This window comes from Mus caroli, unplaced genomic scaffold (genome assembly GCF_978045245.1).
Source record: "Mus caroli unplaced genomic scaffold, Mus_caroli_1 scaffold_3, whole genome shotgun sequence".
Classification (NCBI taxonomy): domain Eukaryota; kingdom Metazoa; phylum Chordata; class Mammalia; order Rodentia; family Muridae; genus Mus; species Mus caroli.
This window is the reverse complement of record NW_028227258.1, coordinates 65,301,661-65,406,465: the sequence shown is the minus strand read 5'-3', so window position 1 is coordinate 65,406,465 and position 104,805 is coordinate 65,301,661. Positions and strand designations below refer to the sequence as shown.

Here is a 104,805-nt window from a genome sequence, read left to right as displayed (position 1 = left end):
ATGGCGGGGTTGCTCCCTGGGAGCCTTTAGCTCACACTAGGATGGGAAATGCCCACCATTCTGTGGCCACTGTTTCTGACAGCTGCAGCTGCGTTCCCTGCCACCCCGCCATCGGGGACCTACACGCGACAAAATGGCTGGCACATCTTGTGGAGTGGGGGAAGACGCGCATGCGTCAGGTCCAGTTAGCCGTTCTCTAGGCACTGCTTGACTAACCTACGCTACACGCCCGACTGCGATGACACCATTCATAGCCAGCCGACCGACTGCATTCTAGAAAGAGGGAATAAGAAAATTAAACGAAATTTTCTCTGAAAAGTTTTCGAAGCGAGGAAAGAGTAATTGACAAGGTGTGGCTTCTTTGCTAGGTAGTAACATCACAATTTCGTAATGCGTTATAGGTTTTGGGGGTTTTTTTGTTTTTTGTTTTTTCGAGACAGGGTTTTTCTGTGTAGCCCTGGCCGTCCTGGAACTCACTCTGTAGACCAGGCTGGCCTCGAACTCAGAAATCCACCTCTGCCTCCAGCAACCACATGGTGGCTCACAACCATCCTTAATCAGATCTGACGCCCTCTTCTGGTGTGTCTGAAGACAGCTACAGTGTACTTAGATATAATAAATAAATCTTTTAAAAAAATTAACATCTCATCTGCCTGTGTGAATCTTTTGAGAAGATTGGACGTTTGTGTATTCCTATTGAACACAGGAACTTCATTTTAATTATGCCAACTCAACGGGAAGGTTTTTGAGGCAAGGAGCCTGTTTCATCATTTAGAATTAATATCTCTGTGCCAAGAACTGTTTTGGGATTAGGGAAATGATGGTAAAGCAGACAAAAATTACTCCGCCTTGATTTGGTATCAGGACCAAACCACAAACATGTGTCAGGGAGTAAGGAGTCATAAGGAGGTATGGAGTAAGATTAAAGGAGAAAGACTGGGTATATGAATAATGGTGATCCAGTTTTTAAAAAGAGATTGAGAAAAAAGCAACCAAGCACATATGATGGAGGGAAGAAGAGCTGGCAAAAGAACACCAAGTGCTGAGTCCCTAAACCAGGACTGTCGAAACATTTTAGAGGAAGAAGAAGGAAGCCAGTGTGACTGGCAGAGGACGAGAAAGCCACTAAGACAAGAGACAGAAGAGGTGAGAAGCAAAGAGGGCTCATGTAGGGCATTGAAAGCCACTGTACTGACTTTGGGTTTGTTTTTGTTTCTTTTGAGCTAAAGTTTCTCTGTGTAGCCCTGGCTGTCCTGAAACTCGCTCTGTAGAGTCTGGCCTCCAACTCAGGAGATCCTATCTCCTTGTCTTCCAGGTGCTGAGGTGTTTTGGTTTTTTTGTTTGTTTGTTTGTTTGTTTTTGTTTTTTTGTTTTCCGAGACAGGGTTTCTCTGTGCAGTCCTGGCACTCTGTAGACCACGCTGGCCTTGAATTCAGAAATCCGCCTGCCTCTGCCTCCCAAGCGCTGAAACTAAAGGTGTGCACCACTACTGCCCCCCGCCAAAGTGCTGAGATTTAAAAGCCTGCCTGACTTTGGGTTCTCTTTCTTTCTTCCAAGCTTTGATTTTTATTACTTATAAAAGCTGCATATTTATTTTGCTTTCTGCTCCTCAATAAGGAAAGCCAGCTTGATCCTGTTCCAGACACAATTAGCTCACACACGGAACCACCATAGACAGAGGTCCTAAAATTCAGTTCCCAACAACCACATGAAGGCTCACAGCCATCTGTATAGCTACAGTGTACTCATATACATATTTATTAATAAATCCTTTTTTAAATTTTATAACAGTTTGAAAGACCTTAGTGATCCCACAATCAACTTCTCATTCTCCACAATGAACATTCTGATGAGCTGAATGGAAGTTTGGTATTCCAAATAGAACAGAGCTGAGGAAAGAAGGAACAACTAACAGCAGATTGTTTTCAGGTTATTTTCCTTCCAAAGGTTAAAAGCAGGACTTCCTTACCATGCCAGCTGAAACTGACCTGCTTGGAGATTTCACTCTTACCTCTTTACTGGTTTCTTGGGAGATCAAAATAAACAAGTTTCACTTGATCATGTAGGCCTTTAATGTGACTCCATTTTGATTTGGTTGAGCAATAAGCCTTCTGTAAATTCTAACCATCTTTAAATGAAACAGTAAGCAAACTCTTTTAATCAGGGGGACATTTTTGGGGCAGGTATGTCTGTCTATGTCTGTGTCCATTTACTCTTGCATGCAAGGGAGGACTTCACAGATCTTGCTGTTTTATTCCTTGTTTTGCCTGTGGCCAGCAAGCTCCAGCCATCCTCCTATCTCTACCCTATACAAGCTGGGCTTCTGGATTTAGACTCTAGCTGCAACACCTGGCTTGCCTTTTTTGTCTTTTTTTTTTTCCCAAAGAAATAGTCTAATTGTGCTGGGCAGTGGTGGCTCATGCTTTTAATCCCAGCACTTGGGAGACAGAGGCAGGCAGATTTCTGAGTTCGAGGCCAGCCTGGTCTACAGAGTGAGTTCCAGGACAGCCAGGACTACAGAGAAACCCTGTCTTGAAAAACAAACAAACAAAACAGTCTCACTGTGTAGTCTTGCCTGGCTTGGAAGTGTATAAACCTGGCTGGCTTTAAAGAGATACACTCACCTCACCTTTCATGAATGATGGGATTTACTGAATGCTTTGCCACTGCCATTTGTGGTCTTAAGCATTCCATTTTGCTGTTGGTGTAATGGTTTCAGAGCAAGACTGTAGAGCTCAAGAGAAGTGTAAACAAAGCACGTCCCATTTTTTTTTTTTTTTAAGTGTGAGGTGACGTTACCATTAGCCTACATGAATACAGGACAGCAAGGGAATACACCTGATGTTATGTCTTATCTTTGGTCCTGTGAAGAGTCAAGACTTCCTCCCAGGCATTTGCCTTTCCTGTGAGAGACTGTGGACATGCCAGGGCGTCCCCTTCATGTCCTGACTTTCAAGTGCATTCACTTATCACAGCTTATGCAATTCTTTCTAGAAGGCCACCTCCTGGGAAGAACATTCTGCACTCTGCCATCCACGGTTCACAGTATATTCACAGCTTTCTCACACATGCTCCCACACAAGATATCTAAATATCAGACTGCTTGGCCAGGCATGGTGCTATATGCCTTTAATCTCAGTACTCAGCATTCTTAACCACTGAGCCATCTCTCCAGGCCCCAGGAACATTTTGTTTGTTTGTTTGTTTGTTTTTTGAGACAGGGTTTCACTGTACAGGAATCCTTTCAAAACCTCTCCAATTTGCCCTAATAATTAGATGAGTTGGTGCATGTAGAGTGCTTAGAAAAGTGTTTACCATAGGGGAAGGCTTGATGACATGCATATAAGCCAATTTCAAAAGAAGTTTTTAAGGTGTGTGTGTGTGAGAGAGAGAGAGAGAGTCACCACTGGAGGCAAGAGGAGGTTTTGGATGCTATTTAACTGAACTCTAGTCTCAGGAAGTGCAGACAGTACTCTTTTTTTTTTTTTTTTTTTTTTGGTTTGTTTTTTGAGACAGGGTTTCTCTGTATAGCCCTGGTTGTCCTGGAACTTGGAACTCACTCTGTAGACCAGACTGGTCTCGAACTCAGAAATTCGCCTGCCTCTGCCTCCCAAGTACTGGGATTAAAGGGATGCACCACCACGTCCGGCTACAGCCAGTACTCTTAATGGTTAAGCCATCTCCCCTCCCCCCCTTTTAAAATTCTTTATGTTCTTGGGATAAAAGCCACAACCTTACCTAATCTATACCCCAAGCCCATTTAAATGTTCTGTTTTTATTTTGAAACAGGGTCTCACTTGTAGCCTTGGCTCTACTGGAACTGTTTGTAGACCACCTCTGTCTCTCAAGGCTGGAATTAAAACTCTGTGTCATCAAACCTTGCCCAGGCATGGTTTTTTGAGACAGGGTTTTTCTGTGAGTCCTGGCTTTCTTGGACTTTATTTGTAGATCAAGCTGGCCTAGAATTCAGAGACTGTCTGCCTCTGCCTCCAAAGTGCTGTGGTCAAAGGAATGCCCACTTAAAATCTTAAACTCATTTCCCTTTGACTCCTCTCCCATTCTTTTCTAAACATGTGGTTTATTAGCTATATTAAGATTTAAGTTGAATATCCTAGCTTTTATTGGTGTTGTTTGAAACAACCTCTCATGCAGCCTATGCTGGCCTCAAACTTCTTAGGCCGGGACAACCTTGCATGTCTTCTGAGCGCCTCGCAGACTCGCTAGCACCGGCTTTACAGGCACACACCACACCTGGATTCCCAGGTTTGAATAATCCACTCTTTCCCTCTACTTATCAAGCCTCAGACTCTCTAAATTCTTTAGCATTAATCCCCTTGCCTTCTGAGACTACCATTATCTTTACAAGATAAGGTGCTTTAGCCAACTAAGCTACAGAACCACCGACTACCCATCAAGCAGGGTTTGTATTGTCTCATAGTTTGAGGTTAAACCCCAGCATTGCTGGAAGGCATGGAGATGCTGGTTGCATTGCTACTTCTGCAGTCAAGGGCCAGAGGGATGCCTACTGGTGTTCATATTGTTTCCACCTGGCTTCTTTTATTCACTCTGGAAGCTCAAAGCCATGTGGTGGTGCACATGCCCTGCATGTCTTCCCTTAACAAACCCAGAGATGCCATCACAAACACTCCCAGAGGGGTGTCTTTTGGATGATTTCAAGCCCAGTCAAGTTGACGATGAAAATCATTTATCACAGCCTCTCAATTCAATGACTTTGGTTTATACACCTGTACCAGATGCATCCCTAAACTCTATTCAGAAATAAAAGCCAGCCAGGTATATTGGCATGCACACATAATTCCAAGGCTTGAGATACTAAATATTCCAGGCCAGCCTGGGCCACAGTACAAGACTCCCATCTCAAAAAATTAGCAAACAAAAAAAGTGAGCCACAGCTTGCCTGAACCTGAGCATGTATACACACACACATACACACACACACACACACACACACACACACGCACACGCACACAGATAAAACTAAAACAGTGTTACTTCTTGTAACTTACCAAGTTAAATACAAGCTTTCTCCAATTACCATAACCTAACCTTTCAGTAATACATGAACTTTTTTCTTCCTTGGACTCTTAAGCTTTTTCTTTTTTTCAGTTAGCATATCTCAAAAATTTCTAGTAAGAATTATTCTATACAAGATATTTTATTCCCTTATTATATTTGCTTTTTTTTTTTTTTAGTGCAGTTCTAGGTTTTTCAGATCCAAATCCAGGGCATTGAGCTTACTTTAATGTTTTACTACTCAACTAGATACAATTTTTCTATTTTCGCTCAAGTGAAATTATGTTTTTTATTATCAGAAAGATCAATAATCATTTTTTTTTAAGATTTTATTTATTTATTATATGTAAGTACACTGTAGCTGTCTTCAGACACTCCAGAAGAGGGCACCAGATCACCTTACGGATGGTTGTGAGCCACCATGTGGTTGCTGGGATTTGAACTCTGGACATTCGGAAGAGGAGTCGGGTGCACTTACCCACTGAGCCATCTCACCAGCCCCCAAGATCAATAATGATAACCTACAGAGTGAGCTCAAAGCCAGCATGAGCAACTTAAGACACTTTCTCAAAACACGAAGAGGGCTGGGGATGCACCTATTAAGGTAGTTGCTAGCGTGCATGAGGCTTGAGGGTCACTCCTCAATCCCTGACTTTCCCCAAAAGGACATATCAGTATCACCCAAAGGTTGGATTTTAGGATTTTAAAAAAAATTATAAGCCAAGCAGTGCTGGCAAACACCTTTAGTCCCAACACTTGGAAGGCAGAGGTAGGTGGATCTCTGAGGTCAAGGCCAGCCTGGTCTACAGAGTGAGTTCCAGGACAGCCAGGACTACAGAGAAACCCTGTCTCAAAAAAAGAAAAAAAAAAAAAAAAAAAGGAAGTGCTTGTGTGTGGGTGAGGGGTGGGTTCATGCCTCAGTACACTTGTGGAGGTCAGAGGATGCCTTGCATTGTCCTGTGTGGATTAAACACATTAGTTATTAGCTCCAAGTTACCAATAATGTGTTGGTTTTGCATTGACAAGTCAAATCCCCTTGGGGTCATTTAACCAGGAGTCCAGATTTGGATTCTTTGCTTCATGTTCCCTGCATGTTCCATCCTCTGTCTGTTGAATGACTGACTTTGCACCTGCCTGAAGGCTGTCTTTCAAATGTGTTTCTGTATCTTTCCCTAACCAAAGGGCTCTGCTGTTTCTATTGAACAGCATGGAAGGCATCACACAAGAATGAATATAGAACACTTAACAGAAACCTTGAACAGTTTTACAAGATATTGTGCCATTGACTCCAAAGACCCCAAATGACCCAGAGAACATTATACATATTATTATCATCCAATATTCAAACGTTGCATTCCAACATTTATGGTGGATATTCATTTTAGAAGATTGCTTTCAATCTTCAGCAAATGATACACACACTGTATGGGTCATGGGCATTGAAGAGTGTCTAATTTAAGTTTACAGCTACATATTGGCTTAGGATGTAAAAGTTGATTACATGAAAAATCCAAGGCAAATAAGGTTGATGGTTTTGATTTTCTCATAAAAGTAGGTTTCAGTCATAAGTGACATCAGGGTGAATTATTAACTCCAGCTGTGAGGTCCAGCAAACGTTCATCTCTTACAATGTAAGAGATATTTTTATAACATTACAAAAACCTACTCTCCTTCTATCATGTGTGTCCTGTAATAGAATGGCAGCAGGCCATTTTTTCTCTTTTAAAAACAAGAGAAACCCTGTCTCGACGAAAATAAACAAACAAACAAGCTGGGCGTGGTAGTGCACGCCTTTAATCCCAGCACTTGGGAGGCAGAGGCAGGTGGATTTCTGAGTTCGAGGCCAGCCCGGTCTACAAAGTGAGTCCCAGGATAGCCAGGGCTATACAGAGAAACCCTGTCTCAAAAAAAAAAAAAAAAAACCAAACCAAAAATAAAATAAAATAATTCAAGGGCTCTTTGAATCCCAGGTTAGACTCAAACTCATGATCTTCTTGCCTCAGCTAACTGATAAGATTATAGATGTGTGCTATCTTGCATGGCTAGGGTTCACTCTGGAACATTCTGTTCGGACAAAAAATGTGTTATGAAATGAACCCTCTTAGCTCTTCACAATTACTAATCTTTACAATTTTAAATTGTACTTAATTTTATATATTTATTAATTTTATTATACATATATCTATTATAATATTTATGCACTTATTATTTCCCATACATAAGTGTTTCCCCATGTATATGTGCACTGTAAGCATACAGTGCTCATGGAGGTCAGAAGAGAGCATTAGGTTCCCAGGAACTGGAGTTAAATATGGTTGTGATCCATCAGATGTGTGCTAGGGAAGGAACCCATGTTCTCTACATGAGCAGCAAGTGCTCCTAGTCACTGCATCAACTCTTCACTCCCTCGTCTTTACTAGTTTAGAGACATTCATTGTACAGAGCAGTAGGTTTCATTCAAATACATCCCACATTGGGCCTGATGGTGTATGGCTGTATTCCCAGCACTCAGGAGGCAGATATAGGAAGATATTGAATTCTAAGCCAGAAAACAACAAACACAAGCAAGACTGTACTGGTTTCTCTGAGGCCTTGTGTTTTTCCATATTTACTGTATAGGACCTTACAGGACCCTCTCCTGCAGTGTTGCTGCTGCTCTACTGGGCTTTGGTTGGAGCCATTTTGTTTTTAAGATTTATTTATAGCCGGGTGTGGTGGCGCACACCTTTAATCCCAGCACTTGGGAGGCAGAGGCAGGTGGATTTCTGAGTTCGAGGCCAGCCTGGTCTACAAAGTGAGTTCCAGGACAGTCAGGGCTATACAGAGAAACCCTGTCTCAGAAAAAACAAAACAAAAACAAAAAAATATATATATATATTTATTATTATATCTAAGTACACTGTAGCTGTCTTCAGATGAACCAGAAGAGGGCGTCAGATCTCATTAAAGATGGTTTTAACATCTAGCACTACATAAACACTGGAAGTATAGACAGGAGGATCAGTTCAGGAGGATCCTTGACCTAGGTAGTTCAAGTTTGACCTATAATGCATGAGAATCCTACTTCATCAACAGAGAGAGAGCCCTATCTCAAAAGGGGTAGGAGGGAACAGCCAGAAGTGACATACACCTTTTATTCTGAGACTTGGAAAGCAGAATTAGGTAAATCTCCAAGTTCAGTACCAGCCTGATCTACACAGAGGTCTTGGCCAGACAAGACTACAAAATGATATCCTGTTTCAAAATAAATGAAAGACCTGGATGTGGTAGCATGCTTTTAATTCAGGAGGGAGAAGTGTGGGGGTAGGGGGCTTATGAATTCAAAGCTAACCAGAGCTATACAGTGAGATCTTAAAATATATATATATGGGGCTGGAGAGACGGCTCAGTAGTTAAGAGCACTGGTTGCTCTTCCAGAGATCCTGAGTTCCATTCCCAGCAACCACATAGTGGCTCATAACCATCTATAACGAGATCTGGTGCCCTCTTCTGGCATGTAGGTGTACATATAAATAGAACACTCATACATAAATTTTCTTTTTTAATACATAAATTCAGCCGGGCAGTGGTGGAGCACGCCTTTAATCCCAGCACTTGGGAGGCAGAGGCAGGCAGTTTTCTGAGTTTGAGGCCAGCCAGAGCCATACAGAGAAACCTTGTCTCGGAAAAAAAATGCATAAATTCTCATTTCAGAATCTGACTATATGATGGTCCCTTTGGTGGAGTACAGAACTGCCTGTGCCTATCCCACTACTTCATGTTGCCTACTGAGGATGTAACAAAAATGGCTCCAACTGGGGTTGGAGAGATGGCTCAGTGGTTATGAGCACCGACTGCTCTACCAAAAGTCCTGAGTTCAATTCCCAGCAGCCACATGGTGGCTTACAACCATCTGTAATGAGATCCGATGACCTCTTCTGGTGTGTCTGAAGACAGCTACAGTGTGTACTCATACGCATAAAAAAAAATCTTAAAAAAAAACAACAAAACAGGGCTGGCTGGAGAGATGGCTCAGCGGTTAAGAGCACTGATTGCACTTCTGAAGGTCCTGAGTTCAAATCCCAGCCACATGGTGGCTCATAACCATCCATAACAAGATCTGACTCCCTCTTCTGGAGTGTCTGAAGACAGCTACTGTGTACTTACATATAATAAATAAATCTTAAAAAAAAAAAAAAACCCAAAAAACAAACGAACAAAAAAAAAAAAAAAAAAAAAAACAAGACTGGAGCTGGAGAGATGGCTCAGCAGTTAAGAGCACTGGCTGCTCTTCCAGAGGACCCGAGTTCAATTCCCAGCAACCACGTGGTGGCTCACAACCCTCTGTAATAGGATCTGATGCCCTCTTCTGGTGTGTCTGAAGACAGCTACAGTGTACTCATAGGCATAAAATAAAAAACAAAACAAAAAAACCCCAAAACCCAAGACTGTACATTCTAGACAAGTATTTTGCAGAAGTCCACACATCTTTTGGAAAAGGATTTGATGGGTTTAGGAATATAGCTCTATCTACCATAGGGGGTGGGGTATGTATTAATAAGACAGACAAATGGGCTAAATCTCTTATTGACAAGGCCTTATCATGAACCCTGAGTTACCCTCAAATTCTGCTGCTCTTGCTACCTGTGACCCAAGTGCTGGATACACAGATGTGTGTGTACAACCATGCATGGCAAAAGTGGGCTAAGGGGTGTCTGTGTGTGTATATTTGAGGGAGTGTTCTGGTTCAAATGAGAAGTGCTTTCATTTATATATTTGAACATTTGACCTTTACGTAGTGGCACTGTTTGGGGGTGAGGGTAGCAACTATGGAACCTTTAGGGCTTGGAGCTTTGCAGATGGAAGACTGTCACTGGGGACCAGCCTTGAGGGTTTTAGCTTTACCCCACTCCCTACAGACTTCATTGCTTCCTGTGTGCAGGTGAAATGTTGTCAGCCACCTTCCTGTTCTGTCCATCTGTTGCCAGACCTTCCTCAACACAGGACTCCTTTGAAACCATACACCAAAATAAACTTTAGTCATGATGTTTTATCACAGCAACAAAAAAGTAACGAATGCCAGGGGTATGTATCTGAGATAGTCCAGGCTGTCCTGCAGTCAGGCAGTCCTAGCTCAGCACTGAAGTTATAGGGATCTGCTTGATGCAGCTTCCTTAGTACTGGGATTACAGACCTACACAAACTACCATGCCTGACTCCCTACCACCTGCCCAAGACAAAGCGTTACGTTAGGGACCGGGAATGAACTCAGCAGGTACAGTGCTTGCCTAGTATGCCCAGAATCCTGAGTTCAATTCCCCAACAACACATATTATGGCTGCCATCCTAGTAGGTGGGAGGTGAAGTAAGATAAAAGCTCAAGGTGACCCTGAACATAGCAAGTTTGAGGCTGATGTAGGCTCCGTGACAGCCTATCTTAAATCTTCCTAAAAGGTTATTCAGCATATCGCTGAGAGGAGTCACGTGGCATCATTAACAGTGGAAACTGAACTACATTACTGATTCCTGTCTTAGTTTACAAACTGATGCCCTTGGATAGTATGTAGTCTATTTCAATCAAAATAGCCATACCCATTTGAAGAACTAATTTCCTAGGGCTTGGCCTAAAGAAACCAATAACATATGACCTTATTATTCTAGCTATAAAGGTTAAGAATGCATTTGGCCACTCATCCCACAACCACTTACCACTACTTTCTGACTTACCATCTCCAGAAAACTGTACTTACCATTTGCTTAGAAGTCAGACATTTACACACTTCAACTGCTAGGATCCTAGGAATATGGAAAAATCACCCACAAAACCAAATTCTAATATCTATGACCATATGAAAAATATCATACTAATTTTAAAAATAACTCTTTAATCATATGCACATACAGGATGGAGGGTAGCACCAGGCTGATTGGGTGAACTTGGTAGTCTTTTTGTCCTGGTATCGGCCTGGCACAGTTCTGAGATCACACACACGGTGGGATAAGGTTGGGAAGTAGAGTGAGAAGACAGAAGAAACAAAGGCAAAGAAGATACAAGGGCTAGCAGTAGTCTCAGTCGGTGGACTCCAACACAGATTCACTCAGTGCAAGGTCCCAGTAGTGTTCAGCCCCATGCTTTTTGAAATGCTCACGAGCCATGTTCTCTGTAGGGCACTGTTTAAACTTCATTTCTCCAAAGCTCCGGTCTTTGGCTGTACCCTAGGTAAGAAGTGAAAATTGTATTTATTTACTTATTTGAAAAGAGTAACTTGCTGTTGAGCCTACACTCCCTTTGAATTAGAAATCCTACTACATGGGGGACTTTTGGGATAGCATTGGAAATGTAATTGAGGAAAATATGTAATAAAAATATTAAAAATCAAAAAAAAAAAAAAAAGAAATCCTACTACAACATCCTAATGTACCACCATGCCCCAGAGAGACCAGAATTGTAATAAGCTCTCTACCCTATCCAGTGCTAGGAACTCAACTTAGAGCCTTATTCATGTTGGGCAAGCACTCTAACATGTCTACTTACTTAAACAAGACATAACAGTCTTTTAAAAGACCTAATAACATTTGTGTAGCAACATCCCTAGCTGAAATGTGATTCTATGATAAAGTAATTATAACCCCATGTCTTAGATATTTGTATGATTATACATAAAGGTTTCTAGCTTTTGGTTTTTTGGGGGTGGGGAGGGGATGTTTTTGTTTTCTGTTACTGTTTTAAAGAGAACCGTAGACGTAAACAACCTTTTTTCTCCCAAGTACTGGGGATCGAACCTATGGTGTCAGGCATGTAAGGAAAACACTCTACACTAAGTTACGGTATCAGCCTTAAGAACTCTTTTTTTTAAGATAAAAAAAAAATATTTGGGCTGGTGAGATGGCTTAGTGGGTAAGAGCACCCGACTGCTCTGCCGAAGGTCCAGAGTTCAAATCCCAGCAACCACATGGTGGCTCACAACCATCTGTAATGAGATCTGACGCTCTCTTCTGGAGTGTCTGAAGACAGCTACAGTATACTTACATATAATAAATAAATAAATCTTTAAAAAAATATTTATGAGCTACAGAGATGGCTCAGGAATTAAGCATAACTACTGGGCTGGCGAGATGGCTCAGTGGGTAAGAGCACTGACTGCTCTCCCGAAGGTCCTGAGTTCGAATCCCAGCAACCACATGGTGGCTCACAACCACCCATAATGAGATCTGATGCCCTCTTCTGGTGCGTCTGAAGACAGTTACAATGTACTAATTTATAATAATAAATAAATCTTTAGGCCGGAGCGGGATTGACCAGAGCAAACAGAGATCCTAAAATTCCCAACAACCACATGAAGGCTCACAACCATCTGTACAGCTACAATGTACTCATATACATAAAATAAATAAATAAATCTTAAAAAAAAAAAAAGCATAACTACTGCTCTTAGATAGGACCCTGGTTTGGTCCTAAGCACCCACATAGTGACTCACAACTATCTGTACTGGTTCTGAGAGATCTGACACCCTCTTCTGGCTTCCATGAGCATTAAGGCATGTAGGTGATGTAGACATACATATATATGCATGCAAAGCACTCATACACAAAAATTAATCTTTTAAAAGTTAAATAAATAATGTGTTCATGTGAGTGCAGGCACCTGTCAAAGCCAAGAAAGAGGTCATGTCCCCTGGACCTGGAAATACAGGAGGAAAGCCCCGCCAACTGAGTAAGGGAGTTGAATTTGGGCCTGCTCTAATTTATTCTCAATACAACCAACACGCCAGGTAGATCAAATAACAGCCATATTTTATAGATAAGGCAATGAAACTTGACACTGTCTGGCTCAGGTCCTGTTCTGCTGTAAAGCCGAGGATGGAACTCTTGGACTGACTCTAAAGCATTAGATAAGCACTCATCACTGGCTCTCTCAACCTTGGACTCTTCCGACTAGTGCGTGCATGAGTGTGTGCGAGCTTGAGTGTGTGCCTGTGTTACTGTGCGTCTGAGGCCTGGGCACTACCTTCCTGCTGAGAACGTGTACTCCATACGCTTCCCCGCTGGTACACACTAAAGACCAACTTCTAAAAACCACGCTAAACATCTGGCCAACTGAACTGCAGCGTTTTACAGAGACACTAACCTCCCATACTAGTACACATTTGTTAGTTTTCTTCACAGCTTCTTCATCAGATTCCTCATCATCTGGAAAAGACAAAAAAAGTTCAATATTTGGTTTGTTTTTTGAGTCAGATTCTCACTACATAGACCAGGCTGGCCTCCAACTTAGCAAGGTCTGCCTCCCAAGTGCTGGATTAAACCAACCCACTCGTTTGTTTATTTATTTATTTATTTACTTACTTACTTATTTACTGAGACCATCCTCCTGACTCAGCCTCCTGAGAGCTGGGATTACAAGCTTCAGCAACCATGCCCCACTAAATATATCTTTTCTTTCTTTACCTGCGCCCCACACCTTGTCTGTCCCTCAGTGTCCAGGATCTTGAACATGGTAGACAAATGCTAAACTACTAAACTTTAATGCTAGCTCCAAAGTTATCTTTCCTGTTGAGTGTGAAGTCAGCTAGGTCTATATAGTTTCAGACCAGCCAGGGCTACCCTTGTCTCAAAACAAAACCCGAAGTATTCTTTCCTGTTTAAAGTAGAAAGCTGTTGTTGATGTGAAAATCTGTTTTTTATACATTCAATGGTCTTTTGAATTGGGTTGGGGAAGACAGAGACTGTATGTAGTCTATATCTGCTTTAAATTGACATGTGTTGGTTTCAAACCCATGATCTTTCTACTTCCACTTTCTGAGTGCTGGGGTCATGGGTGGATACTACTAGTCTGGAGTGATTAGAAAGAAATACCAACTTTTTTTGAGACTCATGTGGCCTAGGCTGCTTTAAAATTGCTCCATAGCTCAAAATGACCTCAAACTCTTAGGATATTGCAGGTGTGAACTACCATGACGTAGCTAACAAGAAATTTAAGTAAAGAATAATACAGGTTAGATATTGTACACACGAATGCAGTTTGCTGACTTTAAATACACACTTGCAACCAGAACTTGAAACTAAGTCAGAGAGGAAAGCCTGCTGGGAGTATGCAGCAGTGCTGTTTAAGTCAACCTAGCTTGGTTGTGGGCAGGGGGCACACATCTTTAATCTCAGCCCTTAAAAAGTATAGGCAGGTGGATCTTATGAATTCAAGGCCAGCCAGTGCCATACAGTGAGACCCTGTCTCACACAAAACAAAACAGTCTGTCTAAAATTCTTGAACACTAGACTATTCCAGGATAGACAGAACTATCACCCCACCTCCCCAGCTCTCCCATGTAATCCCTTCTAACCCCAATTCACCATCTCCCTTCGTGTTAGATGTCTGCTCATCCCACTTTATCCGATGTAGCATGAGACGCTTAAATTTCTTCTGGGCTTTGGGGCCTGAAAAGAGAATTTTGCGAGTTGGAAAGATGACAGAGTAGGAAGAACCTCTGAGCTGAGCCCATCTACTACTCAGATAGCAACGGGAAGGGGAACGAAGCCCAGGACCAGGACAGACTTCTGCAGACACACAGAATCGGAAACACAACAGCAGTCTTACAGAAATCTTCCTCCCTTCTCCCCACCGCCAATCGCTTTAGGGCTAGGGTTGTCTAGAGAGTTTCCCTCAACTCTCTGCACTCACCCCCTTCCACTACCACCACGTTGACATCTTTGTGCAGCACCACCACCCCTGTCAGGTACAGCTGCCCAGCATTGGCCTCAATCTTGAACTTCTTGGCTGGGTTGCTCAAATTTCGAACTCTGGAGGAGGGAAACTTTAGTCATGTCTTCAGTTTTACCATTAGAAGCTGCCTGAATGGAATGGCAAATACAGAGGATCTAAAATCAAGACCTCTGGAATGCAGTTATATTTTTATTCTCTTGTAAATACAGGGTCTCATCATGTAGTCTGGCTGGCCTGGAACTCACTGCATAGACCAAGCTGGCCTTGAACTCAAGAGATTTGACTGCCTCTGCCTCCCTTTGCTGGTCTTATACTTCTTCACAGTAAGTAGTTAGAATCTATGAATGAAGGAGAGGTACTATCATCCAAAAACACCTTGCAAGCCCAGTGTTCCAGATCCTGCCACCTCTAGATGCCTATGGTGTAGATGCCATGTATTCAAAATTTTTTCTGAACAGAAACATCAAAAGCTGTAAATAGTAGTTACCTATAGATAGTATTTTAATAGATCAGAGAATAGGAAGGGGCTCTTTCAGGAAGTGCTCCTCTATATTATTAGAATTTGTCTTGTTTTCCAGTTTGGGATAGCCAAAAACTTGCTATGTGGTCCAGATTAGCCATAAACTCAGAACTGTTCTGTTCCTCCTGCGTGCTGGAATTACAGGCATGCATAATCCCATCTGGTCCAAAAATTTTAATCTGAATAAACAGTAGTTTTATTATAATGTGCCATTTCTGATAAAGAACTATTTAGTAGAAATAAGTGTATCTAAAAAGTGGAATGCATATATAAACTTAACCTAGAATAAAATGAAGACATTAATAAAAAAGTAAAAATGTATTTCCTAGGTACAAATATATTCTGAAGTGTGGATGAAAGGCCAATTACTACAGATCCTCAGGATAAAGACAAGGTAATAAAACAATTAGTGCTTTCTAGAGAAATGAAGTATTTACCACAAAAGAAGAATAATGCGGTAGGTATACTTGAAGGCCACAGTGATTTTGTCCTAAGGACTGGGAAGATAATGAGAATGTAGGTGCAAGGAGGGCATAATGGGCCGCACCTTTAATCCCAGAACCAGGGAGGCAGAGGCAGTGGATCTCTGGGTTTGAGGCCAGCCTGGTCTACTTAGTGAGTTCCAGGATAGCTGAGACTAGGTAGAGAAACACTGTCTCAAAAAAGAAACAGAGACAGCTGTCAATGTGGACACCTACCTATACACAGATATGTGCACCCCCTGTGAAATGTCTTCTTTAAGCTTTTTAATTTTCTTGACCTTTCTCTGTTCTGCTGTAAGTTTTCGGGCCGCATTGGCCTCTTCATGCGCTCTGTCGTGACAGGAAGGACATCCACAAGTGAGAAAGGCATTGCCGATCAGAGGCAGGGCTAAGGGAAAGAGAGAGCAACAGAGGACTCTCTCCTCCCTCCAATAACAACCCCAGGAGGGTCTGGAAAGGTAGTGTCCTGGGCTCTGCCCTATCCCACCCCACCGCACCCCACTTACTTCTGTCTCTTTGCCATCTGAGCTCTGACATGGGCTTCTACCTTTGTAGGGTCTTGAACTGCTTCTGTTCCTAATACTCGCATTAAATTTGAGATTCTCACTACAATGGAAAGAAAGCAGCAATCAATCTCCTAATCTCTTAAATTACTTCTCTAGCTAGCTAGGATAACCTACTATTTATATATACTATCTAGGTATATCGCCCCCCTCTATATATGTATATACATATACACACACATACACACACACACATATATGTGTGTGTGTGTTTATGTGTATAAATGTGTATGTGTGTGTATATATATATATATACACACACATTTATATACTCAAGGAAACAATAGTTGCATATTTGTGGAGTTTATTTATTTTCAATGCCAATGAATGAGAAATGAGAAATAAGAAATTAAGTTTTATGTTTTTTATGATATAAGTATACTGAATTTTTTGGATAGTTTGAACTACTATAAAATCTGAGTTAACCAGGTGAGATTTTCAATATAGGAATTATTGTAAAATGTCAATTTTGAGCAAAGACTTGAAATAAGCAGTGCTTGAGAGCAGGAAAAAAAAAACAACAACCATCAACAACAAAAAATAATTAAAAACAAGCTCTAAATGATTTCTAGAATAAATGTGTTGCTCTGCCAGAAGAAAACATCACAGGTTAAAAAAAATCCTGTAAATGATTCAGAAAAATCATCAAAGACATTAAAGTGCCTTTATAAGACAGACAGAGACAGACAGACTGACTGACTCACTCACTCACTCACTCACTCTGTGGTAGCAGGCCAGCAGGCACATACCTTTGGGTTCTGGAGGAGGCGTCAGGCCTAGCCTGACTTTCTCTTGTAGCTCTTTCTGTGCTTCCCTTCTTGTTTGCCTCCGAAGTTTCTTCTGCTCCTTCTTCGTAAGATATACCCCAAGGGTAACTGGTGTATCATTGTCAACTGTCAAAAAGAAAAATGAGTTACCAAAGCATAAGTTATAGAGGGGCTTAGGTGATCCATCACTTAGAAAAACCATCAACTAGAATCTGAGGGAGGAGGTCGAGAGACTGTCGTGCATTGTGGCCCAGACTGGCCTATTGCTTCCACCTCAAACTGCTGAAATTACCGGCATCCACTAACTGTGCTTGACCTATTTGTTATTTTTAAGTGGTAAGACTGATAATATAATAATTTTTTTACGAAGTGAAAGTATTATGGCTCATAAATGTTTTTTAAGAAGTTGATCACTTTCAACAAATGCAATTTGCAAACAGTAGCACTGGCTAAGAATCTGAGGAAGTAAAAGAATCCAGAATTCCACTTGGGTCCTACTTTCTATAATTTGCTGCTTCTATGGAATACAATTTGAAATTCTCTAACTTATATAACAATAAATTTTGTGTTAGCAATGCAGCTGTGCTAATTACTGTACAACCTCTGCCTCAATTTCAGTACTAGGAAATGGGGGAAACCCTCTGGAAGAAGCTGGCTGGAGATGGTTCAGTGGTTAAGAATACTTACTGAGCCAGGCATGGTGGCGCACGCCTTTAATCCCAGCAGGTAGAGGCAGGCGGATTTCTGAGTTCGAGGACAGCCTGGTCTACAAAGTGAGTTCCAGGACAGCCAGGGCTACACAGAGAAACCCTGTCTTGAAAAACCAAAAAAAAAAAAAAAAAAAAAAAAGCCTCTAAACTCTAGTTCCAGGAGATCTGGCTTTCAAAATACCTATATATGTATGTTTCTGGCATATACCCACATACACGCACATTGTCCAACTCCCCATAAACACCTACCTAAAAATAAATTTATTGGGGCTGGAGAGATGGCTCAGTGGTTAAGAGTACCGACTGCCTTTCCAGCAACCACATGGTGGCTCACAACCATCCATAATAAGATCTGACTTCCTCTTCTGGAGTGTCTTACAGTGTACTTACATATAATAAATAAATAAATCTTTTAAAAATAAATAAATAAATAAATAAATAAATAAATAAATAACTTTATTATTTAAAAAAGTGCACACTGCTCTTGCAGAGGATCCAACTTTATAGTACCCACACTGGGTGGCTGACAAGCAAGCCCCTGTAGCTCCAGCTTCTGATTGCTGAGGGCATCTGTAGACAGACAGACAGACAGACACACACACAACCCCCATACACATACAGATTCTTAGTAATAAATCTTTGCTGGCACCTCACTCTAATTCTACCAATGGGCTTGATAGTAAAATAAAACTTTAAAAAAAAAAAAAATCGGGGGCTGGTGAGATGGCTCAGTGGGTAAGAGCACCCGACTGCTCTTCCAAAGGTCCAGAGTTCAAATCCCAGCAACCACATGGTGGCTCACAACCATCCGTAACGAGATCTGGCGCCCTCTTCTGGAGTGTCTGAAGACAGCTACAGTGTACTTACATATAATAAATAAATCTTTAAAAAAAAAAAAAAAAATCCCCTATACTTTTAAAGCATGTTTGTTAAAAAAAAAAATTCTCATATTCCTCTGACAAATACTTATGGCAGCTACATAAAATCTGATTAAGCCTAGTTCCTATTTTTAATTTGTATTATAGGCTGAATGTCCATAATCTAAAAACCTAAGATCAGCCGGGCGTGGTGGCGCACGCCTTTAGTCCCAGCACTCGGGAGGCAGAGGCAGGCGGATTTCTGAGTTCGAGGCCAGCCTAGTCTACAGAGTGAGTGCCAGGACAGCCAGGGCTACACAGAGAAACCCTGTCTCAAAAACAACAACAACAAAAAAAAAAACCTAAGATCTCCAAAATCCAAAATGATTCTTTGAATAGGATCTCATGTATCTCAGGCTGGTCTGGAATTCAGTATGTATTTGAATTCAGTATTTGAGGATGACCTCGCACTTCTAATATTCCAGTCTCGCTCTACCCCCCCCCCCCACTCTCCCTCTCCCCCTCTCAAGATTTATTTATTATATGTAAGTACACTGTAGCTGACTTCAGACGCACCAGAAGAGGGCATCAGATCTCATTATGGGTGGTTGTGAGCCACCATGTGGTTGTTGGGATTTGAAATCAGGACCTTCGGGAGAATAGTCCGCTCTTTTCGAGAGCTGACATTAAAAGTGTATGGCACCACACTTGGATTATGTAGGACTGGGATCCAACCTAGGAGTTAATGCATGCTAGACAAGCATTCTACCAACTGTGTTATATTCCCAGTTTCAGAAACCCTGGAAGCCTTTCAAATTTAACTTGTTTTGTATGTGTGGTGTGCAGACACGCATGCATATCCACATGTATGTACCTGTGTGTATGTAGACCAGAGGCTAATCAGCGTCTTCCTTGACCGTTGTCCACTTTGTACACTGAGGCAGGATGCTTGCTCTAGGGATTGTCTGTCTTTCACATCTGTGTGCTTTACCCAATGAGCCACCCCTATCTCTTGAAATTAAAACTTTTTGATGATTACATTTTCAAATTCCCACATGAGAAAAGCTCAAGTGCTATGAAAATGTCTAAAAGACTGAAAAAGCAGCATCTGAAAACCTTTTGTCCCAAGCATTTACGACAAAGGATGCAGCTGACCTTTATTTCAAGGTCTCAATATACTCTTCTGAACTTACTGGAACTCTGGCCAAGTGAATTTGTCACTGTGGTATTATCTCAGTTCATCCTGAGGGAAAGTATTAAAATCCTTTAAGCTCTATTTATCTTTCTTCTGTTTGTTTGTTTGAAACAGGTTTTATGCACCCCAGGTTGGCTTCAAACTTAGAAGTGATTTATCTATATCAACTTCCTGATGCTAGGATTATAAGAGCATGCATCATTATGCCCTGCCAGTAAGCATGTACCCTTTAAAGAAGGCATTCAGCTGTTCTATCGAGAAATTCTTCAAGTTCTAAGTGACTTACTGAAGACACTCACCTACGGAAAACAGACCCACAACTACAACCTCTACTGTCTTTAAAGTACATATGGTAATCAAGTAAGCAACAAATGGTCTCCTTTTGAGATAGATAAGAGTCTTCATTTGTATCCCATGCTTACATCGAATCACAAGTCCCCACAATGCTGGGGTTACAGACACAACCAGTTAAACCACCTATCTCTTTTAACCAAACTAACAGACTTAACTATAAAAAAAAAAAAAATCAATAAAATAAAAAAGGGGGAAAGAAGACGGAATAAAGTCAAAGATCACAAATGGAGCCAGCAACATGTGACTCACATACACATGGGGTGACCATTGCTAGAATCTCCCATTTATCAGTGTCTCAAGCTAGAGACCTTTACATTTCTAACAGACTACTCACTCCACAAACCCTTACCCCACCCAGGCACAGGAACAAATAGGCTTATATTCCATAACAAATAACCTAAATAATATAGTGGCGCCTCTGTTGGGCACCCAAAGAGTTAGCTAGATTTTGTTGCTTTAATGCTAAGAATGCTAAAGGAAGCCAGGACATGAAAACAACCAAAACAGATGGGAGGAGGGGAACAAGGTGGGCACGTCTCTAATCCCAGCACTCAGGAGGCAGAGGCAGGAGGATCTCTAAAAATTCCTGACAATCATGGCCTACACAGTGAGACCCATTCTCAAAATAAACAAATAATATACCAAAATAAATAAAAATTAAAAGCAAAAACAAAATGGTAAGTGCCGGACAGTTTTTGGTGGTGGTGGAATTAGCATTAGAAAAAGTTCAGCTTGTAATACCCACAAATTAATATCAATGTCTCTCAGCAGCCACTAGACAGCTCTGCCATTTTACTTAATTAAAATTTAAAATACAAGGGGGCTGCAAAGGTGGCCAGAGAACATTGGCTGCTCTTCAGAGGACCAAGGTTCAATTCCCAGCACCCACATGGCAGCTTATAACTGTTTACAACTGCAGTTCTAGTGAATCCAACACATAGATAATACATGTAGGCAAAACACCAATGCAAATAAAAAATAAATCAGTTTAAAAAAAAATCACATGTGGCTATAGGTTGGAAAGCACAGACAGAAAGCTCATGCATTCTGTGGCTAATGCTGCGTGATCTGGAACCTTAGTTGGATAATCTGTACATTACCTGGAGGATTAAGCTGGGCTGGATGTTCAACAAGATTTGTGATTCCAAAATAGTCTTCTCTCTTGGGATTTTCCTCTGTACTAAAATTGGAGGAAGAAGAGAAAACAAGATATGTGGGTAGAGATGATATCAAAAATAGCCTAGACAACAAACAAACAAACAAACAGAATAGTCTAGAAACACAATGAAAAAATATCCATTCTCCATTCTCTATCTGTTCTACTATATTACGTACTACCTATATCATTTACTTAGGTTACATATAACTTTCCAAACAAGAAGTCTCATGAAACTTGCACATGTTAGGGCTGGTGAGATGACATGGTAGTTAAGAGCACTGGCTGTTCTTCCAGAGGACTCAGGTTCAATTTCCAGCAACCACATGGCAGATCACAGCTGTCTCTAACTCCAGTTCTAGGAGATCCACCATCCTCATTCAGACATACATACAAACCACCAATGTTGCACATCTTCTTTATACTAGCCATTCTCAATCTTAATCTCAGCCTCGATAATCCTGACAGGCAGCCTATTTTCTTTTTTTGATAAATTTTCATTTTATGTGCACTGGTGCTTTGCCTGCATGTATGTCTGTGTACAGGCGCCAGATCCCGCCTCACACAGATCCCCGGAACTGGAGTTAAAAACAACTGAGAGCTGCCATATGTGTGTGCTGGGAATTGAATTTAGGACCTCTGGAAGAGCAGTCAGTGCTCTTAACCACTGAGCCATCTCTCCAGCTCTAAATATATTTTCTGATTAGCAACAATGAGTCACCAAGAAACAAGCTGACAAATAAATGGTTTGAAATGTAACCAAATAATGGTTATGACACAGGCTGCTAAAGCCATTATCAGAATAAAGAAACAGATGCATAGTTCTCCAATAAAGCTTTTTTTTTTTTTTTTTTTAAAGATTTATTTATTTATTATATGTAAGTACACTGTAGCTGTCTTCAGACACTCCAGAATAGGGCGCCAGATCTCGTTACGGATGGTTGTGAGCCACCATGTGGTTGCTGGGATTTGAACTCTGAACCTTCGGAAGAGCAGTCGGGTGCTCTTACCCACTGAGCCATCGCACCAGCCCTCCAATAAAGCTTTTGTCATGTGTATATTGAGCATATGTGTGTGTACATTTGAACGGAGGCCAAAAGAGCTGACACTGAGTGACTTGCTCAATCGTTCTCCACCTTATAGACTGGCTTGCCAGTAAGCTGGAGGGATCTTCCTATCCCTGCCCTCCCTAGTACTGGGATTACAGGCCCACACCATTATATAATTCCTGGTATGCTCACACCTGTTCCGTCTCCCCACTCCTACACACACACACACACACACACACACACACACACACACACACACACACACACACACACACTGTGTTCTGCATGCATTTATGTATGTGTACTATATATGTGCCTGGTACTTGCACAGATCAGAGGAGGGAGTTGGATTCCCCTGGAACTGGAGTTACAGGTGTTGGTTGTAAGCCATCATTTGGATACTGGGTTAATTTAATTAAATGTTCTTAATTTCTGAGTTCCCATACCGGGCTTTTTAACTAGTGAATTCATATCCTAGACTAAACAGAAAGTAATAGTTTACCAACTGAGCACACTTAGTTACACTATGCTAATAGAAGTTTATTATTACTATTGGATCAATAGGTAGGATAGAATTCTGTCGTAAAGCACTTACTTAAACTGCATAAGGTCCCGTGTCCTACTATAGTGCATTACTGATACTTCAAAGAGATGCCAGGAGTGACAGCACACACCTCTAATCCTAGTACCCAGGACACAGAGACAGGTGGATGTCTTTGAGTTTAAGGAAACTCTACATAGTAAGTTCCAAGTCTGCCACGGCTACATAGTGAGACTCTATATCAAAATCTCTCCCTGGAAAACAAAAAACAAAACCTACGAAAAGAAAATGAATGAGAGCTGAAAGATGGCTCAGTGGTTAAGAGCACTGACTGCTCTTCCAGAGGGCCTGAGTTCAATTCCCAGCAACCACATGGGGGCTCACAGCCATCTGTAATGAGATCCAGTGGTGCCCTCTTCTGGTGTGTCTAAAGACAGCTACAGTGTACTTATATATAAAATATATAAATCTTAAAAAAACAAACAAACGGGCTGGTGAGATGGCTCAGTGGGTAAGAGCACCCGACTGCTCTTCCGAAGGTCCAGAGTTCAAATCCCAGCAACCATATGGTAGCTCACAACCATCCACAACGAGATCTGGCGCCCTCTTCTGGAGTGTCTGAAGACAGCTACAGTGTACTTACATATAATAAATAAATCTTTAAAAAAAAAAAAAAAAAAACAACCAGAGAATTCCACCACAAACCTAAAAAAGAGAAAAAGAAAAAAAAAAAAAAAGAGAAAAAGAAAAAGAATGAAAAGAAATCAATTACTAAATAAAGCAAGAGGACTAGAGAGATAGCTCAATGGCTAAAAACACTTCTACTAGGCTGGGAGGTAGTGTTGAACACCTTTAGTCCCAGCACTCGGAAGGCAGAAGCCAGCCTGATCTACAAAGTGATAGGGATCTATCCCTGAAAACTAATATCCAGAAAAAACATGTCCAAAAAAAAAAAGAACAAAACGAAACACCCAACAACAACAAAGCCATCAAAAAATAAAAACAACAATAACAACAAAAAAGCAAAACCAACTAACTAACCAACTGACCAAAATAACCCACTTCTGCTTTTCCAGAGGCCCTGGGTTCAGTTCCTAGCACTCACACAATGACTTGTCAAAAGGTGTAAGTCCAGGTCCAGGGGATCTGACCCTCTTTTCTGACCTCCTCAAGCACTAAGGAAACATGTGGTGCACATATATACACATTCAGGCTATTCAGGCAAAACATTCATACATGGGCTAGAGAGACGGCTCAGCGGTTAAGAGCACTGACTGCTCTTCCAGAGATCCTGAGTTCAAGTCCCAGCAACCACATGGTGGCTCACAACCATCTGTAATGGGATCCAATGCCCTCTTGTGGTGTGTCTGAAGACAGCTACAGTGTACTCACATACATAAAATAAATAAATCTTAAAAAACAAAACAAACAAAAACCCCATTCACACACATACAATAGAGAAAAAAAAAAAAAGCTGGCTGTAATGGCACACATCTGAAATTCCAGTACTCTTACAACTAAATGGGAACTGGAAAAAGTGAATGGGCTGGCAAAATCATGTGTAACACACTGGAGCCAACAAGAGTGATGCCCCCTCCCCACATACCCATCTCAACAATGCAGAAGGAAAAACTGACAAAACTGTCCACTGAACTCTATACAGGGGCACATCTGTACACCTGCATGTGTATGAGCACACAGACAGACAGACAGACACACAACTAAACAAATTTAAAGGGGAAAAAAAGCAACAATAAACATTTTTCTTTTCTTTTTTTGCAGTTCTGGAGATCAAACCTAAGTGCCTTCTATCCACTAGGCACATGTTCAACCACTGAGCTAGGTCCCTAGGCCTATAAATGGATCTTTATAAACATGTAAAATATATAGAATACATAGTAAGGAAAAACATAAAACTTGAAAATATGGCAAGATAAAATAAGTCCTGGGTTCATCGCCAGCACTGCAAAAATAAAGAAGTAAATATATGTTTTTCAGACTCACTTTGCATTATTTGCCTCTGATTTTGGTAAACTAACCCCAAAAGCTAAATATAACTCAAGACAGCTTGAAAAATCTGTTGTGTAGTTATCTATTTCCTTTGCATTTAAAGTGGTATTTGACATGTCTGTAGCACCTTTCTCTTGGCATTTAACACACTCACAGGTCAAAGCCGTTGGGTATGATGTACGAGTCCCACCACTCAATCTCCGGGATATCGCCTTCCTTTAGCTCCTTTTTGGGAGCAATGAGGGCAAGTCTAGTTGAAGTATGAATGCCTGTTTTTCTAGCAGCCTGTGAAATCTCTGCTTGCAGCTTCTCCAGTTGCGCCTAAGAGCAAGATCAAACAAGATAGGAAGGTAAGTTGGAGCAAAGGAAAGTTGTCGAGTTACAAATTTAATAACAAATTTAACCCTTATTAAATTCTAATACCTAATGTAATGAATTCACAACTTCTAAAGGATTTGAAAGATAAACTGCCTTATTTTTTACACAGTTTATTTACTCCCCTGACTCTTGTCTCTCCTTTCACTCATACTGTAGATATACATTAGTGGGATTCTACGAAAACCTCATTCTGAGAAGACAAAAGGGACTATTTAATTAACTACATTCAATCCAACTCTCCCAAGCACGTAGATTTTCTGTAGTAAATTTTAACATCAGGTTATCATTCATCAAAAGAAGTCAAGAAACTGGCTTTGAACTGTTTTTCTCAACTGCTAGTCAGTGGGGAGTGCTCTATAGAAGCAGAAAGCAGTCAGGAAGAGAAACCTAGTAAACAATATTCTAAGAATATAGCACTTAAACCAATTACACTGTTTTAAATTATGTTTCTATTTCCCAAAAATATGGACCTAAAAGTGTCTTTGTGTCAGCTTCTGAGCTTCTAAATTACCTTTGTCCGTAATCGTTGAGCAATCTTCTCAAATTTGCCCTTGTCATGGAATTTAAAAGTGCGTCTTTGGCGCTGGGAAGGGGCAATTGAGACTCGGGGATCAAAAAAGGTATTAGACTCCATGTCTTCTGATGGCTTTTCTTTTAGCTGCTGCTTGAACTGTTCCCGCTTCACAGCCCGAATGTTTGCCTTCAGGGTGGGCATGCGATGTGTGAGCTCCACCTCCTTGCCCGTGGCATCCACAGTGCGGCCTTGCTCGTCCAGGATCAGTGGGGTAGGCTTAGTCTGGTCTTTCAACTCTACTTTCCTGAAAAACAAAACATCCCACAGAGGAATAAATCCTTCATAGAATCTTGAAGCAAGGAAAACCCAACAGAAAACAAAAGGAGTCAAACTTATCAAAGACAACTGTAAATTAACCTTAGGGAAGGCAATCTCGTCAGTGCTTTATAAAATCTCCATTAAAAAAAAAATCAAAGTAGGGGGACAGTTAGGAGTGCTGGCTACTCTAGCAGAGGACCTGGGTTTGAGTTTCAGCTCCCACTTGGGGCTTGCAGCTGTCTGTAACTTGAGTTCTAGGGAATCCTATGCCTCTTTCCGACCTCTGACGACACTATTTACCCATGACCTACACAGATATACCTGCAGGAAAATATTCATACACAGGCAGACCAGCCTCAAACTCAGAGATTCCCTGCCTCTGCCTCTGCTTCGTAAGTACTGAAATTATATGTGCCACCACTACCACTTGGCCATTATCTAATCTTCTTTTATTCCCAAATTCTTCTCTTTTTTTCAAAATTTATTTTCAAGTCCTCCAGAACCGGACTTACAGATGGCTGTTAGCCAACCTGTGGGTGCCGGGAACCAAACCTTGGTCCTCTGGAACAGCAGCAAGTGTTCTTAACTACTTAGCCACCTTTCCACCCCTACCCTCACCCCTGCTTCTTCTGTTGTTATTTCACGTGCACTGGTGTTTTGCCTACATGTATGCCTATGTAAGTGCGTTGAATCCTGCAGAACTAGAGTTACAAACAATTGTGAGCTACCATGTGGATACTAGGAACTGAACCTGAATCCTTTGGAAGAGCAGCCAGTAGTTTAACCATTGAACCATCTTCCAGGTCATTTCCCTCCACCCCCACCCCTTTTGTGGTGGTTCAAGAGCCTGAGAGCCCAAGGCCTCCTGCATACTAGCCAGATGTTCTAGCACTGGGATGCATGGGAAACAACTCTATCATCTGTTCCTAAGTTCTTGAATTAGTCTTGGGATGCCAGAACAATCACAAATGAGACAGGGTCTTGCTATGTAGTTCTGGCTGGCCAAGAACTTGTTAGGTAGACTAGTCTAGATTCATATTTGCCTCACTACTCTTGCTTCTCCCTCCCGAGGAACAGAGTTGCAGACATGTACCACTATGTGCCACCCAAGTCTAACATATGGTCTCGACCAATACTGTTTAATGGCTAAAGCTCTTAAGTAATAAGCCAAGAAATCTGATTCTATTCTTCCATTATTAAGTGAAAAATATTATTTTAGTTCTACCAGTTATAACCAGACAACAAACTACAACAAAGCCAAAAAATGTAACTGAATTAAAATCATATATTAAAAATATGAAACTTTAAGAAATTATTTAATGTTCTTTGAGTTTAAAAAAGTCAGTAACGGGCTAGAGAGATGGCTCAGTAGTTAAGAGCACTGACTGCTCTTCCAGAGGTTCTGAGTTCAATTCCCAGCAACCACATGGTTGCTCACAACCATTTGTAATGGGATCCACTGCCCTCTTCTGGTGTTTCTGAAGACAGGACAGTGTACTCGTACATAAAATAAATAAATACGTCTTTTTAAAAAAAAAAAGTTAGTAATATTCAAGTAAATTACCTTTAATTAACTACCCCAGAACTTTTAGAAGTGATATGGGACTGTGTGAAAGATACTCACGGTGGAGCTATGCCCATGGCATGGAGATTAGCTAGGCCCACCATGTTGGCATTGCCAATAAGCCCTGGCTTCAACGCCAGCTGGGCCTGGATTCGGGCTTGCAGCTCGGCAGCTTTCCTCGCTTTCTCAATGGCATCGTTCATAAAGGTAGCGGCCTGGGAGGGCTGAATAGTGTTGCCGATGGGAAGTCGCTCTGGTTGGGAAGAAGAAGGTGTCTTTGGCTATAATACAAGAGATTAAAAGAAATCAGAGAGTGTGAGATAGGCATACAGATACATATACAGCATGGCAGATTATGGTGGACAACTGGAGCCCTTTCTGGACTCTCATGTGGATGAGTGACAACAACCTTGTGCTAACTCTTCTTTTCTGAGCAATCAGGCACCATACCTGAGGTGCAGGGGGGCTGATGAAGCTCAGCTGTTTTTTCCGTTCCTCAATTTGTCGTGTTGCTGCCTCCATCATCTGTTTGATCTGTTCTCCAGAGGGAAAAGGTGGAAAAGATTATTTTCTCCCATAAATGTTCCTAAATTAAAAAGCATTCAGTTCTAGAGACCTAAATGTCTCCACAATAAATATATTATCTATACCATAGACAAGAAAATTTGCTAAAGATAAGCCTATACCCTTAAGCACTAGAATTTTTCAATCTTTTCCCCCCAAGTTAAAACTGTACCACACTTTCTGCCTGTATTTCTTTGGATAAGGCATTAATACCTTAACCTCTCATCAATCTAAAAGAGGGGAAGTAGTACATGCACACCTCCTACCATTCATTCCTATTTCAAGTGGGCAGGGAGACTGTAGAGATGGTTCACAGCCAAAGCACCAATCACTCTTGTTTAGGTCCTGAGTTCAGGTCCCAGCATCCATATGGTGGCTCACAACCATCTCTAACCAGTTCTAGAGTATCTGATACTTCTAACTCCCACAGGTTCCTGCATGCACATAAAAATTCATACTATGTTTAAAAATCATGGTTATCAGCCAGGCATGGTAGCATACACCTTTAATCTCAGCACTTGGGAAGCACTAGCAGGCAGGTCTGAGTCTGAGGCCAGCTAGGGTAACAGCAAGAGCTTGTCTTTAAAAGTGTTAATAATCATGCTATCAGCCCCTGAATTCCTACAGTAGATATGCATGGGCAATGGTGCAAGGCCTCTTTAGATGCTTGTTATGTCCTAATGAAGAACAGAAAGAAGCTCTAAAGATATAGTCAAGCTAAGTGCTATCATTTCATTTCATTTTTCCAACGATAATGAGGCAGGCAACTGGGCAAACAATGAAGTAACACACTAGGTACTCAATAAATACAGTGTCAATAATCCTTAGCTGGGCTACTTCTGATCAAACCAAGGACTGCTAAAATATAAAGGAAAAAGTAAAACTTACTCAAAAGGTTAACACAAACTCAAACCATGATCACTGTGAGCCTGGAGCCACAACTCACAAAATCCCTTTGCTTCTTTTAACTAACCTGGAGCTTCGTTAGCATGCCAGGGCTTTCTGATGGAGGTCCAGGGATCACCTCTGGCTCCTCTTCTACCTCCTCAAAACGGGGTATCCGCCGCTTCTTTACCCCGGATGATTCCTTTGAGATCTCAGAGTCATCACCAAACACCTCCTAAAGGAACCCAAGATGAAAGAAGAATTGTACCCCTCCCTAGGGGAAAGGAAGAACCATCCCAACCCCTACCAGCATCCTGTCGTTTTCCCAGGGGAATATGACAATCTTTCAAAGAACTACTTGCAAGAAGCAGGGTCTTTAGATACTCCTCCAAGTGGACCATTTCACCCAACTTCATCATTCTCCTACCCCACTCAAGCAAATTTCATTCCCATGTTCTGATAAATTTTCCCATCTCAAGATCTTTTCCAGTGCTACTGCCTACATTTGTAATGCTCTTCCTCCTTCCCACAAATCCTGTCTAAAACTCACCTCCTCCAGGAAGTTCTCCTCATCATCTCATCCCACTCTGATCCAACTGTTCTTTCACATCCTCTCAGCACTTAGAGCTCAGCTCATATTAGACCACATTATACTGCTGACACTGTTTGCCAAGTGTTAGGTAGACTTTCTCCCAATTAAAATCTAAGTTCTTCCGGAAAAGAGGCTTGTTCTTTTTTAGTATTCCCCAATAACATTTTCTTCTTATCATACAATGGGAACTCAAATATGTTGACTAATTTGCAAAATGAATTTAATAGGACCAAGAGTGGCCAACTGGAAGGGACAATGGGAAAAAGCAAATGTACACACCGGTGGTAGGCTTTGGGTGACATCCCCTCTTCACTAGGAGGGCTCGTGTTTTGCAAGGACATATCCTCAGCCAGGGGCGAGCGCTTCCTGGAACTCCTACAGTTCAAGAAAAAGGACTCTCCCATAATATATTGTGTGGAGTGGGGACTTGAATGGACCAAAAATGGGACCCATATCCCATGCTATCTAGATATCTCCCTCAAGAAACCATTTCTACTATCCCACCCCATGTAAGTTAGTTCATTCACAGCCTGAGCTTGGCCTTTACAGCAGCATGTACTATTGTAACACAATCCTCACTGTGTTGACCTGTACCGTACGTGTCTAATCCTCTCCGCTTAAGTTTAACACAAGTCTGAAATTCTGTAACCAGTTGCAAATGTATACAAAACTGCTACTCACATTTTGTAACCTGTGACTGATTTATTGCAACTCCTAAATATCCAACTACTTAAGTCAAGAACTAAGTCTGCTTTCTCTGATCACCCTATAATGTTCAAAAAACAAAAGGGAGAGGAATTTCTATTTTCCTTGGTCATATAGCATGGCTACAGACCCCAAGCAGACACTGCTTCTTTTTTTGTGTGTATCTCAGGAAAAGCAACTGATATGCAAGGTATCAAAAGCACTTTAGAGCTAGGTATGATGATGGTACATGCTTAGAATCTCAGCACTCAGGAGGCCGGGCCAGGAGAACCTCTGAGCTTGAGGACAACCTGGGCTTGGTAGCAAGATCTGGTCTCAAAAATCCAAAGCAAGGGCTGGAGAGACGATTCAGAGGTTACGAGTGAGCACTGTCTTCCAGGAACAAGAGTTTGTTCCCAGCAACTATGTAGTGGCTCACAACTCCTTGAAACTCAAACCCCAGGGGATCTGACACCCTCTTCTGACCTTTGTGGGCACCTGTGTGCATACATATAATACACATAAATAAAAATTTTAAAATGAGTCTTTAAGAACGATTCATAAGCAAAAGAAAACGTACTGAAGACAGACAACCTGATCATGTTGGTACACACATATAATCCTAGCATTTGGGCACATCAGTTCTAGGAAAGCCTGAGCTAGCTATATAGTAAGACCTTATCTCAGAACAAACCAACCAAAAATCCAAGAGAGCCAAAGGGAAGCGAGATAGAGAAACTGGCTATGTTAGGGAACTGAGGTAAGAGAGACCAGCCACTGACACTGCTCATGTTAAAAGGCCACGACTACACAGCAACCACAGAATATGCATTTAGTAGGAAAGGGAGTATTTCTAACTTTTTTACTTGGCCCACTCATGAAGACAGTGACCCTCAGTAGGTACAGAGCAATGTGGGCTATATGGAAGTTGTTTTTAGGAATCTTATCTCCATGTACATTACATAGAAATGTCTATTAATGAGGAAGAATGAGGTCTACAGTCAGGCAGCAGTGGAGATAATCTGAAGCATGTCTAGGCTTCAAGCAATCCAAGATTCTTGGATTGCTCAATCAATACGTAGTAGTAAGGAGGGAACATTGAAAATAAAACCACGGGTGAAAAAAGGACCAAATTATCAATCACTTCTTTGAACGACTTCCAATGAACTTCACTCATAGACCATGGTGATAAAAACCCTACTCCTCTACTTTAATTCTAAGAATCCCTCTACGTATTCTATTTTGTTGTTGTTTTTATCTCTATTTATTTGTTGCAGTAATGGACTGAGCCCAGGGCCTCATGCATGCCGGGCAATCACTCTCTTAATGAGCTATATCCCCATACCCAATACTAGGTGTTCTAATAGTAGATGCCAAGTGTGAGCCAGGTAAGCTCAGCACGTTTCTTATCGTTCCAAACACTGCTGAGCTTCTTAGATAACAAACCATAACCTACCTTTAACTCTCGCTTTCTGCTTCTGTCACTGCTAGACTTGGAATGCCTTGAGCTTCGTCCTTCCTCCACAGCCTCAAACAGCTTATCCACAAATCGGAGAGTGGAATCATCAAGAAAAGGTTTCAGGTGATCTGGCAGGAAAAAAAGAGGCCATAGATTAAAAAGGTCAAAGCATACAGTCCAGTACCAGATGTAATAAACAGACAAAAAAAAAAAAAGAGGGGAAAAGGTTTTACTTTTTTTGTTGTTTTATTTTGTTTGAGCCAGGGTTTTTCTGTGTGTAGCCCTGGCTATCGTGGAACTCACTCTGTAGACCAGGCTGGCCTCAAACTCAGAGATCCACCTGTCTCTGCCTCCTGAATGCTGGAATTAAAGGTGTGTGCCACCACTGCCCAGCAGGAAAGTTTTAAGAACTTCTTTGTAGGGGACTAGAGATGGTTAAGAGCACATACTGCTCTTGCAATGGACCCAAGTTTGGTACCCTGTCTTCATAGTAACTAAAACAATTTTCTTTGCAGAATTCCCAGTTTCTGATATACTTAATGACCCTGCTGTATGAGGTAAAGGTTCTTTTCTTTTTCTTTTTTTGGAGCAGAAAGTAGTACAGCCATTTTTGATGCTTAAATTGAACATCACAGTTTAAAATGAGGGTTGGGTATGTAGCGCTGTCGAAAAATACTTTGCTAGGCAGGTAGAAGGACCTGGGTGCAACCCCCAGCACCCTAAAACCAGTTTAAGATAAAATATCACCTTAATTTATACAACAACAAATTATGGAAGACCTCCCATAACAAAACCTACCTCCCCGTACCTTTCACTTATCTTATACTTTCATATTTGAGATGTCAATCAGAATCAGTCTTTGATTATAGTATATTTCCTAAGCAAATTTGACTTAGGTGATTTGGTATGGTGACCAAAGATTGTAATTCACAATGTACCACAAATAATAAGAGAAGGGGCTGGTGAGATGGCTCAGTGGGTAAGAGCACCCGACTGCTCTTCTGAAGGTCCAGAGTTCAAATCCCAGCAACCACATGGTGGCTCACAACCATCTGTAATGAGATCTGACTCCCTCTTCTGGTGTGTCTGAAGACAGCTACAGTGTACTTACATATAATAAATAAATAAATCTTTAAAAAAAAAAAAATAATAAGAGAAAAATTGGTTCTTTAAACCTATTTTAACAGAAGAGAAAATGGGAGAGAGGTGTGGCTCAGTTGGTAGAGTGCTTGCCTACGTCCTGGTCAACACTGCACACATCAGCTGTGGTGCTGTGATCACGGAATTCAGGATGTAGGGCAGTGGCTCTCAACCTTCCTAATGACTCCACCCTTTAACACAGTTCCTCGTGTTGTGGCCACCCCAACCATAAAATTATTTTGATGCTATTTCATAACTGTAATTTTACTACCAATATGAATCGTAATATAAATACCTGATATACATGATATCTGATATTCAACTCCTGTGGAGTCACTACCCACAGCTGGAGAGCTGCTGATGTAGAGGAAATAGACTCATAAGTCTTAGGCCATCCTCAGCTAGTGAGCTGGAAGCCAGACTGGGCTCCATGAGACCCTGTCTTTTAATAAAAAAGGGGGAGGAGGGAGTGGTGCACACTGTTAACCCCTGCACTCAGGAGGCAGAGGCAGGTGGATCTCTAAGGAGTTCCAAGTCAGACACAGCTACACAGGACACCTTGTCTCAAAACAAGCAAAGAACAAAAGGAGAAGGGGGCTAGCACCACCTTTCCTTTAATGCTCCTAACAGGGACAACCTGGGGAAGTTCAAATCAGTGTCTGGAATCACTATATGTCAGAAGAGTGAGAGAGGTACACACCAGCCGCCTTCTTTTTGTCCATGCCCTTCCCCACACAGTTCAAGGCTGCAGTGACCACCGTGGGCTCTGAGAAGCCCAGTACTCTCTTCACCGTCTTCTCTATCCATGGCTTCAGCTCATCCAGCTCCCGCTTAGACAGCGCCATTTCGGAGAAAATGGAGAATGAGAGCTCCAATCGGACAAAAAAACTACACCTAAAAGAAACCAAGCAAGAGTCAGAAAAGGAAAACAAAACAATCAAGATAATAGCATAATAAGAGTGCTTTTCCCCATTCCTATTTTCAACCCCAGGCACATCTCTCCATTTCATATGAAGAAATACATTCCCTAAAACCCAGCTTCAGAACATAAGGAAGGAAGGGGTCCACTAGCTTTTTTTTTTTTTTTTTTTTTTTGAGGTACGGTCTTACAATGTAGCTCATACAGAACTCAACATTTGGCAACTCTCCTGTCTCCACTTGCCCAGTGAGAAATTCTAGGAGCATACCGCCATGCCCCACTCACTTGGTATTTTAATTCTAACTCAGCATCAGTCATCATTGCTATCTGAAGAATGAACACACTAGGAATAACATAATCTGAGGAATGGGTTCTAACTCTGACCCTGTCACACAACAGATAGGCAAACAGAACATCTGAAGAGTCAATCTAGAAGTCAACCTGCTCTGGAAGCCATTCTCTAACCTAACTTTGACCTAAAACTTGTCTAATGGATTCAAAGAAGAAGGTTTATTCAAGTCAGTCCTCCTGTGTTAAATCTCATAATCCTTAGGAATGCTGTCACCTTTCTCTGTAGTTTTATTCATGCTGGTAAGCATTCTATACACCAATATGATTTTTTTTTTTTTTTTTTTTTTGGTTTTTCGAGACAGGGTTTCTCTGTATAGCCCTGGCTGTCCTCGAACTCAGAAATCCGCCTGCCTCTGCCTCCCGAGTGCTGGGATTAAAAGCGTGCGCCACCACGCCCGGCATGATTTTTTTATTACTTAACGCAAGTTGGAGAAAAATTTCAACACTATTCATGCTTACATTTGGGTATTCTTAAATCTCAAACATCTTCACCAGCATAAAGATAACTTAATTTCTGATTTTCTTCCTAATGGCTGCATGTCAATCTATTGACTGCACCGTCCTCAACTTCCCATAAGAACCTCCTCTTAGCACTGCCATGAATATTAGCATGATCTGGGAATTACTCTTTCAAGATGTTTAAAGACATCTAAAAAATGCAACCTCAGAATGATCATACAAGCCTGTGATCCCAGCACAAGAGGAATCAGGAGTTCAAGTCCAGCCTTGGCTACAGAGTTCAACATCACCGGTGGCTACATGAGACCTTGTCATAAAACAAAAAAGATGCAGTCTAATTAGCTCCTATATTCTTGACAGATTTCTCTCTCATAAGATCTGTCAATACACAGTATTTAATACATCTGAATGAATCTGGAAGGCTGTTTCTCAGTGACAAGTTGAATGAATGAATAATCCTGGGATAGCTTTTTTGGACCATCACGAGATAGCCTATCAAAAAGAAAGCAAACACCAGCACTAAAAGTGGAGAAGAAAGCCCACTTAAGATAGAATATAGTAAGCACCACAATTCATAAGCCCTTAGGCAAGCAAGTTAGTTCCCCAGAGCCTCAGTATACTTATCTTAGAAAATGGGACATCTGATATAACACTCCATTCAATAAAGTTACTATTTCTTGTCAAACAGAATACTTACTGCATGTAAGGACACACACAGCAGTGAACAAAACAGCCAAGAATCCTCATGTCAATGGGACTTACAACCCACTACAATTGAATAATAGGCTAGAAAGTTTAAGCAATTTCCAAAATCCAGAGTAATAGGTGAAGCATATTAGCAGATTGGATGTGAGTTCAAGAAATATACTAACAAATGGATGTCTTCAAATTCGACCCGAATGTGCAAACGAAACAGTCAATGGATAAGAAAGTTTCAGTCAGTAGAGTTGTCACTAACCAGATGTTCAACTCTAATAGCGAGGGGGCGTCAGCGTCGGTGGGGGGCTGGGGGGGTGGAGGGGAAGGGGAGGGAGGCAGAACGCTGTCTTCTGAATGAGCAGGTAGCAGAATCTCATCTTCCGAAGGGATTCCTTACTCGTCTACGCTACAAGCCCCTGGAACCCCATGCTCCGGTCTTTGCTTTCTTCCCACCTGGCCCCGGCCCCACCGAGTCCGCGCTAACTCCTCACCTCAGGGCAGGTCTGCCCACCCTGCTCCTTCCCGCCCCCGCCCTTTGCCTTCAGCCAGCCCATTCTGACTCCTACCCCCGACAGAACCAGGGAGTCCTCCCAGCCTGCTTCCCGCCGAGCACTCCCGCCCTGTCCAGCCGCTCGCACCGAAGGCTACAGCCTCTCGGGCGCGGGGCCACTACTCACCTCACAAACTTCAGCCCCTGAGACGGAGCCCGAACGTTACACCGGAACCGGAAACCTTCCGGTTGCCCTACGGCCCGCCGTCGCTACCGCCACACACCGCCACGCTGCGGTCCCTACGGCACGTGACCACGGAAGGCGGGGCCTCTGCTGCGCAGCCGCGGTATCAAGGTGCTGGCCGCGGGGCGCACGCGCCGCGGGATCCTAAAGCCTAGTCCTCGGGCTGGCCCGGAGCGATGCCGACGTTAGTTCGGGCATTATTCCCCGGAGCAGAAATCGGTTGGCATCACAGTCCCTCGGGTCAAAAGAGTTAGTGCGCCAAGATTATCACTAGAACTAAAAGCAAGGACGTCCACATTCTTACTCAAAGTGTCCTTTCTAGTTTAAAAAAACAACAACAAAAAAAAAAACCAAACTGTGATCTCTAGCATTAGCTGTCCTCCCTTAATTTTGCCTCCCTAATTTAAAAGCGATACCAGAGACCAGGCAACAAAAAAGAACAGATTCAGAGCTATCCCCTGGCTTCCCATTCGCCAATGAAACACCAAAACCTGCCTCACTTCCTAACCTCTAACATATTACAGATAACAGTATTGCTAGCTCAGCCTCAGAAACCAGACCACTTCCTCACTTGTCGCGCTTGTCGCTTTCTGCCTTGCATGGCTCTTTACCAAGAAAACTACAAGATTTGCACTCCACTCTACTTCAGGTTTGTGCTCAAATTAGCCTCAAAGAAGCCTTTCTGGCCGCCCTATTTAATTTTGATACTTGACGCTCTAGAGTCCCACTTCTTTTTTTTTTTTTGTCCTTATTGTACTTGTAGTATCATCTACCATATTCATATAAGTTAACTTAGGCTTTGTACTAGTCGGGGTTCTCTAGAGTCATAGAACTTATAGGTAGTCTCTGTATAGTAAGGGGATTTGTTGATGATTTACAGTCTGTAGTCCAACTCCCAACAATGGGCAGCAGCAGCTGTGAATGGAAGTCCAAGGATCTAGCAGTTGCTCAGTCCCACAAGACAAGCAGGCGGAGAAGAGAGAGTGAATCTTCCTTCTTCCAATGTCCTTATGTAGGTCTCCAGCCAAAGGTGTGGCCCAGATGAAAGGTGTGTGCCACCAAGCCTTCAACTCGGAGATCCCCCAGTCTTAATTTTCTGGAATTTATAGCCAATATGCTTCAAGATCCAGGTTAGAAATTGTATATCTCAGCCTCCAGATTAGGATCACAGGTGAGCCTTCCAATTCTGAATTGTAGTTCATTCCAAATATAGTCAAGTAGACAACCAGGAATAGCCACCACACACTTAGTGCTTATACTTACAGTAACACTCATACAATTAAGTACTTAATAAATACTTGTCTACCGTGGCAAGTTCCCCACCACACATCCCCTAAATAAAATGTAAAACTTTTTTTTTTTTTTTTTTTAAGGAATGGCAGTTCCTCTGGGAAAGGTGGGGGTCGTGGATAGAGGTTAGATAAGGGACATCAAATGCAATTAGGTAAGAGAAAGTACCTCTGGGGCTGGAGAGATGGCTCAGAGGTTAAGAGCACTGACTGCTCTTCCAGAGGTCCTGAGTTCAATTCCCAGCAGCCATATGGTGGCTCTGTAATGGGATCTGATGCCCTCTTTTGGCGTGTCTGAAGACAGCTACAGTGTACTCATATAAATAAAATAAGTTAATCTTAAGAGAGAGAGAGAGAGAGAGAGTACTTCTGATAGTCTATAGCATGTGCCACCATGCCCAACTTTAACTCATTTTTATGCTCATGAATATCCAGATTCCTGATACTATTATTTGTTTTGTTTGAGGCAGAGTCTCATGTAGCCCAGGCTGGCCTCAAACTCACTATGCAGATAGATGATCTTGAACTCCTGATATTCTCACTTCCATCTCTTAAATTCTGAGATTACAGGCCTGAACCACCAAACCAAGCTCTCAGACTGTCCTTTCCCTGTTTGAATAGTTTTGGCAGTTTTGGCAAAACTCAGATGAGGGCCTGCTCTGTAGGTAGAGGTGTCTTACAACGGCACCATTTTGCTTCCAGGATCCCCTAAGGCAGCAGGAAAAAAATTGACTCCTTGGAGTTGTTTTCGGGATTCCACAGGCACATAAACACAAATTTTAAAGAAAAAGAAATCTAAGACGGCAGACCAGACCTTGGGATTCAGCTCAGTAGTATAGTGCTTGTCTAGCATGCTTCAGATCCTGGGTGTGATGTCAGCACTACAATAACATCAACCATCTGACATATATGAGTTTATTTTGTACTCTTCTATTCATCCACATCTGCCCCTATCAAAACATCTATATTTCCTTTTTTCCTCCTGTTACCCCTTTGAAGAAGAGACTTCTATTTCCCCCTCCCTTCTCCTGTTGGAGATGGTGTTTTCTTCAGATTGTCTCTGAATTCCTGGACTTAGGTAATCTTCATTCTTTAGCATGAGCAGTTAGGTGTGAGTGTGTGTGTGTGTGTGTGCTCTCTCGAGTGTGCGTGCATGCCACCGTGAGTACTCAGGACTAAGCTTGGGTGCCACTGTGCCTCACTCTTTTTGTCATTTCCTAATGATGGAAACAATTCAGAAAAAAAAATATGGAGGAATCACAGGCAGTGGAAGACTAACACTATTTTAAATTCACTTGATTAAATACTGAAAATAAAACTGGCTCCTTGGGCTGGAGAGATGGCTTAGTGGGTAAGAGCACTGACTGCTCTTCTGAAGGTCCTGAGTTCAAATCCCACAACCACATGGTGGCTCACAACCATCCATAATGAGATCTGATGCCCTCTTCTGGGGTGTCTGAAGACGGCTAGAGTGTACTTACCTATAATAAATAAATCTTTAAGCTTTTACTGCCAGCACTGGCCAGCAGAGGATCTCTGTGAGACCCTGTTTCAACTGCAAAACTGGAATACATTAATCAGAACACACGGGGCAGGGAATCCATTTTATCCTTGAGAAATTTCCAGCACGATTATCAAGGACCTTTTTTGTCAGGAGATTCTTGTGAAAACTGAGATTGGAAAATCACCAAGAACATGTATTTGTCTAAAAATGGTACCGAAGACAGCAGTCTAAAATTCTGAGTTCTCAAGCTATAGCCTAGCACAGACCTCTCCCACTTTATTCACACGCAGATCTAGGTGAACAAGCTGTCAGCTGTTGAGCCAAAAATGTGATCCCAAATAACAAGCAGCTTTCTTGGGTTGTGCTGGATAAAAAAAAAAAAAAAAAAAAAAAAAGTGGAAATAGTCTGTAGAAAACCCCGCCCACCATGACCAGTGTTCTCAAATGCAGTTACTCTATCAAAATAGCGGACCTCAGTAGGCCGTGAGCATTTCGTGCTGTTCCGTGAGTTCCAGGATGCTGGTACTAGATGCTGCAGACAGGAAACTGGGCGAGCTGAGCAGCGCAGTCAGGCTCCCCCAGCTTGTCACTCAAAAGGCAGGCTTTATTGGGTTCTGTCACGCTACCCTAGCAGGGAAAGTGGGTTTTAGATTGTACTTTTCAAATGATTAAACCTAGCTTTTAGGGCATGGTGCCTCATGTCTTTAGTAAAGACTGGAATCCACTATTCAGGAGGCTGAGGTAGGAATGTTATGTGAGTCCCAGAGTCTAGGCCAGTCTAAGTAGTACAGCAAAAATCTCTCTCTTAAAGCCAATTAACTTTTCAATTACAAAAAACAAACAAAACCCTCATGCTATTGGGAAATTCTAATTTCCATCTTACTAGAAAACAACTGTACTTTCTAATGAGTCTACCACCAAGATATCTTCTAATTCTAGTGTCTGCTGGGGCTGGTGAGATGGCTCAGTGGGTAAAGATGCTTGCCACCAAGTCTGGCAGCCTGAGTTTGATCCTTAGGACCCACAAGGTGGAAGGAGAGAACCAATTCCCGAAATCTGTCCTCTGACTTCCTCAGGTGGCTGTGGCATGTGTATAGACACACAGATTACATAAATAAATGTAATTTGTAAAAGTTAGTTTTGGACTGGTAGTGGTGGTGCATGTCTTTAATTCCAGCATTTAGAGACAGAGGTAGGCAAATCTCCGAATTCAAGACTAGCCTGGTCTACAGAATGAGTTTCAGGACAGCCAGGGCCTCAGAAAGAAACCCTGTCTAGAAACAACAACAAAACAAACAAAACTATTAGAAGAAAACAGGGTTTGTCTTCATGACACTGGATTTGGCAATGAATTCTAAGATGTGATACCAAAAACAAGGGCAACAAAGCAAACTGGACATGGGAAACTTCTGCCATTTGGCTGGGTGTGGTGGCAGATGACAGTAATCCTAGACCTTGTGAGGCTGAGACAGGAGGATGGCCAATTTCAAGCCAGCCAAAGTCCTGTCACAGCAAACATCAAAGGAACCTACCACCATAGGATAAAAAGACAACCCACAGTGGGAGGCAACATCTACAGGTCAGGTACCTAAGGAAAGACCTGTCAACTCAGCAGCAGTGAGGACCCCCGCCTAAGGACTTGAATTCTTCCTCAAAGGAGGAACAGTAAACTCACAAGAGGGCTCAAGGCATTAGCCACTAGAAAAGGGACAAGCCTGTAATCTCAAGTGGAGAGGACAAGGAAGGTAGAGTGCAAGTTTGAGGCTAGCCTGAGCTAAGTCCCTAAATCAAGAATGAATAAAAACAAAAAGTGAAGGCTAGAAATCAATGTGTTACACCACAAGGGGGTGGTATTTATCCACTGGCCCTAAATTCTGTCCCTTGAAACTGTTATGCTCAGAGGATAGCATCCTGGGATGGGTGGCTAGCCCTCCTGCCTCTTCTCTGCCAGTCTTCTGCAGATGCTGGTGCCAACGCCCCAGATACTGGAGGTGTGTCTGTACGGAGACCAAGAAAGGAGGAAGCAGATGTCAGCAATGAAGGACCAGCAGGCTTCTTCACTGGGGTCAGAATGCTGCCATGGGAAGGAGCTGACACTGGGCATTGCCAACAAACTGAGTACATACAGGACAGAAGCTCAGCTCCAGCAGGAATTACAATTATGCACAGGCCTATTAACAACTTGCTGGCCTGGACCTAAAGCAGGGGCCCTAACATGAATGGCACAGCTCCTGTGCTGACATTGACACTGTGTCTCACTCTGAGCCCTTCCCCTCTACACACACCTCTTTCCTCTTTCTTATGATTCACTTACTGCTTTATCATCCATCCAGGGCACTTGTGTTCTGTCTCCCCTCCACCCCACTCCCGGCCCCTTCATCAAGATTCAAGGACAGAAACAGGAGTTAGCATTGTAAGGTCTGTTCCTGGGATTCTTTTGAGTCTAGTTTAGTAGTATTTTAGGAGACTTCATTAAGAACACATACATACTTTACTCAAAGGGCACAGAAGGGCAGTTCAGTAAAGAACAACATCTGCATTTCCGGTGAGAGTTGTTTTTGGGACTCATAACAATTGGATAGGAAATGCAGGATATTTTTTTACAGTTGGAAACTTTCCTTGCCTCACCTGGACTCAGAAAAGGGGCTTTAAAATTCTAAAACCACAGGCTGGAAAGGCTCAGTGGTCTGCTCTTCCAGAGGTCCTGAGTTCAATTCCTAGCAACCACATGGTGGCTCACAACCATCTATGAGATCTGGTGCCCTCTTCTGGCCTACAGACATACATGCAGGCAGAACGCTGTATACTAATAAATCTTTAAAAACAATTGGTTGCACTGGGCGTGGTGGCGCACGCCTTTAATCCCAACACTGGGGAGGCAGAGGCAGGTGGATTTCTGAGTTCGAGGCCAGCCTGGTCTACAGAGTGAGTTCCAGGACAGCCAGGGCTATACAGAGAAACCCTGTCTCGAAAAAACAAATTGGTTGGGCAGTGGCGCACGCCTTTAATCCCAGCACTTGGGAGGCAAAGGCAGGCAGATTTCTGAGTTCGAGGCCAGCCTATTCTACAGAGTGAGTTCCAGTACAGCCAGGGCTATACAGAGAAACCCTGTCTCAAAAAACCAAAAAAAAGAAAAAGAAATTCTAAAACCACAGCAATTTAGCTGGGTGTGGTGGTACACACTTTAATCCCAGCACTCAGGAAACAGGCAGGTGGCTCTCTCCATTTGAGGCCAGGCTGGTTACAGAGATTCAAAAACAAGAAAAAGCCACCAAAAAAAAAAATAATAATAATAACAAAACAGTAATTTAACCAAGTGTACAGCTCAGTAGTATTAAGTCCATTCACATATTCAATGTTTGCCTAGCATGTATGTCTGTGTACCACGGATGTATATGGTGCCTATGGGGATCAGAAAAGGAATTCCCTTGGGGTTTGAGTCACAGACAGTTGTGAGCCACAAGGCTATGTGTACTATATTCATGAAGTACCCAAAGAGGCCAGAAGATGGTGACAGACAATTGGAACTGGAGTTTCAGAGTCCTGTGTCACCAATTAGGTGTTGGAACTCAACCAAGTCCTCTACAAAAGAGAAGCCAGCACCCTTAACTGCTGCGCCATCTCTCCAGCCCTAATATTTTCTTTCCTTCTCTTTCTTTCTTTCTTTCTTTGGCACCATGGTTTCTAGAATTTTCCCAAATCTTTATAAACAAAAACTCTACCATTACATGTATCTTCTGATTGGCCCCTCTCCTAGGCTAGCAACAAATATTACTGCTCCTATTCCATTTTTTTCATTCTTTCTTTTCTTTTTTTAAAAAGATTTATTTATTATTATATGTAAGTACAGTGTAGCTGACTTCAGACACACCAGAAGAGGGCATCAGATCTCATTACGGGTAGTTGTGAGCTACCATGTGGTTGCTGGGATTTGAACTTAGGACCTTTGGAAGAGCAGTCAATGCTCTTACCCACTGAGCCATCTTGCCAGCCCTCATTCTTTATTTTCATTTCAATCAAAGACAGGGTCCGCTGTGGACCAATAAGACAGCTTCTGTATGTCCAAGCCTTCTTGTTCACCTGTGATGGAGTTTTTATTATAGAGAAAAATAACAGAACTTGGCTGGATAAAGAAAGGAGTTGGACATAGAACTAGTGTGGGTGCCTAGCCCCAAGCCTCAGCAGCCCAGCCACGGGTCTGCACGGTTCTTTCGCATCAAGAAGTTAATCTTTCGAGCCATTTCCATGTTGTAGATCCTCCGGCATGTTTCATAGCTTTCCCGCTGGCGGCGGCGGCAAGGCTTCTCATAGTAGCGTCGTCGCTTTATGACTTCGGTAAGCCCATCAGTGGTGAGGATTCTGTATAAAGGCAGGTAATGAAGTCAGATGCTATGCATCATCACTGTTCCTTACCAGTTTCACCGCCCATTGGAAGTCAAGAGGCAAAAATAACTTGTGTTTGAAAATGACGGTAGTAACAACATAACACTGACTGCTTTCTAGAGGCTGCAGTAAGATCCCGTGAGGTAAATTTAAAAAGCAGCCATAGTGCTTACCCTGGAGCTATGCTCTCACTTTGACTCCCTCCACACACCACGCCCATGGTGTAAGGCAGCTTCTAAGGGTCAGTGGCTCCCGGAGCAGTGCTTTCCAGTCACGGGAGGGGAGGCACACGTGAAGCCTGGCGTGTGGTGGCGCACGCTTTTGATCCCAGAACTCAGGAAGCAGAGGCAGATGGATCTCTGTGAGTTGGAGGCCAAGCAGAGTCACATAGAGAGACCTTGTCCCACAAAACCAAAACCAAATGAAAACAGCCACAACTGAGGCAAACCATTTGTAATTAAAATAAAACAAAACAAAACTCAATGGAGTGACTCCTAGCTTATTCTTAGTGAAAAATGTAGCTCCCTCCTCTTTGCATTTGAGAACTGGTATGGTGGTGTACACGGCTGTCAGCCCAGGACCTGGAGGCTGATGTAAGAGGATAGTTTCAGATGACCCCTTAGAAAAAAAAACAACTGATACAACTGAAGTCTGAGCAATTGTGGGGCTCCCTAAACACAGGCCCTCGTCATAGCCAAGACACAAAGGAGAGCATTGCAACAGCCTCGCTCACCATTCCCATGTCCCACATGCTCTAATCACACAACTGTGTGTCCATGAGTATGTAGGTGCTGGCGGAGGTTAGGGATCTGCCCTAGGTGTTGTTCCTCAGGCTCACCCTCCTTACTTCTGTAAGGATCTCATTGGCCTGGAGAGCACCCAACGGCTGGGCCAGCCTAGACAATGATAGGGGAAGAGCTGGGTGGGGTTTTTCATCTAGGGGAAGGAGAAAACGCACACCAAGAAGACAGGGTATCATCTCAGTAGCTAAGCATTTCCTTTCTCTTTAGTGCTGGAGATGAAACCAAGAGCACAGCTTTAATCCGATCACTTGGGAGGCAAAGGCAGGCGGATCTCTGAGTTTGAGACCAGATCGATTTACACTGATAGTTCCAGGCTAGCCAAGACTATACAGTGAGACCCTGTCTCAAACAACCAAACAAAATAAATAAATAAATAAATAAATAAATAAATATTAAAAACAGGCTGTGGGCTGGAGAGATGCCTCAGTGGTTAAGAGCACTGACTGTTCTTCCAGAAGTCCTGAGTTCAATTCCTAGTAACCACGTGGTGGCTCACAACCATCTGTAATGGGGTCTGATGCCCCCTTCTGGTGTGTCTGAAGACAGCTACAGTGTACTCATATACATTAAATAAATAAATCTTTTTAAAGAAATTAAAAGCACAGATTAGGCTGGAAAGATGGTTGAGTTGACACTGGACCTGAGTTCTAGTCCAAGAATCCACGTAAAAAGGCCCCCACTTGTAATCCCAGCACTGGAGGCAGAGCTAGACCAGCCAGCCTAGAACGCGCGCACACACACATGCACGCACGCATGCACGCACGCACGCACCCACGTGCTCCCTCCCCGGCAGCAGAAGCACTCATTCAACTTCATCTCTAATAGGCAAGGGTGTAGGTCAAGCTTTGTAGCAGAATTGAGTATGGCGCTGGTGGTGTAACTCAGCTGTTACCTGGTTCCATCCCCAGAACCCCTAAACCCAGTGTGAGATCCTGTCTCAAAAAACCCCTAAAGCCAACCAAATAAACAGACCCAAAAGAACTCCAGAAGTAACAGCTAAAGGGCTGGGGGTGTAGCTGAGGGGTAGAGTGCTTGCCTGAGTTATCCGTGAGGCCCCTGGGTCTAGTTCCCAGTGCGGGGGTGGGGTAACTGAATCTGGAGCTCAATGGCAGCACTCCGGGAAGGTGTTACTAGTGTCACCTTGGTCACAAAGGTAGTTCAAGGACTAGCAGATGAGAGCTTAGTGTAAACAGATCAGCTTAGAGTTCTGGTGCCTGGCAACCCTACATGAAGGAGAAACCAGCTGCCAGTTTTAGTAAAATTCAACTGATTATATAAAAGGAGCCAAGCCGCTTCCAAGGGGAACCTGGGGGTGGCAGATTCACATGTCAGTGTAGCCAGGCTGCGTCAGCCGCTGTGTGTGCAGGAGGACTCAATGAACCCAGAAGCTGGCCCATCAGGAGTAAAAGGGGTCAACCGGGAATGCTTCCAGTGTTCTTGTCTTTCCTAGTTTGGGGGCCAGCCAATCACACAGGGCCTCTAGCAACCCCCACTCTCCACATCCTCACTTCAGGCTCCAGTGAAGGCCCCTGGTTACATAACAGGCATTTCTGGCAGTCTCCTGGGGCAGGCACATAGGCCTTCCCCTTTGTAAGGCTCAACCATGGCTCCCCGTCCCTTGCAACCGCTAATGCAATCAGATCACAGAATGAGAGGCTTACTTCAAACACAACCACCCGAAAGCCAAGGAAGAGAAGACTGGGCTGAGACAGGTATGTAGAAAAGGTGACCCAAGGGGAACACAGTAGAGGACAGCAGAGGAAAGGATACATAAGAGAAGCCAGGTCAGGAAAGGCTGCATCTGGTCGGGAGGTCGAAGCACTGAGCAGACTCTGCTCACACGCGCGCGCGCACACACGCACGCACACACACACACACACACACACACACACACACACACATGCTTACAACGCCTTGCCTAGGAAAGCACCCTAAGAGCAAGGGATTGATCGCTTCCTGCCTCACACACACACACACACACACACACACACACACACACACACACACACTTAGAATGCCTTGCCTAGGAAAGCACCCTAAGAGCAAGAGATTGATAGCTTCCTGCCTCCAACCAGGCTAGAGGACAACTTATAAGACATTTCCACAACACTCCAAGACTTAAAAAAAAAAAAAGTATAAATGCAGCTTTCTTCTTCTTTGCAAATTATATTTTTATACTAAAAATGTAGCTTTTTGGTTTTGAGACAGGGTCTTAATTATCTCAGGCCGGCCTCTGACTTAATATGTAATCAAGGATAACCTTGAATTCCTGATTCTCCTGCCTCAGCTTTCTTGTGCCGGCTGGAATTACAAACATGTGCCACCCCAAGGATTCTACTATTTTTAAAATGCAGCTTTCTGGAGTGACTGTAAATGCCAATACATTCCCTGCGCCATTTTCCAAGGCTTGGTTTCAAGTTCATAAGGAGCCCCAATGAGCTCAAAGCTCGGGTTCAGAGTCCAGGGGCCTGGGTGTCTTCACTTCTTTTTTTTTTTTTTTTGGTTTTTCGAGACAGGGTTTCTCTGTGTAGCCCTGGCTGTCCTGGAACTCACTTTGTAGACCAGGCTGGCCTCAAACTCAGAAATCCGCCTGCCTCTGCCTCCCAAGTGCTGGGATTAAAGGCGTGCGCCACCACGCCCGGCTTCACTTGTTCTTTTTTTTTTTTTTTTTTTTTAGTTTTTCGAGACAGGGTTTCTCTTTATAGCTCTGGCTGTCCTGGAGCTCACTTTGTAGACCAGGCTGGCCTCGAACTCAGAAATCCGCCTGCCTCTGCCTCCCGAGTGCTGGGATTAAAGGCGTGCGCCACCACGCCCGGCTTCACTTGTTCTTAAAAACACCTCTTCTGCTCAATTGAAGCCTTCCTTTTCCAAGGACTCTTTCTCCTGCAGTCTTACATAGCCCAGGCTGGCCTCAAGCTTGCTGTGTAATCAAGGATAACTTGATCTTCCTGTCTGCATCTCTGAGTGCCAGCCAGAGTTACAGGCAAAAGCACTATTTATCACTTTCTTTCTTTTTTTCTTTTTTTTTTTCTTTTTTGGTTTTTCGAGACAGGGTTTCTCTGTATAGCCCTGGCTGTTCTGGAACTCACTTTGTAGACCAGGCTGGCCTCGAAGTCCACCTGCCTCTGCCTCCCGAAGTGCTGGGATTAAAGGCATGCGCCACCACGCCTGGCTATTTGTCATTTTCTATGGTGCTACTGGACCAATGCCTTCCTACCAAGTATGCTACATTCTCAGATCAAATCTTCTCTTCTTAGGTAATATAAACTGGGTCCTCCCCTCAAAAATAAAACCTTATAATTTCCTTGGTGTTTTAACAACTGAAGTAAGAAAAAAGTATTCAGCTGGGCAGTGGTGGTGCACGCCTTTAATCCCAACACTCAGGTGGCAGAGGCAGGCGGATCTCTGAGTTAGAGGCCAGCCAGTTCTACAGAGTGAGTTCCAGGACAGCCAGGGCTATACACAGAAACTCAAAAAAAAAAAAAAAAAGTACTCAATGTCATTTTTTGAGACAAGGTCTGTATAGTTCAAGCTTGAAATTCTCCTGCCTCAGCCTCTACAGGACTGGGGCTGCGGCTGTAAGTCACCACCCCCAAGTGCTTTGTACTTACTTATTTTTTTTAAAGAAACTAAAATTCTTTATGCTGAGGATTCAGCTTGTAATTGATTGGTATCGTGCTTCCGTGGCATGTACAGAGGCCTGGGTTCCCCAGAGCTGCAGAGGATGGGGCGTTGTATGTGTGTGCGAGTGCCTGTGACCCTGACTCAGGAGACGGGGGCAAAGCATCAGGAGCTTAAGGTTATTCTTAGCTTTATGATAAATTTGAGGCCAGACTGGGCTACATAAGACTCTGTCACAAAAAAAAAAAAAAATTAAAAAGAAATAAAAGTTCCTTGGACAAGATCTGAATTAATACCAGGTCAGATAGTAGAAAATATCCACGTAGTATCTACTTTTTAGATTTTTTTATTATCTTATGTATATATTTATCTGCCTACATGCCTGTCTAGGTATATGGCACGTGGTATGTGCCTGGTCCTGTGGAGGCCAGGAGACGGTGTCAGATGCTCTGGAAGTGGAGCGGATGCTGAGAATTGAACCTTGGCCCCCTAGAGAGCAGCCAGTGCACTTGGCCGGCTCTCCCACTCTGTGGAGGTCAGAAGATAATGTCCAAGAGTTAATGTTCTCCTTCTACCACATGGGTCTGGGACCCAAACTCAAGTGGCTTGAGAGCGAGCCCCTTTAACAGCCCTTGGTCCCTATGTAGCCCAGGATGGCCTCAAATTTGCAATACAGTCAAGGACAACTTAGAGCTTCAGGTCCTCCAACCGCCACTTCCTAACTGCTGGAACTGTGAGGGTGTGTCGCCACACGCAGTTTATAGAGTACTAGAGAAGAACCCCAAAGTCTCACACAAGCTAGGTAAGCAGTGAACCAACTGGGCTACAAACCCAGCCCAACCGGATAGTGCAGCGCCAGGGGATCCAGACCCTCCTCAGGGATACCTGAAGACACACGGCACACACAGACATTCACATAAAGAAAGATAAAATATTTTGTTTGTTGCGGTTTTTGAGACATAGCCCCAATTGACCTAGATCTCACTATCTAGACCAAGCTGACCATGAGTTCATAGAGATAAAGTGCTAGGATTAAAGAAAAATAAAATGTATCTTTAAAAACCAAACCAAGTAGTGTTGGTAGTATAGTGGTGAGCACAGCTGCTTGACCTGGGTTCAGTTCCCAGCCAAAGCAACATGCCCACATATTGCCAAGGTCCTGGACTGAGGAGGCCCTGAGAGGAGCCATGAGATTATGATAGGGAGCAAAGGAAATGATAGGCATGAGATGGCTCAGAGGTTAAAAGCACTGACTGCTCTTCCAGAGGTCCTGAGTTCAAATCCCAGCAACCACATGGTGGTTCACAGCATCTGAAAGGGCATCTGACACCCTCTTCTGGTGTGCGAGTATAAATGCAGGAGAGCGCTCATATACTAAATAAGCAAGAAAGTAAGTAAAGAAATAAATCTAGTAATAATTAGATAAGAATGTGACCTGGCTTCAAAGAATAGATGACCACCTCGTTCAGAGGGGATGAGAAATATTTTATTTCTTATGCTTTGCTTTATAGTCTTGAAAGTAGCAAAGAGGTATACATCCCATTATGTATGGAAAAATGGGCAAAGGAAGTAGGTGCTGTTGAAAATGAGCATTAAGTGAACCAGAGGAGGACTTAGTTGGCGGAGTACCACCACCGTCACATAAGAGAATTTTCTCCACTACCTGCAGCAAAGCTAAAATAAAGCTTATTACGTCTTTCGGCCTGATGGCCAAGGAAATAAGAGAAAAAATGACAAGCTAAAAAGAGGAGTCCAGTGGCACACATGCCAGCACTCAGGAAGCAAAGTGGGCAAAGCTCTATAAGCTCTAGGCCAACCTGGTCTGCACAGCAGCTCCAGACCAGCCAGAGCTGCACAGTGCGACCCCTCTCAAAAACAAACAAACAAACACACCACAGCCAAACCAAACAAAGCAAGAGCTGGAAAGACGCCTCACTGGCTACAAGGGCACCTCTCTCTCTTCCAGCACCCACGTCAGTGGCTCACAACTTCCGGAACTCCAGCTCCAAGCAGGCCAATGCTTCTAGCCTCTGGCAACCTGCACTCAAGTGCACATGCCCACATACATACACATCATTAAAGATGAAATAAAAAGGTTAAATGAGGCATGCCAGACTACGGAAGCCTAAAAGAACTAGGACAGTACAGTATCATCCGGACAGACTAGTCTCCACCCACACACAATCTAGTGTGCAGACAGTTCTCCACAGAGCCTCTCCTCTCCAGCTGTGTCACTGTTTTTAAGTGTAGGTGTAGGTTTGTTTCTTCCGTCCCATGTGTGAGTACCTGCAGAGGGCAGGCAGGAGAGTGTATTGGATCCCTAACATCAGTTGTTGGTACTGGGAACCAAACTTGGGTCCTCTGCAAGAACTGCAAGCATTCCTGACCACTGAGCCATCTCTCCAGCCCCTCGCTCTGTTTCTGCTTATGCTATGACTCTTTGGAACCTGAAATGCCCTTCTCATCCATGACTTATTTCTTCAAGAGCCCAGTTAGAATCCATCTTTTCTAGCCAGGCACGTAAACAATATCAAACACACAATCAACCTCAGCATCTGGGAGATGGAGGCAGGAGGGTCAGGCGTCAAGGTAATCCTTGGCTACACTGCCCATTCTAGGCCAGCCTGAGCTACATGAGACGAACACAAATCACAGAGGAATTAATCCTCTCTAGTAGCCGTATTCCACAGATACGGGCCCAGCTGAAACGCACCATGCCCCTGCTTCTTGTTTCTCATTCCCCTCCCAGATTTTTTTCTTTTTTTTTTTGACATGGGGAGGGGTCATCTGAGACTGAGTCTAGTCACCATCAACTAAATTATTCTCAAATTCTTCCTGTCTCCACCTCCCAGGTGCTGGGATTACAGTGTGCCCAGCAGTTTTCCGGGCTCGTTGGATAGAACTCAGATTTATCATCAAGGGATGATGGCTGCTTGTTGGATAAGCTCCATTGAGCTGAATGTGGAGAACTTCATTTTTAGGATAATAAACTGAAGGGATAAGAAGTGTCCAGAGGGGGGAGAGATGATTCAGAAGTTAAGAGCACTGGCTGCTCTTCCAGAGGCCTTGAGTTCAATTCCCAGCAACCACATGGTGACTCACAACCATCTGTACTGAGATCTAGTGTCCTCTTCTGGTGTGCAGGCATACATGCAGGAAGAACATTGTATACACAATAAATAAATTTAAAAGAAGAAGAGGAGGAAGAGGAGGAGGAAGAGGAAAAGGAAGGGAGAGGAGGAGGAGGAGGGAAAAGAGGAAGAGGTGGAGGTGGTGGTGTCCAGAGCTTACACACTGAGCTGGCACCAGTGGTAGGCTTTATGAGGTGGTAGGCTGGGTGCAGGATCACCTCACATTTCCTAAGGCTGGTCCAGGCAAGACTTGACTCATTTTACCTGTTCAGGGTCCGGTAGGCACCTTCCACGTTCCCCTCCTGAACCATCACAGTCCTGGCAATGAACTTCAGATGTTTAGCCATGTCCTCGTATTTAAATCTTCATTCTTCCGGGACTACAGACTGGACAACGAGCATGGAAACCAGAGACTCAATGTAAGAGAACAAAGCCCAACAGAGTCACGCCTTACCATAGGTAGTTTTATTCAATCTAGCAACAGAACCAGCTCAAGATCCACAGAACCAGGCTGGAGGAATTCTCCGTATCTTAGTAAATACAAGTAGGTCTGGAGAGATGACTCAGTAGTTAAAAGGATACAAGTTCGATTCCCAGTACCCACAGGGTGGCTCAGAACACATACAGTCCCAAGGAATCCAACACCCTCTTCTAGCCTCTGTGATGCACAGACATACATGCAAGTAAAACACTCACACATAAAATATAAATAACTTTTTTTAATGAAAAAGTACAAGCAAATTGTTAGCAACATTTCTTTCACTATGCAGTGATATGGCTTAGCAGGTAAAGGCGCTGGCCACCAAGCCTGACGACCCGAGTTAGAGCCCTGGATCCTTACGGTGGACAGAGAGGACAGACTCCTTGCAAGCTGTCCTGACTTTCTTCCCCCAACCCCCGATCACACCAAGAAATAAATAAAAGATAATTGCCGGGTAGTGGTGGCCCACGCCTTTTATCCCAGCACTTGGGAGGCAGAGGCAGGCGGATCTCTTGAGTTGGAGGCCAGCCTGGTCTACAGAGCAAGTTCAAAGGCAGCCAGGGCTACATAGAAACACTCTCGAAAAAGCAAAGCAAAGCAAAGCAAAGCAAACCAAAAAATTGGTTTCCGCCGCTGAGAGTTAGAAAGAACTCTTCGTCCATCTTTAGGCACTACGCGAAATCTTGCCCTCCCGCTATACTCGCTTTGCAGCTCAGTGACCCCCGCCACGCACCCCGAGCTCCCTACCTGGGGCCTCTGAATTCAGACTCCGGATCTCTGCGGACCGGAAGCGGAAGCTACGGAGTCCAGCGACGGGAGGAAGCTACGCTGCAGGGCTCAGCCGACTGCAGCTCCGCTTACCGTCTGACCTTGCGAAGGTTCGGTGCTGAGCGCAGGCGCTAGACTCTCCGCATGACAGTCAAAGGAACAGCGTCCTCACCTTCCTATGGAGGAGTCGCGGTCGTCGGGTCTGCGAGAAGGTCAGCCCGAACCGTAGCTCTAATCCTGTTAAACTTTTACTAGATTTGAGCGATTTCGTTTTCTGTATGGGAAATGGGAAGCGTCCTGAGAATATTTTCTATTTAAAAATGACAGATCTGCTCACCGGGTGAAAAAACGGCTCCACACCCCCTAATCTGCCTAAAAGTTAAGAAAAGATATTACATACTGTGAGTTTTCCATTGCATCAGCTACCTAAGCCATTTCACTAAATAAAGTAGAACCAAAAAGAAACAAGTGGGAAACGCCTGCAGAATTTTAAATCAAAATATTGTTTTAATGCCAACTTTGCCATTTGTTGCCTCATAAGATCTAGAATTTTTTTTCTTCCATACGTCTTGACAACCCTATGTGTATGTTATCCCCACATTTCCATATATGGTTATTTACATGGGTTTAGAAGTATCCATATACAGAAAAACCTACCCACAACATACACAGATGCACCCTCATCTGTTACTTCTTTAAGGGATTTGTTTTTATTTTGTGTGTGTGTACGTGTGCCTGCGTGTATGTATGTGCACCGTGTGCATGCATGCATGCATGCAGGAGCTCAAGAAGGATTGGAGAGGTGTTGGGGCCCTGGAACTGGAGTTAATAGGAGGCTCAGAGCCGCCATGTGGGTACTAGGAACTGAACCTGGGTTCTCTGCAAGAGCAATTAATTTTCTTAACCACCAGACCATCTGGCCAGGTCATTATCAGTTAATAGGTATTCACACAAAACTTAAGCCTGCCTCGTAGTAAGCCAAATCCAAACTCCCAAACTGAAGCTAGACACCTTTGTGCTTGTCAACAAACCTAATTGAATGACTGTCCTCTGCGAAGCACTGCTGACACTATTCCAGTGTCTCTTGCACAACTGACAGTATGTAGACACAATTTTAGGCCCAGTCGCATATAATAAGTGCAAAATTAATTCTATGGACAGTACGTAATCCGTTAGAAAGGAGTTCTAGCTTCAGATTCTAAGCATCAGCAGACGTATGACTTTGAACAAGTTACTCAGACTAGGAGTCTGCACTTTTTGTTTAAATAAAAATATTGGAATACTACCATGTTTATTTGTTGATATTATATGGCTCTCTTGGGCTATAGTGGTAAACTTGGGTAGAAGAAATGGAGATCTGTGACCTACAAATACTTATAATCTAGATCTTGCTAAACATGAACTTTCAGTCTGGCTTCTTATTTGTAAAATGGTGCTAACATCTACTCTGTTGGTCTCACAAAATTGGTCATAAGAATCAAATGGGCTTACAGTCAGCTATTGGATGGGTCACAGGGCCCCCAATGGAGGAGCTAGAGAAAGTACCCAAGGAGCTAAAGGGGCCTGCAACCCTATAGGTGGAACAACAATATGAACTAACCAGTACTGCCAGAGCTTGTGTCTCTAGCTGCATATGTATCAGAAGATGGCCTAGTCAGCCATCAGTGGAAAGAGAGGCCCATTGGTATTTCAAACTTTATATGCCCCAGTACAGGGGAACTTCAGGGCCAAGAAGTGGGAGTGGGTGGGTAGGGGGGGTATGGGGGACTTTTGGGATAACATTTGAAATGTAAGTGAAGAAAATACCTAATAAAAATTATATATTAAAAAAAAGAATCGAATGGGATATAATGTAAAGATAATTCATTAATTTTTGTTTTCATTTTAAGGTTTATTTTATTATTATATGTGTATGAGTATTTTGCTTACATGTATGTGTGTGCCTACATGTATGTGTATGTGTGTTATGTCTGTGCCTGGAGGTCAGAACAGAACACTGAATCCCTTGGGCCTGGAATTACAGATGGTTGAGAGCTGCCATGTACATGCTGGGAATTGAACTTGGGTCTTCTGCTAGAGTAACAAGTGCTCTTAGCTGCTGAGCCAACTCTTTTCCTCTTGTTATCATTTTCTTTTTTACTGGACTGAAAAAAAAAGTTTTTATAAATGTATATGGGGGGGGTGTTGTCTGCATGCATGTCTGATGTCCAGAAAAGCCTGAAGAGAGCATCAGATCCACTGGATCTGGATTTACAGATGTTGTAAGCCATCCTGTGGGTGCTGGGAATCTAACCTGGGTCCTCAGTAAGAGCTGTCAGCACGATCAACCTCTGAGCCTTCTGCCCAACTGCAATGCCCCCAAGTTTTAAGCCTAGATATCTAGAAAAATGTTGACATCATATATTTCATCAACAGAAGAGGAGTCATTGTGTGTGTGTGTGTTTGTATGCATGTGTGTGCACTCGTGCAGGTGTATGCATGTGTACATGTGTACAAGAGCTCCCATAAAAGTTCATGTGTATGTGTCATAGCACATGTATGGAGGTCAGAGGACAACTTGCCAGAATTATTTCCCTCCTTGCACTGGGTGGGTCCCATGATCTGAGTCTGAACTCAGATCATCAGGCTTAGTGGTGGCAGAGGCCTTTACCCACTGAGCTATCCCACGAGGTCTTTTACTTTAAAGACGTGTGTGTGTGTGTGTGTGTGTGTGTGTGTCTGCGCACGCGTGTGTTCATTCTTTTTTTTTTTAAAGATTTATTATTATATCTAAGTACACTGTAGCTGTCTTCAGACACACCAAAGAGGGCATCAGATCTCATTACAGATGGTTGTGAGCCACCATGTGGTTGCTGGGACTTGAACTCAGGATCTTCAGAAGAGCAGTGAGTGCTCTTAACCACTGAGCCATCTCTCCAGCCCGTGTGCATTCGTTCTTGTGTGCCCATGTGTGGATGTATGTGCAGACATATGTACACGTGCATGTTCCTGGGCATGCCCAGAAGAGGGCATCAGATCTCTCAGAGCTGTATAGGGATTTGTGGGATGCCCTGGCCTAGCTTACTAAATGGTTTCTGGGATTCTGACTCCAATCCTTATGATGAGATAGCGACTGCTCTTGACTGCCTAGCAGTCTCTCCAATGTTCCTCACATGTCTTTTTTTTTTTTTTTTTTGGTTTTTTTTTGGTTTTTCGAGACAGGGTTTCTCTGTATAGCTCTGGCTGTCCTGGAACTCACTTTGTAGACCAGGCTGGCCTCAAACTCAGAAATCCGCCTGCCTCTGCCTCCCAAGTGCTGGGATTAAAGGCGTGTGCCACCACCGCCCGGCCACATGTCTTTTAAAACAGGGTCTAGGTTGGTTTAGAAGAAGATGTGTAGCTGATAATGGCCCTCCATCAACTTACGATCCTCCTGCCTCACCTCCCAGGCGCTGAGATGACATCCACGTGTACCCATGGCTTTGTGCGTAAACCACCAGCACTGTGTGGCGCTACCTCCACAGCCATAAAATGCTAACATTTTAATAAATTTTTAGCTAATTGAAAGTATTTGGATTTATTGTATATGTATGACTGTTTTGCCTGCATGTATGTGCACCATAGGAGGCCAGATCTCCTGCAACTGGAATTACACAGGTTTGTGAGTCACCATGTGGGTACTGAAATCGGAATTTTGGCCCTTTGCAAGAACAATGGGTTCTCTTAATGGCTGAGCATCTCTATAGCCCTCTGTAATCAAAAAACAACAAAGACTTTTGTGTGTCTCTGTCTCTGTCTCTGTCTCTCTCTCTCTCTGTATGCGTAAGCTTACATAGTTATGTGCATCTGTAGAGGTAGGAGGACAACTTACAGGAGTTGGTTCTCTCCTCCCACGGTGTGGAATCTGCATGTCCAGTTCAGTAAGGCTTGCCTACAAGAGCCTTTATATGCTGAGCCATATTGCTGGCTCCTTTAGTCATTTTTTTGTATAAGTGATATACAAATATACAAATGAACTCCCCAGCAGAAATGCATACATTCAGTTTACTTTCTTAGGACAGATGATGCAAAGTTAAGATGATTTATGATGTTCAGTTAAATCCCAAAGCTTCCCCAAAGACCTGTAGGCCATTTTGTTTACTGATGGTCTCACCTGGTGTCACTTGTTAGCCTAGCTTGACTCTATGAGCAGCAGAGGGGCATAAAAGCCCAGCAGAGATCTTCTACTGAAACTTACATGTAAACTTGACAGTTTGATTCAGAGACTTTGTATCCCAGGGTGATGGATAAGATGATTGAATAGAGAGAGAGAGAAACCAAGACTGGAGCCTCAGAGCACACCCACACTCTGGTAGGTGGAAATGGAGCCATTAAGAAACCTAGAAAGTGGGCTGGTGAGATGGCTCAGTGGGTAAGAGCACCCGACTGCTCTTCCAAAGGTCCAGAGTTCAAATCCCAGCAACCACATGGTGGCTCACAACCATCTGTAATGAGATCTGACTCCCTCTTCTGGTGTGTCTGAAGACAGCTACAGTGTACTTACATATAATAAATAAATAAATCTTTAAAAAAAAAAAAAAAAAAAGAAACCTAGAAAGTGCTGCCAGTTGGGTAAGAGGAGAATTGGGACTGTATGTAGTCACAAGATCTCAGGTAGGAAAGTTTCAGAAGATAGCATTAAGTGTCAAGTGATACAATACACACAGGATTTGTGAAGGCTCCTGGGTTTCACTATTGATTAGGGGGAAGGTATGTTATAAAATACTTTAGTGCTGATTTTGTGGGCTCATTAGTTCCTTTGGAAGGTGCAACAGAATGAAAGTAATGTGAGCTGGGCTGTAGACAGTTGACTGCAGTGGTAGTGAGGTACTAGAAAAACCACTCTGAGGGATTACGGTGAATATAGAGGCTGTAGACTTTGTGGTAGAGCCCTTGCCTAGCATGCCTGAGAACGAGAGTTCAGTCCCTAGTGCTGAGTGGTAGCGAGATGGAGCAGAACCATAGTGCAAAGAGAAGAAAGGGGATATTTTGACTCAAGCAGTATTTTCAGCAAGCCAATAACTGGTGACTCAGGGGAACTAATTATTATAGGTAGCAAATATAAGTTACAAGTTCCACAAATAAAAGGCGATCCAGAAGCCTGAAGAGATGCTTGCTCTCTTGCAGAGGACCTGATTTTGGCCCCCTGCACCTCTATGGTGGCCCTCAAACGTCTATAACTAAATTCCAGGGGTACAATGTCTTCTTCTGGCCTCCATGCATATGGTGCACATACATTCAGGCAAATAATCATACACATAAAATAAAAATAAGTCTTAAAAAATAAAATGATAAAATGAGCCAGGCATGGTGACTCATGCCTCCTTTTTTAAAAATGTTTTTTATTTTTTATTTATTTATTATATGTAAGGCACCGCAGAAGAGGGCATCAGATCTCATCACGGATGGTTGTGAGCCACCATGCCATTGCTGGGATTTGAACTCAGGACCTTTGGAAGGGCGGTCAGTGCTCCCAACCACTGAGCCATCTCTCCAGCCCCCAGCTCATGCCTCCTTTAACCCCAGCACTCAGGAGGCAGACACAGGCCCAGTCTGTGTGACAAGTTCTAGGGCTACACAGTGAAACCCTGTCTCAAAAAATAAGATATAAAAAGCCATCAAAATCATAAACAGGCCGGGCGTGGTGGTGTATGTCTTTAATACCAGCACTAATCCCAGCACTCAGGAGGCAGAGGCAGGTAGATCTCTGAGTTTGAGGCCAGCCTGGTCTACTGAATGAGTTCCAGGACAGCCAGGGCTACACAGAGAAACCCTGTCTTGTAAAAAAAAAAAAAAAAAATCATAAATGGAGCTGAGTGGTGTTTCACGCTGTAATTTGTGGGGAACTAGCATCACCTTGATTTTTGATTTCTAGGCCACCCTGACCTACACAAATAAAGGTTTGCCTCAGAAAGGAGGTCATATTTTCTGAAATAAAGGGAGGTGACTTATTTACCAGAACGCTGGGCTTGAGGAATGGCAGGAAGCTGACTACTGAGCAGCATGCTGAGTAGCTGAGAACCAGTGACTAAGAAGACAAAATTATCTGATGCTCGGGAAGGCGAGGATGAGAGAGGAAATGGTTTTGGTAGAAACTAGGACAAATAGAAAGAAAGGAATACACAGACAAGGGTGGAGATCCATTCATGGGCTTCAGTTAGTAACATCTGAGTAGCTTTCTTCGGCCTAGCATACACTTAGCACTTACAGTTGTTTGAATAGCGATACGGCCCAGACTCTGAGTCCTCCTACCCTGACCTCGACAATTCTAGGGCACTATGCTCTCTTCAAAACTGGCACCCCAGTGGCTGGGCTTTCCCTCTTCTGAAGGCAGCAGCAGGTTACATACACATTTACCCCCAAGCATCAACAGCTCCCATCAAAGCAGAAGTGTCCCAGAGTTGAAGAACCTGCTTGTCTGGCCAGCTGGGAGATTCCACAGGGAGAGAGCGACACAAAGGGAAAGCTACTAGTTTCTGAGTGTGAACAGACAAGAAAGCACACTTCAGCTCTGACCCTGTAAGAGTCCCCTGTGCTCCCCCACAGGTTTTGCACCTCCCAACCCAGCTCTACCTTGCGTGGTCACATCTGTCCTATCTTCTTGTCAGTTGCTCAGTGGGTGATATTTATGGTACTCTGGGCTCAAAGTTTTCAATTTCCAATAGTCAGAAAAGTGTTTAAGTGGGCTAGAGAGATGGCTCAGTGATTAAAAGCACCGACTGTTCTTCTGAAGGTCCTGAGTTCAAATCTCAGCAACCACATGGTGGCTCACAACCATCCATAATGAGATCTGACGCCCTCTTCTGGTGCGTCTGAAGACAGCTACAGTGTACTTACATATAATAATAAATAAATCTTAAAAAAAGAAAAGAAAAGCGTTTAAGTAAAAAATGTCTTTAATCAGAAAGGATTTCTATTTCCTCACCACAAATACATTAAAGTAAAAAAAAATACACATAAAACATACTTTATACAAATTGGGAATCAGGGGAAAGTAGCAGAGCCTGGGTTAGGGCTGAGGATTCGGAGCAACTGGGGGATGGCTAATCCTCTGTGGCGCTGGGTGTCCTTTAGTCATCTCTCTGTCTGTGGTAGGCAGGACAGGCGGACAGAGGATGCAACTCCAGTCTGATGGCAGTGTTATTGGCAAACTGTGGCAACGAGGCTCCTCGCCAGGCAGTTTCTTCAGATCACCAGGAACGACAGGAGACAGTGGAGTTGGTGGGACCGGAGTGCCCGGGGCAGAATGGGTGAAGGGCTGTGCTCCTTTCTGGAGGACAAGGATGACACCAATGCTGGCTCCAGGGCCTCTGGGGCTGTGGCCAGAGGTGGAGCCTTGGGGACTGAGGGGAGGGTTACAAATTGGAGTGCTATGGGTCCAGGTGAGGTTCATAGCTGGCCATCCTGTGAGATGCCAAGACTGCTTTGGTTTCAAAACTAAACGTCCCAGCTGTGTTTGGCCCATCTTCTCTAGGAGAGGTGCAGGAGAAGCAGCCCCCGGGTCACCGTGGTGGCTGGGAAAGTGCTAGAGAATGGGAAATGCAAAACCAGGGGTTAACCAAGTTTACACATGAGCTTCACTTAAGCACAGACCTTTGCTTTCCTTGAGGACTCATTGTACAGTGCAAACAAACGTTTGTGCAACAGGTGTGTTCTGCCAGGTGATGATGAAGTAAAAATTTCAGCAATCAAGTAATGCTCCCATCTACCTAGCACAAAGTTGGAGGCTACTCTGTGTAACAGACAGTATGAGGCCACTAGAAACAGACAAGAAAAAAAGAGTCCCATGGCTCTCAGTATTTATACAGTGATTCCTGTTCGACTTCTTTAAATCAAACCCAGGACCTACTAAGTGGCAGAAAAGCAGTCTCATAGACCACACCACCAGGCAGAGAAATTGAAATGACATTTAATTTCTGTGATGAAAGGTCTCATTTCCCGTGTTTAGTTCTTTATGAGGCATGATCCTGTTAATTTTTCAGTCAGTCATTCTCATATCACTAGAAGCTATAGTGGATTTAGCTGGGCATGATGGTGCACACCTTTCATCTGAACACTCGGGAAGCTGAGGCACATGCATCTCTGTGTTTAAGGCTAGCCAGGTCTGCAGAGCAAGTTGCAGGTCAGCCACTACACAGAGAAACCCTATTTTCAAACAAACAGGAAAGGAAAGGAAAGGAAAGGAAAGGAAAGGAAAGGAAAGGAAAGGAAAGGAAAAGAAGAAAGAGAGGGAGAAAGAAAGAGAAACCCACTACGTAAGGTTTAAAGTTATGTTGATAGAAGTCAAAAGATGGAGAGGGGGAGGGTTTTGGGGGGAGGTCAAGAAGAGAAAAATGGAGGCATCTTCTTGTGAGTCATTTGGCCAGATTAAAAGCCTTCTGTAAGCCAGGTATGGTGGCCCATGCCTTTGATCCCAGCACTTGGGAGGCAGAGGCAGGTGGATTTCTGAGTTAGAGGTCAGCCTGGTCTACAAAGTGAGTTCCAGGACAGCCAGGACTATACAGAGAAACCCTGTCTCGAAAAAACTGGGGGGGGGGGGGGGGAGCCTTTAGGAAGTAGATGAGCTTTGACAGGAGGGCAGGGGTAAATTTCGTGAGATCTCAACAGAATAGAGCCAACATCGAGGCGAAATCTAAAACTCACAGTAATTTGCCAAGTCAGACAGACAGCCCTTCCCTGGGAGAGAAAAGGGAAGGCAACTGGAAGGGAGAGATTCTCCAGACAGTCGGGGCTTGGGTCTTCTCCCAGTCTCTCCCTTGGTCTTTGGGGGCATACCTTGCTTCTCTGGTGCCTGCTGCCTCCGGAGGATGGTCTCTGGGCAGCTATGTGAGGAAACCAAGTCTTCAACATCCCTTCCACCTGCAGCAAGGTGCCTAGGTAACGTTCTCTGTGAAGAAACGGATATTCTTAAAGTCAACTATGAAAAAAGAAACAGGGAGAACTGTACAGGCCTCCCTCAATAAGATACTAAGGAGGGGAGGAAGGAAAGAGGGAGACTTACCCCATCTGAGGCTTCTGTAAAACACCCACTATGCGCTGGATCCGGTCCATGGCCACACTCTGTTGGAAGCTACTTAATCCTAGGGTGAAAGAGGGAGGGTGATTAGAGGGTGTGGGATGTACGCAGCTCAGCTGTAGGTTCCCTCCCAGCATTGAGGGAAACAGCAGAGGTGGGGACTGAGATAAATGTAAAGGAAAGACAGAGACAGATGGGGTTCAAATGAATTCACATGAAGAAATTAAGTTACAGATGCAAACAGAATAGCCCATGTCCCAAAGAGAAATGTAAGAGTTCACTCAGACAAGGGGGCTACCCCCAGAAATGTAATTAGTTAATCAGATTATTACCTCTGTCAAAGCGACCCATCTTGAGTCCGTTCAGTAGGTCTGTGAGGGGCCGTATGAACCCTTGGAGTTCTTTACACTGTAGAAAAACAGCACAAGACTTTGAGACCAGCAGTGGTTTTTCTGCTGTGATGTATCTGGCAGCCAAGACCATTATCTTAGGGTCCTTGTCAACCAATTAGGTGTTTGCCACTGCACTCTTTTTTCTGCTTTCTGTTACCTTTTGAGCGAAGAGCAGATCTCCCTCTGTAGTACATCCTTGGGTGATCTCCAGTTCACCGTCTCTTGATCTTTTGACTTCAGATCCTTGGTGTTCCAGATGAGATGCTGTAGAAACCCTGGGTCGATGTCTGCGGCGGATAGGGCCTGGACTGGGCCTGGAACCTCCTCTCTGACCCACAGTGTCTGGCCTAAGCTCATGGGTGCCCTTGCCCTCCCTCTCGTTATCAGAAGGGAAGCTAAAGTCACTGTTCACAGGGGACGTGGAAAATGATGGGGAGAGAGAGGAGGAGGAGTAAGAAGAAACACTAGATGGAGAATCCATAGGTCCAGGAGCAGGAGAGGGGCTGAAGAGCAGCTCCCGTAGTACCAAAGATCAGAACCTGCAATTGAAAAGCAAAGCGAGGGAGTCTGAAATCAGAGTCAAAGAATTAGGAAAGGGACTGGGAGACTGGGGCATTCTAAACAGAGTAACATGGTTTTCGCTTTGTTTTATTGTTTTTCCATTCTCAATAGAAACAAGAAAAAAAAAAAAAAACTTGCTCTTCCAGCCGCATTCAAAATCTAGACCGCCAGCCCACGCAGAGCTCTTGACCCCACACAGCCTTTCTTCCCTTGGGTTCACGGTGAATAACCGACTTTACACCTTCCCCTCAGCCTGCAGTTCTGGGCTGTTCCCGGCCAGACCTCATAGGGAGCCTATCGACCTAAAAACGGCACCCGCTAGAGGCTGCTCTGCGCACCAGAACCCACCTCAGGTCCCTAGAGTACCGGCCCCATAGACACCCGGCTCCACCGCTTTCGCATCCTTCACCGTCAGGTGCACTGCGCTGGTCAGTCTATGGTCGCGCCTGCCAGGTGATGCAATACCTCCCAACACCCCGATCTGCGGTCTTCCATGCCCACCCCATCCGGGTTGTCTTTCGGAGAGCACTTGGGCTCTCGTCCGCTTACCTGGGTCTGTCGGCTCAGCCCTGGTCGGTATGCAGCTCCTTCACTGTCTGTGCGGGTCTAGCCGACCCACCTCCGCCTCACTCTGTGGGTCCCGCCCCTTCCCCCTCCCAGACACGTGCGGTTCTGCACGTGCCTCCCCCTGCGTACACAGACCTTGTGCTCTCATTGGATAGTTTACCGGCAACACGTGACTCTTGATGCAGACGCTCACAGCCCATTTGCTGCGGCACGCGGGGGCTCGGCCAATAGAGAGGCAGCCAAGTGGTGATTGGCTGGAAGGGAAGCAGTCCATGCTCCGCCCGTACATGCGGCTCCTCGGGTGATAAAAAAGGAGGATGGAAAAAAGTGAAAATTAAGGAAGGGGCGGAAAAAGGGTGGAGCTCGTAGCCTTAAATAGGACAGCACTGCGCGGGAGACGCACGGCTGGAGTGTACAGAGCGGGGCCGAGCCACGGAGGTGGCGCCTCGGGACGTGGGCCCCTCTGAGCGCCTCCGCGCACGGGCGCAGCACGTGGGAGCCCTCAGCAACTCGTGTCCGCAACGTGTGTGACAACGGACGTGTGACGCCGGGCTTCCGTTCCCTTGTCGGCGGCTCGCCCTCGTGACTCCCCACTCTTTCATCCTCCCCTCCTCGCCACCAAGTTGGGTGCCTCCTGCCCTGCTGGGCGAGGAGGGTGGGGACTGCGGCTGGAACACCGCGTCCTCTCCGGGGCTCCCGCCGCGCGGCTTCTCCAGCCGGTTCTTACATAACTTGCCACGCACGTTCCCAGCTCGGATGCCAGCCCGCCAAGACTCTAGAGGTCATAGCCGAACTTGTCCCTGACTTTTCTGCTCCGGGCCCTTAGGACCCTTCACTCTGATTCTCAGTGCAGGGAACAGAGCAGAGTAGATCTTTGATCCTCAAGCTTATGGCTCTATCTGGCTTCCGTTTATTTGTTCCTTGAGAAAACTGGGGAAACGTTGAGGAAGGAAAAAAGCAAGTCAAGAGTTTAGAGAGTCACCAACAGACAGACCTTAGCATCCCTTGCACCAAGTCACTGTAAAAGGAACCAATGGCGAGGAGGACCCTGTAGACTGAAGCAGAGGAGTCGCAAGGGGGCACTCTAGTTCTGATTAGGGTCGAGAGAACAGACACTTTTTTCCCCCTCTCATAGTCTTACTAAAAGAAAAAGTTGGACAGGGATCTAAGTCATGGTTTGGAGAACGTGTGGTTATTTTAAATATGTTCTAATGCTTTTTTACTTATATTTAGCAATGTGGTTATTTTAGAAAAAGGAAAAGGATTTCTAAATTAAACCTCAGCACTGTTTTCCCAAACACAATTTCAAGACACTATCAAATAAAATATAAGTAATCTAGATGTGGTGGCTCATGCCTTCTGTAATCCTGAGGGATGGATGCAAGGAGATCAGTTCAAGACCAACCTGAGCCACATGGGACCCTCAGCCTCAGAAAAAGAAAAGAAACAAAAAATAGAGTTAGAATTACAGTCTCAGGGGCTGGAGGGATGGCTCAGAGGTTAAGAGCACTGACTGCTCTTCCAGAGGTTCTGAGTTCAATTCCCAGCAACCACATGGTGGCTCACAACCATCTGTAATGAGATCTGATGCCCTCTTCTAGTGTATCTGAAGACAGCTACTGTGTACTCACATACATAAAATAAATAAATAAATAATCTTTAAAAAAAAAAAGAATTACAGTCTCAGAATAAATGAACCTGTTATCTGTGATATTCTCTGTTCTACTCCAAACTATGTATTTATAGGGTATAATTCCTTCGAATTAGCTGATATCTAATTCCTCCCCCCACCCTCCCGCCCCGCCCCAAGACAGGGTTTCTCTGTGTAGCTCTGGCTGCCCTGGAATTCACTTTGTAGACCAGGCTGGCCCTCAAACTCAAAGATTTGCCTGCTTCTGCTTCCCTGCCTTGTAATTCTCTTTCTTTTTTTTTTCTTTTTTTTTTTTTTTGGTTTTTCGAGACAGGGTTTCTCTGTGTAGCCCTGGCTGTCCTGGAACTCACTTTGTAGACCAGGCTGGCCTCCAACTCAGAAATCCGCCTGCCTCTGCCTCCCAAGTGCTGGGATTAAAGGCATGTGCCACCACGCCCGGCTGTAATTCTCTTTCTAATCTGCCCTTCATGCCGCTAAATCTTGGTGTACGTGTCAGTGTTGACGGTAGAACAGACTCTCATTAAGAAGTAAACAAAATTAATTTTTTAATTTTTTTCTTAAAGAATTATTTATTGTATGTATATGTGTACACTGTAGCTGTCTTCAGACACTCCAGAAGAGGGCATGAGATCCCATTACAGATGGTTGTGAGCCTCCATGTGGTTGCTGGGAATTGAACTCAGGACCTCTTTTTTTTTTTCTTTTTTTTAAAGATTTATTTATTATATATAAGCACACTGTAGCTGTCTTCAGACACTCCAGAAGAGGGCGCCAGATCTCGTTGTGGATGGTTGTGAGCCACCATGTGGTTGCTGGGACTTGAACTCAGGACCTCTTGAAGAGCAGTCAGTGCTCTTAACCGCTGAGCCATCTCTCCAGTCCCAATTTTTTTTTTTTAATTTTTCATCCAAATTCTTGCCAAAGAATTCTAGTCCGAAGAGTGATAGCAGCCTTCTCTCACCTGGGAAAGGGGGTTGGATAGAAACAGGGTCAGGGGGGTTGGCCCAGTGTTTAAGAGAACACACTTTCGTAGAGGACCTAAGTTCCAGTCCCAGCACTCATGTCAGCTGACTCACAAACCCCTGTAAACTCTCCCCCCAGAAACTCTGGTGCTTGTAGCCTGAGCACCCATACTCATGTGCACGCACCCCTCCCTGCACACACACATAATTAAACACAGTAAATCAAAAAAACGAAGAGCAGGAAAGCAAGGAAGTCTCTTTGCTCCCGTCTCTATGCAAACGCCACCGATTTCAGGTTCTAAGGTGGATTCTCCATTCTTCATGCCTCCTTCCGCCTCCTGCTGAACTTTGCTTCTTGGCTCTACAGGGTTGTAGGACACACCCATTTTGACCTCTGGCACCTGCTATAACTTCGAACCTGGGCAGAATAAAACCAGTTCTGATTTTCCAGGCTTGTTGGGAGTTTGAAAAAGGCTTCTCCATTTAGCCTGCTTCTCTCCTAGGAGGAGGTCTTGAAAGTTTTGCCAGATCCGAATAAAAGAATGATATCACAAAAGTTTTTGCTTCAACATCTTTCAAAATTTTCAAGATTAGATTTTCAAGATTAGATATTTCTAAAGGTGATCCGGCTTCCCTCTTTAACCATATGAGAATTGATGTCCAGGTTGGAAATACAAGCGAAAGGTAACTGGTAAGAATTACTTTATAGCACCCCACCAAGGCCAGTGGCTGCCCTCTTACCTTCTACATAAAATGTACCCCTCCTTGAAGGAGGGTCCATAACAGAAGGCAGGACACAGGACTCTGCAGCGTGGGCATGGCATCATTCTGATCTGGACTCTGCTAAAACACCCCCCACATACACACACATAGGTCATTGTCACCTTTCCAGCAGTCCCATCCCCTCTCCAGGAAGACAATCTCTTTACACTAACCCCTTTTTTCCTTTACCTCTGGTCTCAAAGGAGAGTCTGCCCGCCTCCCTATCACAGTAAGAATTCTTCCTACTTGGGAGGCCACAACTCTCAATAACATTGCATTTTTTTACCCTTTGTAGGCGTGACTTTGTATTAGATGCTTTTCGGGGACAGAATAAATGAGACTTAGTTCCTGGGCTTAAGCAGGGCTTGCCATCTATAGAGAACCTACCACACATTTCCCAATGTGTGTGGGGTATTTACTGCTTGCCAGTCTTACTGGATCCTCCCACTTGTGTTCAACTGCATGTGTGCTGCTCTTTGGTTCTTTTGCCCTTTTTTTTTTCGGGGGGGGGGTGTTGGGGTTTGTTTGTTTGTTTTTTGGTTTTTCGAGACAGGGTTTCTCTGTGTACCCGTAGCCCTAGCTGTCCTGGAACTCACTCTGTAGACCAGGCTGGCCTCGAACTCAGAGATCCGCCTGCCGCTGCCTCAAAGCCATGTGCGCCACTTCATGGGCCTTCCTTACTCTTGAGATGGTTTTTTTTCCCTTACAGTCCAGGCTGGCCTCTAATCAGAGGTCAACTGCCTCTGTCTTGCAGTCGTAGACACCTCACCCAGCTTACACTCCATACTCATTTATTCCACAAATCTAACTTTCTTTTAATGACTCAAACTACATTCTTGGGGGCATCCATGCCTCTTCCTCTTTGGGCTCTCAGTAGCTTTTGATTGATCATATCAAGCTTTCTCTCTTCTAGTCCCTATAACTCAAACTTGGCTGTCTGCCTGCCTCTTCCATTTCCTTGGTTGACTTATCTGCCTCCGCTGACTTAGTCATTGGCCTTTCCACTTTCACAATGTAACTTTGCCTTTAGGTCTCCACTCCTGATGTAGTTCATCCGCCTTCACACATACACAGGACTGCCCAACTTAGCACTGTCCTCCTAAACCACCCTGGCTGCTGACATTCCCCAGACATGTTTATTAGATTGTATGCTTCATGTGTGTGTGTGTGTCTGTGTGTGTGTGTCTGTGTGTGTGTGTGTGTGTGTGTGTGTGTGCGCACAGGCATACAAATGCATGCTCGTGAGTGAGTACATGTGTAGAGGTCAGAGAATAACTTGGGGGAATGGGTTCATTCTTCCCATCACATGGGTCCTAGGGATTGAAACCCAATTGTCTTGCTGGCAGACATCCTTGCCATCTGAGCCATCACACTGGTTCTCCCCAAACATGATCAGAGTCTGTAGGTTATTTTAGTTCTCTCTTATCACTGAAGATAGACAAGGCATGTTGTTCTAACGTTATTTTTCTCCTCTCGGTTTGCACCAGCACCCCCTTTAGCAGGTGTTCCTGAGACAGTGTAAACCGTTCCATTCTGTGCCTTCCATATAGTGAGATGAAGAGTTTTCTAGCCGGGCAGTGCTGGTGCATGCCTTTAATCCCAGCACTTGGGAGGCAGAGACAGGCGGATCTCTGAGTTCGAGGCTCCTTATTGCTTATAAGTCCAAAGTCCAGCCTGACATTTCAGACTATCTGCAGATTTATCCCTTAGTTGATGTGCATGATATTACTATGCAAATATGAAAGGCCTTCTGTAATTGTTTTTACATTTACTTATTTAGGTGGAAGGGTATAGGATGTTATAAGTGTGGAGGCCAGAGGACAACTCTTGGAGGCTCTTCTATCAAGCAAGTCTCAGGCATCAAACATGGGCCAGCTCCTCACACTTGGCAGCCTTTACTTGAAGAATCATCTTACTGCTCAAAAAAGGTTCTCATATGAGGACCGTGTAGCCTGGCTGTCCTAGAATTCGCTGTGCAGACCAAGCTGGCCTTGAACTCATAAACATTTACCTGCCTCTGCCTCTAGAGTGTTGGAATTAAAAGCATTTGCCACTATGACCAGCCAATTTTTTTTTTTTTTTGGTTTTTTCGAGACAGGGTTTCTCTGTAATAGCCCTGGCTGTCCTGGAACTCACTTCTAAAGACTAGGCTGGCCTCGAACTCAGAAATCCACCTGCCTCTGCCTCCCGAGTGCTGGGATTAAAGGCGTGCACCACCACAACCGGCTTTGTTTTGTTTTTGTTTTGTTTTTTTAAGATTTATTTATTTATTTATTTATTTATTTATTTATTTAATGTAAGTACACTGTAGCTGTCTTCAGACACTCCAGAAGAGGGAGTCAGATCTCATTATGGATGGTTGTGAGCCACCATGTGGTTGCTGGGATTTGAACTCCAGACCTTCGGAAGAGCAATCGGGTGCTCTTACCCACTGAGCCATCTCACCAGCCCTTTGTTTTTTTTTTTTTTGTTTTGTTTTTTTGTTTTGTTTTTTTTTTTTGTTTTGTTTTGTTTGGTTTTTCGAGACAGGGTTTCTCTGTGTAGCCCTGGCTGTCCTGGCACTCACTTTGTAGACCAGGCTGGCCTCGAACTCAGAAATCCGCCTGCCTCTACCTCCCGAGTGCTGGGATTAAAGGCGTGCGCCACCACGCCCAGCTCTTGTTTTGTTTTTAAATAGGTCTTTCTGGTTGGTCCTGCTTCCATCCAACATCCCCACAGGTGGCCTATTCGGATTTTTTTTCTCCTCCTCCTCCTGTCCTGCAAGGAAGCTTCCTGTCCCCCAACTCCACATGGTGAAAACATAATTCTCCAATTACCTATGCAGGCCCTTGCACATTTTTTTTTTCCTGATTTATACTGTCTCCCTCTGTAGACTCTCCTGTCATACCCAAGACACCAAAAATAGCTCTTTGTTCTGAGGTTTTCCTTTGGCAGCTTTCACTCGTACCTTAACGGTACTGAGTCTAAGTTCAGAACACCACACAAGCAAATGCTTCGTCAGTCTCAAGTTATATCTAAAACAAAATCTGGATTGGCAAAACAGCTCAGCAGGTAAAAGCTCACGGCACTCAAGCCCAACAAACTGAGTCCCTAAAGTTGTCCTCTGTCCTCAACACAGGCACACACACGCACACATACACGCACACACATATGCACACCTACACACACAAACACACTTGGGAAGCTGGAGCCTCAATTGGAGAATTGCCTCTGTCAGATTGGACTGTGGGGATGTCTTTGGGAGAATGTTCTTGATTAATGATTGATGTGGGAGCGCCCAGCCCACTGTGGGCAAGTGGTATAAAAGGGTGAGTTGAGCAAGCCATGGGAGCCAGCCAGTAAGCAGTGTCCTCCCAAGTCTATGCTTCAGTTCCCGCCTCAAGCTCCTGCCCTGACTTCTGTCAAGGATGAAACATGACAGGGTAGTTGTAAGTCAAAATAAACCCTTTCCTCCCCTCTCTGGTTTTGTCAGTGTTTTATTACAGTAAAAGAAAACCAAAGAACAATACCTCCATAGCAGTATTAATGATACAGTTCTGCCCTCCTGCAAAACCTGCCTTGTTTACTGCAGGTCACTGACCCTAGGATCTATCTGGGTAAGAGATGTCATACCTCCCTCCTCCTAATCCCCATTTGACTCACTGGTTCTGTGGTCACTGGTTTCGTGGTTACGGGATTCTGAGGGTCCGTAAGTTCTGTATGAAGACTGTATGAAGAGGCTGTAGTCTCTACTGCTTCTGTTGTTGTTACCTCCTTATTCAACCTGTTCTGCCCTCGGTAGGATTGGGAAACAGTTATCATTTCTTTCATACAGTATCTCCATAGATGCTCTAGTTAAGAGTTTTCCATCTTTTCCTACAAGCCTCCTAATCAACCCCACAGGCTCAGGGATGTCTGGGCCTGCCGCTAGTACAGATTGAGTATGTATGTATTCCATTTATCAATTCCTTTAACCGTCCTTCCTCCTCCGTGTATTAGTAAGCCTACTAGGTTCTGGCTTCCTTCTCCCAGCTATAGTTAAAGATCTATTTGTGACCCACATCCTAGTTTCTATCTATCAGATTTTCTTTCTTTCTTTCTTTCTTTCTTTCTTTCTTTCTTTCTTTCTTTCTTTCTTTCTTTCTTTCTTCCTTCCTTCCTTCCTTCCTTCCTTCCTTCCTTCCTCTCTCCCTCTCTCTCTCTCTCCCTCCCTCCCTCCCTCCCTCCCTCCCTCCCTCCCTCCCTCCCTCCCTTCCTTCCTTCCTTCCTTCCTTCCTTCCTTCTTTCCTTCCTTCCTTCCTTCCTTCCTTCCTTCTTTCTTTTCCCTTGAGACAGTCTTACTATATAGTCACGGTTGAATTGGAACTTGCTATGGAGACCAGGTTGACCTAGTACCCATAGCACTTCTCCTGCCTCTGCTTCCCCAGTGCTGGGATTATAGAACTGGACTACCACACCCAGCCTCACATTTTAGCACTTCCCTGTTTCTGTTTTAGTGTTATTTGTCCTGGTAGAGAAGTCACTCACCAACCTATCCTCTGACTCAAACGCGGAGTAATCAACAGTGAAGTTTACACTAAAGTCATCTGGAGAAGAGAAAAAGAAACAAATGAAAGGGGAAGAAACTTCACACTCAGGATCCTTACATGGAGTTGTATTGGTACAACCTACATTGTAAAGTGTATTGGTGTAACGTACTTCTAGTTAGCTGTAGTGTTAAAATATTTGTGAATTCGAGCCGGAGAAATGGCTGAACAGTTAAGAACATGGCTTGCTCTTTCAGAGGATCCCAGTTTAGTTTCCAGAATCCACACTGAGCAGCTCTCAGCCCCTCATAACTCCAGCTCCAGTACACACCTCACTACATATGCATAATCTAAAATAATACTGAGAACTAAATCTTAACTATTTGTGAGTATGTATGGATTTATATTGTCACTCTAGTATGTACAATAATTTGCAGATTGGAAATTTTCTAAATTGTCCCAACCATTTTCCAAAACATAAAATATAATGATCTTAAGAGGCTGGAGAGATGAGTGGCTCAGGGGTTAGGAGCACTGGCTGCTCTTCCAGAGGACGTGGGTTCAGTTCTCAGACCCACCTGTTAGCTCACAACCACCTGAAACTCCAGTTCCAGGGGATCCAATGCCCTCTTTTGACCTATGTAGGCACCAGGTATACATGAGGTACACAGACATACATGCAGGTAAAATGTTCATACACATAAAATTCTTACTTTTTTTTTTTTAATCATGAGCCTAAGAAATAATACCAAGAGTCTTGAAAGTTTTGTTAACAGTCAAAATGTTGACTGGTCCTATTGTTCTTTTGCAAAATGAAGGACAATCTTGGAACTAAGTGGTCCCCAAATCTACCCCACTAAGAATCAGAGCTTTTCACATACGCACCATAATTAGGGGTCATTGTGTAATAATAATATGCCACTTGATAGTAATCACCCTCTTCCAGCTGTTCTTCATTGTCGTATTCCTGTCCTGCAAGGGACAAGAGTTACAGGTCAGAGCATCTGGAAGTCCTTAGCAACAGCACATATGTTGTTGATCACAGCTCTCCCAGCTTCTCTCTGCTTCCTCTCCAGAGGTCTCCCTGCCTCTGTACATCTATGTTGGCCCAAGTTTCCTGGCACCTAGCTGCGGTGAGGACAGTACTCTGCTTTCAACGCAGAACTCCCAGGACAGAAAGCAGATTCCTTCACATCCTCTAAGCCCTGAGGGAGATATATGTAAAGCCTTTAAGAGTGGAAGACAGCTGGGAGGTGGTGGCACATGCCTTTAATCCCAGCACTTGGGAGGCAGAGGCAGGCAGATTTCTGAGTTCCAGGCCAGCCAGGCTACACAGAGAACCCCTGTCTCAAAAAACAAAAACAAAATAGAACAAAAAACAAACAACAAAAAAAGTGGAAGACAGAGCCCAAAAAAATTTAGAAAAGCCATATAGATTCTATATGTTCCCAAATTTTCCTCATGAAAGACTAACACTCAAGGTTTTAGATTTGGTTTTATTTCCAGCTCCACTGCTAACTAAGCAGAACTTTTCATGTCTGCTGCTTCACACCCCCAACCCCTTTTGAGACAGGGTCTCTCTATGTAGCCCTGACTGTCCTGAGATTCACTGTATAGATCAGGCTGGCCTCCAGTTCACAGAAATCTGCTTGCTTCTGCCTTTGCCTGCCAAATGCTGGCATTAAAGACATGCAGCACCACAGCTGGGCTCATATCACCTTCCTTAAAAATAAGTCAGCTGGACCAGATGACCCATCGTTGCGTCTCTCCCCTTCCAAAACTAACACTGTGTGGCTTTGATTACTGAATCCAGAATTCTAGGCCTTCTGCTAAACACATCCCTCCAACCCCAAACTAAGGACACAGGATTTAAAGGAAAACAGTGACACACCTGGCTGACAAGAGAACAAAGAGGGGAAGGAGCCAAGCTACTCTTGGGACCTTGTCCCTGAAGGCAGCCAGTTTTCTACTGGCCTAAGCCAACCTATACTGGCTTTTCTCTTCTCTTCTCTTCTCTTCTCTTCTCTTCTCTTCTCTTCTCTTCTCTTCTTTCTTTTTGTTTGAATCACTCTGTAGACCAGGCTGGCCTCGAACTCAGAAATCCGCCTGCCTCTGCCTCCCAAGTGCCGGGATTAAAGGGGTGCGTCACCACACCAGGCTTCCTTTATTTTTTAAAAGACATTGTTTGCTATGTATCTGTAACCAATCTGGAAACCACCAAGTAAGCCTAGAATTCACAGAGACCTTTCTGTTTCTGCCTCAGGAATGCTGGGATTAAAGAAGCGAGCCACCACACCGTCTTGGTTCTGTTTTTTGGTACAGGGGGTAATTGTTTGTTTGTTATTTGTTTGTTTTTGAGGCAGGGTTTCTCTGTGTAGTCCTGGCTGTCCTGGAACTCGATTTGTAGACCAGGATGGCCCCATACTCAAAGCTCTGCCTGCCTCTGCCTCCAGAGTGCTAGGACTAAAGGCGTGAGCCACCACACCCAGCTGAGGGCGTGTTATTCATCTGTGACTAGTCAGGAACTCACTAAGTAGTCAAGGGTGACCTTGAATTTCCGACCCTTTCCCCTCTATGTCTCAAGCGCTGGGCATGTGCCATCCATCTTGGCTCTCGCACCTATGTCTTTGCTAATAGGAGGTTTGTTTGTTTCCTTGTGCTTTGTGGGAAGGAGAGCCTCTGGCTTCGCTCACTTATATTGCTCCCTTGACTTCTAAGCGCCCACTTCTTTCCTTTCTGGCTCCTCACTCTCCTGCTCAACTCTGTGGTGACAGGAACAGAAATCTGAGTTCAGTCTTGCCGAAGGAACTCTCTTTAGAGTCCCATCCTCCACCCGCCTGTGTCTTCTTTGACAAGACTTCGCTTTGCTTTGCCTTTGGTTTCCTGGCTCCACCTTCCAGATCCCTGCTCTGCCCCCAACCCTGGACTCCAACAGCTGAGAAAAGCAGTACAGCTCCCCGTTGAAATGCCCAACTTACCGCTCTCTGTTTCCTTTTCTCTCATCCCATTTACAGCAAAAGACCTGGCACAAAAGGCCAGGGTCAGAAGGAGACTTACCCAGGATGAGTGGTGCAACAAGGAGGGCTATAAAGAGGACATCCATTCTGGGTTTTGCACTATCACTGTGTAAGTTAAGAGAGGAAATTGCTGTTTCCCACCACACTTACCCCGCCTCCCCTGCTGCTGTGAAGCTGGGAGGGCACTGGAGTGATTCTTCTCCCTGGGGACAGAACTCTCCGCCTACTCTACTCGCTCCGTAGATCTTTACATAGCTGCTGGACCTAGAGCCAACTCCCTTAGCCCCCTTGTTGGATGCTAACTTGTTATTCCTGGAGAGCCCCTAGCCCTGGATTAGGTCCGCTCAGGACTCCCACTGCTGGGACCAAAGTTCACCCTCTCCTCTCCCCTCCTATGCTTCCTCCCTCTCAATGCTCCCCAAAATCCACCTTCCTTCTTGCAGGCCATTGCTGTGCAGGGTTGCTCTCTACTCTGAGGGAAACATGATCTTTTTTATCATGTTTATCAGCCCCCGCCGGCTGTGCATCCCCTTTCCCACCCCCTATCCCCGCCCCTGCCAGCTGTGCATCCTTCCTCTAACAGCTGTACTCCCTATATCCACTGTTCTTGCGTTTGTCTATTTTCACTGGGCTCCTTCCCTTTCTCCAGCCCCTGCTCTTTTCCATTCCCTCACAGGTAGCCCTGGCTATGTCCTTGCACCACATGGTGGATCACAATCATCTGTAGCCCCAGTCCCGAGGGTTCTGATGTGCTCATCTGGCCTCCAGGAGCACCAAGCACATACATGTTGTACAGATAAACGTGACACAACCCCCTCCCACACACATAAAAATAGCTATTAAAATAAAAGAAAAGCTCCACAAGCCCCACATACCTAGTAAATACTTGCTAAGCATCTAAAATGAGTCCTTTAACACCGTGCAAGTGTCTGTGGGCTCATCATGCACAGACTGTTCCCCACAACAGTTAACAGCTCACAGAGAAGAGTGGCCCAGACTCAGCCTGTTGAACTTAGGAGCAGGACACACATGGAATCCTGAACACTGGCCAAGATGTTCCCATCCTCCTAACCTTGGGGAACGATGTGACCGCCATCCCCCCCAACCCTCCACCACCCCTACCCTCCCATCCCTCCCACCCCCACCGATCCCCTCCTAGTGATTTTTTGTAAGAACCTCCAGGAAGCCCGGTAATCTTTTAAATTTTTCTGTAGTTTGTTATTGCTTTGTATGTACCCTCAAAAACGATTTTCTCATATATGACCAAAATGCTCAGATCCCATCATAGGATTCCTCTGTTCTGCAGACTCCTAAGGAGCAACCCGTCCTCATACAAATGATGATTCCTGCTAATATGAAATCTGAGGAAAAGACACCACTCAAGTTTATTTTCCAGACTATAAATGAAGGAAGTATGACATCAAAGGAACCAAGCAGCTCCGCGTGGGGCGGGGGTGGAGGGGATGGGTGTCATTTCCTCCCAGTCGCATTGCTCTAGTTGCTTTGTGACTCCAGGATTCCTTCCAAACATTTTCCTAATATTTCTCTCCCGGCTTCTCCTGCTTTTCTCATTCTGTCATTACAGAATACAAGTGGAGGCTTCATTTAAGACATAATTCCTATACCAGGCTGCCCAAAGAGTTCCAACTTTTAAGCCTAACTTTGATCCCTCAAGGGTGCTTCTCTGGGTCATTTCCTCTAATTCAACTTAAGAACAATGTCCGTCCCTATCTTCCCACAACGTCTATCCTGAGCTCTTTTTTATTTGTCTCTAGAGTCAAACAGGATCTTCCTCCGACAAATCTCCTCTAGTAATAGGTAGGGTGGCTATCACCCTTCTCTACCAAAAGAAAGAAAACCGTGGCCAAGGCGCAAGCGAATCCAGGAATCCTTGTTCTGATTGGGCCCAGACTCCAGTCTACTCTTCTGAAGCCACTCCCAGCACCAAGTGGAGGGCTCTGAGGATGAGAGACTACAACTCCCAGAAGGCCATGCCGCCACGACCCCGCCTCTGCAGTTCCGCCCCACCAAGTATTCATTGGCCTTCCGGGGGTGGGGATTAGATGGGAGGTGGCCATGGGGCAGCGACCGGGGGTTGTTCCCTCTTCGGCTTCCGTAGACGAGGTCGGGTGGACCTCGTCCGGGGTTTCGGCACCCCCCCCTTCCCCTTCCCCGGGGTCCGGGGGTGACATTGCACCGCGCCCCTCCTGGGGTTGCGTCGCCGCCCCACGCGGACTCCCCCTCGGCGCGCAGCTCCCTTTCGCCTCCCTTGGCCGGGGTTCCCTCCCTCCCCCAGCTGCCCAGTCATGGGGGCTGCTGTGTTTTTCGGATGCACCTTCGTCGCGTTCGGCCCAGCCTTCTCCCTTTTCCTGATCACTGTAGCTGGAGACCCACTTCGGGTTATCATCCTGGTGGCGGGGTGAGTGTCGAGTGGTGGAGACGGGGCCGAATGTAGAGAAAAAGGTGCAGAAAGGGCTGGAGGAACTGGAGCAGGCTTGGGAGCCTGAGTTGGGGGGCAGAAGTCGGAAAAGGTTGGACACAGGGTCAAATCGTGATCTAGGAGAATTTCCCGCAGTCGGCTTCCGCCTTCCAGGGATTTCACAGATTCTTCCTGTAGTCCTCCCGGCAACGTCAGAGAAGGCCCAAGGCCAAGATTAATGAGGGGGCTGTGCTGACCTCCGCTAGCCAAGGATCTTGGAATGGATACCTTGTCTGTTCGATCATGCCCACACACTTTGACTCTAATGAAGACTCTAACCAGATCTCTACCCCTTCTGCTGCTTTCAGATTCTTACAGATGAGTCTGTTGGTGGAGACACTTATCTGGTCCCTGTCTCCCTTACCATCCGGAAGTCTAACTTCCACTTTTCATACATTCCATCCTTGGCTGGCTCCTTCCTTGATTTTTCCATGTGGTCCTGTCTTTGCCTCTCTCATTGCCCTTGTGTTTTCTCAGAGCCTTTTTCTGGCTGGTCTCCCTGCTCTTGGCTTCTGTGGTCTGGTTCATCTTGGTCCATGTGACAGACCGATCAGATGCACGGCTCCAGTATGGCCTCCTGATTTTTGGTGCTGCTGTCTCTGTCCTTCTGCAGGAAGTGTTCCGTTTTGCTTACTACAAGCTCCTTAAGTAAGGACAAGGGGGGATCTGGAAGGGAGTGGGGACAGTGGTGTGCATGGCGGGAAGTGGGCCAGCCCTGCGATGGTGGTTGGAGTAAGGGGCGTTAAAGGGAGGGTATCGGAGGGGAAGGAACATCCCTGCCCTTCCTTCTATTTCCCAGGAAGGCAGATGAGGGCTTAGCATCACTGAGTGAGGACGGAAGATCACCCATCTCCATCCGACAGATGGCCTATGGTGAGCCAAGGGAGAGGGACCAGAGGAGGGAGTTGGACACCCCATCCCCCCTTTCTGGGTAATCTAAACAGCCACATATGCTAAAGTGTTTTTCTTCATACTTGACTTCCAAGGAGAGGCGGTCTGGAGGGAGAGTAGGTATGGTAGACTTTTCCCTGGGCTTGGGGAGTAGGTACTGCTAATGAGGCTGTGGTGGTCCTGGTCGTTGACAAGACCCTCCCTCCCCCCAGTTTCTGGTCTGTCCTTCGGTATCATCAGTGGTGTCTTCTCTGTTATCAATATTTTGGCTGATGCACTTGGGCCAGGTGTGGTTGGGATCCATGGAGACTCACCCTATTACTTCCTGACTTCAGGTAAGGCCCACTTCTAACCTTGCCTTTGTGCCCGGTCCTCCCCTGGCCCTGACTTACTGCCCTTCCCTGGGAGGCGATCAGGGATGGACATCTCCCCGTCTTCCTCCCCGCAGCCTTTCTGACAGCAGCTGTCATCCTGCTGCACACCTTTTGGGGAGTTGTTTTCTTTGACGCCTGTGAGAGGAGGCGGTACTGGGCTTTGGGCCTGGTAGTCGGGAGTCACCTTCTGACATCAGGACTGGTGAGTTGGAGTCAGGGAGAAAGCATTTAATGGCGAGCTGGATGGGGGATGTGTTCCCACCGAGTAAGTCACCTTCCCTTACCTGGGGCGGAGGCAGAACCCTGACTTCTGCTCCCTTAGCTTCAGTTAGGTCATCCGCTCCGGGGCAGAGTTTGAATTGCTTAGCCGTGTGACCACAGAAGGCTGGAGGTGAATAGAAAGAGCTGAAACCTTTGAGGGAATCTGAACTCAGAAGTTGCCTTAGCTATAAGATGTTAGTGCTTGGGCTGGTGAGATGGCTCAGTGGGTAAGAGCACCCGACTGCTTTCTGAAGGTCCAGAGTTCAAATCCCACCAACCACATGGTGGCTCACAACCATCCGTAATGAGATCTGGCGTCCTCTTCTGGTCTGTCTGAAGACAGCTACAGTGTACTTACATATAATAATAAATAAATAAATCTTTAAAAAAAAAAAGATGTTAGTACTTTGAAGGGAAGCAGGTGTCTGAATGGGATGTCTGGGCAAGGTTGGGACAGAGGCCCAGAGTGAATGTTGCAGTTAGGTGCAGGGAGAATCTAACCTCTCTTCTGTCCTCATTCTCAGACATTCCTGAACCCCTGGTATGAGGCTAGCCTGCTGCCCATCTATGCAGTCACCGTTTCCATGGGGCTTTGGGCGTTCATCACAGCCGGAGGCTCCCTCCGAAGTATCCAGCGCAGCCTTTCGTGTAAGGACTGACTACCTGGACTGATCGCCCGACAGATCCCATCTGCCTATCCACTGCCCATGACTGAACCCAGCCCCAGCCCGGGTCCATTGCCCCATCCTCTGTCTCCTCGCTGATGTGTCCCGCTTCCTTCCGGGTTTGGCGTTGTCCATTTGTGACCTGTAGTCTCTAAGCTTTCTCAGGAGCAGCCTGGGTGCAGCCAGTCAGGGACTGGTGGGTTTGAATCTGCATCTCTCCCCACCACCTGGGGACCCCCTTGTTGTCCAGGTCTCCCCATGTGTCAGTGCTCCACCCTCACCCTGCCCATGACTCACCCCGCTTCCCCTCTGCAGGCCGCCGGCAGGAGGACAGTCGGGTGATGGTGTACTCTGCCCTGCGCATCCCACCCGAGGACTGAGGGAACATGGGGGGGACCCCTGGGCCTGGGGTGCCCTCCCGATCTCCTCGTCCCGTATTTCTCCATCTCCAGTTCTGGACAGTGCAGGTTGTCAAGAAAAGGGACCTAGCTTAGCCATGGCCCTGGAGATGAAGTTACTGGAGGCTCGAGGGTAGATGAGTTCAGTTCAGTGTCTCCTGCCCAGACTGGACATCTTGGTCTTTTTCTCAGGTCTGAAAGGAACCATTTTTTGGTATGATAAAGACCCCAAAATGCCTTTTTTTAAAGTGGGGAGAGGGAGGAGGTACGCTGGGAGCCTCTTTAACCTCCATAGGCTGTGTTTGCTCCCGAATCTGCTGATGGTGGCTCATTTCTCTCCTGTTTTCCCTTTGGTCCCAGGCCCTGGGGGAAAGGAAGGAAGTGCATGCTTGGGGACTGGTCCCACTGGAAGTCTAGCCTAACGTCCATGGCCGTCAGCACCCCTCCTTTCCCCAAGGTGAAGTGGAGGGTGCTGTGGGGGCCGGCCCACTCCATGGCAGTGACCTGAAGGAGTCAGACTACCATGGCATCGCAGGCCCAGAGGGCAGACATTTTTTCTAGTTTTTAATTGGGTGTGGGAGGGTTGGGGAGGTTTTCTATCACTGTGTTGTTTTTCTGCTGAGGGTGGAATATTCTGTCCTTTTAATCAAGGTGATTGTGATTTTGACTAATAAAAAGGACTTTATAATTGTGGGGGGACTTGGCTTTAAGAGGGGTAATGGATTGAGATTTCTAGCTCCGGATGGCTCTGGTCCATCCTCCCTAGCCAAGTGCCCGTGATGTTCACTATTGATGTGATGAGAGAAGCATCGTTAGTGGTGTAACTTGTGGAAGTCAACTTCCTAGAAGGAGGGAAGGAGGTCTCCCTTGTCCAGGAACAGGATACAAGGAGTTAATTAATCATACCCCTCCCCCTTCTCTTTCTCTATGTCTATCTCTGCCACTCAACAGACAGAGGAACTCTCCCAGTCTTGAAAGCCACAAAAAACATTCAAGAATTAAGGTCAAAGACTTTTAATTTTCAAACATACATTGAGCAAAAAATAATTAAAATCCCAGCAGCAGCCCTTTTTTCCTAGAGGAAAAAAACCTACAACGTGTATCTAAGGGAGAGAACATGGCGGTGTGAGGTGAAGGATGGCAGAGTTTATCCTCAGCTTCTTCCTAACCAAACATGAGAACAGGGAATCTCCTCATCTACAGCTTTGAAAGGCCAAAGGCTCAGCCCTTCCTTGAAGAGCTGGGGTCCCTGGTGTATGTGTATAGAGAAGTGGTACCTAGAAGGACACGTGCCTGCCTACAACTGGTCGTCCAGTGCCTGCAGCTCTCAGAGAGGCTCCCTGGCAGGAGGAGAGGAAGGCATCCGCAGCATCTTGAGACAGAGTTCACGCCTCTGTGGTAGCCCGAGCAGAGGTGAAAACCACACTTTTCCTGTTTCCCAGCCGCTTCTTCCTGGAAAGGGGAGCAATGGTTCATGGGAGTGACTAGCCTCCTAAGTGAGAGTAGACATAGAATAGGAAATACATTAAAAAAGCCTCAATAAGTATATAATCATGACCTTAAACGTTCTCTTTTCCCCACCTCCTGAGTACAAGTATGTGCCAGCAGGCCAGGTTTATGTGGTGCTAGAGATCAAACCCAGGGCTTGGGCACACCCGGCAAGCACTCCGCCAACTGAGCTACATACAGCCTCAGAGAATTTCGTTGGAGCAGGGGGTTGGGGGTGGGGGAGACTGGGTTATCTCACTATGGAGACCAGGCTGGCCTTGAACACAGAGATCATCCTGCTTCCAACTCCCAAGCGTTGGGATTAAAGTTATGCACTACCATGCTTGGCTGAGAATGCTTTATTTTTTTTTTTTCTGTGTACCCTGGCTATCCTGGAACGCACTCTATAGACCAGGCTGGCCTTGAACTCAGAGATCCGCCGGTGAGTGCTGAGATTAAAAGTGTGCCGCTGCCACCCAACCTCTGAGAATGCTTTTTAGTAGAAAATAAATACTGCAGGGATAGAAAGTAGGAACTCACCTAATTTTTTGAGCGATGAAATAAACAGCCAGCAGAAGGCAAACACATCCAGCCAAGATCCCCACACCGAGACCCAGCATCTCTCCTGGGGGAAGTAAGGATGTCAGCTCAGCCTAACAGGTCCTGATCCATCTTTGCTGGGGCCCGCCTCGTGCTGTCTTACCTGTGGTATACAGTGGTCCCACTGTAGAGGAAGGAAACTTGGGTTAGAGGAGTTTCAGAACCTTGTCCCATTTGGGAGCTCTGCTTCCACACCTGAAAATTGACCTGGGCGTCCTTTGCTGGGGATGATTCCTGGTCCAGAGGTGTACTGGGAACCCTTCCCCTCAGCCTTTTCCTTCCCAGGGGTTCACTGTTTCACACCTTTGAGCCCCCCGGTTTCCCATCTCTTCTCTGCCCTGCAAGTCACCTTGGATGAAAGAAGCAAAGATGGTCCTCTGGTTGAGAGGCTGGGGGACTCTGTAGTTCTGTACAAGGGGCTCAGATGGGTCCTCTTCTGTAGAGGACAATGTCTCCTGGAGCTTCTCTAGCTGGGGAGCAGACATGGAGAGATCACCCCAGGACATTGGCAAGGGTCTGAGGTTCAAGCAGTATTCCCTCCCCACTACTCACGCACCTGTCCCATTGAAATCTGGGCCCTTCTGTTGAAGACTGTCCAGAGCACACTCTGGTAGCAGGGGGGAGTTGTGAGTGAGCCGTTGTAGCGGAAGAATTGCTCCAGCTGTTGGGGGAACAGCTCTCTCACGCTGAAGGGAGGCACAGAGGTCTTCTGATCTGGGGAGGACAGAGCGAGGGTCAGGCTTCCTGGACAGGGTTCCTCTGAGCAGAATCCACTGCTTTCTCCCCGCCCTCTCCCAAGCCTAGCAGGTCAGGGCTTGAACGTTTCCTTGCAGTTGAATTCTTACTGTAGGTTTTTAGGGCTCACCTTTGTATCTTATTTCATGTAGATGACTCAGAATGTGATCATAAGCTGGATTCTCAGTCTCGCCCACCTGCAAAGGCAATGTACCGATAGACACACATGTTTGGAGTGAGTGAGTGCTGGGGTAAACTTCCGAGAGGCCTGAGGATTAGAATAAAGGATCAGAGAGAGACCTGAGAGGGCATGGGCATTGCTGACCTCAATGAGGATGCCTAGGACAGCCAGGCCCAGTGGCTTCTGAGCTGCCTCACTCAAGCTGCTGTAGGACTGCGAGTCATAGTGAACCACGTGGAGCTGCAGGGGGACAAAAGGAAACAAAGTTACCTGATGTTTCTTCATCCCTCTAAGGCTTTGATTTCAGTCACCCCAGCAATTACCCAACCTAAATCTCTACCCCCAAAGCTTTGTCTTAGCTCTTCAATAGGGTTTTTCAAGGGTCCAGGTCCATCCTTCCTCTGAGCTCCACTGGACTGAACCATGCATCATCTGTGCCCTAGCTGGAGTTCCCCAGTACCTCTGCAGCCGTGGCTTCACTGTTGATCTGGTGCTCTGATCCCTCGAGGGATCCTCTCTGACCCCAGTGCAGGTGCAGCTGGGCTGCTGTGTATTTTCGGGGCAGTCCACCCAGGTGCAGGGTTGGGGGCAGGGAAAGTTGCACTGTGGGGAAAGAGCAGGCTAGGATGAGCAGTTCCCATCCCAGCTTGCCACCACTTGGGACATAGGGTTCTCCTCCTCCTTCTTCCCCCCAGAATTGCCTGGTTCTCTTTAGCAAAGGAACCTTTCTGCTAATGATTAAGTCAGTGCTATGACACTACTTGCACACTGAACTTGATCATGGACATCTAACCCCACCTTAGCTGCAGGAGCCTGAACCTCAATGTTTTGTGTGTGGCTTTTTTTTTTTTTTTTTTTTTTTTGAGACAGGGATCCTCTGTACACAGACTGTAGCCCTGGCTGTCCTGGAATTCACTCTGTAGACCAGGTAGCCTCAAACTCAGAAATCTACCTGCCTTTGCCTTTTGAGTGCTGGGATTTTGAGTACGCCACCTTGGCCCAGCTCTGAACCTCATTCTAACGTCCACATTCATTAATGTGTTATATATTATAAAATGTTCAGGCATTATAAGTTAGATCTCTGTTTCCCCTGGCTTTTTTGTTTTTGTTTGTTTTTCAATATAGGGTTTTTCTTTGTTTCCTTGGCTTTCCTGGAAGTCACTTTGTAGATCAGGCTGGCCTTGAACTCAGATATCTGCCTGCTTCTGCCTCTCAAGTGTTGGGACTAAGGCATGTACCACCAGGCTTCTCCTGGCTCTTGAAGAAACTGAAAACTGCAGTTATTTGAAGCTGGCTCTTTTACCTGTATGGCCATTATTGTGTAGATCCAAAGGCTCAGTCCCAAGCTGGTCATATCCATGGGGCTGTACAGCAGGCAGATCGGGGTCAAATATCACACTGTCTATCTGGATATCGATGGGGGACTGGGCATCGCCTCCACACTCAGGGTAAGAGGTTGGCCAATGGTCCTGACCGTGTGGGCCTGGTGGAGGGGTAAGTTACTGTAGACATTTGTCCAGTCCTATAGCCCCAACCACCCTTTAGTAGCCCTGAACCCCCTGTTATAGTGGAAGTACCACGCAATTGGGTGGGGCTAGGTGAGGTGGGAGTCCACACGGGGTGACTGTCCACTACTCTAGTAAGTGGGAGAGTGGTGGCTTTCACTCACCTGTAGTTTCAGAACAATGAAGCTGAATGAGGGGAAGAGGAAATAGACAGAAAGCCTGAATTCTTGCAGAAGTAGAATCAGAGAGGACAAACAGCCTAAACAGATGGAATATCTTTGGGGTACCCTATCAAGTAGACTTGAGGTTCAGCTATCCTTTCTGTCATTCACATTCTCTCACACTGGACCTTGCTTTGACTCCAGATAGGTCATTAATTAGAAGTTCAGAGGGATTGAGTTCCACTGTCCCTAGAGTTACAGTATCCTGCCAGCCTTTTCCTCCTGACCTCAGGCTCTGTCCAGTTTCAGAGGCAGGTTGGGGGTAGGACTATTTAGGAGAAAGAGAGCCAGAAGGATGGCAGCCAGCTCGCTCATTGTGCCTCTCCCCGCCCAGTTTTCTTCATTTCCACAGGGATTTACGGAGGACGCATTGGCTTTTTTGCTGAATCAGGAGATGTGGGATTTAATGATTACAGCAGGGTCTAGCAGCCACTTGTGTAAGCCCCGGGGTCTGTGCGTGTAGGGAGAAAAAGAGGAGCTAGTGGGTGAAGCTCAGGAAAAGCTCTTCCCCTCCCCCAGGACAAGTCTTCGTGCCAGGTGCGGGGGTCCTGGGGTGAAAGGAGTAAGTGCCAGTCCGTGCGCAGTTCCGATCTCACCTTCATATGTCCAGTGGTGACCTGTAAGAGAGGAATTTGGGCTGTGGCCAGTGCAGCCTGGAGCAATGTCCTGGCCTCTGCTCTCCCTCAGGCCGCTGGCGCCTCCTCCTTTTCTGCTCTCTCTTACCCACCTCCACTCCAGCGCTTCCCAAGTGAAGTATTGAAACTGGATACCTTTGTGGAAAGGTCGGGGGTCCTATTTAAAATAACTAGCTGGGCTGCACTTGTGGTTAAAGAGTAAAGAAGGAGGAGCAAGGAAAAGAGATAAAGCCAGGAGACTAAAATTAACCTGGATCCAAAAGTGCAAGCGGCCCAGCCCTTACTTTTTTCCATCTGGAGCCAAATCAGTGTAACACTTAGAAGGTTGGGGTGGGGTAAGGCAAGGGTGTGAGCAGAGGGCTTGGAAGCATAGAACAGAAGAAGAGGGGAAGTCTCAGTGTGTGGCAATCCTGCTGAAGCCAGGAGGGCTTAGTCCTTAGCCTTGGTGCACGGCCGCTAGGACGAGGACCCAGCACCTTCAGCAGTTTTAGTTCTTTCTGCTCTCACTAGCTGTGGTCACTCGAATCATGAACATCTGCTCTTTCAGGCTCACATGGCTCAAGAAAAGCAGGAGTCAGGGTAGGGCCTAGTCTACGTTGAGGGTGGTGGGTGGGCACAGGCAGCCAGGCTGGCAAAGACAGGATGAAAGTGTAGCATTGTGTGTAGAGAGGAGAGTTGCCAGCCGGGTCACATGCCAGGATCTCATGCAGTTCTATCTGGCCAAAACGCTAGGGGTCTGAGGATCCCCCCCCCCACACACGGCTAACCTGCTTCAAGGAGAAAAGGAGGTCTTCTTGTAGATTGGCTTGGTCTATTTAACTCTAGAAACTGGGGAGGGGGGGGGAATCCTGTTCCTCTTCCTCTTCATTATTCAGTCTTTTAATTATTTTGTTTGAGACATGATTTTACTCTGTAGTCCATACTGGCCCTGTATTCACAGTGTGCTTCAGGCTGACCTCAAACTTGTGGCAGTCCTGTCTCAGCCTCCTGAGAGCTGGGATTGCAAGCGTGTGGTCCAATGCCCATCTTGCTTGTTATTCCTTTAACTGCTCACACTGCTCCATTCCTCAGCGGGAGCAACTCTGCGAGTCCCCCCCCCCCCCCCCTTCACTATCTCTTTAGGATACTCCAACAACTAGAGTTCTCTGGCTGTTGTGAAGGCGCCCTGCCCTTCCTGTGAAATGCTCTGAGCTGATTCTAATGCCTCTTTTTCCTCTTTCCAAATTGTTTCTTCTCAGAAGAGATTTGTGACTCCTCATTTTCTTTTGGATCCCTTGGTCCCATCTTCCTCTCGCTTTCTAGATAATCCTCCCCCCACCTCGTCCTTCCAATAAACTTTAATCCCTCACCTACTATGTGCTGGATACAGAATGGGGCCTGAGAAGCACAAAAACAGGGTGTAGAAACCAGGCATGGGGAGGCAGAGCCAAGCAGGTCTAACCCCAGCTACAGAGTGAGTTTGAGACAGGTCTGGCCACGTGAAACCTTGCCTCAAAAAAAAAAAAAAAAAAAAGTAAATAAAAATAAGCAATAACAACAAAAAAGTTGTGGGAGTCCTTCAGGCGTTCCAGGAACAACTTAGCTTGTTTCCCCCAATGTCTCCCCACCTCTCTCCTACTCCTGAAAGCTCTTTGTACACTGTAAAGAGCTGAGCAAACGTTTAGTCGTGTTCCTTTCAGGGAAATAGACCAGCTGCCCCTGCCCCTTGGCAGGTAATGGAGTTATCCTTTGATCAGCAGAGGGTCGGGGTCTGAGTCGGGCAGGACTGCAGCACGTGTCCCTTCTCACCCCTGCTCTCCCTAACCAACAGAGTGCGTAAACAAAGACGGGCAGGAGGGCTGCCCGGGACTAGGGCAGTGGGGAAAGAGCAGTGCGGAGAACTGTAGCTGGCCGAGTGTCCTACACTTCTGAGCATTCACACACTGGCCTCTGGCTAGCTCTCCCTGTCGCAGAGATAGCAGTAATCGCTGGGCTAGAGAGGAAAAGGAAAAGAATGGAAGGATCTCCTCCATAGTCTTTCTCCCACCCCATGCCTTTTCCCCCAGCCCCTAGGCTTCCCTTTCTGAAACCTCTCCTCCCCCACATAAGTACACATGGCTACGGGTGGACATTAGCACAGAGCCAGTTGTACCTACCCCCATCTGCAGCCAGGATCCAAGTCACCTTTAACAGGAGAGCGAAGAACAACATATTATCCCCACAATGGGGTACAAGGGACCAGGAATTTGGGGGTTAGAAGAGAGAGGTGGAGAGGAGTTTCTGGCGTTCTATCTCTTTTCTTCTTGTCTCTGAAGACTTCCAGGGATTTGATTTTCCACAGGTTAACACGAACTTCTGGATCCCAGGATAAATTTCTTCCTCTCTCTCACTTTCTCTCTCTTCCTCTCTCTGCCCTCTCCGTATGTCCCTTCGTAGTCTCCACACCACTTACTGGCCAGCAACTTCACAGTTGCCTCCCGCTTTTAAGGTGGCTCGAAACCGGTGTACGTGAGGAGGGGGGTGGTGCCTGGGCTGCAGCCGAGCAGCTCCTTAAATAGCGGATTAGGCATGCAGGATGGCCCTGCAGAGCCCAGCGCCCTGGCCTTGGCTCAGGACCCTGGAGTGAGCTCTTCCTTTGCTATTTACACTGCCGCTCGTACCGGTGTCCCCTGGAACTCTCAGTCAGGGAAGGGGGGTTTCGCACCTCTCCCTCCCAGGACACCGTGTTCTCATTCCCCTGCCTGAGGAGCACATCCCTGGGTGGTGTGGGACAGCTGGTGGGGAACCTGTTTCTGAAACCGAGAGAAGTTGAGCTGGTTGGAACCAGAAAGAATTCATATTCGGGAGATAGGAGAACAGAAGTTGGAGGCTCAGGGAGCAGGTGGGGAGTGGAAAGTCAAACTTTAAAATCTGGATTGTGGAGAGCAAGAAGTGGGGCGAGGAGAATATTTGTCTTCTGCCTCGTCTTTCTCTGGCGCCTGTCACCACCCCCTTCCCTTGGTGAGGCTTAGGTCCACGTGCCTGTGTAGCCTGGGGTGGGGGTGCGGTTTTGTTTGCCGGATAAAGCCCATTTGTGTGCACAGCGGGGGAGGGGTTGTCGCAGCACCAGGGAGAGACAGCATTCTAACTACCAGATCCAGCCACCTCCCTCCCCAGGGAGCCCAGATCTAGGGCGCCTTTTGTCACTGAAGAGGACACTGACCCCTAGCAGAGAGGCCGGGCAGGAGGAGTGATGGGTGACTGTAGAAACAATTACTGTCACCATGAGAAAAAGGCGGACTCCAAAGAAAGAGAGAGGAGGGGCCATAGAAAGGCCATGTGACCAGGTGGGTGAGGGGTCCAGGGGCTTCCCGCCCACCCAACAAAGGGACCAGGCAGATCCTGTGGGATCAAGTGAAACTTGCTGTGGTGGAACTGAGTTTCCTAGTGGAGCATGGAGGCTGCGTGGCGTCTCAGGAATGTGGCTGGTGTGCGCTCCCCCATGGGACTAGAAATCCCGATCGGAATGTACATCCTAAGTCCCTCATTAGTGAGTGTGAAGACCACAGATAATTTCAAGCTAGATGGTGAAATCTCTCCTCCATAATCTCTGTGAGGTCTTTCTGCCCTCCTTACTCCTAACAAGTAGCAATAAATAGCCAAAACAAAGGAGCAGAAGCCAAACAAGGGCACGGGATAAAAGCCAAATGAACAGAATAATGCATGTGCCAGGTCATCACTCCTGCGGAGACAGGAGCTCAGAGTGCTTTTTCTGTCCCACGACTGACTGAGCTTCAGAGTAAGGACTTTTTTAATTTAAAAAAATATATTATTATACACACACACACACACACACACACACATGTTTTATCGCTTTGCGAATACTTCATCCCCTAAAAAAAAAAAGTTTCCGTCTTAAAGTTCTTCCAAAGCCTCATCCAGTCCCATCTAGGAAGAATAAAAGATGTAAATTCAAGTTAAGATTTCTTTGGAGTCCGGAAAGTTAAGAGGGGGATGGGGCGGGGGTGAAAGGAGGACTGACATATATTTCACAAGGTAGGAAAGAGGAGGTTTGGATAGAATAACCCCTATCAGGACAGAGCTCCCCTGCAGCATCTAAGACCGACTTTCAGCCTCCCAGGAAGTGCGTCTCGCCTGGCGCCACCTCCTGGCTTCTCTACGAATTTTTAAAACTTGGGATTCCTTCTGGACAGCAGTTGGTGCTGAGAGTTTGGGGACTTGCCTACACTTTTGAATACTGCTTCAAAAAATAAAAATAAAAAATAAAAAATAAAAAATACTGCTTCAAAGGAGTCTTAGCCCTGGTGCTGGAGAGATGGCTCAGTGGTTAATAGCTCTCCCTGCTTTTCCAGAGGAATGGGTTCGATTTTCAGCACCCACCTGGCAGCTCTCAACTGTCTGTGACTCTAGTTCCAAGTAACCGGATATTCTCACACAGACATACATGCAGGCAAATCACCAATGCACATAAAATAAAACCATTAAAAAATAAAATGCGTCTTTAAAAAAAAGTCTTAGTCCCGAGTCAACACTTAGGCTCCGGAACCAGCAGCCTCTCCGGGAATTCAGATTCCCTCCAAATAAATAAAACTGGTTTTAGAGAGAAGGGGGAGGAGGAGAGGGGGGAGGGGAGGGGGAGAGGGGAGAGGGGGAGAGAAAGAACGAACTTGTTTGGATCCTGTGAACACTTCAGTCATTGCTTTCTAGCTGTGTTGATTTGGAGTAGGTGCAAAGGGGCTGCTATGTGAAAAGGGAAAGGAAAAGGGAAGAAAAAAGAAAGGGTGACTGGGTACTATTTCTTCCGAGTACTTTCTTCTCAAACTCTTGTTTCGTTAGGGCTCTTCTCGCTCCTAAACCCTCTTCTCACCCTGCACCTGGCCCAAGGACCACCAAACCTGAGACATTCCGCTGCCGAGTGGCGCCACCTCCTGTCCTTGCAAAGCAGTGAAACGTGAATGTCGGATCAAAGTGTTCCGGCGTGGTGACTTTATGTTTATCCTTTCTTAAAAGTTCTTAACTTAGGTATTTAAACTCACGCCTTTAGAATGCCCTTGTAACAAGCCCAGTCAGCTCCCCGAGCTTGTATGCTGGTGTGCAGGCTGTTAAATAAAGGAGGGAATCAGATTAAAACAGCAGTCCATGAGGGGACGGGTTTGATGGAATTACATTTTCTAGAAAAGCTAATAACAAAAACGAGAGACAGGAAGCAGCAAAAAAAAAAAAAAAAAAAAAAGAGAGAGAGAGAGATAATAACACTGTGTGCTGCGGTGATATAACGGAAGTAGGAACATTCTAATGTGATAGGCAGTTGCATTTAGTATTACAGCCTTGCCCTCAGTCCCCAAAGCCCCTTCAGCAAACACAAAGGTGCTTACAAGTTAAACTCACTGGGGACTGGGAGGAGCAGGTGATCTGGGTCAGCCTCACAGCCTTCTGATTCAATAGATGCAGGAGGAGAATCTTGTGGAGAAAGGGCAGGTAAATTTTGTGGTCAGAAATATTGCTGTTGGGTTTTTTTTTTTTTTAATTAAAAAGGAATTTTCTATTATGAATTGGTTCCATGCACAGAACACCCCTAGCTTTGTAAATACCTGTGGGTTAAGTGAATGAATCTCCCCGGGGCCCAGGGAGTCACTTTTCACTCCGCCTTTGCTCTTTCCTAGACCTTTAGACCAGCGGGGCCCTTAGGCATCCATCCAAACTCCTTGTTATGCTCGGTGGAGAATGAAATTTGAGGGATTTAGGAATTCAGCTGTGGTTGATAAAAAGCTGTTGGACCAAACCAGAAATGGAACCCAAGCCCCAACGAGCATGTCCCTGCCCCATGGGGTCGCAAGCACTGGTGAGTGCTAAGAGTCACCTGGGGAGCTTATTATAGTTCTAGCCTGCCTCTTCACAGCTGGGGGGGGGGGGAGGTTGGTCTTTTTATTTTTTATTTTTATTTTTTTATTTTTTAAAGTTTTCCATTTATTTATTTATTTATTTATTTATTTATTTATTTATTATATGTAAGTACACTGTAGCTGTCTTCAGACACTCCAGAAGAGGGAGTCAGATCTCGTTACGGATGGTTGTGAGCCACTATGTGGTTGCTGGGATTTGAACTCCGGACTTTAGGAAGAGCAGTCGGGTGCTCTTACCCACTGAGCCATCACACCAGCCCTATTTTTTATTTTTTAAAAGATGTATTTATTTATTTATTTAATGTATATGAGTACACTGTACCGTACGTACAGATGGTTGTGAGCCAACATGTGGTTGTTAGGAATTGAACTTTTTTAGGACCTCTGCTCCCTCCGGTCAGCCCTGCTCACTTTGGTCAACTCTCCCTGCTCAGTCCCTGCTCGCTCCAGCCTAAAGCTTTATTTATTGTTATATATAAGTATAACAATATATATTCAGAAACACCAGAAGAGGGTGTCAGATCTTATTCTGGGTGGTTGTGAGCCACCATATGGTTGCTGGGATTTGAACTCAGGACCTTCGGAAGAGCACTCAGTGCACTTTCTGGCTGAGTCATCTCGCCAGCCCCCGTTTTTTTTTTTTTTTTAATTGTTTGTTTTGTTTTGTTCTTTGTTTTTTTTTCTGAGACAGGATCTCTCTACATAGCTCTGAGTGTCCTAGAACCCACTCTATCGAGCAGGCTGGCCTCAAACTCATAGAAATCTGGCTGTTTCTGCCTCCCGAGTGCTGGGAGACACCTCCACACCTGGCCCACCATTACAATGCTGTACGTTTGCACTTCTTTCTACATTTATTTCTTTTTAATTAATTAATTAATTAATTTATTTATTTATTTACTATATGTAAGTACACTGTAGCTGTCTTCAGACACTCCAGAAGAGGGCGCCAGATCTCGTTACAGATGGTTGTGAGCCACCATGTGGTTGCTGGGATTTGAACTCTGGACCTTCAGAAGAGCAGTCGGGTGCTCTTACCCACTGAGCCATCTCACCAGCCCCATTTATTTCTTTATTGTGGGTGTGTGGATGCACCCTCATACCATGGCATTTGTCTAGAGGGTTACTTTTTTTTTAAACATTTACTTATTTTTGTGTGCATATATGTGTGGACACACATGTAGAAGTCAAAGGACAACTTGGGGGACTTGGTGCCCTCCTTCCTCATGTAAGGGGGGCGTTGAACACAGGTCGTTAGGCTTAGCAGCAAGCATCCTTTTCCACTAAGCCCTTTTACTGGTCCCCAGAAGTCTGCATCTCTAGTAGGTATCTAGGTGAGATTAGATAGATGCTATTTGTCTTCAGGGAATCCTCTGTGAACATCTACCTCGCACCTAGAGGCAGATGGGGCGAGTTTGCTATCCTCTGTAGAGGTTAAAACCATCCATTCACTCTGTGGTCACCTGAGGTTAACATATTTACAAACATGTTTTAAGTCTTTCTAGATACTAGGTACAGTCATGGCTTTGAAATTAAAAACATGAATAAGACTTGACCTTTTCCCTAAAGCACATCCAAATCTCCCAGGATGCAGATTTTATTCAGTGTCTACACTACACAGTGAGAACGTCCGCATCTGTTTTACCTACCAGCAGTGTAACTGTTGTGGTTTAGCCAGGCCTGGGAATCCTTAACAACCCTTAACAACGTAACAACAGCCACTTCATGTGGGCATTGCCTGCACTGTCCTCTCTTGGAATGACACCAAATAACAGTTTGTGGGACTTGGAGATCCTCGCTGATATTCTGGAGCAAACTATGTCCTGTGGGAGGAGGAAGGGAAAGGGTCAATCAAGCCCCCTCCCCCTGTCCTTCCTCCCCCACCCCCAAGTAACCCAGGCTAGACACAAGCTCCCTGTGTAGCTGAGGCTAACCTTCCATTCTTGACCCTCCTACATAAAGGTGATGGGTGTGTAAACTGGCTTGTTGAAAGATTTACATTCTTATTTAAAATGTTTATTATTTAAAAAATGAGTTAACTTATTTTATTTTTTATTTTATGTGTATGAGCGTTTTCTCTGCAGGCATGTGAGTATACTGTGTGGGCAGAGTGTCTGTGGAGGCCAGAAGAGGGTGATGGAGCCTTTAGAACTGGAGTTAGAGGTGATTGGGAGCCACCCCATAGATGCTTGGTTTTCTGCAGAAGCAACCAGTGCTCTTTTTTTTTTTTTTTTTTTTTTTTTTTTTTTTTTGGTTTTTCGAGACAGGGTTTCTCTGTGTAGCCCTGGCTGTCCTGGCACTCACTTTGTAGACCAGGCTGGCCTCGAACTCAGAAATCCGCCTGCCTCTGCCTCCCGAGTGCTGGGATTAAAGGCGTGCGCCACCACGCCCAGCTGCAACCAGTGCTCTTAACCACTAAGCATTTCTCCAGCCTATTATTGTTGTTGTTATTGTTGTTGTTGTTGTTGTTATTGAGACAGTGTCTCACCTGATAGCTCAGGTGGACCTGGAACTTGAAGTAATCTTCTGGTCTTAAACTAAATGCTGTGACCAGAACGGGGGAAGCTGACAAAGCCCTGGGGGGGATGTGCACTGTTGACATGAGCACAGCCTAGTGCCTCAGACCCACGGGAGTGGCAGAGCTTTCCATGGCTCAGAGGGATGGCAAGGCTTTCTTTCTGTGGGAGTACAGATGTGACTGTTATAGAAGCATGTGCCAGCTCCATTCCAGATGCCTGCAGCCGAGACTGTGTCCCCACAGAGACCTCCACAGAGATTAGCTAGAGCCCCTCATGTGTGGTGTATGATGCAAAGGCCCTGCTGCTGTGCCTCTCTGTCACATCTGTATGTGTGTCTGTCACCGGTCACCCAGGTCAGGTCAAAGAGACCCAAGACCTCCATGGCCTAGAATGTGTAATGTATTAAGGCGGCCCTTTGACTGCTCCCTCTTCTGCTTCCGTCTCTGGGATGTTGGGGTCACCAATGTGTGCCACTACACTTGTTAGGAATCAGGTGCTCCCCAAGGCTGCCCTTGCATCACCACAGAACGTTCTCTTGCTCTCCCAGTCTGTCTCTCTGTCTTTGTCTCTGTCTCCACTTTAAGAGGTACTTTCATCCCTTTCCCCAATAAATCTTTTGCATAAGATCTGTTTCCTGGTGTGACCTCTGTGACACACCTTGGCCCCTACCCTCCAAGACACTCCATTGCAAAACCCTAACAATATTTATTGAGAAAAAATTTTTTCTTTGTCTTTTCTTTCTTTTTTTTTTTTTTTTTTTTTTTTTTTTTGAGACAGAAAGTTTCTCTCTCTATAGGAAGCCCTGGCTGTCCTGGAACTCACTAAGTAGGCCTGGCTGGCCTTGAACTTACAGAGATTCACCTGCCTTCCAAGTGCTGGGATTAAAGGCATACACTGTTGCGGCCCGCCCGCGGTCCACAACACGAACGGTTCACTGAGAATGGCAGTTCCCTGCAAAGAGAGGAATCTAGACGGGGCGGAAGAAACAATGGAGTCAAGACAAGACTCTGATCAAGACTCAATTTTACTAATTCCAGACACTCAGTTTATAAAGGAAGGGGGAGGGAACCCAATTTCCCGCCAAGTAACTCAGGGTCCAGTAGCAGGACGAACACGTGTGTGACTCCAGGCAGCAGAGGCAGGTTCCAGCAGTGGGCGTGGCAGGACGAATGAGCCGGTAGCTCCACCCTTGAGCAGGCAGGTTCCAGGCTGGGGGGAAGGGAGGCCACAATACACCACCAGCAGCTTTTTTTTTTTTTTTTTTTAAAGATTTATATATTTTATGTAAGTACACTGTCACTGTCTTCAGACACACCAGAAGAGGGCATTAGATATCATTACAGATGTTGTGAGCCACCATGTGGTTGCTGAGAATTGAACTCAGGACCTCTTGAAGAGCAGTCAGTGCTCTTAACCACGGAGCAGTCTCTCTCCCCCTCCCCCTCCCCCTCCTCTCCTCTCCCCTATGTTTCTCTTTCAAGAATTTTTTTTCTTTTTTAGATTTATTTCCAAAGCATGAATTTTTTTTTACATGCACACATATGCAGTGTGTGTGTCTGCTAGCTGCCCTGGAACTGGAGTTATGCAATGTTGTGAACCACCATGTAGGTGCTGGGACCTGACCTGTGTCCTTGGAAGAGGGAGATTTCCATAGCTCTTTCCCTTTCTCTCTCTCTCTCTCTCTCTTTCTTTCTTTTTATTTTATGTGTAAGTATTTTTCCCATATCTATGTAAGTGCACTGTGTGCATGCCCACAGAAGCCAGAAGAGGATTCAGGATTCCCTGGGACTGGAGTTATAGATGGTTGTGAGCCACCATGTGGGTGCTGGAACCAAACCCAGGTCCTCTGCTAGAGCAGCCAGCGCTTTTGAGAGAGCCGTCTCTCTAGCCTCATACCCTTATTTTGAAAAGAACTGTTATATGTGAATCTGTAGAGACTAGTGACAGAGGATGCCACAGCAAAACCCTGTGTGAGCTTATTGGGACACACTAAGTCCTCCCCACATGGGAAGCCTGCTCTCGGATCAGATTAAAAACATTTTCTTCAGATCATAAGGTAACATCTGCAACAATGAGTGTAGTTACTCCTACCCTCTTGAAGTTCTGCGTTCCACATGATTGATACATCTTCCATTCATCGAGCTACAGCTTTTATTGAGTGCTGAATGGAAGAATATTGGGAAGGTTGACTTTCCACTCCTTATTTCTCTCCTCCTCACCTCGCATGCCACCTCGGCCCCTCACCTCGCATGCCACCTCGGCCCCTCACCTCGCATGCCCGCCTCACCTCACATGCGGACCTCGGTTCCTCACCTCACATGCCCGCCTCACCTCACATGCGGACCTCGGTCCCTCACCTCACATGCCCACCTCAGCCCCTCATCTCACATGCGGACCTCGGTCCCTCACCTCACATGCCCGCCTCACCTCACATGCCCACCTCAGCCCCTCATCTCACATGCCCGCCTCACCTCACATGCGGACCTCGGTCCCTCACCTCACATGCCCACCTCAGCCCCTCATCTCACATGCCCGCCTCACCTCACATGCCACCTTGGCCCCTCACCTCACATGCCCGCCTCAGTGCTGGGAACAGAAGTTAGGAATTGTACACGCTGCTTCTAACATCGGACACACTACACACCAACGTCATTTCTTCCTTTTATTTTTATTTTTTGTTATTGTTTTTATTTAGGCTCCCTTTCTCAGATGAGGGTCTCACTGTGCAGCTCACATTGACCTTGCACTCCAGTTCTTCTATCAGTGCTTCTTGAGTGCTGGGGCTATAACTGTATATCAGCATGCCTGAGCCAATTTACTCCTTTTTCATTCTTATTCATTTATTTATTTTATTATTGCATTGTATTGTTGTTGTTGTTGTTGTTTTGTTTTGGCTTGTTTGTTTTTGTCTTGTTTTGTTTTTTGTTTTTGAGACAAAGTTTCTCTGGAGTTTTTCCTGGAAGTCACTCTCTAGACCAGGCTGGCCCCAAACTCATGGAAATCTTCCTGCTTCTGCTTCCCAACTGCCCAGTTTAAAGCCTTGTGCCACCGACACCCAGCTTCATTTTTAGTTTATTTTTTGAGCTGGGAATTGAACCCGGGGCCAAGAGGGCTTAAACACTGAGTTTTCACTGAATTTTTGTGTTACTTCTCATTAGGAGATAGAGTCTGACTAAATTACCCAGGCTGGCCTTGAACTTGTGCTCTTCCTCTCTGCTTGTCCAGTGATTGGAATAAAGGCTTTTTAAAGGAACAAAAAGGGGGGCTGGCAAGATGGCTCAGTGGGTAAGAGCACTGACTGCTCTTCTGAAGGTCCTGAATTCACATGGTGGCTCACAACCATCCGTAATGAGATCTGGTGCCCTCTTCTGGAGTGTTTTAAGACAGCTACAGTATACTTACATATAATTAATAAATAAATCTTTAAAAAAAAAAAAGAACAAAAAGATCCCACTGGCAATGGGCAAAGACACACTTTGTTGTTGTTGTTGTAGGCCCAGATCCAGGGGTCCAAGTTGGCCCACTCCAAACCAAAATCTGTATCATCTGTGAAGGGGCAAGTCCTGCTGATCAAAAGCTGCAGGATCTCAATGACACAGGGCAACAACAGGGTAACCAGAAGTCCAGGTAAGGATCCAGTATTGATGGTGGCACAGAGGACAGAGGCCTCGAACCAGACCAATGACTCACGGTAATGAACATTTGCAAGCGAAGATGTGTGGACACACTCTGACAGACCGCCGCTTCTATAATGAGATTTTTTAAATGCTTTTTTTTTTTTTAAATATGAGTTTTTTATTTTGGGGAAAAGGTTGCAAAGGGGAAGGGCAGATATTAGGGAACAGGGAGATGAGCAGGACTGGGATGCATGATGGGAAAGTCAGGAAGAATCAATAAAAAGTTAAGAGAAGAAGGAAGAGGAGGAGGGAGAAGAGGAGGAGGAGGAGGAGGAGGAAGAGAACATTGAGAGTGCTAAGGAGATAATGCAGCAGAGAGAGTGCGTGTCTTGTAGGCATGAAGATAAGACCCTGATCCAAGCTCATGTAAAATATGGACAGGTTGGCGGCTGGGCACAATCAAGGAAGCCTGATTCAAACTTTGGACACTGCACACACACAATCATACACATTACACTCCCATACACAAACATGCATACCACCACCCACCCACACCCACACCCACAATAAGTAAATTAAAAAGAAAGAAAAAGTAGTGACTTGGACTTGACACTAGAATGGTGTGGAACATGAGGTCTCAGCAAGAAATAGGTTCCTCCTCCCTAGCTATTTACATTGCAAAAAGAATTTTTTTACTATAAAATATTGTTTACTAATCATTAATAACGTTACAAAATATTTTGAAAACTTGGTTGGAATTTGTCTGTAAATAGTTGGTATTTCAATTGTCTGTAAATAGTTCCTTTTTTTTTTTTTTCTTTTTAAGATGAGGTCTCAACATATAGCCCTGGCCCGGAACTCACTGTGTAGATCAGGCTGGCCTGGAATTCGCAGAGATCCAAGTGCTGTGATTAAAGTCATGCACCCCACGCCCTGCTAATTATGGCATTTTGGAAATATATATTACATCAGGGGTTGGAGAGACGGCTCGGGAGTTAAGAGCACTTGCTGCTCTTTCAGGGGAGCAGAGTTCAGTTTTCAGCACCCATGGCAGGCTGTCCACCCGTGACTCCAACTTCAGGGGATCCGAGCCCTTCTTCAGCCTCTACTGACAGCTGCTCAAACATGCGTTCACAGACGAACACACAGACACATCAATACATTTGTAAAAATGTATACTAAATAAGCTGTGTTATGCTGTACCCCTAGATATGAGAAAGTACGGGAGAAGAAATGGACTAATTAGCAATGAGATTTGTTTTTAAAACTTTGTCCATTATCCACAGTGTTCAAACAGTAGAAGCAAATGTAGAATGTCCCTAAAGTAATGCAATTCAAAATAAACAAACAAGCAAACAAAAATACCTCAGTGGCCAGGAATGGTGGCATATGCCTTTAATCCCAGTACCTAGGGTGAAGGAGGATCTCTTGAGAGAGTTGGAGATCTGGTCTATGATGGGAGTTCCAAGACAGCCAGGGCCACATAGACTAGAAAGGCTCTGTCTCAAAAGAACAAAGAGAAGAGAAGAGAAGGGGAGGGGAGGGGGGGGGGAGGGGGAGGGGGAGGAGGAGAGGGAGAGGGAGAGGGAGAAGAGGGAGAGAGAGAGGGAGAGGGACAGGGAGAGGGAGAGGGACAGGGAGAGGGAGAGGGACAGGGAGAGGGAGCTTATTGAGATGGTTCGTTAGTTAAGAGCATAACCCTGCTCTTGAGAGGAATCAAGTTCAGTTCTCACCACCTTGGTCTGATGCCTTGAGCACCTGCACCCCCCCTCCCCACCCCCAGACAAAATTACAAATAAAATATATATTTAAGAAATCCCTATAGGCCAGTTAGAATCCATTATAACCCATGTCACCAAGCACAGTTCATTTTAACAATGTGGCACAGAATATATATGAAAAAAAAAATTGCAGGGCATGGTGGCACACGCCTTTAATCCCAGCACTTGGGAGGTAGAGGCAGGCAGATTTCTGAGTTCGAGGCCAGCCTGGCCTACAGAGTGAGTTCCAGGACAGCCAGGACTACACAGAGAAACCCTGTCTTGGAAAAAACAAACAAACAAACAAACAAACAAACAAAATCACAAGCCAGCCCTAGTCCAGTCCACAGGAATGGAACTTTATATAAAAGCTAAGCTATGCAGGGGAGAGTGGAGGTGGGGTTGGGGATTGGTGGGGGGGGGGGTAACTGGGAAATAGGATATCATCTGAGATGTAAATGAATGGAATGATTAATAGACAAAAACCAATTAAAAAAAACCCTTAAGCTACAAATAAAGGCTACTCCTGTGCAGAATAAACAAGACACACTCCAGGTTTTCTTTTGGGGGGGGGGGGACTGTCCTTTACACTTTTATTAGAGTATTGCTGGGGAGCAAAGAAAAAGACAGGGTGAAAAAAATTCTGAGCAGTTGTGATGGTGAAATGTCCCTAGGGAGCCCATCAGGATGGTCACTGTGACCATGGGCAGGAAGTCACTGTCGCAGTTGCTTTCTTCATATCTGTCTCCATTCGACTTCTGCAATCCCCAAGAGCTCATTGACAAAGGGACTTTAACCATGTTAAATAAACGCAGCTCTAAAGAGCATGGAAGCCAACCAGACACCCCATGTGCAGAGGGAGCCATGAGAGTGGAGGGTGGTGAAGATCTACACCTTTTCCTCTCCTGGCCACACTCGCCAAGGGAAGAACGAGGCAAGCAAGTGCTCAGAACGCTGGGAAGCTGGGAAGACGTGGCCCCCATCAGGCCCCCATCAGGGGGTGTATAACCCGGACCTTGTAATGTAAGCTATTTTTGAAATCAAGATCCCTTTAGCTGCTAAGACAAAGTGGAGCTATGCTTGTTATGCCCCTCCCCCTAGTTTCAAAGCGTGTGAATCATAACTGGGATGCAATTATGATGCCAGATAAAGGTTGGTTATATGCAGTGGTTAACATACAAATGACCTTTTGGGCAAACAGGAATCACAACACTAGAAAGCAGGTAAGAATGCTAGCTTCTATCTGCATAGTCTGCTGGCATCTGATCATAATTGGAGTGGTGATGAAGACATTTGCTCGGCTGATAGGGAGAGACTGCTTACACATCAGACACTCACAGAGCGAGTCTGCATGCTTTCTTGTTCAGTGTGCCTCTGTGGGCTCTTTCCTTCCCCATGACTATAGCCGATGACGGTACAAAGGAAAGGAAAGTGAACAGAATTATCTAACTGGAGGGAGACCAACAACTCTCTTTATTGACACAGGTATACAGAGAAGACAGATTTATAGCTTGCCATTCAGTATTGCTAGTAAAAATTCCAGATTCAAGACTTAAGCTTATAACTGGTAAACTTTAAGAACAATTTACCCCTAATGCCTAACAGTCAGCCTAGCAACTAGATCCTAGAGTCACTCAGGTATTTTGCCATTGAGTACGTATTTCTTTTCTTTCCTTTTTTTCCTTCCTTCTCTTCCTTCCTTCCTTCCTTCCTTCCTTCCTTCCTTCCTTCCTTCCTTCCCTCCCTCCCTCCCTCCCTCCCTCCTTTCTTTCTTTTTTTCTTTCTTTCTTTCTTTCTTTCTTTCTTTCTTTCTTTCTTTCTTTCTTTCTTTCTTTCTTTCTTTCTGGAACTCTCTCTGAAGACCAGGCTGGCCTGGAACTCATAGAGATCCACCTGTCTCTGCTTCTCAAGTGTTGGAATTAAAATCATGCAGCACTATACTTGAACCAGTAGATATTCTTTTTCAGTCCACCTCCTCTGACAGTTTTTGGCCCAATACTTTCCCAAGATCGTAACCCACCAAAAGTGGCAGAATATGCCTTTAATCCCAGCACTCAGGAGGCAGAGGCAGTAGATATCTGAGTTCAAGACCAACCTGGTTTGCATAGTGAGTTCCAGGCCAGTCCAAGGTACCTGGCAAGACCCTGTTTCAACAAAACAAAGCTAAGATGCTCCTAGCTCTGCCTTTAATAACATTGTATTACATTGAAGTAACATTGTAATGTTATTGTAATAACATTGTATTGTACTCTACCTTGCCTTAGCCTAGATGTTCACTGTGCAGTCATTGTTAGTGCAGCTTACAGATGCTCTGGTCCCTGAATATTTCTTTGCATCCAGTCAAACTGTTGGTGAGGATGCCTTTCTGTCTTCCCATAGTGATGTCCCTCTATATGGCAATACTCTGGAAGATGCTCTGCCAGGCTCCTGAGTCATATTTGGTATCTCAGTATCTTACATTGGCTGTCTTCTGGAAGCAGCCATTTATTCCTGGGACTCTGCCAACAGGCCATCTTTGAGCCCTTCCCACTGTAGTGAGGACAGTGTCTTAGTCAGGGTTTCTATTTCTGCACAAACATCATGACCAAGAAGCAAGTTGGGGAGGAAAGGGTTTATTCAGCTTACTCTTCCACATTGCTGTTCATCACCAAAGGAAGTCAGGACTGGAACTCAAACAGGTCAGAAAGCAGGAGCTGATGCAGAGGCCATGGAGGGATGTTCCTTACTGGCTTGCTTCCCCTGGCTTGCTCAGCCTGCTGTCTTATAGAACCCAAGACTACCAGCCCAGAAATGGTCCCACCCACAAGGGGCCTTTCCCCCTTGATCACTAATTGAGAAAATGACTTACAGCTGGATCTCATGGAGGCATTTCCTCAACTGAAGGTCCTTTCTCTGTGATAACTCCAGCTGTGTCAAGTTGACACAAAACTAACCAGTACAGACAGTGAGAACTCAACTGTTTAAAATATATTTATTTTTATTTTATGTACATTGGTGCTTTTTTTTTTTTTTTGGTTTTTCGAGACAGGGTTTCTCTGTGTAGCCCTGGCTGTCCTGGAACTCACTTTGTAGACCAGGCTGGCCTCGAACTCAGAAATCCGCCTGCCTCTGCCTCCGGAGTGCTGGGATTAAAGGCATGCGCCATCACGCCCGGCCACATTGGTGCTTTTTAACTGCATGTATATCTGTGAAAGGGTATAGGATCCCCTGGAACTGGAGTTACAGACAGTTGTGAGCTGCCATGTGGATGCTAGGAATTGAACTCTGGTTCTCTGGAAGAGCAGCCAATGTTCGTGTGTGTGTGTGTGTGTGTGTGTTTCTGGATTTTATTAGAAAGCCATCTTTAAAATACAGGGTTGTAAAATGCTGCCAGGCTCTACACTTACAGAATTCATTTCCACAGTCCAACTTCACATGCTGTGACCGGGACGAGTTAGTGTCTTGTGGACGTCCTCATGACTCCAAAGCCACCTCACAACATTGCACCTTGTCAGAGGGATCGCCACCCACTGCCATCGGTGACAGGTGGTGTGATTAAGATACAAACGTATTGTTTACAAACAGCTAGTGCAGGAGACCACAGACCAACACGGAGGATTCCAGAACAAATGGAAGACAAGAACATTAACATCTTCAGGGGCCAGGGGTGCCCAGGTAGCCCCCACTTGAGGTCAAGTAAAATGTGTAGGCTGGAGTCCACCAACCCAAGCCACCCTGCCCCAGACCTTCACATCGAAAGCACTTGTCTAAGAGAGGGGTCCTAACCCGGAGCTGAGAGGACCATGGGACTGGGGAGGTCAGATGTTTCTTTTGACTAAAGAGATGGTATGTTTTGGTAACATGGGAAGGATATGGCACAGAGAAGTGGCTGATACATTCTCAAGCCCACATTTTTAATAAACTTACAATTAAAAGCAATACCTGTATTTACCTTAAGAAAATAAACCTCGAACATCTGTTTCCTTTCTTGGCCTTGTTAGAGTTCTATAGCTTCATTTACACGTAACTGATTAAAAATATAGATTTTTTTCAATTATGTACATAAAGCAGATTTGTTTTCAAAAAAAAAAAAGGAAAGAAAAATTGGCAATTTTGGAGCTTGGTCAGATAAGGTGCAGATTTCAGAACCCTCAGAAGCGCTGCCACCCACCCAAGACATTCCATGTTTGTGGTGGCATTAACGGGGCTTCCCACCTGGAAGCTCTGCCCAGAGTGCATGGGTACACACAGCCCCGGTAGCAAATGTTCCTAACCACTGAGCCACCTCTTCAGCCCCAAATAATTTCAATAATTAAAGTTTTTAAAATTTTCAAGAAAGGGGCTGGAGAGATGACTCAGTGGTTGAGAGCATTTTTTTTAGTCTTACAGAGAATGAGAGTTCAGCTCTTCCATGTCAGGAGGACCAAAGCTGCCTTAGCTTCAGCACCAGGGGCTCTGATGTCTTCTTCTGGCCTCTGCAGACACACACACACACACAGACACACACACACAGACACACACACACACACACCACATACATCACACACATCATACGTCTCACACATGTTACACACATTACACACATACACACACACACACACACACCACACAAATAATTAAATTTTTTAAAAAAGAAAATAACGTCAAGCAACACCAGATGCCTTAGTTAGAGTTTTACTGCTGTGAACAGACACAATGACCAAGGCAACTTTTTGTTTGTTTGTTTTTGTTTTTTTGTTTTTTTGTTTTTTTGTTTTGTTTTTCGAGACAGGGTTTCTCTGTGCAGTCCTGGCTGTCCTGGAATTCACTCTGTAGACCAGGCTGGCTTCGAACTCAGAAATTCGCCTGCCTCTGCCTCCCAAGTGCTGGGATTACAGGCAAGTGCCACCACTGCCCGGCCCAAGGCAACTCTTATAAAGAACAACATTTAATTGGGGCTGGTTTACAAGGTCAGAGAGGTTATGTCCATTATCATGAAGGTAGGAGTATGGCAGCATCTGGGCAGACGTGGGGCTGAAGGAGCTTGGAGTTCTACCTCTTGTTCAGACGGTGATTCCCATCTACATGGGACAGAAGGCGTTCCCTCATGTCTCCTGGACCCCTGGATCCTGTTGAAGTTACCTCCCCCACACTCCCCACGGGAGAGGCTCATGGCTTTCAGTCACTTACTTAAAAGTTAAAAGCTTCTGACCTTCAGGCTAGACTCCTCCCAGTTACCTAGCAACAGCAAGATAACAAGCCCACTATAAGAGGGGCTGCTTGGCCCCACCCCACTCTCTCCCTCTTACCTAAGCTTTTACCTCTCTCTCTTTAAGCTTTCTTACTCTAGCCTTTCTTCTCTCTCTCCTTTACCCCCTTCTCTCCCCTTAGCCATGGCCGGTTTCTCTTTTACCTTCTCTCCTTCCTCCTGCCTTTCTACAATAAAGCTCTAAAATCATAGACTGTCTCTGTTCATCAAGACCCGCCATGCTTGGACGACGGGATAGGCTTTCTTCTAGCAAGCTGCACCTAACCTCCCATCAGAAGGCCTTCCTACACTCCAGCCACGGACTGGACTAAAGACTCTCCCCTGAGTGGGAACCTCTCTCCCTCTGCCCTCTTCCCATATCCCTGGGACCCCTATTCTGTTCTCAGCTCCTCTGCTGTACCCAGTGTGGGATGCCAGAGACTGAGAACCTGGTATGGGGGGCTGCCTCTTGTCCATCCCTCGCCATGTGGGGTCAGTGGCTTTACACAGCCAGATGCCCACCGAGGCCGAGTGGAAAGCATCCAGCAGTCCTCTGGCATCCGCCTGCCCAGAGCACAGGAACTCTGGCCGGACGTGGGCTCTCTCCCTCCCCCCTCTTTCCCTACACTTGCCAGCCCTGCAAAGGACCATATCATATGCATAATTTGTGAAAGTTATTCTATATAAATAAATATTAAGTCCCTGCCAAAGTTTAGTGACATCACAGTATTGAAATAGTGTGATTTTGCCAGAACTGAGGTGGCAGGATTGGACTCACTTGCTCTGGGTGGGTAAGGTGGGAGAATTGAAAGTTCAATGCCTGCCTGGGTAACCGAGCAGGTCAGTTTTATGCCATCTCAACTGATACAAGCCAAAGTCATCTGAGAGGAAGGAACCTCAATTAAGAAAATGCCGTCATAAGATCAGGCATGTGGGCATGCCTGCAGGGCATTTTCTTAATTATTAACTGATGTGGGAGGGCCCTAGCCCATTGCTTGTGGTGCCATCCCTGTGCTGGTGGTCCTGGGGGTCTATAAGAAAGCTGAGTAAGCCATGAGGAGCAAGCCAGTAAGCAGCACTCCTCCATGGCCTCTGTGTCAGCTCCTGCCTCCAGGTGTCTGCCTAGTTTGAGTCTCTGCCTTGGCTTCCCTTAATAGACTGTAATGTGGGATATGCAAGCCAAATAAATCCTTTCCTCCCCAACGTTCTTTTTGTTCTGGGGTTTTGCCATAGCAGTAGTAACCCTAAGACAGAAAGTTAGTGGGACCCTGTTTCAAAAGTCAAATATAGGTTTGAGGATAGGGTTCAGTGTAGAGTGCTTGCCTGGTATGTAAGAATCCGAGGAAGAAAATAGGTAATTTTATTATTCATTCACATGTTTGGTGCTATGTCTTGGACACCAGGTCCTTTCTCCTGCTAAGAACGCACTCTCCCACTGAGCTACACCTCCAGCCCCAGTCTGATCTTTTCCACCAACCCTTTGTATCTGAACTGTCACTTTCAGTTTTTACCTATGACTAGCAACCATCAGGAGACCCTTCCTTATATCTACGTATACACTTGCCCAGTTTGCTCAGAAGTGACTCGCAAGTGGTTAGTGCAGTTTTCCTTTTAACATTATACTGTGAAAAAAAATTTAATTCAGGCTTAAGGAGGTATAATTTATATGCTGTAAAACCACCCTTTTTAGTGTACGTTTCCCTGAGTTTTGACAAATCCATTGGGTAACTACCCCATAATCAAGATACAGAACAGTTTCGTCAC

General features: G+C 45.1%; 6 protein-coding genes and 1 long non-coding RNA gene across 11 annotated transcripts; 1 reads left to right on the top strand and 6 right to left on the bottom strand.

Moving 5' to 3' along the window:
* Nucleotides 1-10,878: 10,878 nt before the first annotated feature.
* Prpf3 (pre-mRNA processing factor 3) lies at nt 10,879-36,257 on the bottom strand. Of its 3 annotated transcripts, none has more exons than XM_021157365.3 (16): nt 36,140-36,257; nt 33,735-33,928; nt 31,892-32,022; nt 29,248-29,394; nt 28,161-28,244; nt 27,771-27,991; nt 25,826-26,132; nt 25,091-25,257; nt 21,281-21,360; nt 17,047-17,190; nt 16,241-16,340; nt 15,951-16,064; nt 14,691-14,809; nt 14,363-14,446; nt 13,143-13,204; nt 10,879-11,229 (listed from the first exon to the last, which is right to left on the bottom strand). In XM_021157365.3, the coding sequence occupies exons 2-16, from the start codon at nt 33,877-33,879 to the stop codon at nt 11,083-11,085; spliced, it is 2,052 nt and encodes a 683-aa protein (XP_021013024.1). In that variant the 5' UTR covers nt 33,880-33,928; nt 36,140-36,257; the 3' UTR covers nt 10,879-11,082. The 3 variants fall into 3 exon arrangements, 2 of the variants coding, with proteins under 2 accessions (XP_021013024.1, XP_085691781.1); XM_085835655.1 differs by lacking the exon at nt 36,140-36,257 and adding an exon at nt 30,031-30,126 and having other exon boundaries at nt 33,735-33,842; XR_015046694.1 differs by having other exon boundaries at nt 11,138-11,229; nt 14,353-14,446.
* Nucleotides 36,258-42,856: 6,599 nt separating this feature from the next.
* Nucleotides 42,857-52,281, bottom strand: Mrps21 (mitochondrial ribosomal protein S21). Its single transcript, XM_021157835.3, has 3 exons — nt 52,156-52,281; nt 51,192-51,313; nt 42,857-43,348 (listed from the first exon to the last, which is right to left on the bottom strand). Exons 2-3 carry the CDS (start codon nt 51,272-51,274, stop codon nt 43,168-43,170), a joined length of 264 nt encoding a protein of 87 aa, XP_021013494.1. The 5' UTR covers nt 51,275-51,313; nt 52,156-52,281; the 3' UTR covers nt 42,857-43,167.
* A 6,791-nt stretch (nt 52,282-59,072) lies between these two features.
* Nucleotides 59,073-62,802, bottom strand: Ciart (circadian associated repressor of transcription). Of its 2 annotated transcripts, XM_021157832.3 has the most exons (6): nt 62,713-62,802; nt 61,760-62,141; nt 61,543-61,618; nt 61,196-61,274; nt 60,970-61,081; nt 59,073-59,719 (listed from the first exon to the last, which is right to left on the bottom strand). In XM_021157832.3, the coding sequence occupies exons 2-6, from the start codon at nt 62,081-62,083 to the stop codon at nt 59,204-59,206; spliced, it is 1,107 nt and encodes a 368-aa protein (XP_021013491.1). In that variant the 5' UTR covers nt 62,084-62,141; nt 62,713-62,802; the 3' UTR covers nt 59,073-59,203. The 2 variants fall into 2 exon arrangements, with proteins under 2 accessions (XP_021013491.1, XP_085691780.1); XM_085835654.1 differs by lacking the exon at nt 62,713-62,802 and having other exon boundaries at nt 61,760-62,702.
* Nucleotides 62,803-64,961: 2,159 nt separating this feature from the next.
* CUNH1orf54 (chromosome unknown C1orf54 homolog) lies at nt 64,962-73,789 on the bottom strand. Of its 2 annotated transcripts, none has more exons than XM_021157834.3 (6): nt 73,668-73,789; nt 71,496-71,582; nt 70,612-70,670; nt 69,748-69,873; nt 66,085-66,186; nt 64,962-65,342 (listed from the first exon to the last, which is right to left on the bottom strand). In XM_021157834.3, exons 1-5 carry the CDS (start codon nt 73,711-73,713, stop codon nt 66,088-66,090), a joined length of 417 nt encoding a protein of 138 aa, XP_021013493.1. In that variant the 5' UTR covers nt 73,714-73,789; the 3' UTR covers nt 64,962-65,342; nt 66,085-66,087. The 2 variants fall into 2 exon arrangements, with proteins under 2 accessions (XP_021013493.1, XP_029330908.1); XM_029475048.2 differs by having other exon boundaries at nt 66,085-66,183.
* Nucleotides 73,790-75,688: 1,899 nt separating this feature from the next.
* Aph1a (aph-1A gamma-secretase subunit) lies at nt 75,689-80,524 on the top strand. Its single transcript, XM_021157220.3, has 7 exons — nt 75,689-76,046; nt 76,584-76,754; nt 76,906-76,979; nt 77,210-77,332; nt 77,446-77,573; nt 78,157-78,280; nt 78,613-80,524. Exons 1-7 carry the CDS (start codon nt 75,934-75,936, stop codon nt 78,675-78,677), a joined length of 798 nt encoding a protein of 265 aa, XP_021012879.1. The 5' UTR covers nt 75,689-75,933; the 3' UTR covers nt 78,678-80,524.
* On the bottom strand, nt 79,694-86,329 carry LOC110290631 (carbonic anhydrase 14). Its single transcript, XM_029475047.2, has 12 exons — nt 86,196-86,329; nt 84,022-84,042; nt 83,369-83,390; nt 83,003-83,182; nt 82,160-82,302; nt 81,844-81,939; nt 81,649-81,715; nt 81,340-81,497; nt 81,133-81,253; nt 80,887-80,907; nt 80,724-80,808; nt 79,694-80,147 (listed from the first exon to the last, which is right to left on the bottom strand). The coding sequence occupies exons 1-12, from the start codon at nt 86,199-86,201 to the stop codon at nt 80,081-80,083; spliced, it is 987 nt and encodes a 328-aa protein (XP_029330907.1). The 5' UTR covers nt 86,202-86,329; the 3' UTR covers nt 79,694-80,080.
* LOC115030598 (uncharacterized) lies at nt 83,405-86,329 on the bottom strand. The gene is made up of 2 exons (XR_003836183.2): nt 86,196-86,329; nt 83,405-84,042 (listed from the first exon to the last, which is right to left on the bottom strand). It is a non-coding gene; the product is annotated as an uncharacterized LOC115030598 (long non-coding RNA).
* Nucleotides 86,330-104,805: the final 18,476 nt, after the last annotated feature.

Coding starts and splice junctions, on each gene's coding strand:
- Prpf3 (XM_021157365.3), bottom strand. CDS start 33,879: ATGGCGCTGTCTAAGCGGGAGCTGGATGAGCTGAAGCCATGGATAGAG. Junction 16,341..17,046: donor GCCTCCTCCAGAACCCAAAG/GTATGTGCCTGC, acceptor TTTCCATTGTAG/TGAGAATCTCAAATTTAATG. Junction 11,230..13,142: donor AATGTGTACTAGTATGGGAG/GTTAGTGTCTCT, acceptor CTTCTTACCTAG/GGTACAGCCAAAGACCGGAG.
- Mrps21 (XM_021157835.3), bottom strand. CDS start 51,274: ATGGCTAAACATCTGAAGTTCATTGCCAGGACTGTGATGGTTCAGGAG. Junction 43,349..51,191: donor GCCTACCGGACCCTGAACAG/GTAAAATGAGTC, acceptor GCCTTTATACAG/AATCCTCACCACTGATGGGC.
- Ciart (XM_021157832.3), bottom strand. CDS start 62,083: ATGGATTCTCCATCTAGTGTTTCTTCTTACTCCTCCTCCTCTCTCTCC. Junction 61,619..61,759: donor ATCTGCTCTTCGCTCAAAAG/GTAACAGAAAGC, acceptor GTTTTTCTACAG/TGTAAAGAACTCCAAGGGTT. Junction 59,720..60,969: donor GCAGGCACCAGAGAAGCAAG/GTATGCCCCCAA, acceptor CCCATTCTCTAG/CACTTTCCCAGCCACCACGG.
- CUNH1orf54 (XM_021157834.3), bottom strand. CDS start 73,713: ATGGATGTCCTCTTTATAGCCCTCCTTGTTGCACCACTCATCCTGG. Junction 70,671..71,495: donor CACAATGACCCCTAATTATG/GTGCGTATGTGA, acceptor TCTCTTCTCCAG/ATGACTTTAGTGTAAACTTC. Junction 66,187..69,747: donor AACCAGTGACCACAGAACCA/GTGAGTCAAATG, acceptor GGGGTGTTTTAG/CAGAGTCCAGATCAGAATGA.
- Aph1a (XM_021157220.3), top strand. CDS start 75,934: ATGGGGGCTGCTGTGTTTTTCGGATGCACCTTCGTCGCGTTCGGCCCA. Junction 77,333..77,445: donor CTATTACTTCCTGACTTCAG/GTAAGGCCCACT, acceptor TCCTCCCCGCAG/CCTTTCTGACAGCAGCTGTC. Junction 78,281..78,612: donor TATCCAGCGCAGCCTTTCGT/GTAAGGACTGAC, acceptor TCCCCTCTGCAG/GCCGCCGGCAGGAGGACAGT.
- LOC110290631 (XM_029475047.2), bottom strand. Junction 81,940..82,159: donor GTGAAGCCACGGCTGCAGAG/GTACTGGGGAAC, acceptor GTCCCCCTGCAG/CTCCACGTGGTTCACTATGA. Junction 81,498..81,648: donor ACATGAAATAAGATACAAAG/GTGAGCCCTAAA, acceptor TGTCCTCCCCAG/ATCAGAAGACCTCTGTGCCT.